We start from the raw sequence: 144,179 nt of genomic DNA, 5'->3' as shown, positions 1-144,179 counted from the left end.
GAACCAAATGAAATTGCTGACCTTTGACTGTAACCAAAAAAATGGCAGTTTCATACAATGCAACCTAATACATGAGAGCCAGAATTTTCTTCCAAGCTGCTGACACCCATTCTGCAAGTTTTGACACTGGTGCTCTCTTGTTCTCCCCAGAAGAGATCAATGGAAGGGTTGTTTTTTTCCCCAGACAGTAATCAGGGTATTACTTTTTCAGGTGGTTCTCAAATACCTTCTTGACTGGAATCATCAAGAGATTGCAGCTGTCCACTCATTCCACCAAGAATAATATTCAAGGTCATTCATGCACAGGCAAGGAAAACTCTGTCACAACCACCAGCTGGCCAAAAGCAATTGAAAGATGGCCCATAGTTGATGAGTGGGGTTCTAACTTTAGAAGTGTTAGAATGGTGTGTGTGGGGGTGTCTACTTAGAATTGATGAACACAGTAAAATATTAATAATAAAGAAATAATATGATTATATAATAATAACGTAAAAATTTTTTGAAGCTTTCAGTAGAAGCTTTTTTTTTTTTTTTTGGTCACCTCACCATGCAGTGTGCGGACATCTTAGTTCCTCGACCAGGGATCGAACCTACGCCTGCTGCAGTGGAAGTGCAGAGTCTTAACCACTGGACCACCAGAGAAGTCCCATCAGTAGAAGTTTTAAGCGTGGTAGAAGCTGTCAGTGTTGCACCCATTGCTCCCTCCCCTCCGCTTTCCAGAACACGCCTCCTGACGTATTCTGTGTGCAGTCTGTGACTGCTCACATGGCAGGCCAAAAGTGGTGAGGAGCTCACACTCCTGGGAGCAGCTGTCAGCCAAAAACGTTAGAGGACAAGAAGCTCAGCTTCCTCACCCTTCAAGGGAGTAGCTCTGAGGCTCTTTCTTCATCGTCTCCCAGAACTCCCCAGGGGGCTTGAGGTCCAGTTGCCCCAGCAGCAGCCTGCTCATACATCCCTGAGAGTGGCTTCCTTCTCTTCTCTGCATCCCATCTCCACCCTCTGACTGATGCTTCCTGAGATCTCCTGCCAAATAAACTACTTGGATTCAAACCCTCGCTTCAGTGCCTGATGCAACCTAAGATAGTGAACAAATCTTATCCAAAAACCTTGTAGCATGTGGCCATCATGAGGCACAAAAAGTTCATGAGCTTCCCTCCCCAGTCCTCACCAGGAGTAGATCTCTCTTTCCTGGGATTTGAACCCGAAAGTCACCTCCTCCTACTTTGTCCCTGCGTTCCTTGCCCAGTCTTCCCTTTGACCTCTCAACTTCTCCCCTCTCTTTCCCATTACCACCGCCATCTTCTCATCCCTCCTCATCACAAACTCGACTTTGCTTCTTTTCCCTCCAGTGCCTCCAAAAACTGCACTGTGGGATATGATGAGCAGAAAATTCTCTATATAGAGTCTGACCCTCTGTGGTGGAGAAGAGGTATGTCCACAAGTTTTTTTTAAAGTATTAAATTTTATTAATTAATATTAAATGAACAAGTGATTTTATCCCAAAGACACACAGGTTAAATGGTCATTATGCAGCAGAGATGTTCAGACCGTCTCAGAATGTGTGCAGCCTGCTAGCAAACAAATCTCCTTCAGTGGTCAATCAGAGTTATCAAAAGGCATGAAGATATGAAGAATGGGCAACAAGTGTATTAAAAGATGCTCAACATCATTAATCATTAAGGAAATGCAAATCAAAACTACAAGAGGTATTGCCTTAGTCATCTCAGGCTAGCATAACAAAATACCACAGACTGGGTGGCTTATTAACAACAAATATCTATTTCACACCATTCTGGATGCTGGAAGTCCAAGATTAGGGTGCCAGCATGGTCAGGTTATAGTGAGGTTTTCACTTTTCTAGGTTGCAGATGTTTGTCTTCTCATCTGATCCGCACATGGTAGAAAGAGCGTAAGCTAGCTCTCTGGCCTCTTATTATGAATGGCACTAATCCCATTCATGAGGGCTCCATCTTCATGACCTGATTACCTCTTTAAGGCCCCATCCTCAAATAACATCACATTGAGATTAGGTGTTTCAACATACAAATTTGGGGGTGGGGAAGAGGACAAAGACTCAGTCCATAGCAGGTATCACCTCACACCCATTAGGATGGCTACTATCAAAAAAAACCCCAGAAAATAAGTGTTGGCAAGGATGTAGAAAAACTGGAAAACTTGTGCGCCATTAGTCAGAATGTAAAATGGTGCAGTTGCTATGGAAAACAGTATGATGGTTCCTCAACAAAGTAAAAATAGAACTACAATGTGATCCAGCAATCCCACTTCTGGGCTCCCAAAAGAAATGAAAGTGGGAACTAGAACAAATATTTTGTACATCCATGTTCATAGCAGCATTATTCACAATAACCAAAACATGGAAGCAACACAAATGTTCATCAGTGAATGAATGGATAAATGAAATGTGGTATACACATACGGTGGAATATTATTCAGCCTTACAAAGAATGGAAATCCTGTCACATGCTACAATGTGGATGAACCTTGAGGACATTATGCTAAGTGAAATAAGCCAGTCACAGAGGGACAAATACTGCATGATTCCACTTCTATGAGGTGTCTAAAATAGTCAAACTCACAGAAACAGAGAGTAGAATGGTGGTTACCAGGGGCAGGAGGGGAGAGGGAAATAGGGAGTTATTGTTTCATGGAGAAAGAGCTTCAGTTTTGCAAGAGGAGAAGAGTTCTGAAGATTGGCTGCACAATGATATGAATGCACTTAACACTACTGAACAGTGCACTTAAAGATGGTTAAGATGAGGGCTTCCCTGGTGGCGCAGTGGTTGAGAGTCCACCTGCCAATGTAGGGGACACGGGTTCATGCCCCGGTCTGGGAAGATCCCACATGCCGCGGAGCGGCTGGGCCCGTGAGCCATGGCTGCTGAGCCTGCACGTCCGGAGCCTGTGCTCCGCAACGGGAGAGGCCACAACAGTGAGAGGCCCGCGTACCACAAAAAAAAAAAAAAAAAAAAAAAAAAAAAAATGGTTAAGATGGTAAATTTTATGTTGTGTGTATTTCACCACAATTTAAAATAAAAAATCAGTGGCACTTTTTGAACTGGAAGTGGGGGCAGGGGAGACATGAAAAGTTAAAACATTTCTCACCCTCTATTCTGCAATTGTGCTCTAGTATTAATAGACAGAAAATATATTAAATGAGCCATGAGGTATTCTCTGTGCAAGTTCTGGGCCAGTGTTTAGGTCTCAGTAGAAGCAGTAATAAAGCTCACAGAGCACGAAGCTCTTCTGAGCTGGGACTGTTTCTTATGCTTGTTTTATGCTGCTGCAGCTCTGATTACTTATACACAATTAGAGGTGAATAAAGGTAACACAGGCTACTTTGCTTTTTTTTTTTTCTTTCTAACAGAAGTGGAAAAACTCATAGAAAGAGGAATGATGTCAAACGCATTTGGTTAGAAATCTCTTATTAAAATGAAAGACTAAAGCAAACATCTTTTTTCTTATAATGATCCAGTAACATAAAAGGACACAAAATTAAAAGCACACAATGGCTTATTGGTACTCCTAAGCCAGGGGTAGTGATGTTTACTGAATTATTAAATGAGCAATTATGATAACCTATGATATTAAAGACTGTTGTGTCGGTAAAGCCTGGTGTATTGTTTTCAGGGGGCGCTGCCCGAGAGGGTCACCTTCACCCTTTCTTCGCTGGCACAAATGGATTTGACTACACAGATGAGCCTGTCCACAAGTGCCATATTTAAACAAGAACAACATGTATTTATCCCCAAAATTGTGTTTAAAAAAATAAAATTAAACAAACACCCTTACGTTTCCATCCCACCAGGGAATAGAGTTTTAATGAACCTACGAAGCATCTAGGTGACATCTTTATCAGCCCTCATAAACCTTGATTGAACACATAGCGATAAGGCCTGTTTAAACTGTGCTCCTCCTGATAACCGGCCTGGAGTCTGTGCCGGCCTTAGCAACCAGCCAGGAAAAAGTCCTCCCCAAAACCCAGAGTCAAGCCTGCTAGGCTCAGTGAGCGGCAAAACGCCACAGCTCTGGGCAGCTGGTTTATTTGGGGGTGAGGGTTCGGGGATGGGTAGGTGGGTGCAGGCCCTTCCCCCTGGTTTTCTTGGAAGAAGACTTTCTCCCGAACCAGCTTTGGCACCTGGGGGTGAGGAAGACACTGGAGGGAAAAGGGTGCTTTAAGCCCTCGTGACCTTTAGCATTTACATCTGCGAACACAGAGAACTCCAAAGGGCCGGTTTTAAAGGATTTGGGAATGGTCAGCTCTGGTTTTCTTTCCACCAGCATCATAAATGCAGGCAAGGTACAGACATCTAAAAAGAATCGGGAGCCATGGGGTTTTGCTAATAAGCTTCAAGTCTAATTCCTACGGCCCTTTCCTTTAATGCTCTGACACACCCAATCACTACTGGCTTCTTCAATCCCAACCCCTTGCGCTCCAGCCTCCCCAGTCCAGAGGCCACAGTGATCCCCACAGGCTGTGGCAGCCAGCACCTTGGTGGGAGAGGCTATAATTCTGCAGAACTGTGGAGAGCTGGTCTCAGCAGAGCAGGAGGACATTCACCTGTGAGGCACCTGAAGATGCGCTTCCCGTGCAGTAGAGGAAAACGCCTGAAGCTGGGATCTAGTCCCAGCCTTCTCTAACTAGCTGGCCGTCCCTGAGGACAGCTTATAACTTCTCTGGTCTCTCTTTCTTCAGTTGAAAGCAGAGACCCTTGGACTGAAAGCTCATTCAGATGTCTTTTCAGGTCTAAAATGAAAAGATTCCATTAAAATGCATTTTTCCATATTCCCTCCTAAGCTCTCTCTCGCCCATTTTTTAAAATAACATTTAATTACCACAGTGGGTTATCTTATAGGTCAGGGCAAAGTCTACAGTAGGTTATTTCCTACATCACTAAGATATCAGTTTTCACAATAGCCTCCAACACATGGATGACAATAAAGTTTCCCCTCTTCTCCCTTCGCCCCTCCCTGCACATTGGACAAGCCTCCAATGAGGTTTGACCCCTAAGATGTCTTCCTGCAGGTCAGTAACCTAGAGCTTTGGCAGAACAAGAGTGGAAGGAAGTTTTTTAGCTGGGAAATTCCACTGCTCTGTGGAAAACACCTGGCCTCTGTGATATTCAGGGACTTGTATCTTCAGATGAGTTTGCAAAAGAACTCAAGCGCTTTCGACCCAGGAGGTAAATAGGAAGCAAGGTCATCCCTAGGGAAACTGGGTTTTAGGATAATAACCTGTCTTTGGAGCTATACCCGGTACATGCTCCATGCCAGCAATTTCCCTTGAACATTTATGTGGAATTTTATATTTGTAAAGTGGTTTTCCATCATTTTGCCATAAGTCTACATTTCCCCAACAACACTACGGTTAATACTACTAGTGATTTTTTTGTTTTTTACAAAGAAAGGATTTTACGCCCAGAGAGAGAGAAAAGCAAGTGAAGTGACAAAATTAACAAATACTAAGGCAAGGATTCTGGTCTTATGGGTGATAATCTTATACACATCAGTACACTGTGTATATTTTCCAAACCCAAAACTAGCCATGAGCTGTGATGACCATGGATGTGCTTTTGAGGGCAATGGGACAGAATAGCTAAAACCCCAACTGCGTGGGGCCATCTCATGTAGTCATCAAAACTACAGGAGTTCTTGGAAGCTGGATCCTGGGATCCACAGAGCAGAGACACAGGGGAAGTCAGCATACTCATGTACTGAAGCATCACAATGTTCATACATCAAAAAAGGAAAGAAGTCAGGGCTTCCCTGGTGGTGCAGTGGTTGAGAGTCCACCTGCCAATGCAGGGGACGTGGGTTCGTGCCCCGGTCTGGGAGGATCCCATGTGCTGCGGAGCTGCTGGGCCCGTGGGCCGTGGCCGCTGGGCCTGAGCGTCCAGAGCCTGTGCTCCGCGGTAGGAGAGGCCACAGAGGTGAGAGGCCCGCGTACCGCAAAAAAAAAAAAAAAAAAAAGGAAAGAAGTCAACCTTATGGGAGTACCAGTTAATCAAATACTATTTCATACTATTTCCTTATGCTCCTCCTTGCATCCAGAGGGTTTGCCTCTTTCCACACCATTTCTAGACTTAGGGTGCTGATATAATTTATCATCCAAACAGGGCATTTTGAAACAAGGACCCTATTAGTAATTACAGCAGGCATCAATTAGGACTGGCCCAGGCAAACAGGACATCTGGTCACCCTATCAACACACCTAAAGGACCCTGGGACACTCATTTCTAGCCCTTAGAAGTCATTCCCCACACAACTTAACCTAGACTACTTTTCCAGATTTTCCTCTTCTTTATGAAAATTCAATATGTCCAGGACTGGACAATTATAATTTTTATTCATCCCTTCCTCCAGCAAATATTTATTGATCCCTTGCTATGTGTCAGGCACTGTGGTATCTGCCAGTATCCTCAAGGTGCTTGTAATATAGTGATGCATAGACTGGGATTATAATCCTGCCCTCACCTTGAGTACAGCACCAGCTTCTCTGAGCCTCAAGTTTCCTCATCTATCAAATGGAGATAATAAAGTAACTACCATCTAGGATTCTGTGAGGATTAAATGAGTCAGTATATGTTATGTGCTTGGCACAGAGGAAGTCCTATGTGTTACTGTAATTCACAGAAGCCACGTGCTTCTGACGTAACCATTTCATTTATAGTGATTTTTCTCACTGTAGATGTAGCTCAGTCCACAAAACACTCACCTCATTCATTCAACTCACTAAGTGGCCACCAGATGCAGGACACTGAGAAAGCATGAACCATGTAAAAATTTAGGGAATTTTACAGTAAGTGGAGGATGGAAGACATTCATGGTTGGAAATGAAAGAACCATATGAGTATTAAAAAATCAGTGCTTGGTAACTCTGACTACATATCAGAACCATGTGAAAAACTTTAGAAAAAAATCCGGGACCTACCACTTACCAACTAAATGAGACTTTCTAGGAGTAAGGCAAATAACACAGAACATTAATAAAAGAAGTGTTTCACCTGTCAGTGAATGGTACGTGAATAGGCTGTAAAGCCTTTGCAATACCCAGTAACAGAGTAGCAGTGAAGATTTTTTGAGCGTTTGTTATGTCCTGAGTGTTGTACCAAGAGCTCCATGACTTGGTTTGGTCCAGGATGGCTTCTTTGGGGATGAACTTGAGGTAGAACCATGAAGGATGGTGGGATTCAGAAAGAACAAGAAGCAGGGCTTTCCATGATGCAAAGGAGAGAATTTCAGTGCTGGAGGTAGAGTGTGCACATTTGGATGGGGGACAAAGAGAAGAATGAACAAATTTAAATGTAAAGCAAATTGTTTTTATTCTATGTGTAGTTTACAAGTCTGTCCTCTGTAGCCTGTAGGTATCATTGAAAGGGACATTCACCCAAAAAAGGGAACATTTTTTTTTTTTTTTTTTTTTTTTGCTGTACGTGGGCCTCTCACTGTTGTGGCCTCTCCCATTGCGGAGCACAGGCTCCGGACGCGCAGGCTCAACGGCCATGGCTCACGGGCCCAACCGCTCCGCGGCATGTGGGATCTTCCCAGACCGGGGCACGAACCCGTGTCCCCTGCATCGGCAGGCAGACTCTCAACCACTGCGCCACCAGGGAAGCCCAAAAGGGAACATTTTTATGTGTGGCTTCCTAGGTATAAACAAGCAGGCCGACCTACATTTTCACTTCATGGGGCTTTGTGTAACTGACTATATTCATAAAGCAAGCTGCAGTGAAACTCCATGGAAAATAACACAAGAGTGGATCTGAGTAAATTCCTTCCATTTTGCCTTTCCTATCTCCAGATCTCTGCTGTGTTCCCTACAAAACCAGCAGCAAGTTTTCAGGCATCAATCTGGAAGCAGGACTGCGGAAACTTCACTTTGATTTTGGATAAACAAGAATAAAAGAAAAGCAATCAGAGAGAGAGACGACAGAGACAGAGAGATAATTAGATTTTAAGTTACAAAAATAAAATCAAAACATGGCCCCGTGCAATGCAGACTCTCTCTCTCTCAGAGAGAACCGAATTGGGGTGTTATCTAGAAATGGAACAACTGCGAAAAAGCCAAGATTATACAGGCAGGAAATATAACCATCATGTCACACCAGAGGATTTTTAAGTTAAAAATGCTTCATTGAGCCTTATTCCAGGGAAACCCAAGTGTCTCTCCTCACCCCCCCAACACAAGGCTGGATTAGACAGGTAGGCATTTCCTGTTTGGTTAGACAGTGATTTTCCAGGCTCCTTCAATGTGTAAGACCCTCCACAGGGCAAGGGGTGGAGAGGAGGGAACCAGCATATGTCCGGGTGAGACACTCTTTCCGTTGGTGATCTGCATTCCTTCGACCATCCTCTCCTGCTGTCTGCATTTTTTTTTATCATCGCACTTTGATTAAAGTAACCCACTGGCAGTCCAATCCCTCATTTATTTCCCAAAGTTTGTGCTAATTTGTAGGTCACCCCGAAGCCTCTATTAATAACCAGCACTGGAATTTCACATCATAGGCGACAACGTCTCTACGGGATCCTCTAGTAACCTTATGAATAAAGCATCCTCATCCTCACCATTTTACCTGCAGGAAGACCAAGGGTCAAAGAGGTTACATGGATGGCTGAAGATCACTGGTAAATTTGGCACAAAGTTCCCATTCTAAATCTCCCTTCTCTCCACTAAAGTATTTTTTTTCTGCTTCTTTGGGGAGCATTTAATTCTCTCGTTCACGCTGGGGTGATCGGGGTAGAGAAAGAAGCCGCGTCTCACAAAGCTCGTCTTGTTACCATCTGTTGGCTTCCAAGAACATCTCTAACACCAGGACTAACAACTTAAGGTGTCTGAAAACTTTATCTCTGCTTTCGTGCATCCATTCTCTCCCTTGCTAACGTGGAGGATTGTGTCAGCTCCGCTTGCTAATCTCTAATACTCAAGCTGCCCCGGGGGTGGACCCTGCAGAGGTGATCCCTCGCCTCTCCCTACACAATGATGAATTGTCCCAGAGGTGCGATGGACCAATTTCAGGAACCAAAAGAACAAAAACCCAGGGAACTCAGTAATCCTGCAACAACAACAAAAAAAGCAAACTCCAAGTATTATCAAGGGTCAGGCCCAAGCATGGAGACACTCCAGACTCTTTCTGTGCGTTGGAATTCCCACTGAGACCTTCAGCCGTCCTCGCTGGGTTTTCAGTCTGTAATGTCTTACAGATTTCAGGGCTGGTCTCTGACAGCTCTGACATATCTGAACTAAGGCTAACCTCAGCTAGTTACTTGAAAGCCTGATAAGTTATACTGTACCTGTCAAAGCCTCTCTCCACCGAGATTCTCTCTCCTTCTCCAATGGAGCAACCAAAAAAAAAAAAAAAAAAAGAAGAAGAAGAAAATGTATCCTCTTCATTTGACTGGCATAACCTCCTCTGCATATTACTATTGCTGTTCTATTATTCCAAACCCTAATTCATAAAAGAAAATATAGACCATTTAGTTGAGGGGAAAACATAGCAACTCAATTTCTTTTAACTTTATAAGCATTGTTGGCGGCTCTTGGAACATAAATTCCAGATTTGAGCTGGGTAGGAGAGAGAGGAAGCAAAGTCCACATTGTCAAGAAATGAGACGTATCAATTGGCCCCTCCAAAAATTCAACAGGTTCTCTCTAATATTTCCCACAGTGGAAGTCATTCCTCTGTACCCACGAGAGGTAACTGCAAATGCTTGCCCAAGTCCCTAACACCACAATTTTGGTTGTGACCTTGGGGCCCCTGAGTCAGTCTCCAGTGAGGAACCCAGAGGAAATCACAGGGAATCTTTCTGAGAAGGCCCTGGAAGAAAGGAAGGACCCACTTCTCCATGACTCTGTCCCCAGTCCTGACTAGTGAAGAGGTTTTACTTTAGATTATGGAACATTTAGGAAATTAAAGATTTACCCAGATCCCGTCTGGGTTTATAACAGTAAAGACTGGACTTCCCTGGTGGCACAGTGGTTAAGATTCTGCCTGCCAATGCAGGAGACACAGGTTCGAGCCCTGGTCCAGGAAGATACCACATGCGGCGGAGCAACTAAGCCCACGCGCCACAGCCACTGAGCCTGTGCTCCAGAGCCCGCGAGCCACAACTACTGAAGCCCGGGTGCCTAGAGCCCATGGTCTGCAACAAAGAGTAGCCCCCGTTCGCCACAACCATAGAAAGCCCACGTGCAGCAATGAAGACCCAACATGGCCAAAAAAGCAAACAATAACAAAACAATAAACAACAGTAACGACTTTTGGAAAAGCAATACATTATGAAGAACCTGAAATCGTAAGCAATTTCTATCCTTTGCTAACTCTTTGCTGTTATAAGACCTTGCAAAGATACTTTTCATCTTTCTGTCAGAATACCTATAAAAAAGAGCAAAGGCTGCAGCTTCCACTCAAGAGTACTGAAACAGGAAGTAATTTTAAAGCATAGTCATAGTTTAAGGATTGCATAAATATCAGATCACAAAGGATACTGCAAATGATTTACTTCTCAGCAAATAAAATTACCCCGGTTAGACAAATACAACTTCAAAAGGAAACTTGTAAAGAGGGCTTTCAGGCTAGGTCAGCACAAGTATATTGATGTGTCAGGGACATGGGGCTGCAGGACACATTTCTGCCCTCTAGAAGCTTCAACTCAAGATACCTCACTTTTGGGGAATTCCCTAGCGGTCCAGTGGTTAGGACACCACGCTTCTACTGCAGGGCGAATGGGTTTAATCCCTGGTCAGGGGGCTTCCCTGGTGGTGCAGTGGTTAAGAATCCGCCTGCCAATGCAGGGGACACGGGTTTGAGCCCTGGTCCAGGAAGATCCCACATGCCTCGGATGCGCCACAACTACTGAGCCCACGAGCCACAACTACTGAAGCCCACGCACCTAGAGCCCGTGCTCCACAACAGGAGAAGCCACCGCAATGAGAAGCCCACGCACTGCAACAAATAGTAGCCCCCACTCGCCGCAACTGGGGAGAGCCTGTGTGCAGCAACAAAGACACAACGCAGCCAAAAAGAAAAAAAAAAAAAAAATCCCTGGTCAGGGAGCTAAGTTTCCGCAAGCCATGGGGCCAAAAAAAAAAAATACCTCACTTCCATAATGGTTTTTTTTTTTTTAGCATCTTTATTGGAGGATAATTGCTTTACAATGGTGTGTTAGTTTCTGCTGTATAACAAAGTGAATCAGCCATACATATACATACATCCCCATATCTCCTCTCTCCTGCGTCTCCCTCCTACCCTCCCTATCTTACCCCTCTAGGTGGTCACAAAGCATGATGGTATTTTATGTGTATGAATATATTCTCATTTTAACAATTTAAACAAAGAAGTTTTTTTAAAACACCCCGCTCCCATACCTATTTTTCTACCAGTCTCTCCTGTCTTCCCAAATGTAATTCCTCTTAGCTGTTTGCTGTGTGTCCTGATGGGCCGTGTTCAGGGCATTTGCGTGTATACGTGCATATACTATCAGACTTTTAAATATACAATTTCTTACTCAAGGATTAAGGTGTTTGACCTGAAGCACTTAAAATATTAATGTGAATCTCCAGATTAAAATTTAATCTCTGCAGATAGTTTGTGCCATTTACACAGCAGAAGCTAACTGATTACAAAAGAAATCAGTTCTGTAGTTAACTCTCAATTATCTGGGGACTCGTTTTCCAGTCTAGAACTCCTGAGCCCTCTCTGCTTTTCCAGCTCTACTTGGGTCCCGTGTTTTGGCTATTTTACCTCTCATTTGCACCTCACCCAGAAAGTCAAGTGGTTAGATTGAAAAGACTCCGAGTATAATCGTTGTTACTTGTTACCCTTTCCATCAGTGCATTCAAAAACAGAGAATTTGGAAATTATTTTTTTCTCTGATTGCCTAAAATAAGGTTTGAGTTTATCTGCAAATTCTACCTACTCACACCCCACAGCACCCTTCCTCTGCTGCCTCAACCACAGACAATCAAGGTTTGGCTTTGGTTGAGGTTTATAGGGGAACATAGCTAGATTTCCCTCTCTACACTGGTCTGCTAGTGTCCAGCTGGCTGATGTTCAGGGCAAGGTGCCAGGCCTATATTTTGGGGAAGGATCATCCAGAGAGATAGGGGCGGATGTGATTTGGCGGCTATGTGAGATCTGGCATGTGATTTTACGTGCTGTGGTGTTGTGTTTCTGAAATTCAGTACATGCACTTAGAAGGCTGTTCATCATCATCACAGAATATCCAGGCAGCATCCACTTGGCACCAGAGGCATTCAGAATGTCTTTTTAAAATAACATTTTAGTGAGAGGCCCGGGAAATGCACAATGGCATGGCACTGCATGGTACCAACCCCACTATGCTGAAGTTGGCATTTCATGGGAAATTAGGATATTTTCCTGTTTCTGATGATCAGCAAGAATTCTGGAAAGACACAGGCTACATTTTATCATTGTTTTCATTTATTCAACGAAAGCAATGGCGAGCACATATTTTGAAATAAAACAATATTTCTTGAGTTAATAAAAATGAAGAAAACAAGAAAATAATATTAGAACTTTGTCTTCACTCTGCTTTTCTTGCTTTCTTATACAATTCACAAATAAGGAAGAAGAAAGTTTATTAACTGCTCTTCTGAGCAAAGCTGTCTTGCCGTCGCTTACAAGTCTTTCCAGAAATACTTTTCACTCCAGGTTGGGATTTCAGATTTGTGGTGATAGATTCTGGCGGCAGGTTTGGGGAAGACATATCTCTACCATACAGTGAACTCCCAGCACTGCATTTAGGTGAGTATGCTATTATTTTGCTGTCATCAGAACAGATGCCCATGTATCACTCGAGAGAATAATGGGGTCCCAAATATTTTTTAAAGGATCCAACTAAAACACCTGGGGTCAGTTTTGCAGGAAGAAGTCAGCAAACACAGAGCAAGTGTGGTCCCTTCTCCCTTAAAATCATCATGTACCTGGCAAAGTTCAAGATGTAGTGATGAAGTGTACAGTTCACCTTCTGATTTTCCACAAGTTTCGTTAAGAAAAGCAATGCCGTCCCATGGGGAGACTGCTCTCCTGAGGACTGAATGTCCTCCTGTGTCAAAAGAAGGGGGCAGGCCAATGACCTTGAAGGCCCCCTTGGAGCAAGAATTCACAGCCTGCCAGCATGGTTTTCCCTACTTGGCCTTTTTCCCAGCAATAAAGTTATTAGAAAATTAGGAGGGGAGAAGCGCAAGTAAAATGACAGGTCAGCGTATTTTTGAGGGGTTCGTTTACTTTACCCGATGTCTTGCCCTTATGCAGAGCCCAGCTGAGTTCAGAGGAGCTGCCTTGGGGAAACAGACCCAAGTTTGACATCACAATGTCATGTTAGAAAAAAAAAAACGACAAAAGTCACTCCAGGTGTGGGTTTGTAGCATTTTAACCCACTGGGAACTCTATCTTCCTTCTTCCTTATCAATACCTAAGTTACTAAGAAAACAATTTATTAGACTAAAAATCATAAATAATAATAGGTATCTCTCACACTGCTGTGCAGATTAAATGAGATAATAATGAATGGTAAACCCTTAACACAGTGATTGGTAGTAGTAAACAATCCATAATTGTTAGTTAGCTATTGTTGCATTGGTGACAACTCACTTTTGATAATCCCCTTTAATTTATGAAGCAATTTCATATTATTGCACTTAATCCAATCTTTCAGCACATAGTTAATGAGTGCCCACCACAATGTGACAGACTCTGCTCTGAGACTACAATAGTGACCAAGATTGGCAGAGGCCATACACTCCCAGAATGCATGTTCCAATTGGGGGAGGAAAACAGTAAACAAGAGAATATGGTACGGTGAGGGGATCAGGGCAGGTAAGGATGAGGATTTGTTATTATATGTGGGTTCGTCGGGCAAGGCCTCTCTACTAAGGAGACATTTGAGCAGATGCCTGAAGGAAGTGAAGGGTGGGCCCCGTGGACGTACACGGGAAGGGCGTTCCAGGTGGAGGGAACAGCAAATGCAAAGGCCCTGGGGTAGAAAGGTGCTTGGCATGTTCAAGAAAGACAAAGGAGGCCCATGTGCTGCAGCCAGGCGAGGGGGTGGGGGTAGTGAGAGGCTGGGGAGGGAGGATGCTGTGGGGCTGGACCATGGAAGGATTCTGTTTTCTACCGTGAGTGAGATGCAAAGCCTTTGGGGGGTCCTAAGCACAGGAGACACTTGATCTGATTTACACATTAAAGAGGTCACTCTGGCTGTATGAGAGAAATAGACTGAAGTGGGGCAGGAGCAGACCCAGACCATGAAGGACGCCATCCTCAGAATCCGGACAAGAAAGGGTGGCTTGGTCCAGGTTAGCAGTGGAGGCAGAGAGAAGAGGTCAGATTCTAGATCAACCTTCAAGGCAGAGCCGACAGGATTTGCTGATGAGTTGGGGTTAAGGAAAGAGAAAAAGAGAAACCAAGGATGACAGAGGCCGCACTTTAGGGTCTGACAGTGGGAGGGTAGAGTTGCCATTTACCGAGATGGGAAGACATTTACTCAAAACTCCTCTGTCAGGCAGATATCACGAATGTGACCATTTCACAGATGAGGACGCTGAGACACAGAGAGTTTAAACCTGATTAGCTCCAGATAAAGGGATCCTCACCACCTTAAGACATAGATAAGGACTCAACAAATGGCAGGGCCTCAGAAGATCAGACCTTAAATTAAATTAGCAAAGTAAAAGTTTTTAAAATTAAGTTTCTTAAAAAGCAGGCAATGCTATTCAATTTCTGAAGGTTACTCACTGCTCTTAGTTGCCCACCGCCTTCTGGGAGGAAAGGTAACTTCCCGAAAGTTGGCACTTCCTGGTCTCCTGGCAGGGCCACTCTTCCATTGTGGAAAAGGAATCGATGGAGCTTCTTCCTAAAAACACCAGACCCATTCCTGGACTCCTGTACCAGCCAGGCTGCCAAAGCCCTGGCGCTGGGATCAAGGAGAAAGCTCAGCAACTCTGGGGCTCTGGTCGGGTGGATGTGGGGATGCAGGAGTCTGTCTGCAGGAGGAAACCCCCAGGCCCGTGATTTGGGAGACAGAAAAGAGAAGCTGTACAGAGAACAAACTCATCCACTCAGCTCCTACAGTCGTGTGGAATCCTCACAGCCCCCAGTGCCATGAACTATGTTCAAGCTCCCCCCGCCACCCCATCTTCACGGGAGGAAAGCAGGGCCGGAGGCACCTCCACGCAGCCTCCCAGGACAGACCCGGGACGAGGGAGGGTCGGGAGTGCCCAGACTCAGCATGACAGCTGCGTGAGGGGACACTGAATTTGATCCAGCTTCAAGTGCCCCCTGCCCAAACTCCCCACCTCACAAAGAAAGAAATCTGGGGTCAGGGGGCATCAGTAACTAGGTTCGGACTGCCATCTTGCCCCAAATCAAACCTCTAACCAGTTTACTGGAGAACAGTTGCTTCCGATCTGAGCTGCCGAGTATATGAGGGCCCATTAGCAAGGATGGGGGAATCCCGTTAGAATTTCTGCAGGAGATAACTCCACCTTCTCCACCCAGTGAGGGAGTCTCTAGTCTCCTTGGAGGAAGCTGCCAAGAGGTTTGGTCCTCAGAGAGAAGACAGAACTGCATCAATCAAATGGGTATGTATCCAGTGCTGACGTGCCCAGCACTGTGATATGCCAGCGAGAAACCCTGGTTCCTGTCACCAATTTGTTTATAATCTGGCTCAACAGAGATGGACTCACATAAAATGCTTTGTAAGCAATGCACTAAGGTTTACCCGAAGGCTAGTCCAGAATGGGTCCTTAACAAATAGTTGCTGTGGGAATTGCTTATTAAAACTTGTAGGAGTTCAGATAGAGGAGAGATCCGAGGGCCTTGGAGTTCCTGGGAAGCTCTGGAGCTCAGGGTCAGGATGTGGGAGGTGTGCTGGATCGAAGTTTCAGGCCAAGAGAGAAGTGTGAGCAAAGCTTTTACACCATGAGTCCTGGGAAAAGTAGACGATGCAAGATGGCTGTATATCTTGGGTCTCCGTTGCACACTCACTTCTGTCGTGCTGTGGGTGTCTCCTGATCTTTCTTACTGATACAATGACCCACAGTCTCCCCCAAATTATATTTTATTCAAAGCAGAGACTGCAATATTAGGGGGTATTGGAAAATCCTGTGACCTGCCTGCCTACCACTGGAGAGGTCCTGTCACTGATGCAGAAGCTGTCCTTGTCAGCAGCGGGCTGTGGTCACTCTTCACCATCTGCTGGCACACTCTCTTCCAGCTGTGGTAAGGCTGGGCGTGAGTTAGCTCCACAAGGACGTCTACAGGGGCATTTAAATCTCCTAATCCTGAAGAAGCTTGAGCTGCAGGCCCCACCAGACAGGTTCTTCCAAGCCCTGGGAAGGGCCTGGGAGTGTGTTCACACGGTCATGTTGTTTGTAAAATAGGCAAAAGTAATATATTTTAAGTGCAATCAGTTAATACCACTTAGTATTTCCACTCCCACTTTTCTTTCGCTTCTCTGTGTCAGGTAGCGATGGGGTAGCCCCGCATTTTTGAGATGAGGCAGATGTGGATACATTAAGGATGCACTTAGTTTAGTTGGATACATCCTGGTGGCTTGCAGTTACTTCTCTGTATATTTAAGTTATTGCTGAGCCATCCTGGTATGGACAAGGCTTCTAGGACCACTCCCATCACTCTCCCCACTTGGTGGTGATGGGAAAAGACAGGACCAAAAGGAGTATCTCAGTATGCTTGTGTCCTATGGCAGCTGGTACCTGAAATACATGGGTTGTGGAGGAGAAAAGAGGTTTGAAATGAACGCAGCCAGAAGCTAGCCTGTGAAAAATTCTTCCAATCATCAGACATGTAAATGGTAAACCAAAGATTTGGTTCTCATTGACACCTAGTCAATGGTCTGCTCTCCTGTCAAGATACTGAGGGGGTGAAGGTCAGAGGTCCCTTCAATACCAGAACGATCCTCCTGGCCCAGTGCTAAGCCACGGGGTGGTTAATGGCAGTAACGGGTCTTCAATTCACTAAGAGGATTTTACTGACCCCTTGTGGGAGAGAGAAGTTGGTGCACCAACGAAGGGATACTTATTTTTCTACCATCCTTCAGGGAAAAATTCAAGGAGCAGAAAGGTGAGGTATGTTATTAACTGCCGGGGTTCTCCCCATTCAACTTGAAACTCTCATTTACAATTATTTCTCACATCAGCTTTTTTCCTGACACACTTCAGAGCTCTCATCAAAGGCAGGAGGTGTGTGACGTCAGGTTGTGATGCCTTTGGTTGTTTAAAAAAAAAAAAAAGGAAGGAAGGAAGGGAGGCAAGGGAGATAAGAAAAAGAAAACCAATTTTGTATCCTAGCACAGCTACTGACTAAATGAAAGACTGTGAACAATTCATTTAATCTATCTGAGTCTCGCCATCCTCACAGGTAAAATGAAACTCATTGTCAGCGACATGCATGTTAGGGGCTTGGTGTTTATGTTGCTATCATTAAACATAAGGATGTCATTTTACTCATCATCTTGATGCTCATTGGACAGTTACTTCACACTCCTGTATAGAACATCTTTATTTTTAATTAATTAATTTATTTATATATTTATTTTTGGCTGTGTTGGGTCTTTATTGCTGTGTGCTGGTTTTCTCTAGTTGCAGTGAGCAGGGGCTACTCTTCATTGCGGTGCACGGGCTTCTCATTGCGGTGGCTTCTCTTGTTGCGGAGCACAGGCTCTAGGCACACGGGCTTCAGTAGTTGTGGCATGTGGGCTTCAGTAGTTGTGGCACATGGGCTTCAGTAGTTGTGGCACGTGGGCTCAGTAGTTGTGGCTCGTGGGCTCTAGAGCACAGGCTCAGTAGTTGTGGCCCATGGGCTTAGTTGCTCTGCGGCATGTGGGATCTTCTCAGCCCAGAAGCTTGAACCCATGTCCCCTGCACTGGCAGGCAGATTCTTAGCCACCGTGCCACCTGGGAAGTCCCCTAGAACATCTTTTAAAAAGAGAAAAAATCTAGAAGTTTCTCCTCAATGATCAATTTCCTCATTTGGGACCAGGTCTGCCAGAGCCTCTGACAATGCACCCAGAAAACATTTCTTGTCCAGGAAGCTTGGTTTCCCTTGTGTGAGCAGAATTCCAGAGGAGGGGGCACAGTGAAACCACCCCCCATCCCCAGAGGGGCCAGCAGGACCGTCCTGGGCTCTGGTGTGTGTCTTTGTTTATCTTCCCATAGGAAATGCCTAAGGTCCCACTCAGAAGTAAATACTCTTTGCTGAGACCGGAAGGAGACAATTCTTATTTTCCCAACCTGCAGTTTGAGGTTCCTTATGTTTTGGACTAAGAAGCCCTCAGCATTCCCAGGAGGTAATGAGATGGGGAGAAGGGGGTGCAGGACATAAGCGGGTGTGCTCTTCCCCGCAGAAGGTACGAGGGGCTGAACAATGTCTCCTCACTCTTTCCCTTTCTTCCCAGAGCAGGGGAGAGAGGACTGGAGGATAACAGACACTGGATTAAACTGGAGAGACTGGGTTAGAGGAAACCAACCTGCCCGGCTTAGAATAACTTGGCCAGAGCCCTGGAATGACGCCCACAACTTTCCAGGCCACCTGGCCTCCCACTCACCAAGCCAGGTCAGCCCAGAAGATGACTTTCTAGGCCACTCTCCCAAGGTCCCTCAGCTCTGGAATGATAACCTCTCCTGCTTTTCCTTTCTTTGTCTCCCTCTACAGAGCAACTTTTAAAAAAGTTATTCTAGGGACTTCCCTGCTGGCGCAGTGGTTAAGAATCCGCCTCCTGATGCAGGGGACACAGATTCGACCCCTGGTCCAGGAAGATCCCACATGCCGTGGAGCAACTAAGCCCGTGGGCCACAACTGCTGAGCCTGCGCTCTAGAGCCCACGTGCCACAATACTGAGCCCACGTGCCACAACTACTGAAGCCTGTGCACCCTAGAGCCCATGCTCCACAACAAGAGAAGCCACCGCAGTGAGAAGCCCGTGCACCGCAATGAAGAGTAGCCCCCGCTCGCCACAACTAGAGAAAGCCCGTGTGAGCAATGAAGACCCAATGCAGCAAAAATAAACAAATAAATTTATTTTTAAAAATAAAATAAAATAAAATTTAAATTGTTATTTATATAGTAAGGTATTAAAAGTCATAGTTATTAAAATGTGAGAGGTTAGGTGGAGACCACACTCATAGTATGCATATTTGTGTTTTAAAAACGAAGGTGGGGGGCTTCCCTGGTGGCGCAGTGGTTGAGAGTCCGCCCGCCGATGCAGGGGACGTGGATTCGTGCCCCGGGCTGGGAAGATCCCACATGCCACGGAGCGGCTGGGCCCGTGAGCCATGGCCGCTGAGCCTGCGCGTCCGGAGCCCGTGCTCCGCAACGGGAGAGGCCACAATAGTGAGAGGCCCGCGTACCGCAAAAAAAAAAAAAAAAAAAAAAACGAAGGGGGTACCAATATATATGTGTGTGTATTTTCTAGTATTAAAATAAAAACAGTGGAGGATAAATAAACCATAATATTATTTATAGGGGAATGGAGGATGGGACAGGGATGGAAGCTAGATTTCTTTGAATATATCTTGCTTTGTGGAACTGACTTTGGAAAAATGTACATATTTTACATAATTTAAAATGAAATTAAATAAATTAATGAATAAGGCAATTCCTAATACCCAAAAGTGAAAGTAAACTTGTGTACCCAGTTGGTAGCATAACTACACAGAGAAAGCTACTACAAGGTCTTCAACGTTTAAAAACGTTGAAAACGTACTTTAACGTTAAAAAAAAAACTGCAAACATTTTTTTAACTGTTTTCAGAAATCATATTGTTGGTGATAACACTGTGATGGTGCAATAAAGCAAATACACTTATTAAATGGTTGAAGCAAGATGTAGATATAAAATCGATAAGGCTAAATAAACAGCCAGTGGTCCTGAATTTGAAGTAGATGGTTGGTTTTGTTTATTTTGGTCCCGCCGCACAGCTTGTGGGATCTTAGTTCCCTGACCAGGAATCAAACCTGGGCCACAGCTGTTAAAGCATGAAAGCACTGAGTCCTAACCAATGGACTGCCATGGAATTCTCTCATCATGAATGTTTTTTTTAAACATAAATTGGGATTTTGTCAAATGCTTTTTATCAATCTATTGATATGGTCATATAATTTTTTCTTCTTTAGCAATATTGATGTGATGGATTATGTTATTTTTCAAATGTTGTATCAGGCTTGCATAACTGGAATAAATCCTACTTGGTCATGGTGTATAGTTTTTATACATTGTTGGGTCCTACTTGCTAATGTTCTGTTGAAGATGTTCACATCTATGTTCATGAGAGATATTAGCTTATGGTTTTTCTTTCTTGTAATGGCTTTTTCTGGTTTTTGTATTAGGGTAATGTTGGCTGCTTCTATCTTCTGAAACAGACTGTAGAGAATTGGTATAATTTCTCCCCTGAACATTTTAATTCACCAATGAATCCATCTGGGCCTACTACTTTCTGTTTTGAAAGGTTATTAGTTATTGATTTGATTTCTTTAATTTATATGAAACTATTCATACTATCTATTTCTCCTTGTTTTCTAGTTTTGGTAGACTGTGAGTTTTGGTAGACTGCTTTTCAAGGATTCGGTCCATTTTATCTAAGTTATCAAGTTTGTGGGCATAGTGTTGTTAAGTATCCTTTTAATGTCCATGGGATCTGTAATGATGGCAGCTTTTTCATTTGTGATATTAGTCATTTGTGTCTTCTCTTTGTCTTAGATAACCTGGCTAGAATTTTATCAATTTTATTATCTTTTCAAAGAAGCAGCTTTGGTTTCCTTGATTTTCTGTATTGATTTTCTGTTTTCAGTATCACTGATTTCTGCTCTAATTTGTTAATTTTCTCCTGGTTAATTTGGATTTAATTTTTTCTTCTTTTTCTAGTTTCCTAAGATGGAACCTTAATCATTTTAGATCTTCTTTTCTAATGTATACATTCAATGCTATAAAAAATTTCCCTGAGCTGCTTTCACTGCATCCCACAAATTTTGATAAGTTGTGTTTTTGTTTTCATTTAGTTCAAAATATCTTTTAATTTCTTGAGACTTCTTTAAGCCATGTTATTTGGAAGTGTGTTGTTTAGTCTCCAAGAACTGTGGGATTTTCCAGCTATCATTGATTTCTTAATTCTGTGGTGGTCTGTGAGAATACTGTGTATGATTTCTCTTCTTTTGTATTTGTTTCACTTATTCCTTCTCTCTGAAAATCTTCAACACTTCTCACAAGGCCAATCTACTGGCAACAAATTTCCTCCATTTTTATTTCTCTGAAAAAGTCTTTGTTTCTCCTTCACTTTGAAGGATAATTTCACTGGATACAGAATTCTGGGTTGATGGGTTTTTTTCTTTCAACACTTTATTCTGTTCCGCTTGAGTGGTGTCTAAAGAGAAGTCTAATGTAATATATTTGCTCCTTTATAGGTAAGGTTTCCCCTTCCTACTCCAGGCTGCTTTCAAGATTTTCTATCTTTGATTTCCTGCAGTTTGGATATTATATGGCTGTATGTCTATTTTTGGTATTTATCCTGCTTGGTGAGTTTCCTGCATCTGTGGTTTGGTGACCATCATTAATTTGGAGGAATTCTCAGTCATCATTGCTTCAAATATTTCTTCTGTTCCTTTCTCTCTTCTCCTGGAATTCTCATTAAACATGTTACACCTTTTGAAATTTTCCCACAGTTCTTGGATAGTCTGTTCCATTTTTTCATTCTCTTTTGCTTTCTGCATTTCAGTTTTGGAAGTTTCTATTGACCTCTCTTTAAACTCATTATTCTTTCCTCAGCCATGTCCAAGCTACTGATAAGCCCATTAAAGGCATTCATTTGTCACAGTGGTTTGTGTTTTTTTTTTTTTGTCATTGTTGGTGTTTTTGTTTTATCTCTAGCATTTTTATTTTTTTAAGCATTTACTTTTGATCCTTTTTTTAGAGTTTGCATCTCCCTGCTTACATTACTTATCTTTTTGGACGCTATTTACTTTTTCCATTAGAGCCCTTGTCTAGGAGTTAGGCTGTGTTTACTGTTTGCTGTGGCTGTACCAGAGGCTAAAATTTCTGGCATCCTTGCTTTGGTCTCCATTATTGTCTTTGGGTTTCCCTGGAGACTTATTAAATAAGGTCTGAAATGTGCTGCTCTTTCCATTGTAGTCCTGCTATTATACAGGAGCCCTCTTGATGCGTGGGGGGGTGGGTAGAATGCATTTGACAGTCCTATGATTAGGTCTCAATCTTTCAGTGAGCCTCTGCCCCAAGGTGTCATCTCCACAAGAGATTCTCAGCATTTTTTTTCCCCCTTTAGGTGAGCCAGGAAGGTTACAGTGGGCTGGAGTTGGTTATCCGCCTTCCCCCAAGTAGAAGCCCGGAGTGGACTGGAGTTGGGTATTTTGTCAGTTAGGCTTTGGCAAATAGTTTCACTTAAGGGCAGGCCTTTTTAAGGCTAGCAGAATGTTCTGGATGTATGGTTACTTCCTCCCTCCCCCTACCAAAAGCACAAGAGGCTTTTTCTCTGATCCTCATTGGGAAAATCTCATAGGCCTCCTGGCAGTAAAATTCACAAAAGTATGGGGACCATCCTGGAATTTTAATTCTTAAGTTTGTCCACACTGAGCCTCCAGCAATTCAACAATTAGAGTTTAGGGTTTCCTATCCTGACACCGGGTCCAGCAGTGGTTTTAGCACCTGGCTTTCTGCTTCAGGAAGCTGTGATTCTCTGCATCAGCTTGCCTGTCTACCATTTTTGGAGCAGTGGCTTGTCCTGTGACCTCAATTCTCTGGTGGATCAAAGAAGAGCTGTTAATTTGCTGTTCATTCAGTTTTTTTTCTTGTTGTGAAGACAGGGGTGTCAACTTGAGAGCTCCAAACATGCCAGACTGGAAACCGCAAGTCCAAACTTGTTTTTTAAAGGAAAGTAACTATTGAGGTAACACATAGGCAAGATTGAAGTGGGAAGGGGCTGTCATAGTGAGACCAGGTAGAATGCTTCTGAAATTATCCATGAAGAGTTGATGAATCCTTGACAAAAGCAGTGGATTCAACAAATAATTAGATGTGACAAAAGTAGTCAAATATGACTGAAGTTTTTAGTCTAAGAAACTGGATAATAAAGATAATACTATTAATTAACACAAGTGTATTGCACATAGTCAATTTAAGGTTGGGACATGTTAGGTTTGAGGTGCCTGGATATCTATTAAAATAGGCCGAAAGTAAGTTGAAAATAAGAATTCTAGGATATAGAATCAGGAATCTTCCAAACATATAGATAGTAACTGAGCCACAGTAATGATGAGATCATTGATACAGAATATGAAGATGAATAAGGAACAGCATGTAACATAGCATTTTCATAAACTAGGGTTATCATTAACGCTTTCCTCTAGAAAACGTTCAGAATTTTGAGCAAATTATTTCCTTTGAGATTCATCCCATATTCATATGGGAACTGCCTGTATACGAATTCTGTTAATCGTGGCAGATTTAAGTTAACCTTTCAATGAGATCTTATCAGTTCTTTAAATCTACTGTTGAGAACATTTTTCTCAACATGTAGTAAATACAGGCCCAAATTCCCATCTATACCTTGGTGGGCAGAATAATACCCCATCCCCCAAAAGATGACCTTGGAACCTATGAAGATGTTACATGGCAAAATGAAATCAAGGGTGCAGGTGGGTTAAGGTTGCTCATCAACTAACATTAAAGAGATTATACTAGATTATCCAGATGGACCCATCTTGCTGTATAACAAGGATCCTAAAAAGTGGAAAATTTCCAGAGGCAGAAGAGGCATTGTCAGGGTGATGCAATGTGAGACTCAACTGGCCGTTGCTGGCATTGAAGACAAAAGGGGACCAAGGAAAATGGGCCACCTCCAGAAACCAGAAAGAGCAAGGAAATGGATGTTCCCCAAGATCATCCAGAAAGCCCTGACAGCAACTTGATTTTAGCCCAGGGAGACTCACGTCAAACTTCTGACCTCCAAAGTCCTTACTGTGTTAAGCCACCACCTTCACAGTAATTTGACATAGCAGCAATAGGAAACTAACACAATACTCCTGTACTATTGCATACATACTAAGGGCATATAATCTTTGTGAACTGCAGTCTTTCTTCAGTATGGGTTGGCCATGGTCGGAAGCCAAAGGCATTCTGATTAGATTCTCTATTTTTGTATTAAATCGGGGTTAACTTCACCTATAAAAAGCTTTTCCCAAACTGTATGTCAATGTTCCACTCAAGATATAAATTGGTGTTCTGTGGAAGTAAAGAAAAGAGAAAGGAAGTGACATCAATAGTCTTAAATATATGAGAAATATTATTTATATATTGATTGAAAATCTGCCTTTCATAAAGTTGCCATATCTAAGAATGAGAGGACCTGGTATGAAGGGGTATTTTAAGCATGAACGTATGACATCTGATTAGAGCATCAGTGCAAAGGCAGCACTGCCCAGCGGTCGCAGTGATGCGTCATCAACTCAGGGATTGATGGTCACTGTTCCAGGCCTTGTCTTTTCGTATCATGTTTATCATCTTTTTGTCCTTAAAATAAAAATAAATTTATCAATTAGTTTTGTTATAAAGAGAAAAACTATTAGCCAAATGATCATTCTTTAGCAATTAATTTATCTGAGATCATTTTTGGTGTTCTACTTTAATCCGTGCACTCATTTGGTCTTATAAACCCCTATCACTGCTCTGCAATGCACCATTTAAAAGTTTTCATTATTAGTTAAGTCTGGGAAATGTTACACTATAAGACTAACAGTTTTAACTTCTGTGAAGGATGAATAACTATCAATGATAAAAAAATAGAAAGCAGATTTTCTAAAATGGCTTTATTTTAAAAACCTATACAGCTTTGATTTAATAAAAAATATTGCCATGAAATATCTAATTATACAGCAACAGAAATAAACCCCCAAATACAGTTAATTAGAGGTTATCCAAAAATAAATTCACGATTTTAAAGTTGGAATACACATGCTTTTTTTCAAATAAACAATTTTAAAACTGTTTCAGATGGTTTTCATCTTAAAACATCCAGGCTACACATACTTAATCTTTTGATCTAAAACCAGAAAACCTCTCAGTAACTTCACAAATAAGTGTTTCCATTAACCTGAAAAAGAAAATAACCCCCAAACCCTTCAATTACTGATTTAGTCACAAAATGCTAACAAAGCCAAGTAAATCATTGTTTTAAAATGTGTACCTCTTGAAAATGAAATCTACATCTGAGTTGTGAAGCATAATAAACTTTTTATAGAAGTTGAACCTTCATGACTAGTCAATTTATTTTCTATCAAGTGTACCCTATTCAGACTACTTTCACAATATCTCTTAATCCTGAAAGAATGTGAGGTGGTAAAATAGGAAAACCTTCTTTGGCCCTATAGATAGAGAGGTACCTTAAATGTAAACAACTGCAATGAGAGCCTTCTAGATGTGGGCACCTATGTCTTGTACAGAGTTGGAGATGTATTTCCTTGTTTCTCAAAGACATGATAATCTCCTTCCCAATAATAAAAGATTTGATGTACTGAGATTTGTTTTCAAATGCCATAACAATCAAAATTCATGTATACATCTATAAAGAACAGTTTCAAAAGATCAGAGGAAAGCATTATATAATGGTATTATATCATAGGCTTTATTTATGGTAAATGTTTGCATTCATTTTTAAAAGATTAGCTCTTGCCAAGCATTTTTAAGCAAAAGCTAATAAACGAGAATCATTTGCCATAAAAAAACTATATTCACAAACAAGACTTTAATCAAGTGAAAGCTAAAAAACACTGGAAAAAATACAAAACACTGCTGAGTCGATTAAACTGCCTTCTATCGCTAAATATATTTAGAATGACACAAGCATATTGAACAGAAAATCAATTCTGTGGACTCAGTCTAAGTAAGACCAGCATTAAGAGTGTCATGCAATTCACGATTTTCTTTAAAAAAATTTTTTTTCAAACCACATCTCTTGAACAAAAGGTCTTCTTTTCATTTGAGGGGAAGACAATCTGTTTTCCAAACAGATTCTCCTTTTATACTAAAATAGCAAACTGTATGAACTCTAGCTCCTCTTCCCAGGTGCTACTTATACATGACTTTGCATAATGACTTAACATAGAAGCACTTTCCTGTTAACAGTGTCATGGCCATAAATAATCCATTTTAAAAAAAACAAATGATCAAGTGCAAATCTAAGAAAACTTCCTTTAAAGAATTACCCAAACCCAGCACACAAGCAGGATCGCTATTACACGAGCTAAGAAGTACAACTTATGAACGTGTGTATGATGATAAACACACACTAAAGACCACCTTCTATAAACTTTTAGTAGTGTTGCCAAGTTAATAATTCTTTCAAGGCACTGAAGAATTATGTAGATGGATTTTCCAAAATATAACTAACAATTGCTTAAATTGTTAAAAAGCCCTGAGTCAGAACTTTCAATAGCTTCCTGAAATTACAGATTTCAGACACAATGGCACATTTGTTTATTGTATAGAAAATTACAAGAACATTTTGCTTTTTGGAGGAAAGAAGTAATGTTTATGAAACAAAATCAGACAGACTGCACAAGAAAAGTAAAATATTCAGCAATATTATCTTTCTTACACGTTTTGTGTCAATTGTAACTTGTAGTTACGGATTTAGGCACCAAACTGATGTGGCAAGTCACCTTTCTTGTACCTACTGCTTCCTCAACAAAATAAAAATCTCAATTTTTAACCTCAGGCTTCCATCTCCTCCTTAGTCACAAATATGAATAAATGCTGGAAAACTAATACTCTGACAGAAAAAGAGGTAGAAAATGCCAAGGTAGCAACTTACAATTTTAATTCACCAGTTCTACTAACTAGTTCATATTTTTATACTCTAGTTTCACCCACTACAAACCATTTATCAGCAAATTGAGGCTAAATCTAAAAAATTTTCCCCCTCACTGCAGCAAAGCAATGTATACATGAGACAGCATTAAATAGTTTTTTTCTTCAAATTTAATGTTTTGAAGAAGTACAACTGTAATTAATACTGTTATAGTTTTATATATATGTTAAAGTTCCAAGGCTATACATGATTATCAAGTAATATCAGTAAGCATTCCTATCATAATATTCAAGCAAATAAAATTAGGTTGCCTTTTTGAGAGAAAAATACATTTTGAAACAGTTACAAGTAGACTTAAAGAAAACTGACATTTTCAACAAAGAGGCACAAAAAATTTGCAAAAATCTATTACCTTCCCAATTTAGTACAAATTCAAAGCTAAACTAATTCTAATGTTTAAAATGTGTTTCTCTCCTCTGGCTCAAAATGAAGTAACAAACCCTTCTAATTAAAAGATATTTAAAACCTACTCAATTACAACTGATGATAATTGGGAGGCAGGGGAGAAATTCTGTCTCCCTCAGATTTGATATTTAGCATCACTTTAGATCTTGCAAACACAAACAAACTCTTAATAATTCAGGTGTTTCTTGATTTATACTTAATCAAAATTCTATTCCACTGGAGGAGGGAGGCGGGGTTGTTGCTTAATGGGTACAGAGTTTCAATTCTGCAAAATGAGAAAGTTCTGGAGATCTGTTTCATAGCAACGTGAATATACTTAACACTACTCAACTGTATGCTTAAAACTTGTTAGTATAGTAAATTTTATGGTTTGTGTTTTTAACCACAATTTTAAAAATGCAAAAAATTCTATGCCGAAATTCAATTTTTACACAAATTTTTCCTATAAATATTTTAGATACTCTGAGAGGGTAAGTGGATAAATGCTTTTCCTTTCGGATTTTTTTTTTTTTTAAGCAAGCTGTTCTAAAGTCTACAATTCCCAAAGCAATTATCAATTAAACTACACTAAAAACTGCCTGAAAGACCCTTCATTCAATTGAATATACTCTCTACAACTTACTGCTTTGATAAAATCTACATGATCCCCATTTTTCTCTAAACTCAGAAACTGACTTTTCTTTCTTACTTACTGCAACCCCTGCCATCCTCCCTATCCAACTCCATCACCAATTGTCCTAGTTAGTAAGGTTAAATATTTCTTAGTCCAAAAGGGTCCAAAATTCATAATAAACAAAGAACAGCAACTGTGCAACACATAACCAGACAGTCTATTTCTACCATGTAAAAATGACCTAGCAAGCTCGGAAATTTGAATTGGATAAATCTTAAGCAGCATGCATTGCAATATGCTAAAATGCTCTTACAGGCTAAAGCCATCAAATATATAAATTTAAGAAAGTTATTTTCAACATTATCAATTAATTTTATGCCTCAGTAGCTAGGTGGTCAATCTGCAATGTTTAAAATTACAAATAACAAAGCATAATTTGGCCAGCTAAACTAAAACACTTGTGTAATATAATATTCCTATACTAATACAAAATGATCTTCTCTTGAAAAACTTTCTTGCTCCCAATAAAATTAAATATGTATATAGTATAAACAGTAAGAATGTTAAATTATGTGAAGAAAAGCTATTAGAATAGCACCATTTGGTAAGTTGTATCTATGTTTTGGGTAACAGAGCTGACAACGTTAGAAGAAGAAGAGAAAAAAAAATGTGGTAGGAGTGAGGGGGTACAGAGAGGGAATCCAAATACTACTTAATGACAAGTCTTCCAAAACATTAGGAAGAAATGTTATCAGTGTCTTTAGATCCCTTCTTTTTGAAGGGAATACTTCAAATATACAATGGCTGCATGATAAATTCTGTATGTGCTTAGAAGCTGACAATTTTTTCACTGTTGTGTACCTTGCCCCTGAAGCCCAATAAATATGGTTTTGAATGAAAGCATGTCAGTTTTTTTTTTAAACGAATCTAGGAAAAGAAAAAGCTCTTTTGAGGCACAAGGTAAAGAGATGATAATGACAAGGAAACATCCTAATTGGGAAAGTACTGCTGAGACATGTAATAAGAGGTAGCAGTTTCACAGAGTTAGAGCAAAGTCATTAAACAATTAAGTTCTTAATCTTATTCTCACTCACAAACTGAAAATAAGTTTAAAATAATTTTTAGGTGCTTAAAAACATGAATAGAGAAACATTTTCTTTTCACTAGACAAATTTCAATGTGGTACAAAGAAGCACTATAATTATAGTGACTATGACTTTTGTAATAGTTTATAAGTTATTATATTTTTAGTATGGAGGAAATAAACTAGTCTGGAAGATGAAACTGCCTTTTAGGGATATAAGTTTAAGCACTGCAGCTCAGAAGACAAACAACAAGAATTTAAGTGAAGTAAAGCTCCTGACCATACAATTCTCTGGTTGGCCAAGCTATGCATGAGTCAGCTAGATGTTCCCTCCTTACAAGTTGATCTACTGGAAAAGAGATGGGCAGCCTCTGGCATGGAAGAGAAGGAAAACCCTGACTTACATTGTTTTCAGATCTGAAAGAAAACAGTCTGTTTGTCTCTTTATGTGAACATCATCAGACAGATATTCTATCTTTTTATAACTTCAAAATATGGCTTAATCAACAGCCTCAGTGGCTCATTATTAGATAACTAAGTAGAGTCAATATAAATTTTCAAATTTAAAATTTATAAAAATTTTCCTGTTCTAAATAAGCCACTCAGCTTAAACACAGATACGGAATTACCGAGACTATAAAGCCAGGCAGCAAAGCGCACTATTGTTCTCACCAGGACTTGCAGAGGCGGCAGCCATAAATTAGCCAGAAATACAATGCTGTGAGGGCTAGAGACTTTGTACTTTCAAATTTAGCTGTTGCAGCAGAAAAACTGAAATAAGAACCAGATTCAAAGGGGAAAAAACTTACAAAAAAGATAACTATCCTTAGGAGTTAACTTATACACAGTACATAGTAGATACTATTGTAAACAGCTGATTATTTATATAATTATAAATATATATTTATTTATAATCTAGCAGTAATGATCCCCAAAACACTTATTTATGTGTATATTCATTTTAGACGCTGAAAGATTACTCATTCCAAGGAGAAAAAATAATTAGATGTTCTAGAGTAAACAAAACCAAACCACAGGTAATCAGACATATTTCTGTAAATGTCCTAGTCATTCTTTCTAAAGTAAGTATCTATCAACTGGTTATTTACTAGGTCTTGGATATTGCTGGCAGTTGAAATAACATCCCCATCGTTAGGTATGAAGAGAGACCCTGTTCTTTATAGTAAGCTTTACTGTCTGATAGAGAGTGGAAGCGAGGCCTATGATGAAGGTAGAATCAGTAACACTGGCAGAATTAACAGACACAGAGGAGAAAGGACTGCTGCCTTTGGACAGTGCATTACCCTTCTCGGATCACTGCTACTCAGCACATTAGAGAAGCTAAACTGAACCTCAGAGACCCAAACAGGGCAATATCATTTCACTGGTCAGATCAAACCTGGATAAGTAACCACTGGGGAAACTGAGGCACACTTTCCACAGACAGTTTTTTAAAAGCTGGCTGAACAAAACAGTGTACAAATTAATATAAGAAAGGCAACCGTTAACAGTCAGTTAATAGGTGCTCTTTTATTGGATGACTCCCCCCACCCCCTTCAGTTCCCCACTATGATTGCTTGTTTTTCCTTTTCATGTCTATCAGTCATTTTGAAACTGGCAATTTGATTCAAGTTAAACAATTTTCCTTTGAATCCAGAAAATAAGTTAAATGCAAACTTAATATTCTCTCATTCTATATTTCCATTTATTCTAAGAATTTAGAAACAATCACTTGATAACTTTATCTTAAAAAGAGAATCCTCTCTTCAGTATTCCCTTAACCATGCAGAACTTGTACTATAATTTTATCGTTTAACATACGTGACATAATGGTTTGACTTCCCCCTTTCATTTGATGCATGACTTTTCTGAGTACCTGTATCAGCTCACTGTGTAAAATCATGATAAATTGAAAGATAGCTGATCATAAGGAAGTATATCTTTTGAGGTCTAACAAATTTATAAACTATAAGAGAAAATGCAATAAAAACAAAAATAACAGGAGATCCTTAAAGGATTTTCCCCCTTAGAAGTCAAAGGTAAATCACCTATGAATTACATGGATTCGATGTTTCAGATTGAAAGGAAAAAACCAAAAAAACAAAAAACACAGCTTCAAACACTGTTTTGTAGAGTTTTTGTTGTTGTTGTTCTGGTACATTTACAGTCTAATTACACTCTAGTAAATAAACTATGATATTAAAAATTAATTCATTAGAACCTCCAACTAGCTCACTAAGATCTCATGACCAAATACTTTAGCTAACGAAACACACTGAGTTTTTAAGTTAATACAAAAGAATCCTTCGTTCAATAGCCTTTCGACAAATAGGACATTCACTCATTCGGTCTCCACAGAGCTGGCACGTTCCATGGCCACAAAGGAAAATCATATTCTTCAGACGATCCAAACACACAGGGCACATTGTCTGGAATGTGAGATAACAAATAAAGTAATAAGTGCTGAGACATTTTCTATTTTAAAAGTGTAATGTAACAACTCTGTAACATCATTAATTTTCTTTTATTGTTGTAGTCAAATAATCTTTTGTTGCTTTAAAATTTTTAAACAGTTAAAATATCATCCTTATAAAACAGAAATATTGGTTGTACTGTCAGGTCAGTATAAAAGGTACTATCTAAAATAAATATTACATAAAACAAATAGTATATAAAATTAAAAATTCAAATGCCAAAATCTAACAGGAAAAGGATGAAAATAGCCCCATTCAGTCTGACTCAGATTCTCCAACTCTAGGTACTATGCTGTTCTTGCATGAAAATAACACAATGTATTGTGGGGGGCGGGGAGCAGTGAAGGGATGTTGCTGAGAACACACACATACCAAGCACCATGCTGGATATGATACAGTCTCAAGGCCTACATCACTCCCACTTCAAAAAAGAGGAAACTGAGGCTTAGTGGGGTTAAAGACTTCCCAGGGCAAGCTATAATGTGAACTCAGGTCCGCATGGCCCCAGAGCTCTTGCTTTTAAAAATGATGCTGCACTGTAATACTTTCAATGTAGACCCCCTTAGTTAAAAACAATTAACCTTAGTTATATATTGTTAAATGTAACTTAATCAACTTAGAAGAATTAAGGAGGATACTTCTGTGAAGTTTTCTAGAAAATCACATATTTACTTACAAAGCACATTTTACATTTTATATTTATAAAAACATATTTTACCTTAATATATCATAATACTTCATTCTGAATTAGACCTTTCCCAAATAACATAGAAATGAAATAATTAAATTAAAATGTCTAGATTAATAAACCAGGCCTAAAGCCTATATGAAAATGTGGCAACCAACTCTGACAATACCAGAAATCATTGTGAAGAAAACAACAGAAAAAAAGAACCATAGTCTAACTTGCTAGCTCCATTCTTCCAAAGTAAATATTCACATTTATCCTTGAAGTTTTGAGAAGCAAAGCTGTAGAAAAATCATAACTTTTTATTTTAAAAAGCCAAAGCAGCTTTTTAAAATTAAATTAGTTTCTCTTTCATTAAACTTTCTAGAGGTCTAAGTAGTTAATTAATAACTCCCAAAAGTAAACACATCTGTGCAGTTTGGGTTAAGTTACTTTGGATTAATATATGCTTAATAGCACATAAAATTAATCTTTGTCTTTTAAAGAGACATTGGGGTAACAGAAAGATTGGAGATTTAAAATTTAAAAAGAGACTTATTCAGATGCCTTCTCTTGGTAACCTTGAAGGGGTCCCTGAAAGAAATTCCAACATTCCACAGAAAATAAGTTTTAACTGTTTAAATACTTTAGTGATGAAATATGGCCATGAAGATTATTTAAGAAAGAAAAAACTTCAGATAGAAAAGACAAGAGTGAGACTCTTAACAAGTGCATGGCAACACTGATGTGACTGCCAAACTAGAGAAAGAACACCCTTTGCTACTCAATCCTTTCATTTGATTCAATCCTTTGAATCAAATCAGATTTAACTGGTGGGTCAAATGGTAAGCTAAGGGGGAAAAAAGACTTTTTTTACCAGATAACTAAAAATTTTAGGTAACTTTATTTTACTGTTGCTTTTATTAAATATTAAGCAGATACGAAAGAGTACTTCTGTTGGTATGTATAAGATACAAAGAACAATATAACCACCACCCAGCTTAACACAGGAATATATATCCTCCTCCACCCCTCACTGATAACCACTATTCTGAATTTTGCATTTATTTACCTTTCCCTTGCTTTTCTTTATAGGGTGTGTGTGTGTGTGTGTGTGTGTGTGTGTGTGTGTGTGTGTGTGTGTGTGTCCTTTTCTCCTTTTTACTGAAGTATCACATCTATACAGAAATGTGCACAAATCATAAATGTATAGTTTAATAAACATTCACAAACCGATCAAATGCAAGTAATCAACTTAGATCATGAAATGGAACTATCAATACTCTAGAAATTTCCCTCGTGCCCCCTCCCAGCCATCTCAGCCAAAAAAACCCCACTACTCTTGATTTTAATCACCATCTGTGTGATTTTTTTCTTCCAAGTTTGGATCCCCAAACAATATCCTATTTAGTTTTACGAGAGAGTGACAAACTTTCCCAAGGTATTTTTACTAATTTATATTCCCACCAGCACTGTATGAGTTACAGCTGCTAAGTATTTTGCCTAAACACTTGATATTGACAGTGTCTAACATTTTTTCCCCTCAATCTGATAGGTAGGAAAAGATACCTCAGTGTGGTGTAGCATTTTTTCATGTTGGTCACTGGTGCATTTCCTATTTTGTAAAGTACTTGATGAAATCTTCTCATCAGACTTTGCTGATTGCAAATATTCAAACACTACAAGTTGATACACTAATATGAACTACGCTTACTACAGAAAACACTAGTAATTTTATAGAAAAAGATGAAATGCCGTTCTTCGAGTCACTGTTCACCATGAAGAAATCACTGTTACCTGCTCTTTAATGTCCTGTAACTGCTGCTGCAGCTTCTGCACGTCTGCATTGACGTTGGTGTTATCCTTATCCTTTTGTAACACCGGAATATTCCCACTTGCTATATAGTACAGATAAAGAATCTTAATGTTACTGACTGTTTTGAAGCAAGAATGATTCTTTATTTCTAAAATCATTAGTTTTATTTATTAAAAACACAAGACTATTATTAGAATCCTCTTAAAAAATTTATTTTCCCAAGTGGACAACAGAAACAGCAGTGACATTCATGTTATACTCCTTCATTTATAATCTTTGGAAAACAAATAGGTTTACACATTAATTTCTAATTATATTTAACTCAGCTAGACAATAGTCCACACACAGACTTCTGGGTTTTCCAAGGCTCTCCTTGTTTTGTTATTGATCTGAGATGAGGAACTCCATGAAAGAAAGGTCATGCTCTACTAAATGGAAGGAAATTTTTTATTTCCCTTTTCCTACTCTCTAGATTCTTGGTCTTTTACTCTAGTTAATCTGTCCCCAGGATTTTTATCCTGCCCTATCGGTGATGAAGAAAAAGAGCTCTGGGCATAAGTAGCTACGCTAATGTTCTTCCTCATCTGTACACAGAACAAAGAAATCAAAGAGACCATCCAGCTTATGTCTAGTGCAGAGATGAAAAATATTTTTATACAGCTGTACTACAGGTGACCCTTAAACAATGCAGGGGTTAATCAACAAATAACATAGTCTGCCCTCCACATCCATCGTTTCTCTACATTCCCAGATTCAACCAACCACACACGGATCGTGTAGTCCTGTAGTATTTACTACTAAAAAATATCCAAGTTTTGGGAGTTCCCTGGTGGCCCAGTGTTAGGATTCCAGGCTTTCACTGACATGGCCCAGGTTCAATCCCTGGTTGGGGAACTGAGATCCCGCAAGCTGTGCAGCATGGCCAAAAAAAAAAAAAAATCCAAGTTTAAATGGACCCTGGCAGTTCAAACCTGTGATGTTCGAGGGTCAACTGTACTGAAAAGGTTGAAGGTAAATAATTTACTTTTCATCTTTCCACTTGTTCACTGGGTTACACTTCAGTTTATCTACAGTTACTCCGTCACAAAGAATTACTGTTCTATAAAATACTTAAACACACGAGGTAAACCTATTTCATAAAATAATGAGGTTAATACTTGTGTAAATTGAGAAAATAATTTATAATATGATGTCCTCCCACCCTAAGACACAATAAATTTCATCTTAAAAATAGCCAGCAAATTTTCTTTAAGCAAGAATACTCTTTATAACGCACATGGAGGTTTCTTAAAAGACTAATGTTAAAAGGTCCATAATCATATTACAAGTTAGAAAAATACAATTTCAGGTTTCTAATAATGTAACAAGAGCAAAACCCTACCTGTTCCTTGTAGATTCAAGTCACATACCTTCTGTTTTACAAGGACAGTGTACTATGAGAAGACATGTCTATGAAAGTCCCAATAAGAAAGCGAAGTAAGAAAATCCACTTACAGATATCATCAGTGGCATCCTCTGAACTTTTCCCTCCACAACACATGATGAAGGGCACTCTTCGTTCAACTACTGCCCGACACTGCACACACTTTTTCATCAGATTAGCACAGTCTGGAAACAGCAATAGGACACTTCTCACAAAAGAGAACATGAACAGGGTTGCCTTCCTCTGCTCATTTTTCATAACTTAAATTTAACACTGAGATAGACACTGTCATATCAATACATAATTCTACCTTCTTAAAATGTTATCAACCTAAGAATGTATATTTTTCATTGGTAGCCTCTAGAATACAGAGCCCATCATCATGAAACTAATGACATTTTCTAATACATTGGAATAAATTGTGAAGAGGAGGAGGTTTTAAGTTTTTTTAAAATACGTAACGTAAATATTTCAAGATCTTAAGGCTTGAGAATAAAGGAGGGAGATACCCTTCATAAATTTAACTACTACAACAAGAATTATAAGGCTGCTCACATGACACTTTTTAAAAAAATACTTCCTTTTGTAAATCGCTTATCTCTTAAATTCCTAAAGTATGTTGAACAATTCTCTCCCTTCTATCAGACTGATGTAATCTAACAAGGAAATTGCTTAGTGACTATTTTTTTAATGTAGCAGTCAGGAAGATATCAAAAATTTATCATAATGGACTATCTTTCTAATACCTATATATCGGTAGAATGCTTCCCCATTCCAAGAAGAAATACCCAGGCACAATTCTATGTTATGGATTATTAATACTACACCTAAAGTTATTAATTAATTATAAAATAACACAGTGTTTCAACACATTCTTTCCCATTAGCATTTATTATGGAAAGTATACTCCATATCTTAGCTTATATACCAAGTGTCTTTGTCATTTCAAAAACAGGAAAAATAGCAAAAACTGTGGCAGGATGTCTTATGACAAGACAGTAAACCTTAACAAAGCACAAAACCACCAACGTGGACAAGGGGGTCACACACTCCCAACAGTGCTTATGCTGGTGGACAGAGAATAACAATTCTCTGTCAAGGCCGATCCTGTGCCGAGGCCTAAATAGAGATGGGTCTGATGCTGGCCTAGGCAAGATGCACTAGGTAGGAACTAATGTTAGTAGATATCTGGTTTGGGGTTTGTCTTCAATCTGAGAGCAGGTTTTTTTTCTTGAATTTAAAGAATTAATTTAATTGCCTAAGTATATAATATGTAACCACAATTATTTTAAATTCTTGTAGCTATTAAGTTAGGTTGTTATATTGTTTATATAAAATCTTTCTTCCATCCCTCCAAAAGGGATGTAATTTCTCCTTCCTTTGATTACTGTGATGTGGGGACTGGACCACCTGCTGTACTGTATACTCCTTGAGAAACGGACATTTTCCACCTCGATTTCATCTTCCCTAGCAAATAAGTGTTTACCAATGGTCTGTAAAATGGAGAAAACTCTACTTCTTAGGTTTCTTGTAAAGATAAAAGAGGAAACACTCAAAAAGAGATTAAAATGCCTGGTACAAATTAAGAGCTCAATAAAAGTTAGCCGTTGCTTGGGCTTCCCTGGTGGCGCAGTGGTTGGGAGTTCGCCTGCCGGTGCAGGGGACACGGGTTCGTGCCCCGGTCTGGGAGGATCCCGCGTGCCGCGGAGCGGCTTGGCCCGTGAGCCATGGCCATTGAGCCTGCGTGTCCGGAGCCTGTGCTCCGCGACGGGAGAGGCCACAACAGTGAGGGGCCCACATACCGCAAAAAAAAAAAAAAAAAAAGTTAGCCGTTGCTTTTGTTACATTCTAAAGCAAAAATAATGTAAAAACGTTGGGAAACTCCTGCGGGAAAATATTACTTTAAGGCTCTAGAATCTGTATTACCAACTACTAACTATAACCAGCTTTCAAGTCACTTTGGTCCCTGACAGGGTCAGCAAACCCAACCAGTCACTTGTTTTTATAAATAAAGTTCTAATAGAAAACAGTCCCACCCATTTGTTTACATATTGTCTGTGGTTGTTTTTGCACTACAATGGCAGAAGTAAGCAATTGGAAAGAGTTGAGGTGTTACTACAGAAATCATGTGGCCCACAAAGCCAAAAATATGTTTTATTTGACCCTTTACAGAAAATGTTTGCTAACTCCTGGGCTATGAAAATTTACATAACCTGAGCTCTTTATTACTTAAGACAGAATTCTCTTTCTTCACGCCCTCTGACAGCTGATAATAGCCATTATACCAGTCTTTGGTAAACAGAAACAATTACGTGGAGCAGAATGTTACAGTAGAAAACCTTGATCCTTTCTTAGTTGACGAGCTGCCTATCAAAATGAAAAAAACAAATAAACAAACAAAACACCAATGCTTAAAGCAAATCTGTGCCAATGAGATTAATCTATTACACAGTTTGTTACTTTAGTCAAATGTTATATGAAAAACCAACACCTAACTCACTGAAACACCATGCTTTACTTTGGGTCCATTTAAGTGAAGTATAAATTGTTAAACTTACTTAAAATTCTTCACTGACAAAAGGCAAAAAGAAGAGGAGGATATTAATACTAAGTATATTAACTTGAAAAGAACAAGGGAGATATATAAAAGCAAAGTTTAAAACTCCTCTTAAACTTTAATATCATCCTCACAAAGAAGATTTCTATAAGCTCTCTTGACATAAAGGTTAAGGAAGGTTAAGAAGGCCAGAAATTATTGCCCCAAATGGTTGCTGTGGGTGGTTCAGCAGGGGGGAAAGTATACAGGAGAGGCAACATAAAGGTGAAGATGAAGATGTGTTCATTTCATATGTGAAAAAAGGCTAGACTAAATGTATCAACACTCATTTTTAGAAATAAATTTCTCCTGTGTGTGAGAAGTGGTCACTTTGTGCTCATACAACAAATGAAATAAAAAGCTAAGCTGGACCCTCTTATACTGTTGGTGGGAATATAAATTGGTACAGCTCCTATGGAAGACAGTATGGAGGTTCCTTAAAAAACTAAAACTAGGGCTTCCCTGGTGGCGCAGTGGTTGAGAGTCCGCCTGCCGATGCAGGGGACACGGGTTCGTGTCCCAGTCCAGGAAGATCCCATATGCCACGGAGTGGCTGGGCCTGTGAGCCATGGCCGCTGAGCCTGCACGTCTGGAGCCTGTGCTCCGCAACGGGAGAGGCCACAACAGTGAGAGGCCCGCGTACCGCAAAAAAAAAAAAAAAAAAAAAAAACCTAAAACTAGAGCTACCATATGATCCAACAATCCCATGCTGGGCATATACCTGGAGAAAACCATAATTTGAAAAGATACATGCACCCCAATGTTCACTGCAGCACTATTTACAATAGCCAGGACACAGAAGCAACCTAAATATCCACTGACAGAGGAATGGATAAAGAAGATGTGGTACATATATACCATGGAATATTACTCAGCCATAAAAAAGAAGGAAAGAATGCCATTTGCAGCAACATGGATGGACCTAGAGATCGTCATACTAAGTGAAGTAAGTCAGACAGAGAAGGACAAGTGTTGTCTGATACTGCTGAACTTAATTTACAAAACAGAAATAGAGTTACAAATGTAGAAAACAATCTTATGTTTACCAGGAAGGAAGGAAGGGGGTGAGGGATAAATGGGAGACTGGGATTGACATCTACACGCTATTATATATAAAACAGGTAACTAATAAGGACCTACTGTATAGCACAGGGAACTCTACTCAATACTCTGTAATAACCTATATGGGAAAATAATCTAAAAAAGAGTGGATATGTGCGTAACTGACCCACTTTGCTGTACAGCAGAAAGTAATACAACACTGTAAATCAACTATACTCCAAAAAAAAAAAAAAAGAAAAAGCTAAGCTGGGAGAATGCAGCACATCGAGTCTTCCCTAACACTTAGGACTAAGGAGGGAAAGAGGTGACACTCTTGTACAGAGAACAGATAGAGGGTTCTAGAGGCCCACCAACTCCTCTGTTCATGAGTTATTAAAAAAGTAATTCAAAGACATAATTTGTTTCACTTTCTACTTTTATAATAATTCTGAGGAAGTTTTGTATGGGCTACTTACTCTCACAAGCACACATGTGTCCGCAAGGCTGAAAAAGAACAGCTGCTTTCTTGTCAGAGCATACCACACATTCTTCAATCTGCAAAAAAGAGGTTACAGCAAAAGCGTAAACATCTACAAATACATCTAATGACTCTAACAGTTCCTTCTGTATCCAAATGTATTTCTCCTCTATTCCTCTATAAGGAAACACTCCTGCACAGAAGAATTTAACACACACTTCTCCTCTGTCCTCTACTTTCTTGGTTACTCATTTTCACATCTTTGAAGACCCCAGCTAAACTGGTCTAGCTCCACTTTAGCCTCCCTACCTGTCCTAAAGAATGATACAGAAAAACTCCATTTCCTCTGAGGTCAGGGAGAACAGACTATACTTCAATTTTCTTTCTTTCTTTTTTTTTTTTAAATTACTTTGAGGACTTCCCTAGCAGTCCAGTGGTTAAGACTCTGCCTTCCAATGCAGGGGGTGTGGGTTTGATCCCTGGTCAGGGAGCTAAGATCCCACATGCCTTGGGGGCCAAAAAAAACACACAAAAAAACCCGAAACGAAAAATAGAAGCAATATTGTAACAAATTCAACAAAGACTTTAAACATGGTCCACATCAAAACAAAACAAAACAAAACAAAATACCTTAAAACTATTTTGGAGAGAAAAATCAAAAGAACAAATGACTGAGATAAGATAGATTTTTAATATTCATAAAATTCTAGCCACATTAGCCAGACTGCTAAAGCTTAAGGGGGATTTTTCTGTTTACCCACATCCAAGGAATTCCACCTAACCCATCCTTTCCCAGGACGTGGAATTCCCCCACACTGGCTGAAGCCCAGAGCTCTGGACTACTCTTTTCGCCTGATCTCCACAAGTCCTCCACACCTATTCATAAGTTCCCTCAATTTTTCCTCCTCTTCTCCACTTAATCTGAGTTCTGCGTGTGTAACTATTTCTTAACTTTGCTCTGGTTCTCTGACTCCCATCTGCCTACTGCCCTTGGCTCCACATCCATCTTTCACTGATTCTCCTCCCTTCTGACACACATTCACCCCTATCTGTGTCATTTAACATTACTGTCCAAAAATGATGACCACCACTTCACCTAAACAACCAAAATATTGGACCTTCCCCACTTAGACCTTGCTATGTACATAGAATTTACATAGTCGTAGTAATCTAGTGGGAAGCAGTGAGACATGGTTGGTCAGGATCTTTATGTTCCTGCATTCCAATTCCAGCTCCAATACTAACAAATTACCTAACACTGTAGAGCTGCAGCTTTTTAAAAATCTGAACAATAAAGAACAATCCTTCTTCACAGGTGGTAAACTGTCAATTAGAAGACAAGGAGAGGACTCAGGTGGCCCTTATTCAAGTATATCCTAGAACAATGCTAACTATGAGATAGGAGGGCATATTTTAAGACATAGCAATATAGAGTACAAGAAAGAGTTCTGAGAAATATTTAAGAAGACTTGGTAACTAATAAAATGTATAGAATGGTGAAGAAGAGATCTAAGATATCTGCTAAGTTTCTGACTTGATTTAAAACAGTTGAAAGAAACAAATTTCAGTCGCCTACAGCTTATGGGATGCAAGACCAGGGTGTTCTTTCCAACTCTAGGATTATACATACAGGCTTTAAGACCTACTCAAGGTTAGACTATAACGAAGGGAATGTTCACCTTCAGCACACAAATCCAGCCCACAAACTGCAAACACTAAGCAGTACACTACCAGAACCACAGTGGGGAGCAGAGACAGGAAGACCCTGGAAATGGGCGACTAAGGAACCCATAGCCTGGAGGTAGGTACACTAACTTTTCATAGCTCCCAACAAAGTTTTTCCTCTCTCTAAAAGAACGGCTGAAATAAACAAATGGGACCTAATGAAACTTAAAACCTTTGCACAGCAAAGGAAACCATAAACAAGATGAAAAGACAACCCTCAGAATGGGAGAAAATATTTGCAAATGAAGCAACTGACAAAGGATTGATCTCCAAAATATACAAGCAGCACATATGGCTCAATAACAAAAAAACAAACAACCCAATCAAAAAATGGGTGGAAGACCTAAATAGACATCTCTCCAAAGAAGACATACAGATGGCCAACAAACACATGAAAAGATGCTCAACATCACTAATTATTAAGACAAATGCAAATCAAAACTATGATGAGGTATCACCTCACACCTGTCAGAATGGCCATCATCAAAAAATCTACAAACAATAAATGCTGGAGAGGGTGTGGAGAAAAGGGAACCGTCATACACTGCTGGTGGGAATGTAAATTGATACAGCCACTATGGAAAACAGTATGGAGGTTCCTTAAAAAACTAAAAATAGAACTACCATATGACCCAACAATCCCACTACTGGGCACATACCCAGAGAAAACCATAATTCAAAAAAACACATGCACCCCAATGTTCATAGCAGCCCTGTTTACAACAGCCAGGACCTGGAAGCAACCTAAATGTCCATCAACAGAGGAATGGATAAAGAAGATGTGGTACATATACCATGTAATATTACTCAGCCATAAAATGGAATGAAATTGGGTCATTTGTAGAGACGTGGATGGACCTAGAGAGTGTCATACAGAGTGAAGTCAGTCAGAAAGAGAAAAGCAAATATCATATAATAATGCATATATGTGGAATCTAGAAAAATGGTATAGATGATCTTATTTGCAAAGCAGAAATAGAGACACAGACGCAGAGAACAAATGCACGGATACCAAGGGGGAAAGGGGTGGGGTGGGAGGAACTGGGAGACTGGGATTGACACATATACATTATTGATACTATGTATAAAATAGACAACTGATGGGAACATACTGTATAGCACATGGAACTCTACCTAATGCACTGTGGTAACCTAAAAGGGAAGGAAGTCCAAAAGGGAGGGGTTATCTCTATGTGTATGGCTGATTCATTCTGTTGTGCAGTGGAGGCTAACACAACATTGTAAAGCAATGTAAAGCATTGTAAAGCAACCAACGAAAATTAATTAAAAACAAAATAAAATAAAGGAAGGGCTGAGGACCATGGCTAAATTTCAAAGGTGTGTGAGTCAGCTATCTGGCTGGCTAATAAGCTGAAAAGAAAAGTAGGCACGGTATGGGCGAAAGAAGCGAAAATCTCAAACTTTAGCAACTAGACAGACAGACAAAAGTCTCAAGAGCAATGACAACACGGAGGTGAAACTCTGACTGATCTAGCCATTTATTTGTACGTAAGGAGCATCTTCATATTAATATTTTAAGAACTGTATGTGCTAAATACTGGTCAAACATTAAAATGTGACAATTAAAAAAAGTAAATTAGATATTATGTGTACAGTGTCTAGTTCAATGCCTAATATAAAATCAGCACTTAATACATGATGATTCTCTTCTCCTCTCTATATAAAAGATGTGTTGGTTTTTAAAATGATTCCCGATGCAACTGTCTACATATCTGAATTGCTGATAAAGAGTTTAAAATCATCTAACAAACCAATCTAATAATCATTTACTTACCCATTCAGCTATTATTAAAAAAAATTTTTCTAAGCATAACTTTTTCCCCTTCTGGACTTTTTTCCTCAGATTACATTCCCAGGAGTGGAATTACTATATCAAAGCATATTTATTGTAACTGTTTGTATATATATTGTCAGGATGGTCTCTCAAAAAAATGTAAACCCATTTATTCAGCCAACTGCAGTATTAAGAGAGTACTCATTTCTCTTTCCTAGCTAGCATTATTTAAAGTTTATTTTTGCTAATTTGACAAGAATGGCTAATAATAGTTCATAATTTTTAATTTGTATTTCTTTAATTGCTAAAGAGACCAAGCTTGTTTATTCTCCCTCCCTCCAAATACTAGTTTTACAATTTGTTTTATCTTCAGTGAAGTTGTTCACGATACTTTAACCACTTGGGGTCGCTATTTCTTTACATTCGAAGGCTCTGCAACGAACCTGGCAAATCTCTTTGGTGGGTATGTAAGTTTTTCTACTTTTGTACAGGTTTGAAAATTCCATAACTTAAAATACAAACAGACACCTTACTAATTCTTGGAATTCCGAAATGGTCTAAAAAGGAGTGACAACATAATCCTTCCTCTCTACCTTCCTGTTCTGTCAACCCTCCCTTGCAGACATTGGTTTTAATTCTGTCTGTGTATCATAACACAGAGGAAAGAATAGTGACTTAAGAATCAAGAAAACTGCGTTGAAGACCCAACTGTCAGTGTACTTCTCTGAGCTTTGCTTTTTTCAATTATTTCAGTAAACCAAAATGAGTAAGATGGAAAAGCACTAAGTTACATGGAAAAAAAAATGAAACCAGAAACCCACAAAAGAATACTGCTTCTCAAAAAGCAAAAGGAGTCAGATGAGATAAAAAGTGCAGAGGAGATACAGAATTTGACCACCAAAAACTGCAGGATGATCAGACTTTATTTGCCTAATGGTGGGATACAGTACGAAATGAATAGCATCGTCTATGAAGTTTTCTTGCCCAGTATGTCTAAGCTGACCCTAATCAAGCAGTTAGATCTAACTTCCAGTTTACAAAAACACAAAGGATATAGAAACAAATTAAAGAATACCATGATAAAAATCAAATAAATCCAGAATGTGTGATATTCTACCAAAAAAATCAACTAGTCTTTTACAAAACAATCCATGTACTCAAAAAAGGTGCAATATACAAGTAACTACAACACAAAGTGGAATTAAATACATCTTTAGGTTATAAGGCGCTTTGAAAGTAAAACAGTAGATTACTTTTATTTTTAACTAGTACTGTAGTTTACGTATTTCAATTGGTGTCTTGATAAATGTATAAATTATACATTCCCATATTTAGATCAGTCTTAGGAAGAACAAAATTAAAAGACACGTGGCATCATATAATCTTATTTATCATTAACTGTAGTCTTGAAGAACTTCAAAAAATAATAAAATGCTATATTTAAAACATATTACCTTTGTCCTGGATTGAACTTGTTCTTTACAGATGAGGCATTTCTTGACTCGTGGAGAACACAAAGAACAGGTAGCAATATGTCCACATGGGCCAAAAAGAGTATCTCTCTTCATATCTGAGCACACCATACACTCTTCTAAGGTTTCAGAATCATTACTAATCATAGAAGGACTTCGAGAACCCACCTGACCACTAATAAAAGAAAATATTTCTAATTAAGCCTATGAGAATATTCATATTACAAATTCATTAATTTAAATGTTTTTTAAAACATCTAGAGCATCATTAGTATGGGTAAAAAACAACTTTAGTTATGTTAAAAATTAAGCTTTAACATCTATATATGAAACATTGTATACTATATTTTTCTACTTCTCTGCATTTTTACATACTTCTAGTACAATTCAAATTTCAATTCAACAAATCCTCACCCAATGGAAAAGAGTGAATCTTCTTCTAACAAAGAAATCAAAAACACTAGTTTAAAAAAATTAACATAAACAGTTTCCCTCAGAAACTGTTTTATCTATATAGGACCATTTGAGGAAGACACAGAATATAGGAATAAAACAAAAATCCTAACTAGAGCCCATGTTAGTTATGCTAACTACAGACAGAATGAAGCATTATCAGAGTCCACAACTGACAGGGCACTTTGGAAAATATGTCACTGCAGCTGCTGTTTTGACATTTCTTTTAAGTGTATCCTTAAGGAGCATAAAATTCTATTACAGAAAGACAGAACACGTCTATAAATATATATATACAAGATATAAAAATACATATGCACAACCAACTACAGGTACAGACAGAAAAGGGACACTCTGTTTCCACTACGATCTTCAGAAACTCATGAACACGTGGGCTCATGTGTACATATTCAAAGTGGTTTCCCCTTATATCCCAGTGTTTAAGTTATTGCTGCAGTAATTACAGTGCCTCTATCTATATATTTTAGATGCATTCTGCCTTGCTCTAATAAAATGCCCCTTAAGAATATATTTAAAGAAATGTATATACCTCTATATAAAATGGAATACTACTCAGCCATAAAGAAGAGTGAAACAATGCCATTTGCAGCAATATGGATGGACCTAGTGATTATCATACTAAGTGAAGAGAGTCAGACAAAGACAAATATCATACGATATCACTTATATGTGGAATCTAAACTATGATACAAATGAACTTATTTACAAAACAGACTCAGACATAGAAAACAAACTTATGGTTACCAAAGGGGAAAGAGGTTGGGGGGGGGATAAATTAGGAGTTTGGGATTAACAGATACAAACTACTATATATAAAATAAACAACAAGGTTCTACTGTATAGCACAGGGAACTATATTCAATATCCTGTAATAAACCATAATGGAAAAGAATATGAAAAAGGATATGTATATATATGTATAACTGAATCCCTTTGCTGTACACCAGAAATTAACACATTGTAAATCAACTATACTTCAATAAAAAATAAAACAGAATAGAATAAAAAAGAAATGTATATACCTCATTATATTAATTTCCCTATAACTGTGGAACCACATGATACTTTATGTACAGAATATTAGGTTTTATGATAATAATACAAACCTGACTTTTTCTTTATGACACTTTGCCAGTGCCTTGCAGAGACTTGGATCAGGACAGAGATCAAGTGGCGACTGACCCTTCTTATTTCGAATGCTAAGGTCAGCACCATTAGCAGCCAAGAAACAGGCAATAGATGCTGCACTCTTCTTCTCAGCTCCCTGGGTACCAAGTCCCATTATTAACTGAAATCAAATGAAAAAAGTCATTATTTTCTCTTTAGGAATCTGTTATCAATTCTTATCACCAAATATATATATATATGCAAGAATGTGTGTGTATGTGTATGTGGTGTGCACATGCTTGCGTATATATGTATGTATATATGAATATGTATGTGTGGTAAAAAACTTGTCTGGCAAGACTATATAGATGTGGTGGACACTTATGAGTTGCAGTCCTAGTATCCTTCCTCCACGACATCTATCCCCAATTTCCTCAGGTGTATAGTATGAGGACTGACCCATCTCCAGTTTTAGAGGTGAACCAAAGATGGCTCAAACCACTCAGAGACCCACCTCATCTATGTGATTAGTTCAGGGGTGACACATAACCTAAATCAGGTCAATTAAGGCCAATAAAACTCAAGAACAAGACTTCTGATTGAGATATTGAGGAGACAGTCTCCCTTTTCTACTCAATTTGTCTCTGGAACTGCTAGCAACCAACGTGAAACAAAAAGGGGAGAGACAACTGAGAAATGAACCAAGAACCAGGAATTAAGCCACAAAGTAGAGAATGAGACAGATCAGGTTCTACTGTCATCTGAGCTTCTGACTCACATATCTTGTCTGATAATAGTCATAATAATTATTAATATTTATGGAGCATCTACAATGGACTAAGAACTATTTTAAGCAGTTTCCATGAATTAACTCATTTAATCTTTACAACCTTATGGAGGTAGTTACTCACTTCCCCTCGTTTCAAAATGAGAAAACGAGGCACATAGGAGTTAGAGTATTTACCGATGGTCATACAGAAAGGCAGCAATTCTCAAACACTTTGGTCTCAGAACACTTTACATTCTTAAAAATGATTCTAAAATTCATATGGAAACGTGAAGGACTCAGAATAGTCAAACAACCTTGAAAAAGAAGAAGAGACTTATACCACTGACTTCAACATTTATTACAAAGCTACTGTAATCAAGCCAGTGGGTTGACATCACATAGATAAAGACACAGATCAATAGAAGAGAACTGATTTTAGATAAAGGCACAACAGGCAATTCAGTAGAAAAAAACAGTCTTTTCAAACAAATGGGGCTGGAATGACTGTATATCCACAAACAAACAAAAAACAAAAAAGAACTTTGACCCATACCTCATATTATGCATATAAAAATTAACTGAAAATGAATCACAGACCTAAATGTAACAGCTAAAACTTTATAAACTTTTAGTACAAAATAGAAGAAAACCTTAGTGACCTTGGATTTAGCTAAGATTTCTCAGGACACAAACAATAAAAGAAAAATTGGTCAATCAGACTTCATTAAAATTAAGAACCTCTGCTCTTCGAAAAATACTGTTAAAAGAATGAAAAGAGGGCTTCCCTGGTAGCGCACTGGTTGAGAGTCCACCTGCCAATGCAGGGGACACGGGTTCGTGCCCCAGTCCGGGAAGATCCCACATGCCGCAGAGCAGCTGGGCCCATGAGCCATGGCCGCTGAGCCTGCGCGTCTGGAGCCTGTGCTCCGCAACGGGAGAGGCCACAATGCAAAGTGAGAGGCCTGCGTACCGCAAAAAAAAGAATCCATGGAGCAACTAAGCCCGTGTGCCACAACTACTGAAGCCCACGCACCTAGAGCCCATGCTCTGCAACAAGAGAAGCCACCACAACAAGAAGCTCACACACCGCAATGAAGAGCAGCACCCGCTCGCTGCAACTAGAGAAAGCCCGTGTGCAGCAATGAAGACCCAACGCAGCCAAAAATAAATAAATAAAATTTTAAAAAAGAATGAAAACACAAGTTACAGACTGGGAGAAAGTATGTGCATGCCACGTATCTGATAAAGAACTTGTATTCAGTTTATAAAAAGAACCCTCAAAACTTAGTAGTAAGAAAACAGCTCAACAAAATAATGAAGAAGGTCTGAAGAGACACTTCATCAAATATACATGAGTGGTGAACAAGCAAATGAAAAGAGGTTCAATACCAGCAGTCATAAGGAAGTGTAAATTCAAACCACAAAAAGACACCACGATACTCCTGTTTGAATGGCTAAAGTTATAAAAGGAGAACCAAACAACTTTTAGTAAGAATGCAAAACAATACAGTTAGCATTGACTAGTATTTAGCTCATAAACTAAATTTGTACATTTGTAGCTCTGATGAAATATCTTATCAGGTGCAAGTTAAATCAGCCATAAATATAAGCCTCTGCATTAAAAGATGCTTCCACTGGCACTGAATTAAAGATTATCTTTACTCACGGTGTTTTTGGATGGCTCCCAGGCAGCATCGACCTTCCCCACATCTTGCATATCTTGAAGCTGACGTAGCTGAGACAAAGTGTGATGCCTCAGAGCTTCATGCAAAGGAGTATCCCCATCCTTATCCTGAATATCTAATTTGGCACCTGCACGGACCAAAAGCTAGAAGAGAAAAACATCTCATTTTGCTAAAGTATTCCACCCACAAGAAGTTACAACATCTCTAAAGTAACAGTGTGAGAGCCCTGGACCTATCTGACGGGGCTGCCACGAAAGTTAATTATTCTTATGTATCTGCTTGCTAAACTACTCTATACCCACCCCTGTGACTCCTTACAAATAATGATGAACCTGGTTATTCAAATATACTGAATTAGAGAAAGCAGAAAGAAATAAGAACCAAAATGTTGCTCAATTAATCTACTCTAAGATCAAGATAACTGGGGGAAATTTAGGACATTTTTTTTCTCATTTTAATTTCAGATATGTGAGTTGGGATATTTTAAGTATTTCCAATAGGACCAAATCATAACGTTCAAAATTCTTCTATTATTTAAATAAGCAAGTTATTTATTTCCATTCTCTTTGGTTAATATTCTCCAAATGTATGGTTATAAGGGTTCTAAGTCCAAATATCAGAGAAATGAAGAATTTTTGACAAGAGGAATTTTAAATAATAATAAACGTGAAGTGTTTGCTAAACTGCAATCTCTTACATATAACGCATAATTAATATATCTCAATTAAATATATATATATATTTAGTTAGTTATTTTTGGCTGCGTTGGATCTTCGTTGCTGCATGCGGGCTTTCTCTAGTTTCAGTGAGTGGGGGTTACTCTTGGTTTCGGTGCACTGGCTTCTCATTGCAGTGGCTTCTCTTGTTGCGGAGCACAGGCTCTAGGCACACGGGCTTCAGTAGTTGTGGCTCGCGGGCTCTAGAGCGCAGGCTCAGTAGTTGTGGCGCACAGGCTTAGTTGCTCCGCGGCATGTGGGATCTTCCCGGACCAGGGCTCAAACCCGTGTCCCCTGCATTGGCAGGCGGATTCTTAACCACTGAGCCACCAGGGAAGCCCTCAATCGATATTTTAAGTGGTAAACATAAAACTCTGCTTACAGTGCTTTAACAAGTTCCCTAATCATTTCTGTAAATGCTATCAGAGTTTTAGAAAAATACCATACAAAGAAACCAATCTCAAGCACATGGTCCTACCTGTTTTGGCTAGTTACTGTTTTCTTTTGTTTTGCTTGCTTTGTTTCAAAAAGATTATATAATGTCTCTGCAGGACAGTTTCTCAAATTTGAACATGCATCACAATTACCTGGGGGCCTGTTAAACCACAGATTGCTAGTTCCCACCCTTGGAGGTTGATTTGGTTGGTCTGAGGTGGGGCCCAGGAATTTACTTTTCTACCAAAGTCTCAGGTGATGCTGATGCTGCTGCTTCAGCCTCCAAACTTTAAGAATCACTGCTCTACAAAAAAGTTGTAAACAGATAATCTTTCAAGTATTTTGACTGGAATCACCAGATTAGTAAAATAAAAATATACATGTCAGCTTTTTTGGAATCTGTTCTGCAAATGTGTAGCCGAAGCCTTTAATTACAGTTCACTCTCAATTATAAAAATTAAAAGGGAGTATACTTTTTAAAAAAACAAATTTGTAAGTTACTCTGAAATCCTCTGGTTTAATATTCTGGGAATTTACAAATCTGGCAACAAAATTATAAAGACTTTGAATATCAGAATCTTAAGATTTTCCTTATTACAAATTAAAACTCTTTACCCAACTGATGTAAAATAATAGCCTAAAATCATAATTTTTACCTCTAGCTATGCCTTTTGAGAAATCGAACAAAGTATGATTTAATAAGCAAAGATTCACTTTAGTAGACACGTTACCCTCACAATCTGGGTGTGCTGCCGCTCAACAGCAAGGTGTAGGGCAGTCTGCTGGTTCACATTCTGGATATCCAGGTTTGCGTTACCCTGAAGAACAAGGCATACACAGTTAAATGTGACAAGAGGGAAGCATACTAAACTAACTCTTTGCGAAGAATCAGTACACTGGACACTACTGACCACACCCCCTTCTCATACGGTAACATAGGAAGAAGTGGACAGGGCAGCAAACTTACTGAAGTATAACAGCAAGTTTAAAATAATAATTATTATTATGGTGATTCCATCTAAGAACAGTTAAAGGACAAAGTACAGTACAAACACAGCTCCTTTTTAATCTCCATTATAGAGCAATGGACATAATCAGCTCGTTTTAACTGTAATATTTCCTGAAAGTATATTAATGAGTCTTCACATTGGATCTAGATTTCTTTTAATGACCTAATAAGGTCAGTTCCTCTTGCTGCAAAATTGAGCTCTTCCTCATTCAGTGAAAAGGAACTCTGCTGGAGGGTGAGAAGAAGATAACGCTTAATTAGTACATACAAACACTTATTGAAGGAAGAGCAGAAAGTCCCACCAGGGCCCTGAGATAGACAAAGGACCATGAGAACAGCTGATGCCAAGCACAGAGGAAAGGGACGGAGAAGCAAAAGCAATGAACATAGTGTCAGTGGACCTAGGTTCAAGTGTTGTCAGCTATGAGCTTTGTGAGTTTAAGCACTGTATCATTTCATGCCTATTTCCCTCAGCTCCAAAATGGTAAGGGCACAACCTATTCCAGGGGTCAACGTGAGGATTAAGAAAAATAACATGTCAAAATGCCTAGCACCATGTCTGGCATGATAAAGAATAATGATAAATTTTTAAAAAAATACTAAAATTAAGTAGAGGGCTACAGAGTCAAAAAACAAAACAAAACAAAACAAAAACGTATCATTCCATTTGTGTCTTAGAACCATTCATGCCCTATGATCACAACTCTGACACCCCTACCTGTGCACCTGCTTGGTGCATCAGGTAGAGCTGAAACTCCCTTATGGGAGTTTGGTTGGTCTGAACATGCTATGACATGTTCGGGAAGGTGGGAGTTTCTGGATTGTTTTTACTATTTATGTTTCTTTGAGTGCAATCATTAGGCTCCTGATCTCAGCGTGCTTTCCTTTTTTTTTTTTTTTGGCCATGCCGCGTGGCTTATGGGATCTTACTTCCCCAACCAGCAACCGACCAGCAATGGCCCATGGCAGTGAAAGCACTGAGTCCTAACCAATGGACCACCAGTGAATTCCCTCAGCTTGTTTTCTTATCATGTCTGATCTCATATAAATGCAGAAAGTGAGGGATCTCCTTTTTAAGTTTCCTGAACTTTTTTCCATCATTTAGATTTTCCAAAGTAGTATTCATTGTATGGATATACCATAATTTGTTTATTCAGACACTAGGTGATGAACATTTGGTTTGCTTTCAGTTTAGGGCTATCACAAATAATGCTGCTACAAGTAGTTAGTAGGAGTATTTCGTGGAAATGTGCCCTCAGTTCTCTTGGATACATATCTAGACGTGAGACTGCTGGGATGAATATATGTTTAACTTTATAAGAAACTGCTAAACTGTTTTTCAACATGGCTACCCTGAAAAACACCAGCAACATTTGTGAATTCTAACTGCTCCACATTCTAATCAACACTTGGTATTGTTGGCATTTTTAATTTTAGTCATTGTAGTTGGTGATTAGTAGTGCTGGTGTAATTTCTGTTTTACTAATGACCAATGGTAATTAAAGCAAGGTCACAAGATACATGGTAAATATATTTCAAAAATTGCAACTCTATATATTAGCAATACATAAGTTGAAATTGAAATTTTAAAATACAATTTACCAATAGGATCAAAAAATTACTTAATGATAAATCTAATATGCAAGAGCAATCAAACTCCCCCAAAGACTTTTAATAGAAACTAATAACCTGATTCTAAAATGTACTGGGAAATTCCAAAGATCTAGAACATTAAAGTAGTTCTGAGAAAGAAAAACAAAGTTAGAGGACTTACTCTAACTGATTTCAAGACTTACTATAAAGCAACAATAATCAAGACAGTGTGGTACTGGCTTAAGGTCAGTTGTTTGGATTTTGGATAAAAAGGAATTTATCATAATTAACAACATTTCTAAGAAAATTAATTTTAATAATAAAGGCTTACAATGGCAGGGGAAAGGTTTGTTTAACTTTTGAACTATTTTTTTTACCTAAACTTCTGTAGTTTATGGAATGTCTATCTTATGATCTATGACCTAATTACACATAATGTACTATCTACTAAATTTTTCTGTTTCATCTTCTTAACTAGACTGTAAGTTCCTTGAAGTCAGGGATCACAGATAATTCTTTGGTAACTTTAGTGCTTAGCTATGGCATATGCTTGACTGAAGCATTTAAAAATTTTGCTGAATATACCAAAATATCATAAAATTGCAATAAACAGGTTTCCCCCAAAATCCAATCTCATAAAAATGTAGAGCATCTTATTCCTGAGATGAATGAAATGACCAAGGTGAGCCTATGCTGCTATCCAAGGGGTCCAGCAGTAGTCATGAACTGCATCCCTAGATCCTAGCTGCAGCCTGGTGTTACCTGGTGGCAACTGCCCACACCAGCTTAGATATCAACATGATGGTTCTTGGTGCTAGAGCAGAGTGATACTTCCACAATAGTAGCAGTGATTCTGGAAAATCCCTTTTCATTGATGCCTATTTCGTTGGACCAATCCAGGAAGACTGTGCAGAGAGAATACTGGAGACTGAAGGATTCCCCACCACCACCACCCCCTTCTCCCCACACACACCACTAACTCCCTCCATTTAAGAACCAATGTTAGGGGAATTCCCTGGTGGTCCAGTGTTTAGGGGTCCATGCGAGTTCAATCCCTGCTTGGGGAACTAAGATTTTATATGCTGCGTGGCACAGCCAGGGAAAAAAAAACAAAAACAAAAACCAGTGTTAGGCGGAAGACTAAATTCATATTATATCTGAATTTGCATCATCATGGGATTTTGCTGTAAGATCCCATCATCATGGTATTTTACTTATTATCAATAAATAAGTAGTTGATGAAGTAAAAAATAAATAAATAGCAATGATCCAAAATTGTTAAAAATTACTGAACTGCTTTCCCTACCTGATGTACCAACAGTTCAGCCACTTCTACATGATTATTAAGGGCAGCCAGATGCAAGGCAGTATAACCATCATCTTTCTTCTCATCCACAATCCACGGTCTTGGTAATTTCGACAGTAAAACACGCATTGCACTGAAAGTCAAATATTTAATTAAATATTTTATTATTTTCTTTAGAAAAAATATTCAAAAGAAACTTTTAAAATAAAATGAATATACTCCTCTTTAAAGAAAATTATGCTCTTAGAGACAAATAGAAATTCAAAATTTCTAAATCGGGCTTCCCTGGTGGCGCAGTGGTTGAGAGTCTGCCTGCCGATGCAGGGGACACAGGTTCATGCCCTGGTCCGGGAAGATCCCGCATGCCGTGGAGCAGCTGGGCCCGTGAGCCATGGCCGCTGAGCCTGCACATCCGGAACCTGTGCTCCACAATGGGAGAGGCCAAAACAGTGAGAGGCCCGCGTACCGCAAAAAAAAAAAAAAAAAAAAAATTTCTAAATCTTAAATACACAGCCTTTTGATATTGTAAGAGGTAAACAAATTATTGCTGTTTGGAGAACAGAATCAAAACAGAATGGGAGTGTTACAAAAGGGAAACATTATGAGAGGAAAAAAACCAAAGGTAAAAGAAATATACCCTAATAAGGATACATGTTGGCTCTGTGGAATCTCTTAGGTTCAATTGGAATAGTATGTATTAACGAAGAGTTAATAAAGAACAACCAGATAACAACAGCTAAGAAGGAAAAATAGTGATAAGACAAATTTTACGTAGCTGGCAGATTATCATGAACTCTGCAGAATTAAAAATGTGATATATGTCATTTAGCAGTGCTAAATCCAATTGATATCAAAACACACAAAATGGTCACTATAATCTAATATTTAAAATTTAAGATATGGTAACAAAGTATCTCCAAAGCAAAAAAGACAAAGTTATGCTAAAGAGCACCAAAGATTAAACCATAAAAAATCAGGGGAACTAATTATCAAGAAATCATGCTTTGTAGAGAAAAAGCTAGCCTACCACTCAAAAATGAAAATAAAATCAGAAGCAACTTTCCTAAGCCTAACCAGTCTAACTTTTCTTAACATAGAGGTTCTGTGTGGAAAACTCATAACGTAATTTGGAAAAAATCTCCCTTAATACATCTTTTTTTTTTTAAGGAGTGAGACCTAAGATAACTGCTCCTGCAAAGAGTATTGGACTTGGCTCAGACAACACTGATATACGTATTAGATATTGAATCTTCCCTCACACCTAAAAAAGGCAGTAAACACAGAAAAGAAAAGCTTTTAAAATTGTGCCAATAGAGTATAAAAGGGCAAGAAATAACAGTTAAGATACATATCAGGATAGTTTTTTGTAAGGTGATACATATGGGAGAAAAATTTTTAATAGAGAAATGTTATAAACGTATGGAGAAACAGTCTGAAGATGCAGAATAAGAATGTGTGTAAATAAAACTGTAAGTCTCTAAAATAATGAGACTAAGGCCTAACATGAACCAGAACATGTTTCCTTAACAGCAGTGGTCTACGAATCCCCAACAGGAAATCCAAGACATCTGAGAACAAGCTTTGGAGGATCCAAGAATCTCCAAAACTGTACTCAAATCTGGAAGTTTATAGCTTTTATCATATTTTTAAACAGGTTTATGACCCAAGGTGTACTGAGAATCAAAACTTTAAGACAGCCTTTGATGTTGTTACTGAAGTTACAATCACTGTTTACAGGTAACAAGACTTCTTTAGAAATCTATGAAACATTTTCTCCCGGAAAATACACATAAAAATCTTTACATACAATCTTGAGGGAGTCCAAAACCCCTAAGGTTCCATCCATGGACCTCATACAAAGCTAAAGATTCCTGCTTTAGCTCATTTTCAGTAATTATAAGGATTCTATACCTCCTCATTCAGTGGATTAAAATAGAATACTAGAAATTATGTAGATTTTGACTCAAATTCTTAATGGGGAAAAGTACTGGTACAACAATATACTACTGAGTGTTTGGATTTAGCATAATCATGATGCTAATGCCATACATTATCTGTTACCTTACACACTTGACCATGTGAGAAATAGAATTTAGCTTTATAATTCTTTTGGAGAGTTTTGAATATTCAAGTATTAAATCATGTGAAAAAAGTTTTAATAAAGACAAAATATAATCATTAAAAATAATAAGATAGGGGGCTTCCCTGGTGGCGCAGTGGTTGCGAGTCCACCTGCCGATGCAGGGGTCACGGGTTTGTGCCCCGGTCTGGGAAGATCCCACATGCCGCGGAGTGGCTGGGCCCATGAGCCATGGCCGCTGAGCCTGCGCGTCCGGAGCCTGTGCTCCGCAACGAGAGAGGCCACAACAGTGAGAGGCCCGCATACCGCAAAAAAGTAATAATAATAATAATAATAAGATAGGACCCAGATTTGAAATTTGTTCTCCTGTCTTCTCCTTGGATGCCATGTGAATAAGGCCTGTCTTCACTGCAAACCTCAGATATCTTAGCATTTTGGCTTGCTATGTTTCTGACAAAGGGAACCCGGCTCGGATAAATTGCCCAGCAAAGAAAAATCCAAAACGCCAGTAAGATTTTCACCACAGTTGTCTATGCCATGTGGCTGAGAGGGTCTTGGTGCTCCGACCGGGTGTCAGGACTGAGCCTCTGAGGTGGAAGAGCTGAGTTCGGAACACTGGACCAACAGAGACCTCCTGGCCCCACGTAATATCAACCAGCGAGAGTTCTCCCAGAGATCTCTGTCTCAACACTAAGACCCAGATCCACTTGACAACCAGCCAGCTCCAGTGCTGGACACCCCATGCCAAACTGGCAAGATAGGAACACAGCTCCACCCAATAGCAGAGAGGCTGCCTAAAATCATACTAAGTTCACAGACACCGCAAAACATACCACTGTATGCAGTCCTGCCCATCAGAAAGACAAGATCCAGCCTCATCCACCAGAACACAGGCACCAGTCCTCTCCACCAGGAAGCCTACACAAGCCACTGAATCAACCTTACCCACTGGGGGCAGACACCAAAAAACAAAGGGAACTCCAAACCTGCAGCTAGCGAAAGGAGACCCCAAACACAGTAAGTTAAGCACAATGGGAAGACAGAGAAACACACAGCAGATGAAGGAGCAAGGTAAAAACCCACCAGACCAAACAAATGAAGAGGAAACAGGCAGTCAACCTGAAAAAGAATTCAGAGTAATGATAATAAATGATCCAAAATCTTGGAAATAGAATGGAGAAAATACAAGAAACATGTAACAAGGACCTAGAAGAACTAAAGAGCAAACAAACAATGATGACCAACACAATAAATGAAATTTAAAATTCTCTAGAAGGAATCAATAGCAGAATAACTGAGGCAGAAGAACGGATAAGTGACCTGGAAGGTAAAACAGTGGAAATAACTACCACAGAGCAGAATAAAGAAAAAAGAATGAAAAGAATTGAGGACAGTTTCAGAGAACTCTGGGATAACAATAAATGGACCAACATTCAAATTATATGGATCACAGAAGAAGAAGAGAAAAAGGGACTGAGAAAATATTTGATGAGATTATAGTTGAAAACTTCCCTAATATGGGAAAGGAAATAGTCAATCAAGTCCAGGAAGCACAGAGAGTCCCATACAGGATAAATCCAAGGAGAAACACGCCAAGACACATATTAATCAAACTATCAAAAATTAAATACAAAGAAAAAATATTAAAAGCAGCAAGGGAAAAGCAACAAATAACATACAAGGGAATCCCCATAAGGTTAACAGCTGATCTTTCAGCAGAAACTCTGCAAGCCAGAAGGAAGTGGCAGGACATATTTAAAGTGATGAAAGGGAAAAACCTATAACCAAGATTACTCTACCTAGCAAGGATCTCATTCAGATTTGATGGAGAAATTAAAACCTTTACAGACAAGCAAAGCTAAGAGAATTCAGCACCACCAGACCAACTTTACAACAAATGCTGAAGGAACTGCTCTTGGCAAGAAACACAAGAGAAGGAAAAGACCTACAATAACAAACCCAAAACAACTACAAAAATGGTAATAGGAACATACATATCGATAACTACCTTAAATGTAAATGGATTAAATGCTCTAACTATAAAAGACACAGACAGGCTGAATGGATACAAAAACAAGACCCGTATATATGCTGTTTACAAGAGACTCACTTCAGACCTAGAGACACATACAGACTGAAAGTGAGGGGATGGAAAAAGATATTCCATACAAATGAAAATCAAAAGAAAGCTGGAGTAGCAATTCTCATATCAGGCAAAACAGACTTTAAAATAAAGACTATTACAAGAGACAAAGAAGGACATGGCATAATGATCAGGGGATCAATCCAAGAAGAAGATATAACAATTGTAAATATTTATCCACAAAACACAGGAGCACCTCAATACATAAGGCAAATGCTAACAGCCATAAAAGGGGAAATCGACAGTAACACAATCATAGTAGGGGACTTTAACAACCCACTTTCATCAATGGACAGATCAACCAAAAGGAAAATAAATAAAGAAACACAAGCTTTAAATGATACATTAAACAAGATGGACTTAACTGATATTTATAGGACACTCCATCCAAAAACAACAGAATACAGTTTCTTCTCAAGTGCTCATGGAACATTCTCCAGGATAGATCATATCTTGGGTCACAAATCAAGCCTTGATAAATTTAAGAAAACTGAAATTGTATCAAGTATCTTTTCCTACCACAGTGCTATGAGACTAGGTATCAATTACAGGGGGAAAAAAACCATAAAAAATACAAACACATGGAAGCTAAACAATACCGTACTAAATAACCAAGAGATCACGGAAGAAATCAAACGGGAAATCAAAAAATACCTAGAAACAGATGACAATGAGAACACAATGGCCCAAAACCTATGGGATGCAGCAAAACCAGTTCTAAAAGGGAAGTTTATAGCAATACAATACTACCTCAAGAAACAAGAAACATCTCAAATAAATAACCTAACCTTACACCTAAAGCAATTAGACAAAGAAGAACAACAAAACCCCAAAGTTAGCAGAAGGAAAGAAATCATAAAGATCAGATCAGAAATAAATGAAAAAGAAATGAAGGAAACGATAGCAAAGATCAATAGAACTAAAACCTGGTTCTCTGAGAAGATAAACAAAATTGATGAACCATTAGCCAGACTCATCAAGAAAACAAGGGAGAAGACTCAAATTAATAGAATTAGAAATGAAAAAGGAGAAGTAACAACTGACAATGCAGAAATACAAAGGATCATGAGACATTACTACAAGCAACTATATGCCAATAAATTGGACAACCTGGAAGAAATGGACAAACTCTTAGAAAAGCACAACCTTCCGAGACTGAACCAGGAAGAAACAGAAAATATAAACAGACCAATCACAAGCACTGAAATTGAGACTGTGATTAAAATCTTCCAACAAACAAAAGCCCAGGACCAGATGGCTTCACAGGCGAATTCTATCAAACATTTAGAGAAGAGCTAACACTTATCCTTCTCAAACTCTTCCAAAATATAGCAGAGGGAGGAATGCTCCCAAACTCATTCTACGAGGCCACCATCACCCTGATACCAAAACCAGACAAAGATGCCACAAAAAAAGAAAACTACAGGCCAATATCACTGATGAACATAGATGCAAAAATCCTCAACAAACTACTAGCAAACAGAATCCAACAGCACATTAAAAGGATCATACACCATGATCAAGTGAGGTTTATCCCAGGAATGCAAAGATTCTTCAATACATGCAAATTAATCAATGTGATACACCATATTAACAAACTGAAGGATAAAAACCATGTGATCATCTCAACAGATGCAGAAAAAGCTTTCAACAAAATTCAAAACTCATTTATTATAAAAACTCTCCAGAAAGCAGGCATAGAGGGAACTTACCTCAACATAATAAAGGCCATATATGTCAAACACACAGCCAACATTGTTCTCAATGGTGAAAAACTGAAACCATTTCCACCAAGATCAGGAACAAGACAAGGTTGCCCACTCTCACCATTATTATTCAACACAGTTTTGGAAGTTTTAGCCACAGCAATCAGAGACAAAAAAGAAATAAAAGGAATCCAAATTGAAAAAGAAGTAAAACTGTCACTGTTTGCAGATGACATGATACTATACACACAGAATCCTAAAGATGCTACCAGAAAACTACTAGAGCTAATCAATGAATTTGGTGAAGTAGCAGGATACAAAATTAATGCACAGAAATCTATTGCATTCCTGTACACTAATGACAAAAAATCTGAAAGAGCAATTAAGGAAACACTCCCATTTACCACTGCAACAAAAAGAATAAAATACCTAGGAATAAACTTACCTAAGGAGGTAAAAGACCTGTATTCAGAAAACTATAAGACACTGATGAAACAAATTAAAGATGATACCAACAGATGGAGAGATATACCATGTTCCTGACTGGAAGAATCAACATTGTGAAAATGACTATACTACCCAAAGCAATCTACAGATTCAATGCAATCCCTATCAAACTACCAATGGCATTTTTCACAGAACTAGAACAAAAAATTTCACAATCTGTATGAAAACACAGAAGACCCCGAATAGCCAAAGCAATCTTGAGAAAGAAAAACGGAGCTGGAGAAATCAGGCTCCCTTGACTTCAGACTATACTACAAAGCACAGTAATCAAGACAGTGTGGTACTGGCACAAAAACAGAAATATAGATCAATGGAACAGGATAGAAAGCCCAGAGATAAACCCCCACACATATGGTCATCTTATCTTTGATAAAGGAGGCAAGAATATACAGTGGAGAAAAGACAGCCTCTTCAATAAGTGGTGCTGGGAAAACTGGACAGCTACATGTAAAAGAATGAAATTAGAACATTCCCTAACACCATACACAAAAATAAACTCAAAATGGATTAAAGATCTAAATGTAAGGCCAGACACTGTAAAACTCTTAGAGGATAATATAGGCAGAACACTATGACATAAGTCACAGCAAGATCCTTTTTGACCCTCCCCTAGAGAAATGGAAATAAAAACAAAAGTAAACATATGGGACCTAATGAAACTTCAAAGCTTTTGCACAGCAAAGGAAACCATAAACAGAATGAAAAGACAATCCTCAGAATGGGAGAAAATATTTGCAAATGAAGCAACTGACAAAGGATTAATCTCCAAAACATACAAGCAGCTCATGCAGCTCAGTATCAAAAAACCAAACAGGGCTTCCCTGGTGGCGCAGTGGTTGAGAGTCCGCCTGCCGATGCAGGGGACACTGGTTCGTGCCCCAGTCCGGGAAGATCCCACATGCCGTGGAGCAGCTAGGCCCGTGAGCCATGGCCACTGGGCCTGCGTGTCCGGAGCCTGTGCTCCGCAACGGGGGAGGCCACAACAGTGAGAGGCCCGTGTACCGCAAAACAAACAAACAAAAAAAAAAAAACCAAACAACCGAATCCAAAAATGGGCAGAAGACCTAAATAGACATTTCTCCAAAGAAGATATACAGATGGCCAACAAACACATGAAAAGATGCTCAACATCACTAATCATTAGATAAATGCAAATCAAAACTACAATGAAGTATCACCTCACACAAGTCAGAATGGCCATCATCAAAAAATCTACAAATAATAAATGCTGGAGAGGGTGTGGAGAAAAGGGAACCCTCTTGCACTGTTGGTGGCAATGTAAACTGACACAGCCACTATGGAGAACAGTATGGAGGTTCCTGAAAAACTAAAAATAGAATTACCATACGACCCAGCAATCCCACTACTGGGCATATACCCTGAGAAAACCATAATTCAGAAAGTGTCATGTAGCACAATGTTCACTGCAGCTCTATTTACAATAGCCAGGATATGGAATTAACCTAAGTGTCCATCGAAAGATGAATGGATAAAGAAGATGTGGCACATATATACAATGGAATATTACTCTGCCATAAAAAGAAACGAAATTGAGTTATCTGTAGTGAGGTGGATTGACCTACAGTCTGTCATACAGAGTGAAGTTAAGTCAGAAAGAGAAAAACAAATACCGTATGCTAACAGATATATATGGAATCTAAAATTTAAAAAAAAATGGTTCTGAGGAACCTAGGGGCAGGACAGGAATAAAGACGCAGACATAGAGAATGGACTTGAGGACACAGGAAGGCGGAAGGGTAAGCTGAGATGAAATGAGAGAGTGGCACTGACATATATACACTACCAAATGTAAAACAGATAGCTAGTGAGAAGTAGCCGCATAGCACAGGGAGATCAGCTCGGTGCTTTGTGACTACCTAGAGGGATAGGATAGGGAGGGTAGGAGGGAGATGCAAGAGGGAGGGGATATGGGGATATATGCATACGTATAGCTGATTCACTTTGTTATACAGCAGTAACTAACAGAACAATGTAAAGCAATTATACTCCAATAAAGATGTTAAAAAAAATAAGATAAACACATTTTAAAAATTATTTTATTTATTTTTGGCTCTGTCAGTTCTTAGTTGTGGCACGCTGGCTCTTCGTCGAGGCATGTGGGATCTTCCATTGTGATGCGTGGGCGTCCCTCTAGTTGTGGCGTGTGGGTTTTCTCTTCTCTAGTTGTGGCGCGTGGGTTTTTCTCTCTCTAGTTGTGGCCCATGGGTTTTTCTCTCTCTAGTTGTGGCAGGCAGGCTCTGTAGTTGTGGCACGTGGGCTCCAGAGCATGTGGGCTCTGTAGTTTGCGGCACGCGGGCTCTCTCACTGAGGCGCGTGAGCTCAGTAGTTGTGGCATGCGGGCTTAGTTGCCCTGTGGCATGTGGGATCTTAGTTCCCCGACCGGGGATCAAACCCATGTCCCCTGCATTGTAAAGTGGATTCTTTACCATTGGATCACCAGGGAAGTCCCAAACACATGTTATTGATACAAAGAAAAATGGTACTATAACTGTGTTGAGAGAAATGGTGGTAATAGAGGATATTAATAGCTTTCACTTACTCGTTCTTCCTTCTTGCATTCATTAAGTCAAGGTAGAAAACCTGTGGTCCCTCAGAAAAAAAGAGCCAATGGTTCAGAAAGTTACTAAGGCATTTAAAAAGAAATAGAGGGAATTCCCTGGCAGTCCAGTAGTTAGGACTTGGCACTTTCACTGCCGGGGCCCAGGTTCGATACCTGGTCAGGGAACTAAGATCCCACAAGCTGCACAGCACAGCCAAAAAAAATTAAATAAAAATAAACAAAAATAAAAATAAATAGGTATGTATGTATTCTTGAAAGCCCATTGCCTCCCTGCACTCTTATTACTTTGTGTCTTTTTGCTTTTTCCTCTCTTAGTACAGTATATATAACTGAACTGTCAGAACAAGGGAAAGGCAGTACTAGGCTACTGTTGGCAGTGACAAAAACAACCCTAGTCCCTTCTAGATCACATTCTACAAAGTATATCAAATCCTAATATTAAAATGCAAAATTCAACATTTTCAAGGAGCAACTTTTTATTTCAGAATAAATCTATTCTGTTAATTAGTCTCACTGACATAAATGTTGTATATTACACTATAGAATAACCATATTAAAATATTTTTTCCTCACAATCCTGAAACATTAAGAAATATATCATTAAAAATAAAAATTGAAAGAAATTTGAATTAATCCAAATGCTTTATTTTAAACTGATTAAATTATTATAATATTAGCAATATATTTTAAAGAGAAATGGTAATTTTTGATTTCCCATAGCAACAGTGTTATATTGGCAAATGAGGTGAATACACCAGACAATAGTTAATAAAGTAAATAAAACAAATGGATAACTAGAGAAAAAGAGATTTTTATAAGAGGAGATCCAGAAGTCGAATTAGGACGATAGATAGATAGATAGATAGATAGATAAATCACCAGGATGGAATTATTATTAAAAAGATGAAAATTATGTCTTTTTCTGGAAAATAATGATTGGTTAAAAAGAGAGTGAAGAAATGGTTTGTACAAAGCCTGGAGAAAGAATGAGAAAAATAATTTGTCAGTGTATCACCAGCGTTATCTATAGAAAAAGCTCCCTGATGAGCAACCCCGGTATTCTAATTTACCCTCCAGTAGAATCAGGAGAATGCTATCAGTTTTCAGTACATCGTCATATGCAAAGTCATCACAGATTGATGGTACTGTCAATTAAGATCATCTAACCAGTTGTCTTGCTCACCAATCAATTTCCAATTTTAACTTAGCTTTTCATAGTAAATTTCTTTCTCCCCACTGCAGGGGAAAAAAATCTACTGATCAGCTGGTGTAAGTACTACAATCCACTTAGCAGTATTTCTTTCTGTAAATAGTAATTTGGCATTCTTTATTAATGTTAATTAGTGTTAGTCATCTTTATGGACCTATAAAGCCAAGGTCCATACTCAGGCCCTGTGAAGCCTCAACTAAACACTCTCACCCACAACAGCTCTATCTCATATCTCTAACTGAACAAATACCAACACTTCCATGGAAATCTCTGTAAAATATCGTAAGATTGCTGTAAGAATTAAATGATATAATGTAGGTAAATGTTTTAGTAGAGTCTAAAACTCTTCAATATAATAGTGTTATTTTATTACAGTTCTAAGATTATAGACCTATAAAGTACACTGTACAAATTTCCCTTTTCTCCTTCCCAAGGATTCCTCCTGTATTCTTGATTTTGGTTATTCTTACCACCATTTAACCAGCCACCCAAGTCAGAAACCTGGGAATCATTCTAGACCCTTTCGTCCCTTCTTACTCCTGCGTTCAATTTGTTCTCTTGGTTTTCCCTTTTAAAACTGAACTATTCTTTCCCAGGGGCCCCAATATTCTTTATATAGGCTTTCATTACCTTTCCTCTGAACATCTGTAACAGCCCCCCCTTCCAAATCTATCCTCTATACCCCTTCCACACAAATCTAATCATTTCACAATTTTCACAAATTTAAAATTATCAGCACTCAAATTAAAAGGCTTCCTTTAAAATAACTAAATCTTTTAAAGATATGATTGGTCTCGATAAAATTTATTCTGAAATATACTGTTTGTTCTAGTATACTTTTTTTTTAAATTTTAATGATGTATTTTATGTAACCCAAGAGACCCCAGACATTATCATTTCAACAAGTAATCAATATTTTTAAAAATATTAGTGAGCTACTTTACATTCTTTTTTTTTCAAACTACATCCTCAAATGCCCAGTATGTGTTTTATGCTTCCAGCCCTGACCAGATTGGACCAGCCACAGTTCAAGTGCTCAAAAGCCCTGGACCAGCCGTTTCTAAGGGCTCTTCGGGCACTGGCATTTTAGGGGTCTGGATCACCAAGGCTAGGGTGAGGTTCTAGTATACTTTTAAAAGAATATGAGACTAAACTTATTATTTTGTTGATAACTGAATTATAACAAAATCAACTCCTGATTAAATGGTTTAAGTTGTGGAAAAATATTGCAGATAGCCCCAAATCAAAATTAATGCAAAAGTCAATGGTCAACTAGCCAGGAGTGGGTAAATTTTTGTTTTTGTTGTTTTTAAATAAACTTTTTACTTCAGAACCATTGTAGAGTTACAGAGAATTGTGAAGATACTGCAGAGAGTTCCTCACCTCTTCTGTTAATATTGTACATTAGTATGGTACATTTGTTAATTAATGAACCAGCACTGACTGCTATTAACTACTTCATTCCAACTTCCTTAGTTTTATTTTACGTTCTTTTTCTGCCCCAGAATACCACATTACATTTAGTTGTCAAGGCTCCTTAGGCTCCCCTTGGCTGTGACAGTTTCTTAGACTTTCCTTGTTTTTGATGATGCTGACAATGCTGAGGAGTACTAATCAGTTATTTTGTAGACTGTCCCTCAGGTGGAATTTGTCTGGTGTTTTCCCATGATTACACTGGGGTTATGAGTTTTGAAGAAGAAGGTCTCAAAGGTAGTGCCTCTTCATCATGTCACATCAAGGGTACACACTATAAACATGACTTATCACTGTTGATGTTAACCTTGATCATCTGGCTGAGGTAGTGTTTGTGAGGTTTCTCCACCAGAGAGCTACTCTTTTTCCCCTTTTCTATACTATAGAACACTAAAATATACCACATACTCTTTGGAAAGAAGTCACTATGCCCAGCCTAAACTTAACGAGTGGAAAGTTATGCTCCACTTCCTTGAAGGTGGAATATCCACATAAATTATTTATAATTCTTCTACACTGGAGATTTGGGGTAGGTTAATTTTAAGAGACCTATAACCCTCTCATCTTAATTAGAAAGCTGCTAATTAATGTTCATTCCTGATCTTCCCCCCACAAAAAGCAAACAAACACAAACAAATAATATACGATGCCTCAAGAAAAGAGCCAATCTTTGGGCCTAGCCTGCAAGATGAGCTAAGAAAAAAACAGAATAGCCCCTGGTCCCCTCACCCTCATGTCCAGAGCAGCTCTGAGTGGTCTGTCTCCTTTCTTCTCATGGGGTAGACAATCTGAGGAACCCACAATATAACCACAAAGGTCAGCTGTTCCCCACAGCACCTTAGTTAATTAAGAGGATTCTGTTGTTAGGTTGCAAGAACTGAGGCCCATAGAGTTGCCGGGATAAGGGTGTTACAGCTCAATAAATCAATAATTATACTAATCCAATAGACTCTCACTTGTGGAGCACAATGTGAGATTTGAAGATATTTTCCCTAATGTTCAAACACTCTTCTTTATTTCTGAGTCTGGTTGTTTTCCAAAGGTTAAGGACATGGATGATTTAAGGATAAGATCTTACTACCAGTTAAGCAGGCATTTGTGAATACTGCCAAAGAAGCATTAAGTTCCGGAACAACTAATAGTGGTGCCTAGCATAATCCCTGGCACATGGTAATACTCAAACGTTTGCTGAATGATGAACAAATGAGTTCTAAGAAGCAGAGGGGACAAGCAGCTGTCTGCATGGTATGTAACAGTCAAATGGCGCTGGGTCCATTTTTAGGACCTGCCATGCTTTGCAATCTTTCTTCAGAGATGGGCAACATTTTCCCAAATAAACCATAGTAGCTGAACTGAGGAGGCCTTACATATTAGTATTACTTAATGTAAAAAAGACATTAGAACAGCACAACAGCACATATTAGGTGTTCAATAAATGCTTGCTGAGTTCATGAACAATCTCTCAAATATAGTTTAAGCATGTTAGTCCAGAATCCATAAAGAAACTTAATAAAAAAGTTGATGAATCCCAAGTAGAAGTTCTGTAGGGCATGCTAAAACCATGTTAGTATGTAATGGTCTGAATACATTTTTATTCAATACACGCCCCTATCTAAATGGATGGAGACAAGAAGTCTAGGAGGGTATATACCAAAATGCTACCTGTGATAATCACTTTAGTAAATGAGTATGGATAGTTTTTATTTTCTTTCATCTATTTATAGTGATAGACATGACTCAAATGTTTTTTAATTCTTTTCTTTGGTGTGCTTTAATTTTCTTCCCACAAACTCTTTTTTGACAGACAGTAATTAAAAGATTCATTAATTTAGCTTAAATTCATTAACTAGGAATTTGGTAATGTAGTAGAATTTAGCTCAAAATGAGAGAGATACGCAATGACAATGCAGGCAGGCTACAAGAGAGCTGTACAGGTGAGTACTCGATCATTCTTAAAATAAGACAACCAAAATGATCTCTTCTATGATGTAAGGCAGGGAAGCCTAGTTTACTTATCTTTATACCCGCTTTGTGCACCCAGTATTAGGTGCTCAACGTTTAGCTGAATGGAACAAAAGAAGAAACAATCAAATGAACAACCATCTTTCTGAGCAAGAATGCTCACCATGCTACATTTTTGGTTTATGTTCCAGTCCCCAAGAGTCCATTCCCTAACTACTTGCATTTTCATAAACCAGCGCAACAGCAGGCACAGTGGTGAAGATCTCAGTCTGAAGCCAAACTACCTGGGCTCACATTCTGGCACCAGCAAACTGAAGAGCTAATGACTTGAGCAGGTTACTTACCTTCTATGCCTCAGTTTCCTCATCTATAAAATGTGAGAAGAATCACAAATCCTATTTCATAGGATCGTTATGAAAATTTTAAAGGGCTTAGAAGAGTACCTGGACCTTCATACACTGTATGAGTGTTTGCTTGGAGGGGGGGTACTTTTACTGCTACAAAATGGTCAGCAAATATGGGGATATTTAGAATTAAGAACAAGGTATAGCTGGTTTCTCTTGGGCATTCTTAGGTTTGTAAGATCTTAAATTGTATCTCCATAGGTTTGTGGAATCTGATGTTATATTTTTTTCTCCTTGGCTAAAAAATAAACTTCAATATTAAAATTTATGGTAAATATGCTATTAAATTTATAGCACAAGTATTTTTCCTCTGCAACATACACTACATGGCAAAGTTACATACAAGTTAATGACTATTTAAGTCTGCAGTAAAGTGTGACATGATCATGCCTACATGCTATTTCAGAAAATAAAAGTGGAATGGCAATGTAGAAGGGAGGAAAAAAACACTTCACATTTGAGCATAAAATTTAATTAATGCATTTTAATAGTTATATTATAGTTTCAATATAAAAGTACACAATTACTCAAAAGCATTCCAGACACTGTTTCTCACCTAAGTACTACAAAAAAATCTACTCAAATTGACAATTAATTAAAAGTTTTAAGTAGCATTTCCAAGATTTCATTTACACATTACTCCTTTCTTCCTTAGTGATCTCTCTCCACCCTCAATATATAGGTTCTACTTACCATTTTTACAAATTTGCCATTCAAATATTATTTATTAAATTTAAAAAGAGTGTATAGCAACAATTAGCTCTAAAAGGTAACACTACAAAATCCCTTCAGGCCTTTAGCTGTATAAAATATCATTATCCTGATTTTTTACCAATAAAAAAATCAGGTCATGAAACGTATTTTGGCAGCAGAGGGATTTTACTTGTTCCATATCTGTCTAAAGACTGTCTTGCTACTAGCCAGGGTAATATTTTTCCTCTTTCTTTTTTTCTCTGCAGTGCATCTAAGTTTAGTGACAGCCGCATCAGGCTTTCCTAGTCTCAGCGCAAGCTCAGTGAAAATCTGGGATGTGTAAGTGGAAACATGAGAGACCGCTTTATTTGGCAGTGCTTTGGAAAAAAAAAAGGCAGGACAAATGGCAAGGCAGTGTTTGGACCGCAGGATGAACAATCAATAGGCAGAAAGCAAGATAGAGGCTTCCTCAGCTTCTGGATCGACAATCGACAGCTGAGAGACTATTTTTTGCTATGGTTGACTAAATATGGTCAGGGAAGAGAGAGGCACAAGAGAGCCTGTTTGCCTGGGAGTGCATGTTTCAAATGCTTAGCTGCCTATAAAGCTGTAAGAGTTCAGCCTGTGGCCACTGAGGGAAGAATATAAGTTAACCTTTGTAGTGACCATGTGGAAGTCCTGACCTTGCTTGCAGACTTGACCTCTGGATATGACAAGGTAGCTTCAATACAGATCTACCATTTAATCCTGGAAACTAAAACAAACAAACAAAAATCTCACAGCAAGAAAGATGCAGAATATTTCCTGAGAAGTCAGAAGACCCCAATGTATTCTGGTGCGCAAAGAAAACAGGGTGAATGTCTACAGTTACTTGGGGGGAGCAAGGTGTGTTTTGGTTTTTGTTGGGTTTTTATGTCTTTTTTTAATTATAAAATTAACCTCCTCTGCAACTTTTTCCCCAATTCTGAAGCATTCCATCTGAGAAATAAGTGAGGTTCATTTTCTTGGCTGTGGTAGCAACCTTCCTCCATTGCTTAACTTTCTGTCCAGCAGATACAAGGTGCTTATAACTGTGCAATACTAGTAATACGACATTCCAAATCAAATGGCCAACGCTGATTCAATTTTACTGTAGTTTTTTTTCTTTTCCCTTAAGCATAAGGGAAGGGAGAGGGAAAAGATGGCTGACTTATTTTTGTTTGTTCATTTGTTTTTCAAATTTATCTTAAAAGGTGAGGTTCTGTGTTCACTGTTTCTTCCCCCTTACTTCACCCGGCTCATGAAAAGAAGTGCTAATTCAGCAAATAGAGTGAAGAAACAATCAAGATGAGATGGCTGCTGCTGATGTGACTCTCTAGGTCTTTATCTCTCTTCCTGCTGCTAACGCTGCATGACACTAAGCTTACAGGTAACACAGCACCACAGGCCTGTACTTTTAAGGGTGCTTATGACTTTCTGCATGCTTCTATTACTGCCTCGATACATGTTTTTATTGTTAGATTAAATTCTATCTGGGCACAGCCTAGTTTCACAGTTCAAGTAGAGAGCTTATGTAGTATAAAAAGGAACGCTGTTAAATATCATGACAGGTAACTCTTGATCTCAAACTTGTACAAATCCATTCCTGTCATTTACATTATTAAAGAGTTCGTTTCTATTGTTTCAGATTAAATGGTGGTTTTGCATCCCTAGTAAATCACATCCTGCTTCCAAAGTATACTATCGTTTAAAAACTATTAACTATTTCAAGGTTTAGTCAACCAAGATACTTGGTAGATCACAAAATACTTTTTAATGCCAACTCTAATAGTTGGGCACAAAAATAAATCAGAATGTGCATGGTGAAATTCTAACTCTGCATTGCTGAAACTGCTGTAGTACTGGGCTATCTGCTGCTACATTCTGATTTGCTCTCTATAAGCTGCACTAGCTTTTTATCACAGGCTGCAGAAATTCTACTTTCTGTGTCTTTTCTTCCCCTCCTTTCTCAAATAGGAAAATTTCTCATGGTTTTCTTTTAAATTAACTTTTTAATACCACAATAATAAAAGGCAACTCACCAATTACAATTTCTTTTCATGCTAAATAATCAAGCTAAAACTCAATTGCTCATAGGCTAATACCTTTCAGCTGTTTTTAAGTGAGACTTTGGACAGTGCTGTTCTGGTACTTATCCTTTACATTAAAAAAATCAAAGAATTAAAACAACTCAGCTCACCAAAATTAGATATTAATTCATCTATCTAAATTTATATTTAACCCAAAAGGAGCACCAAAGTGCAAAATTCAGGTAAGTAACTAATAAAAAGAAAGGAACAACAAAGAAGTTTTCAAATGATCATGAGTTCTTACCTATGGCCTTAAAAAAACTAACAAATAAATCATCACCTTTAAAAATTCAGTTCATTCACACCCTAAAAAGATCTGGTTTTTCTCCTTGTCTTTTCAACTTTAGAGTTAATATCAGAAGAAGTACTAATTGGCTGTTAAGTTTTTAATAAGATATTTAGTTTGTAAAAAGAATTTGCACCAAATTAATTATTGTCTACTTGTAGGATCTAGAAGCTAACTACAAAATAAGAAGAAATTTCCTCTGAAGACTATGAAGAAACACTAGGCTGATCTTACCAATATCTGAAATACACTCTGTAAATCCCCACTGATACTATGGATCTCTTGCAGAACCAAACCAGGACAAAGTTCAACAGATAACTGGTCAAAGTTTAAAAGTGTATGTCCACCAAGAACAAGGAAGCATGAATGGCACTAATACCATGCCTCAGGTAAATTTGTTATAAAGTTTAGTCTTTGATAGTCTCTGCAAATGATCTACCATTTCTCTCCATCAGTAAGCTGAATGTTTTACTAACAAATGGGAAAATAAAACATTTCATGTTTTTACAGCTAACAACTTAGTAATACCTACTCAGAGTACATACTTCTTTATGTACCCATATGAACATACAATGCTATGGAATGTAAAGAAGTATGTATTTTTGGTAGGCAATAAACCGCCAAGAGGGAACTAGAATGCAGCTATGTGAATGACCTTCATATGGTAAATTAACCTAATATCAAAGAGATGACCTTTGGTAATACTAATACCAGAAATGTACCTACTACTTACAGATGGAAACTAAATGTTGCTAAGATTTATATTTTGTGAAGAAAAAAAGTTTTACTGAAGTAGATTTAAAATTATCATGAAATTCCTTTTAAATCTTTTAAGTTAAGCATACTACATTTTACATTTTTTAAATTAAGTATTCACATGATTAAAATTTGAATACAAAAGAGAAAAGAGTATTACTAGTACAAAACAATGAGGGATACACATGACCTATTTTCTGTCTCCACAATTTGACATTAATTTAAATGTATCATATCAGTAGTGTTGACTGATTTAACAAAAGCCAACTTCATTTGCATTTCAACAGCTCTTCTTCATATTTTGATAAATTTATAATTTAATAATATTAGAGGAATTTCTGAAGCAAGTTTTGCTGTTTTAGGTTTTCTTTTTGAAAGCTACAGACATAGTTATGATTTTAAAAGGCTATCTTTCAAGTAAAATTCTGCTCTCAAAGGAAAAAAAACTGGTCCTTGTCCTTCTCCCTAATCCAGTCTCCACTTTCAATGCTGTGTAAGTACTTAGAATGAATCAAGACATAAGATTTATTCATGAAAAATGACAAAATTCTGGGAAGTAGCTGTAAGTCAACAGGGCACATTGGTCACAGACTGCCAAATATTTAAAATAAATTAATTTATTATCTATATTATCCTTGAATTTGCTTTCTCCAAAGAGGGCACCTAAAATGAAAACACTATAGTCAAGAAACCAATTTATACAGAAAGAATAACCATCTTTTATTAGTATTATGCAATTATAATTCAATTTTTTATAAATATGAAAGACCTACTATATATAGTATGTTACATAATTAAAATACTTTTTTGTATTTTATATAAAATTTATTTTGTACAATATATATTTATATACTAATAAATTATAAATGATATAGCTCTTAGCAACAATTTATAAGTAGTACCTACTTTAAGCTACTGTAATAGAATTTGAAAAAAGAAATACTAATATTAATATTCATATATTCTAATCATTTCTTACTAAAAGTTTTATTTTGACTGGAGTATTCAGACATGTATTACATGTATAAATTTTTTGTGTCACAGTTGAATAGAAATGGCTATAAGGTTATCCAATTTTCTGTTTAATAAAACAACTAGATAATTGTCAAAAGATGATTTTCATTTTATCGGCAGATTATAAAGAATGAGAGAATGACTATTAGATATGGTAGCATATAAATTATTGAATATTTATTGGAAGTTACAAAAAGTTCATAATTTTAAAATTCCACATTTTCAAAGAAAAAATCAGTTCAAAGCTTAACTCACTCAAGAATAGCCCTTCTTTCTGATCATCTACAAAGAGAATGGCAAAGCTGCATATTCCATTTGTTAAGTTTAACTGTACATGCCCTAAATACCAAAAACTGACAATATATACCTCAAAAATAGAGGTTCCTCTATAAAACTACTCAAAGGGTATTATTACACCCATGTTTTATAATAAACAATTATATTCCTCATTCTTTAGCTATGTTTTTAATAATTATTTTAAAACATCCCAGCAACTAAGAATCTCGTTGCTACAATATTAAGAGTATATAATCCCTAGAAAATAAAATGACAGCATCTGTTATTCATTTGAAAAGATAAAATTATACACTGATTCTAGTGCTTACAAGTTTAACTTAACATACCTAAGAGTATTTTCAATCACTCTAAAATGTCACATCTATCACTTAGATCAGCTGTTCATTTTTAACTGAGTACATATTAAACTCTGGGCATCTGCTGACACTGGTGTAACTCAAACATTTCAACTGTCTCACTGACAGGGATAACAGATGCTGACATTATCAAATGCTGTACTATTTTTTTTCCACGGCCTCTCCTTGCCCCGATATGGCCAGTATATGAAACTGAACTGCCATCCAAAAGCACACTTGAGCAACTGGATCTGCTAAACGGCTCCCATATAACTAGTAAAAATAGAAGCCAGTTTTATTGCTATCATCAGCACTGAAGTCCACGCAATTTAACACCTGTTTCATTTCTATTAGAATAAATGATGGAAATAATTGTAGTCACATTAATTTCACCAGCAGCATGATACTCATCAACCAACAGATGGAGAATATACTTAATATGAGAATTGTTTGAATATTGCCTGAATTAGTGTTGACCTTCTCCCAGTTTGGTTCAAAACAGATAACTATTTCTTTACATTTCACTGAGAGCACTTATAGGCAAACTATAACTGCTCAAACTTTTATTTCAAGCAAGTATTTTCAGAAGACATCCCTTCCCAATACTGAAATCCCCTTATAACAAAAATTTGTTCTACTGAGTTTTTAGTTTTAATACTCAAATTCATGATTATTACTAACCACAAGTCAATGTATTATTAAGCTGATAATGAGAAGTAACTAGGCAAGCTGTACCCAAAATGACAGAGAATTCAGTCAAGGAACTAGACCTTTAAAAGGGTTAAATTATTAACCTATGATTAGTAACACTACATAAGCAAAAAGAAAGAAAAATAAGCTATCATGCATGGCAGTTCCTTCCAACACAAGTCTAAGCAACACACCGAATATACGTGTCATCTATTTATAAACCAAAGCGCAGAGGTACTTTCTTAAGGCTACTCATTCCTCCACCCCGTCAGCAACTTGCTGTTAGTCCTTAAGTATAATACTAAAAAAAGCAGCGGCAGTAGAAAAGTATGACTAGCAGTCTCTTCCCTAACCTATTTCGCTTACTTATTTGGTTTACTGCCCAAGGATAAATAGATAACATTACTCTGATACACAACAAGATCTATTTGCTCTTTTAAATGGTGTGAGTTTTGAAACAGGTCACTGTCTGTATTTAAGAATTAAGCAAAAGTGTTAAAAATAAAGACGTACGTTGATAACTCCTTAATGCACTAACGACGTGTTAAAGGGTAAAGATTTCTGCACGACTAGAGTAGGGAATAATAGGAAAAGTGCCTTCAAAACATAAAGTTTTACATTCAATGGCTGAAATACTGATATGAGAAATTCTTAACATTTGTGGAAGGACCATAACCATAATTTTTCAAATAAAAAACATTTTAACTGTTCTGGGACCCAAACTAGCAGCACTGCAATGCTTTGCTAGAGCTGGTAAAATGGAACCAAATCGCCTCTTCAATGGATTTGGTCCCCTTCAACCAGCTGTAGCTATGCATTGATTACTACAGGACAGCCAGCGTTTTCATTTATCATCAACCACATCAACTAATTTCAACTTATTTAAATTACTCAGATTGTGGTTTAAATCAAATAATTTGTTACTGTTAATTCTACTTGGAAGAGCCATAATGGTAAATAATGTTTATAAACAGCTTTATGAAAAATGTGTGCATGACATAAGGCTTTCAAATAAAATTATTTTATTCATTTATGGTCTCTTGGTATTAAATTTCTTATCCTTCAGAAAAGAAATGGTATTGAAATGTAGACTATGCCACACAATTAAAAAAAAAAAAACTTCCTTCAAAGGAAGAAAATATCTGGGAAGGTTACCTGAAACCATAACAGGAATGTCACTGTGGGGGCACGTACATTTTTAAATTAAAGAAAAATGTAACATTATATAAAATAAAACTCCAGAAATGTTGAGTCACTACCTTCCATATGATTAGCATTTAATTTTACTGCTATTTAATAGAACATTGATAGGTAAGGTGGAAAAGGAGATGATGACACCACAGAGCATCTTATAGACAGACTTAAACAGAAAGTATCTAATTCTTCTGACCCTGAAGCAAAAGACTTTAATCCTCAAAAAAGAAACAAAATACTAATAAGCATTGCTACCTTTTTACTTATGTAGATATTTCACCTCTCCAAACATGTTTCCTCAGTTGTAAAATGAGAAGACTTTTTTTTTTTTTTCTAATTCTGAGTTAAAATGGTTTCTTCTGTCTTACAACATCACTGGTCAGTACCAGGAAAGAAAAGCCAATTTTAAGAATATGAAACTTGATATAGAAAAAAAAGAACTCAAAACAACCCAAGTTACAATTACAACCAATATATAACTTGTGTTATCTTCTGATATTCTTTCGTGTCCAATTAAAATCACACTTTATTGGGCAATGTACAGTCAAAACTGCATAAAATGTCTTAAGGAAATAGGAATAAAGAAGTTGTGTACCTTTAACTAAAGCACCACTTTGTTGTAGAATGGAAGTTTTTTTCTTTCTTTTTTGTGTCACCTGACACCAATTATCTAGTTGGAGGAGTCACTGTTATAAATTTCCAGAGGAATTCTCAAGAATTAAAGAAACAGAAGTAGAATTTTTTTCCTCCTTGTATAGGCTTAACATTATTAAATATACTATGCCTATTCTCAATAAAGTTAAACAATTCAAAATATTTAAAAGTTACTTCCTAACACTTTAATTTTCAGTCTATCAAACTTTATAACTTAAAAATATTATAACCTAAATTAAATTCCCTCAAGAAAATCTCTTTTTGACCATCCTAATTTGAAATAATTGCTCTGTTTCAACTCTTGACCGTTTCTCTACAGAATTTATATTTTAATTGATCATATACTCCTGTGATATCTAACACTGTTCTGACTGTCAAATTAAGACTAACATGTATTGAGTCCCCAGTATAGTCAAGGCATCACAGGAGATACACAGATAAATATTTGTGCCCACAATTTTAACAGAAAGAAACATAAAAATGCACATACTAAGGGACAGCACAAAGCAGATTATAAGTGCAACAAAACAAAAACACAGAACAAGGAAGTATAGAGCAAACAGAAAATAACTTCAGTGATGATATATATAGGAGCTCTGGAAGAAAGTTGGTTAAGAAAAAGAAGGAAAGAAATCATAAAAGAAAAAGAAGGGAAAGGGCATCTTAATGAAAGAAAATGCTTAATAAATGAAGGAAGAGAGCAGACAATTTTAGGGAGAGAGAGTAGTATAGTGTAGCTGAAGGGCAAGTTGGGCAGAGGGATTTTAATTAGCAGGAGATAAAGTTAGAAAGACAGGCTCATGAAGCACAAGAAGTGAGCTTGATATATTAATACATTCTTAGATAAATCATTCACTGTCCACGTGTTCCAGTCTTGCCTCACATACAGACCGTAATACACAAAAAATAATATAAAGTGGCTAAGATCAGTGATTCTGAAGTCAGATAGGCCTTGCTCAAGTTCCAACTGTTCCTCTAGTCAGCTGCATGATCTTGAATAAGTAAATTCATCGCTTTATAAGCCTCATATGCTTCATCTATAAAATGAGGATGTTAACACCTGCTTCAAAAAGCTGTTCAAAGGATTGAAATGAGATAATGCATGTACACTACTAGCGGCCAGGCATGTGGTAAATGCTATCATTATCTTTTATTTGAAAGGCAGGGAACATATAATACTACTGTGTCTCCTTTACAGTGCCAACGTATGAAGTGTTCAAATATTTGTAATTTGAAAAAACAAATCAAGATATAACCTAAAACACTGTCATTTATTTCATCCTAGATTATACACCGATTGTTACAGCTACCAACAACCAATCACAATAAAATCCTTTTGTTCTCTGTGCTCACCCTCTAGTGGTGATCTTAAGAAGCTAAAAAAGAGCAAAAAAAAGTAAAAGGAAACATGATGTAAAAATGCAATATGGAACCAAAGAATAAGAATTCATGGTGTTTATAGTTAATAATACCGCATTGTACATTTGAAAACTGCTAAGAGAACAGGTCTTAAAAGTTGTCACCACAAGAAAAAAAAAATTTGGAACTATGCGTGGTGATGGATATTAACTAGGCTTACTGTGGCGATCACGTCACAATATATACAAATATCAAATCATTATTTTGTAACACCTGATACTAATATAATGTTATATGTCAATTATATCTCAATTTTTTAAATTTAGGGTAGATTAAATTATGAAAATAAACTTCTAAGTAAACATCTCCCTCAGTCAATATATATGGGCTTGATTCAACTATAAACAGAAGACATCTAATGTAGAATTTTCTAAAATGCTTCTCAAGGTAAAGTTGTTCCAAAAAATTCATTCATAGAAAGTTCTAGGTTAAGCAAAGCTAATAACCATTTTCCTTTTCTGTGAGACTTCGCAGATCCTTTATGAATTCTATGACTTCCCAAAAGTCTTTCTTGAACTTTAACCAGCAAGCACTTTTTTCAGTAGACCACCTATTACTATAACAATGATTGGAGGACCTCTATACTAGAAGTTTATAGGTAATTATATTATTAATAAGAAATTAGGTAACTTAATAGTTATTTAGCCACAAGTTTAAAAATAAAATTACCATGCAAATAAATAACATGGGGCTAGAGGACACCTGAGAATGATCTTGAAGAAACATACATCTCCAAATGGAATGCATTTTAAATTAAATCTTTAGAATATAAACAAGTATTCCTGATACTTTATATCCATGTTTAATATATATTTAAATAGTCATTTCATAATACTTGTATTAGTTTAACCAAAAAAAAACCATATAAAACTGATCTATTTAATGAAGTTCATAACTTCCACAGACCTTAAAACAATTTAAAACATTAAAGTAAACCAAAATTATTTCCTCATAAGTATCAGAAAAACAGAACCAGCAACAGGAAAATATTTTTAAATTGCATATAAAATAGTAAAACGTGACATCTTTACCTGGGATTTCCTCTTAGTGCAGCATGGTGTAGAGCATTAAATCCATTATTATTTGTAATGGTAACATCTGCTCCAGCTTCCAGAAGAACTGCCAGGATATCATCACGTTTCTTACTTATTGCATCGTGAAGAGGGGTATCACCTTCAGAATCCTTTTTTTTTTTTTAAAGTTTAAAGAGACTTTCATTAGTTCTTTTTCAATTAATCATTATATGTAATGTTAATACTTATAATGAACTACTGAACAAAGAAACAAAAGCAGAAGCCATATCCAACAACCCGTTAATAAAACATGCTGTGTGTTAAATTTTAAAATGCAGGCAAGAAATATTAGCCTCATTATAGTAAAGAAATTCCTACTCAGTCTAGATGGAAAAGACAATAAACATGCTGTAGCTTTCCAAAGAAAATGAAAAATAAAATCAAAGAAGTACCCTCAACTATAATTTAGCAAATAACAAAATTTAATGAGGTGGAAAAGCTGCCCCCCATCATTAGCTTACAATGGCCTGCTATACCACATTCCTACCATTAATTGTTATACTCTACAATTCCACACCAAACCTACACCAGTCTTGGGAGTCCCATAGTAACACATTTAAAGTCAGTGGTTATCAACCTTGGCTGCACTTTAGAATCTGTGGGGAGTTCTTAAAAAATCCGAATACCCAGGCTGTTCTTCAGACCAACTAAGCCAGAATCTCTGGGGGTGAAAGCCAGGCATCAATCGTTTTTCAGAGCTCCCCAGATGATTATGTTGTGCAGTCACAGTTGAGAATCATTAATCCAAATGTTTTCAAAGGGCAGGAAAGTGGCTAGTTAACTCAAAGTGAAGACAAATGAAAAACTGACAGTCTCAGTCTCCATTTTTCTCAAGGTACTTTTTTCATTAATCAATGATTTAGCAATAAGTTGTTATTCACTATCAGTCATCTGGATAAATGGGTAATTTAGACCTTTTTCATATCACAGTCATAAATACTATTCTCAGTAAAGCCATATATAGCCTATCCTACGGCATATACCACGGATGCCAAATCCAGTCTTCCACCTATTTTTGTAAATAGTGTTACTGGAACATAGCCACACACATCCATTTATGTATTATCTACAGCAGCTTTCAGGCTACAATGGCAGTGTTGGATAGTTGTGATAGATATCATATGCAAGCCTAAAATATCATCCAGCCCATTACATAAAAAGTTTGCCAATCTCAGGTATTTATTCATCCACACACATAAAAAATTCCCAATACAAGTTCAATCCAACAATCCAACTTCTATCCGCCTATCTGGTGGCAATAAAAATTCACAGTCTCCAACTTGAGATGGGCTCTTAACATGGCTGGCATAAGCTTCTACAGGTCCTCATCTATCCTGCCTTCTGTTCCCCACAGTAGCTATTCCAAACCTTCATCATTCTTCTCAGTCACCCTTTCTACACCTATCACTCCCCACTCACTCTCAACAGATGACTTTGCCTCCCATCCAAGACAAAAAAAGTTAGCAGGTATAAATTCCCACTCCTTCAACAGATTAACTCCCCTCAATTCCTCCCCCTATCCTCCAATCCAGCCATCCACTCAGAAGCTGTCGGTTCCCTACTCCATCAGTTCCAAAATGGATATACCTCAGAAATATCAGTCCGTAGTAACCATCTAGCTAAACAAAATCTCTGATTCTTTCAGTTCTTCTCAAACCCTCAGTCCCATTACTCTGGTTCTTCTTCATTACTTCTCTGAGATCTATCCAATTTAATTCACCTGGTTGCCAAAACTTCAGATGGGAAGAATCATTTCTTAGGTGACTCTTCCTTCAAAAATTAGGTCCTACTACAAATCAATCCTAAAACCCTATATATATTTTCCAAATCAGAAAATCTTCCAAGACTGGATTAATGACTAGACCCAGACTCTAAGATAAATTAAGCTACAATTAAAATACTTTTGATACCTCTGAAGTAACTATAATGAAATGGTGAAGCTCACTGTCATGATCAATAAAGTTAAATCAAATCAACTCAGAGCTGATATTTTCACAAGTCCCCATCCCCAATTCCCCCAAACAAAATCGATTTACTGACACTTTCTTAAAAAAGTCTTTTCTAAGAAGGAATAACTGCCAATTTTATGACATTCTATACCTTCAGTATCATTTACTATGATTGATCATACAAAAAAGAACTGAAAACAAAAGAATGCTTACCACAAAACCTAGTACTTCCATTTAATAGAATCCTAGCAGTACCTGAAGAATATATTCCTTTAAAGGTTTTACCTGAAGACTGGGATGACAGCCAAAGTCCAATAAAGTCTTCACCACCTGAAGGTGACCTTTATTGACAGCAATATGAAGTGGTGTCTGCCGGCGCTTGTTTCGTGCATTCAGATCAGCGCTGCCTCGGTGCAGCACTTCTATAACAGCACCTTCATCTCCAAAAGCTGCATGGTGAACGGCTCTATCTCCATCTTTATCCTAAACAGCAGCATTTAAATCTGAGTCAGTGAGTGAATATTTTAGAAAGAAAAATAAAACTCAAAGCTATAATAATTCATCAAGAACCATATTAATGTGAGAAAAGAAAACAGAAAACAGAATGGAGCCAACAAAATAACTAGAAATTCGCTTGAATCGTGATTAACTCCAAAGATAAATGATGATCTGGATCATTATATCATGCACACATATACCAGACCAATAGTTATATCAGAAGTAGCTTGATTCTTCAGTACTCCTAATTTATCAGCCATGATGGTAAACCAACATTAGAAAATGTTAAATCACGACACAACTATATGAAGTTTTTTTCATTTTAAAAAATGTTACACAGATTTTTTAATAACATAAAAATTACGCTAGTGATTGAGTAATTAAAAAAAAAAAAAGAATGAATGCCAAACAGTATGATCTCAACTAGCTTTAAGGGGGAGAAGTATATCAACATGTTAACATTGGTTATCTCTGGCTGGTGAGCATACACTTTTCTGTATATTTAAGAACAGAAAAAAATTAAGTATTTCACTTAAAGATAAAAATGAAACATAAACAAGTACAATTCTATACATCCAAAATTCCAAAACTATTTCAGAGGAATCCAGTAGCAATGCCTCACCTTCTGCTGGCATATTTCTGAGGAGATGAGAGGTAGAAAAAGACCCAACTGCTTTAATTTTTTTCAAATGCAAGAAACTGCTTTAAAAAAAAATGCTTGGGGGCTTCCCTGGTGGCGCAGTGGTTGGGAGTCCGTCTGCCAATGCGGGGGACGCGGGTTCGTGCCCCGGTCCGGGAGGATCCCACATGCCTCGGAGCGGCTGGGCCCGTGAGCCATGGCCGCTGGGCCTGCGTGTCCGGAGCCTGTGCTCCGCAACGGGAGAGGCCGCGGCAGTGAGAGGCCCACATACAGCCAAAAAAAAAAAAAAAAAAAAAAAATGCTTGTACTGCACCATAAAGATAATATGCACAGTCCATACCAAAAAGAGCCTCATTACCTTGCTAGATGCAGATGGAGAAGGATATTATAAGGGTATTGTCTTTATTCCATACACATCTCAAATTTTAACACCCAGATGTAAGCATATCTCAGACTTTCTCCAACCCATGGTAGCCCCTGGTGGACTCTAGTTTTTGCAAGTGATCTGAAACTCCACATGGCACTCAAGCTTATCTGAACTACTTTTCAAAGATAACACAGATAAATACCGCTGTGGTTAAATATATTTAAAACAAATGAACAGTTGCTGAATTCAAAACAGATTTTGGTCTTTGCATATTTTCTCAAACAGATACTAAAAGTAAAACCGCTCAAGTAGAAGTCCATGACGACTTGACAACCATTCTTGAAAAGGTAGGAAACCAAGACTCAGGAGTACTTCTACCTTACTAACATTCCAGCTAAACAAGGTTAGGAGTTTTTGTTACCTCTTAACATTAAGCGTAAAGGAACCGGCAAAGTACCACAGGAAAGATTTAAGATTCAACTCTTGTGCCTCTGAGTAGCATTATATTTAAACATTCCAGAAAAACAAGCTTCTTACAAAAAAAAATATGTTTGTGTGTATGTATTGTTAACCTCTCTAGTAACACATTTCAGTATTTCAGAATCTTAGATGTAAGATCTTCCTAACCTCCAATCTGGATTTATTTTCTGTTATAATTTTTAAGCCTATCTAGTGGTACTCCTAGCATTAAAAATGGGAATCCACTAACACTCACTGAATAAAAACAGGAACTATTTATTAAGTGTACCATATATTTATGATTGTTAGAAAACTGCTACCGAAACACTTTTATGCAGGTTCCGTCAATAATTTGTTTACATTAAAAAAAAAACTTAAAATCCAAATATATGTCAAAGGGAAATACATAAGGAAAGTTTAAAGATTTTGTAAAATACATATACAGACTAGAAAACAATTAATTTCCAGATTTTTTGTTTGTTTGTGGGTTTTTGGTTTTTTTTCTTTTTTCTTTTTTTCTTGCCGTAGGCGGGCCTCTCACTGTTGCGGCCTCTCCCATTGCGGAGCACAGGCTCCGGACGCGCAGGCTCAGCGGCCATGGTTCACGAGCCCAGCCGCCCCGCGGCATGTGGGATCTTTCCGGACCGGGGCACGAACCCGTATCCCCTGCATCGGCAGGCGGACTCTCAACCAGTGCGCCACCAGGGAAGCCCTAATTTCCAGATTTTTATTCTAAATCAGAAAAATCTCGGTTGAACAAAGACCTTAATTTACAGGTTTTGTTGCTTTCTTCCGAATTTATCTTAAATATTCCAAAAAACCTCAAACATTGAGGTCATTATTCTGTCTTTGATACTGCCAACAAACGAGATGTTGAGGGACAACACAATAGCTCACTCCCAAAAGGTTACCTAAAAAGATCTGCAAAGGGGCCTCAAATTAAATCTTAAACTGATCTTGTTTCTTTCTATCCCCTTGCTCCTCTGTTTCCTCTCAACCTCCAAAACCTGCTCTTGCTCCACTCTTCCCTATCTTAGCTCATAAAACCACAGACTGTACAGTCAACAAAATCAGGATCTGTAGGTCATGCTCACCTACTTCCTCTCCCTGAACCCCTAGGTCAAACACCAAATTCTGTGGCTATCTATTCTCTCTTGTCCAATTCTACAGCTAATTAATTCAGACCTTCCTTCATTTTCATTCACTTGACCTAGTGTCATATCTCACCCAGCATTCTTACCCCAATCTATTCTTCACACAAAAAACAGAATTCTCTTTGTAAAACACAGAATTTATGTTTAAAACTCTTTAATGTAACTCCACTATATAAAGAACAAACCTCTTTTTTTTTTTTTTTTTTTTTTTTTTTTTTGCAGTATGCGGGCCTCTCACTGTTGTGGCCTCTCCCGTTGCAGAGCACAGGCTCCGGACACGCAGGCTCAGCGGCCATGGCTCATGGGCCCATCCGCTCCGCGGCATGTGGGATCCTCCCGGACCAGGGCACGAACCCGTGTCCCCTGCATCAGCAGGCAGACTCTCAACCACTGCGCCACCAGGGAAGCCCAAGAACAAACCTCTTTTAAAGCCTACTTCTGTGGACCATTCCAGACTCATCTGCTGCCATGTTCCCTCATATATAAAACTAACTTACCAACTTACTTCACCCCATATGTTCATGTGCTGCTCTCAGACTTCAATGCTCTTATTCATTACCTTTTTGGTTTGAAAATACACATTCTTTAAAACTCAGCTCAGGTAACTCCTCTCCTATGAAACTTGCCCTGACTCTCACAAAATTATTTTAACTCTTCTTCTGTCATATCACTAATCACACTACAGAATAATAATTTGTTTGCAAGTCTGTCAGTTTTATTTGACTGTGAGCTTCGTGCAGGCTACGACTGCGTCTTAATCATCTTTATTCCCAAGACGTATCATAGTACCTACTACTAGTAAGAACCAAAATGGGTGTTGAATTGAATCCTTAATATGCCTTAATAACAATCATGCATTTTTTTCCTCAATCATTTTTTAATGATTTTTTATTGTGGTAAAATACAAATAACATACTTGTGTCTCTGCATCTAAAATAAGTCTCCTATAAACTGCGCACAGTTAGAATATTTTTTTAATCCATTCTCTGTCTTTTGGAGTTTAATCCATTTAAAGTAATTACTGAGAAGGAAAAACTTCCATAATTTTGCTATTTGCTTTCCATATGCCATACAGCCATTTTCCCCCCTCATTTCCTACATTACTGTCTCTTTTGTATTTAGTTGATCTTTTGTAGTGAAATATTTTAATTTCCTTCTCATTTCCTTTATGCTATAACTGTTTTCTTTGTGGTCACCACAGGGATTACATTTAACTTCCTAAAGTTATAACAATCTAATTTGAATTTATACCAGCTTAACTTCAACAACGTACAAAAACTCTACTTGTTTACAGCTCCATCCCCACCCCTTTCAAGTTACTGATGTCACAAAATTACATCTTTGTACACTGTATGCCCCAAAACACAAGCTAATAACTGTTTTTTTAAAAATCCATCAGTCTCTTAAATTATGTAGAAAATAAGATGTGGAGTTACAAACTGTTGTTAAATAATGCTTTCTTTTATAATTGCCCTTGTATTTGCCTTTACTGAGATTTTATTTCTTCACATGGCTTCGGGTTACTGTCCAATAATCCTTTCATTTCAACCTGCAGGACTCCCTTTTGGGATTCTTACAAGGCAGGTCCAGTGGCAACAAACTCCCTCAGCTTTTGTCTGGGAATGTCTTAATTTCTCCCTCATTTTTGAAGTACAGTTTTGCTAGATATATGATTCTTGGTTGACAGGGGTTTTTTGGTTTTTTGTTTCTTCCTTTTTAGCACTTTGAAGATATTAGCCCACTATCTTCTGGCCTCCAAAGTTTTTGGTGAGAAATCTGTTGAAAATCTTAAAAGGATCTCTTATAAGTGACAAGTCGCTTCTCTCTTGCTGCTTTCAAGATTCTCTCTTTGTCTTTTGAAAGTTTGATTATAATGTATCTCAATGTGGGGCTGAGTTCATCCTATTTGGAATTCATTCTGCTTTTTGGATGTTTATATCTTTCATCAAATCTGGGGAGTTTCTAGCCATTGTTTCTTCAAATAACCTCTCTGCCCCTTTCTCTCTTTCTGCCTTCTCTTTCTAGGATTCTCACAATGTGTATGGTGGTCCGCTTGATGATGCCCCACAGGTCCCTTAGGCTCTCTTCATTTTTCTTCAGTCTTTTTTCTTTCTATTTCTCAGACTTGATAATTCCCATTGTCCTATCTTCCAGTTCACTGGTTCTTCCTTCTGCCTGGTTAAATCTCTCTTTGAATTCCCCTATGAATTTTTCATTTAAGTTCTTGTACTTTTCAGCTTTGGAATTTGTTTTTAGTTTCTTTTTAGGTGATCTATGTCTTCACTGATATTTCCATTTTGTTCACACATCATTTTCTTGACTTTCTACACATCTTCATTTAGTTCTTTGAGAATCTTTACGACAACTGTTTTAGAGTCATTGTCTAGTAGATTGCCATCTGGTTTTTCTCAGGTATATTTACTTGTTGGTTTATTTTTTTTTCCTTTGAATGGGCCATACTTTCCTATTTCGCTGTTTATCTTGTGATTTTTCTGTTGAAAACTGGACATTTGAATCTAATAATGCCATAAGTCTGGAAATCAGAGTCTTCTCCTTCTGCAGGGTTTGTTTTTGGTTTTGGTTTTGGTTTGGTTTTGACTGTTTTAGTCTGTCTTCATGCTTACAGCCTGAGGTGTAAACTTAAGGTCTCCTTGGGTCTCTTCTGAGCCTGCACCTTTCCTCAGGTATGTGCAATGCCTTTCTAATTTCCCTCATATATGCAGTTGCTTTTGAATGTCACAGTCTTTAATGCCAGGCTCCCAAAAGGAGAAAAAGAGAAAAATGGGAGGGGAAGCAGAAAAAAGCAGGGTCTGCTTAAATCCTTTGGAAGTAACTTCAGCCAATGAGGAAGGGCTTGCAACAATGGGAGGGTGCAACAATGGCTACCCACCTCTGTGCCTGCACCTCCATAATCAGAAGCAGCAATCAAGGATTAGAACACCTTGCAAGCTGATCTAAGAACACATACCTGGCTGCCTGTCACTGGGCTGAAGGGTGGGGTATGTGTAGCTCCTGCTGAGCTAAGAGCTGAAATTGACAAAATTAACCACAATTAACCCCCAAGCCTTCCCTTGGAAGTAGCAAGCCTTCAACAGAAGCCGGAGTTCTAAAATAGTTACATCAGAAAGATTCTGCCAGTGCAGTTGTTGTCTAGATGGGGAGATGGATTCCTAGTACTTCCTACTCCACCACCGTCCCAGAATCCTCTTGGTAACCATCATGATTTTTCCTTTTTTTTGGCTGCATTGCGTCTTTGTTGCTGCACGCGGGCTTTCTCTAGTTGCAGTGAGCAGGGGTTACTCTTCATTGCAGTGTGTGGGCTTCTCATTGCTGTGGCTTCTCTTGTTGTGGAGCACAGGCTGTAGGCACACAGGCTTCAGTAGTTGTGGCTCACAGGCTCAGGAGTTGTGGCTCGCAGGCTCAGGAGTTGTGGCACACGAGCTTAGTTGCTCCGCGGCATGTAGGATCTTCCCGGACAAGGGCTTGAACCCATGTCCCCTGCATTGGCAGGCAGATTCTTAACCATTGCACCACCAGGGAAGTCCCCATGATTTTTGCCACCAATGAAATTAAATATTTCCTGAACTCACTGATACTTTCAGTAAATTAGGTCAACTATTATATTATTAGGTCAATATTTTATTATTCTCAAATATAGTATTGTACTTCATCTTATTTTCCTTAAAACTTGTTCAGTTAATCAAGATGCTGGTATTGTGATCATATTAAAACCTTTAGATTGTCTGGAAATGGTGTATTCTGGTTTGTTCGTTCATTCATTTATTCATTCCTTCAATGAGTATTTACTAGGTGCCTACTATGAGCTCAGTACTGTTCTGGACACTGGAGAACAACAATGGGCAAGATAAAGTTCACCCTCATGGAGTTTACATTGTAGTGGGGGAGACAGAATATTATAAATGAAATAAGTAAATAAAATGTAAATGTTAGGTAGTAAAACGTGCCAAGGAGAAAAAACAGCGGGGGGGGGGGGAAGATTAGATAAGACAGCCAAGGGATGGCCCCTCCCAAGGAAGGTTTGAATAAATACCTGAAAGAAGTGAAAGAAGGCCATGAAGATATCTGGGAGAAGAGAAGTGTGAGGAGACCAGCACAGTGGCAGCAGGAAAGATGAAAACTGTTTAAATTCTGGATATATTTTAAAGAGGCAACAGAATTTAGTGATAGACCAAATGAGGAATATGGGGAAAATAAAGAGGAATCAATGAATGACGATTCTTAAGACCCAACCTGCACAACTAAATTTACTGATAAGGGAGAACTATAAAACTATGCTATGTCCCCTTTTAAAACCTGACCTTTTTTATTTGGGCAATCTTAGATTGCAGTCTGCCTTCCTATAAAAGGCACCTTAACGACTGTTTTCTGGGTCTTATAAATCAAATCTTTCTCTTGACATCCCATGTTTTTAATAGTGCCAGTATTTCAGGGGGGGCATGTAGGGAGGTGGGAAAGCCTCTAGTCACAACCTGAATTAACATGGATCCCCAGGAACCACGTATACCAACTCCTAGAGCCATCCTGGATGTTCTTATTCTGAGTTCTGACTTGTTTTTAAGAAAAGAATTTCCTTAAACTGACCAGTCTTAAAGTCCACTTGCCTGTTCCTTTTCAGATTACAGTTAAATAAAATGTTTACACAGTTTTGTTTTCATTAACTAGACAAGCAGAATCAGACAGAATTAGCATCTGGGGTTTTTTTGAGAAACTGTGCTAACTCCCACTAGTTGGAAAGAAATCTTTAATAAGAACAGTCAGGGACTTCCCTGGTGGGGCAGTGGTTAAGAATCCACGTGCCAATGCAGGGGACATGGGTTCAAGCCCTGGTCCGGGAAGATCCCACATGCTGCAGAGCAACTAAGCCCATGCGCCACAAATACTGAGCCTGTGCTCTAGAGCCCGCGAGCCACAACTACTGAAGCCCGTGTGCCTAGAGCCTGTGCTCTGCAACAAGAGAAGCCATCGCAATGAGAAGCCCGCGCACTGCAACGAAGAGTAGCTCCCGCTCACTGCAACTAGAGAAAGCCCGTGTGCAGCAATGAAGACCCAACGCAGCCAAAAATAAAACAAATAAATTGATTAATTAAAAAAAAAAGAACGCAGGTAATAATGACACTTTAAATTCCCATTGTGTTCTACATTATAAATGGTATCTTAATTATTTCCCTTACTCTATTCCCCAACCCTTTCAGTTATTTTCATAGATGAGGAAACTGAAGCTTATACCAATTAAACTTTTTGCCCAATATCATTTTAGACAGCAACAATACCATTAAAACTTGGGTTTTCTGACAATGTCGAGTACTGTTCCCTACTATTAATATTCTCCATTAAAAGAGTTTTCATTAACTTTAAATAATGAAACCACCTAAAGTTTACTGATATCTTCAGCATATATTTGTACTATATTTGAAAAACTTACTGTAAAGAACACACTTTTTAAAACTGGGCTTCCTTTCCATTAAAATAAATCCTCCACACCTTTACCTATTATATTCATCAGTAGGGGAAAAAACAAAACAAAACACCTGAATCCCTGGAGAAGCAAACATTAGCTCACTCATATCAACATACCTAAGATCTCACAGCCCTTGGTGCCTTTAACTACACATTAAGAAGGAAACAGAATGTAATCCCACTGTACTCAGTAGGTCATACATGGAGACAACCAACTTTCCAAAATAGCTCTGAGTTTTCCCTAAGAAAAAGAAATAGGGAAAAAAATGTAACCTTATCACGTATATGAAAGGTATAATATATAGCAAATAATTTAGTTTAATAACAGCTTAAATCTGTAATAGTTATCTATATTAGGGGCCAACAAACTTTTCTGTGAAGGGCCAGAAAGTAAATATTTTAGGTTTTACAGGTTATATGATCTCTTATCACAACTATACAACTACTCAATTCTGCAGTTGTAGCACAAAAGCAGCCATACACAATAAAATTAATTAATGGGTGTGTTGTGTTCCAATAATACTTTAAAATACAAATGAAGGGCTGGACTTGGCCTGCGGGCTATAGTTTGCAACCTGTAGTCTATACTATCTTGAGCTCACTTCCTGATGGAGATGAAAAAAATTAATACAGATACAGAATGAGATAGCTAGACAACAAAATATATTATTCTCTTTATTCTTCAGCTAACCTCAAAACTTTTAATAAAATTAGATTTTTAAAAAATCATTGTTGGGCTTCCCTGGTGGCGCAGTGGTTGAGAGTCCGCCTGCCGATGCAGGGGACACAGGTTCGTGCCCCGGTCCGGGAAGATGCCACATGCCGCGGAGCGGCTGGGCTCATGAGCCATGGCCGCTGAGCCTGCGCGTCCAGAGCCTGTGCTCCGCAACGGGAGAGGCCACAACAGTGAGAGGCCCGCATACCGCAAAAAAAATAATAATAATAATCATTGTTAAATTATCGTGTCTACATGTGTTAAAGGTACAACAAAGTTTTTAGAAAAGAGTACTTATCTTCTAGGATACATACTAAAATATTTACAGATTAAATATGATATCTGGATCTGCTTCAAAATAAGTCAGTGGAGGAAATGGGAGGCAAGAGGGTACAGATAAGACAAAATTGACCAGGAAAAATAACTGAAGTAGAGTAATGGGTACACAGGATTCATTATACTATTCTATTTCTATACATGTTTAAAATTTCCAATAATAAAAAAATTAATAGCAACCAATCAACTTACAAACAAGCTAGTGCATGATGAATCACAATTTCAAGTGCATTCGTAAAATTAACTATTTTCTCCAACTTTTAAACCAGGATTTCCCAACCTCAGCACTACTGACATTTTGGACCAGGGAACTCTTTGTTGTGAGAGCTATCCTGTACACTGCAGGATATTTAGTAGCATCCTTAAGTTTCTACCCATTAGATGCCAGTAATACTCCCCTGCTCCCCAGCAACCAGTTGTGACAATCAAAAATGTCTCCACAAAATGCCCCCGTGGGACAAAAATGTGCCCCAATTAAGAATCACTGTTTTTTTTTGTTTTTTTTTTTTTGTGTGTGGTACGCAGGCCTCTCACTGTTGCAGCCTCTCCCGTTGCGGAGCACAGGCTCCGGATGCGCAGGCTCAGCGGCCATGGCTCACGAGCCCAGCCGCTCCGCGGCATGTGGGATCTTCCCGGACCGGGCACAAACCCGTGTCCCCTGCATCGGCAGGCAGACTCTCAACCACTGCGCCACCAGGGAAGCCCAGAATCACTGTTTTAAACAAACTATATTGCTGTTTATGACAGACAATGTTAATTCTTACATTCTAGAAAAATGAAACTTTGATAAATTTTTGTTTTACTTTTAGTCAATGAATTATATTTATATTTCAATCCAATTTTTAAATGTAGTTTTCCCTCTACCAGTTGGGACACTATGTTATTGATTTAACCTGATGTGTAAATATTCCTTTTTCACACTATTTCTACAAATTACATCTGCCTACAATGGTTTTTAAAACAGAAAATGCACAGAATGGAAATCCAAAGGAGGAGGTATGGTAGAAGTCCACCTGTACCTTACTGCTTTAGTAAGAGATGTGGTTTCCAAAGTGAAAGATAAATTATTTACAAACACCTAGCCTACTGAGCTTCACTCCAACTCCAAGCTTATGTGTACAGTAATAACTAACCATTTGCTTTGTATTTGAGTTCAATTAAGGAAAAAAAAAACCTACTCTTGAGAAATAGTGCTAACTTCGTTCCCCACCCCACAGCTGCATCCCTATTCTACACAACGTCTCATATAGTTTACAAACGTATAATATACTAATTTAAAATTCAAGCTCTAGGCAAAAGAAAAATTCCAACATCAAAGATGACTTATTTACACCTGCAAAACCAATGGCTCTTTAGTAGCTGTCCAACAACTCAAGATACATACAACTGGGGAAAAAAAGCAAAAATAATGTAAGACTTCTCTTTTCAAATATGTCATTAAAATTTTATAATTAGTAAAAACAGGCTGGTCAACAAATTTAGCCCTCAGAAATTCAAATCCATATTAAGTAGCTTCCTCAGATGAGAGTGTCATTGGACAAAATTGCAACCTTTTACCTAGTTAAACTTTGATAGAATTTGGCTTATTCCTAAATAATCTTATATTAGACTAAAACAAATGTAATTCTAATATATATTCTTTAAGTGATGAGGTTATAGTTAACTACAACAAAGGGAGCCATCCCTCATACCAGCCATACAATGAAATTCCAATGATAATAAAAATCATTTATTTCTCCTTTAGTAAGAATATACTCTAAATTAAGCACATATATACACACATAGAGCGATAAACATGCATTATAAAAATCTTCAAAAACCCATAAAAGATCAGGAAACAAAAAGACTGAACAAATTCTAGTTTTCCTTTTTCCCTCAGGAGATCAACAACAACAACAACAACAAAAGGCCTCTGAGTGTCACATATCAGGAAAAATCTTGCCGCACATGATTCATATTCCTATTCCCTCAATTTCCCCAGCATGACTCATGGGTAAATCCAGCTGGGCTCCCAAGAACATGGTGGTTCTACCATAGCAAAGGGAAACTCAACTATCTTCACTTAGGGTTATGCCTAGAATACTGAGCGATCACAGAAAAACACGAAATGCTTCAAGTTGTCTTTTGTCAAATTTTTCTTTTCAATCAGAAGAGCCTTAGGTTAATATGAAATTTCAAAATGAAAAAAATCCATCTCATGATAAGAAGTACCATTTCTAGGACATTAATTTTTACTTAAAATATTCTTTAAGCTTAGTTTTAATTACCTCTGCTTCTACATCCACATTTTGCTTCAAAAGTAACTTCAAAATGTCAACATGTCCATTCTGACTAGCAGCTTGCATGGCTGTGTGACCAGCACACTGTCCATTCACCTAAATAAAAAAAGAAAGGATGAAGGAATGTCACAAATCAGAAAGAGCCAATATATACATACAGTGTAGGTTTAAAGCCAGCAAATTACATGATTCTATGAAAACGATTTAGGTTGGTGTTCTATATATCCTAGCATAGATCACCAGAAACTGGTTTCTCTAATTTAGGGAGGGATACAGGCACTTTGAAATTTCCATTGTTCAAAGAGTTATGAAAACTTTTAGGCAGTCTGCAAAGGTGAAAATAGAAAAGAAGGAGGAGAAGAAGGGACAAAGGGAAGTAAGTTACATTCGTTTTGTATGTATATGTCTACTTGAATTATTAAATCTCAGAGTCTGTTTCAATGAAGAAAAAGCAATGAGGTGAATGGAAAAACCTTTAGAAAAGATACTGTCTGCTACAGTATAAAGAAATTCAATTCAGCCAATATAGCCAAATGCTAATGGTAGTTTGACAAATGCAAACTACCATGAAGCATACATAAATGAGTTACCAGGGTAGCTATACACAACTGTTCTAATATAAAGCAGTAATTTTCAACCAACCTTTTCTTCACTTCAGATGTTGTGTAAATGCATTACTTATTCATGGATACATCCAAGTCTAAGTGTAATTCCTTAATCCCACTACATTCACTCCCATCCATAAAACCTTTTATAAAAAATGGCTAAGGACACCAATTACTAATATAAGAAAAGGGGGATATCATTAAAGATCCCATGGACATTAAAAGGATAATATGGAATATTCTGGAAACTCTATGCCCACAAATTTGATAGGCTAGACGAAATGGACCAATTTCTTGAAAGACACAATCTGACAAAACTCACACAAGAAGAAACAGACCATGTGAAATGCTTGTGTCCAATAAAGAAACTGAATCAATAATTAATTAACTTCGAAAACCAAAAACACCAGGCCCATATGGGTTTACCAGTGAATTCTCCCAAACATTTAAGGAAGAATTATACCAATTCTCTACAATCTCTTTCAGAGGCTAGAAGCTGAAGGAAAACTTCCTAAGTCATTCTATGAGGGCAGATTTCCCTAATACCAAAACCGGACAAAGACACTACAAGAAAGGAAAACTACAGACCAATATCTCTCATGAACACAGATACAAAAATCCTCAACAAAATGTTAGCAAATCAAATCCCGAAAAGTACATAAAGAATTATACACCACAACCAAGTAGAATTTATCCCAGGTATGGAAGGCTGGTTCAACATTCAAAACTCAATTAACGTAATCCATCACACGAACAGAGTTAAAAAGAAAAATCACATGATCGTATCAATAGATGCAGAAAAAGCATGTGACAAAATCCAACACCCATCATAAAAACTCTCAGTAAACAAGGAATAAAGGGGAACTTTCTCAATTTGAAAAAGACTAGGTACAAAAAAATTACAGCTAGCATCATATTTAATGGTGAGAAACTCCAAACTTTCCTATTAAAATTGGGTACAAGGCAAGCAGGTCCACTCCCACCACTCCTTTTCAACATCATACTAGAAATCCTTGCTAATACAGCAAGGCAAGAAAAGAAAAGGTATACAGATTGAGAAGGAAGACAGGAAACTGTCCTTGTTCACAGATGACATGATCATCTATGTAGAAAATCTTAAAGAGACCAAAAAACTCCTGGAACTAATAAGCAATTACAGCTAGGCTGCAGGATACAAGGTTAATACACAAGTGTCAATTGCATTCCTATATGCTAACAAACAAGTAGAATATGAAACTGAGAACATAATATCAAGGCACAGCAAAGGAAATCATCAACAAAATGAAAAGGCAACCTACTGAATAGGCGAAAATCTGTGCAAATCATATATCTGATAAAGAGTTAATATCCAAAATACATAAAGAACCCATACAACTCAAAAGCAAGAAAAACAATTTGATTAAAGAATGAGCAGAGGATCTGAATGGACGTTTTTCCAACGAAAACATACAGATGGCCAACAGGTACATAGAAAGATGCTCAACATTACTAATAATCAAGGAAATGTATAGAAAAAAACACAATACCATCACATTACCATTATACCCCCCAAAATCAAACACTAAAGTATAAATCTAACAAAATATGTATAAGATCTACATGAGGAGAACTACAAAACTCTGATGAATGAAATCAAGGAACTAAATAAATGGAGTATACTCCATGTTCATGGACAGAAAGACTAACAGTTCTTCCCAACTTGATCCATAAATTCAATGCAATCCCTATCAAAATCCCAGCAAGTTATTTTACGGATAATGACAAACTGATTCTAAAGTTTATATTGAAAGGTAAAAGACCCAGAATAGCCAACTTAATACTGAAGAAGAACAAATCTGGAGGACCGACACTACCTGACTCCAAGACTTACTACAAAGCTACAGTAATCAAGACAGTGTGGTACTGGCCAAAGAACAGACAAACGGAACAAAGGAAGAGAACAGAAAGCCCAGAAATAGCCTCTCATAAATATAGTCAAGTGATTTTTAACAAAGAAGCAAAGCCAATACAACGGAGCAAAGATAATCTTTTTAACAAATGGTGCTGGATCCACATGCAAAAAATGAATCTAGACACAGACCTTACACCTTTCACAAAAATTAACTTAAAATGGATCACAGACCTAAATGTAAAACACAAAACTATAAAACTTCTAAAAGATAACATAGGAGAAACCCTAGATGACCTTGGGTATGGTGATGACTTTTTTTTAAGATACAACACCAAAGACATGATCTATGAAAGAAATAGTTGATAAGCTGAACTTCACTAAAATTAAGATTTTCTGCTCTGCAAAACAAAATATCAAGGTAATGAGAAGACAAGCCACGGACTGGGAAAAAATATTTGCAAAAGACATATCTAATAAAGTACTGTTATCCAAAATATACAAAGAACTCTTAAAACTCAACATTAAGGAAACAGCCCAATTAAAACATGGGCCAAAGACCTGAACACCTCACCAAAGAAGACATACAAATGGCAAATAAGCATATGAAAAGATGCTCCACAATTTATACCATCAGGGAAACACATTCTTACTATATGATCCAGCAATCACATTCCTTAGTACTAATCTAAAGAAAGCTGAAAACTTACATCCACACAAAAACCTGCATACAGACATTTATAGCAGCTTTATTCATAACTGACAAAACTTGGAAGCAACCAATATGTCCTACAGTAGGTGAATGGATAAACCCTGATGCAACCAGACAATGGAATATTAATCAGCATCAAAAAGAAACAAGCTATCAAGACACGGAAAGACATAGAAGAAACTTGAATGCCTATTACTAAGTGAAAGAAGCCAAACTGAAAAGGTTACATACTGTATGATTCCAACTATATGACATTCTGGAAAAGGCAAAACTATGAATACAATAAAAAGATCAGTGGTTGCCAGAGGTGGGGTGGGGAAAAGAGGTGAATAGGCAGACCACAGAAGAGTTTTAGGGCAGTAAAAATACTCTGTATGATATTGTAATGATGGATACATATCATTATACCTTAGTACAAACCCATAGAAGGTACAACACCAAGAGTGAACTCTAAGGTAAACCATGGACTTTGGGTGATTATGATGTGTCAATATAGGCCATCCTTAGTAAAATAATGTACCATTCTAGCAAGTGATGTTGATAATGGGGGAGGCTATGCATTTGGATAGACTGGGAATACATGGGAAATCTCTGTACCTCTCTCAATTTTAGTTTGTAAAACTGCTCTAACAATAAAATCTAAAACAAAAAATGATCAAAAATTCCCAAATATGAAAGACATGATTTCCAGAATAAAAAGGTCAAGCATTAAAAGTAATGGATGGGGCTTCCCTGGTGGCGCAGTGGTTGAGAGTCCGCCTGCCGATGCAGGGGACACGGGTTCATGCCCCGGTCCGGGGGGATCCCACATGCCGCGGAGCGGCTGGGCGTGTGAGCCATGGCCGCTGAGCCTGCGCGTCCGGAGCCTGTGCTCCGCAACGGGAGAGGCCACAACAGTGAGAAGCCCGCGTACCGCAAAAAAAAAAAAAATAAATAAATAAATAAAAGTAATGGATGAAAACAGATCCACATCAAGGCACAACACTGTGCAAGTTCAGACTGTGGTGACAAAAAGAGATGTTCATGCTTGAAAGAAAAAAAGAAAAAACAGCTCACATGCAGTATCGATCAGGAATCAGAATGGCTTAATAAGTCTTCTCAACAGCAATTCTGAATGCTGGAAGAAAATGGGATTATTCTGAAGGAAAATAATATCTAACCTTGAATTCTATTCCCATCTAAAACCTATAGTAAGGTTAAAAAATATATATATTGAAGGTCTATTTCCCATGCACTCTTTTTCTGAAGAAGCTACTAAAAGCCATACTTCACAAAAGAGGGAATAAACTTTGAAACAGAAGGACAGAGGATACAGAAAACAAAAAATCCAACACAGGAGAGAGGGGAAGGGCACCTCCAGGATGATGGGTGAGAGACATTCCAAAGGGGCATCAGGCACAGAGAGCAACCTGGCCAAATGGAACAGGTCAGAAGGCACTGAGAGAAATCTCTCTCAGAAGATGAAATGAATACCTGATGTGCCTGAATTTCTTGACAGATTACACAATTAGAGAGAATTTTGGAGAAGAATTAATTATAACAATATAGATTGCTAATAAGTGAAAACAATTTTATATTATCTCTTGGGATTAAGAGAGACTGGGAAAAACTACAAGTGAACTCTTTGGAACGAAGGAAATGTTCTACATCTTAATAAGGCTGTGGATTATGCGGGTATATGCACTTGTCAAAACTGATCCATGTATTTCACTGTATGTAAATTACACCTCAGTTTTTTTTTTTTTAAAGAACAATTATGAACACCAAGGAAAACAGAAAGTTGTGTAAGAAAACACAATCTAGTATCCTCCATAGCTTAGATATGAATGTCATTTGAACAATAACATGCACAATTAATTTTAATCTTAACAAAATTACAATACAATATAGTACCACATTAAGAACCTGGAAGAGGTGTGTATGTGTGTAGTGGGGATGGGCTGGAGGTGGCAAAAGAAAGCTGAATCCTCACCTTCACAGACAGGTATCAAAAGATAACTCCTAAAACATAAAAATCAAGAAATAACAATAGAAATACGTTACTGAAAGATGTGGAGGTAAGTATATGAAGAAAATCAGCTGAAAGAGGTGAAAATAGCTGCTTCTGAAGAAAAGTAAAATAAGATTGAGAAAGAGATGCTGTTTTTCATAACAAACCTTGTAGAACTGTTTTTCCCTTGAAATTTTTAGAATGTATGACATACTAAAAAACAACTAAAATAAATTAGTAATTAAATAAAGGAAAAAATTAAGTACAATAACATGTAAATCTGCTTGACTGAATATAAAAGAAGTCTGACTCTACTTTCCAAACACAAAAAACTTTAATATCTGAAACAAGTTATTTGTGACATAGCTCATAACCAATTAAGAAACCACTGTGTCATGCTGCTGCAACTGATCTCTAATAAACCTAAAATGCCACATGAGATCATAGAAATAAGATGCTTACACCTTATAATTACAGATCTGATCTTTGTCAAACTATCTAGCATACTTGCACACAAAAATGTGGCAACAAAAGCCCTCACTACACAGTGACAATGATCCAAATTGACACTCAACCTACAGCCTCTTGGCTGGTACTGACATCATACTGGTGCCACAATAGTGGCAATGACAAAGCCAATGGATGACTAAGCGAGAACCAAAATTTAAATTTTGAACCCGTTTAAAATATGGCTTTTGTAAATGGTAAAATTACAACATAAACTATTAAGATTCACAAAATGCATGACCCCTAATTCACCTGCATTATAAACTATGAAACAGTCAATTTTCATAAGGAGGGGAGGGAAAAAGTTTAAATTAAATGTTTTGAAAAGAGAGATGGAAAATTGCTTATAAAATTTACTAAAATATATTTTTTAAACATAATAAGGTAACATTTACATGAGAAAATTTCACTGAATTTCCCAAAAGGACACTTACTACTTAAAAACCTAAAAGTAAATTTTGTCAATCATAAAATTGAAAAAGTCAGTATTAAGAAAATGTCAATATCTTTTAGAAATGTACAATGAAGAAGTGATGCCCAGTGTCTTCTTTAAAATACCTTAGAAAAACAAGCAAGAAGGAATAGATGAAGCACATGTGGCAAAATATAATAACTGTTGAAGTGTAAGGTTCATTATAACTATTCCATTCTTGTGTATGCTTCAGAATAATTTTTAAAATGCTCACATCCACATCTGGTCTTTTTAGCAAATCTTCCACTTTAGCAACATCTCCATTGGCAGCAGCCTTAACTAATTCTTCATTGAGGTCACCAGATTCTTGGGTTTCAAATAACTTCTTCAAGAGTTGGGAGAGTCTTTCTGTAAAGCATCAAATAAAACTGCTAATATAGGAGGATCTCAAACCTTAACTACTAACAGACAAGCATTACCCACATGCCTATAATATATACTTTTCCTTTTTTATTACTTCTATCATTAATTATTTTTGTACTATGCTACAGATATTACCCATGCACGTTATAATTACTACCATATAAAGTTGCATTAAATTCGAGCCCACAGTTATTCCCAGTTTACTCCAATTCATGTATTTCAAGTTAACATTTCAGAAAAACAAGAGTTACATACAAACTATAATTCAAGACTTAGGAGTCATACCAAAGATATTATAAATGAACACACTACAATGGGAGTATCATAATGATACAAATTGTCTTTCAGCTCTTAAGTATATCATATGAACACTCAGAGCTCAATGTTACAGATCTTAGACTAGATCAACAGATCAATGGTTATGATTCAAAAGCAATATAATCTCTATAATGTCTGGGGAAATATTTTAGGAACAAACCAATTTTCAGTTAAAAATGGATCTCTAAGGGTTAATAACATACTTCAAAGGTGCCAATGGATTGGTTTTGACTAAAACAAGAAAGAACCAGAGATGTGTTTACATAAACCCTTTCAATATGATTTTTTTTCTAAATAGCATTTATCAGTAGCAAATCTACCCAGTTCTACTCCTTAACTCTTGGATCTATTTACTGGAAAGGAAAGAAGTCACAAAGTGGGGCAGAGGTCCAACATCTAGTCCACATTACTTGAGAGAAGGATATTAACCATCCTTCACTCTTTCAATTTGTTAAAAGTCAGCCTACTGTGATGCCATCTAACCTCAAGGTAAAAATAACACCACATGATTTAAACTTCAAATACATTAGCAAATTACAGCAGGAAAGACAAGACAGAAGCAAAGAAGTAGAAAGCAGTACAAAATAAAACTGAAGGTCACCCAATGTTTTCCTTTACTTTCTTACTGTTCACAGTTACGGTTCTATCTTCTTTTCTGGATGACAGCAATACACATACAGTAAGTTGTAATTTGCTGTTGAGTGAACTGAGTGTGTATATAAAGCTGGAGCATAAGAAGGAAAGATTTTGGGCATGAGTCTACCCAAGCATCCAGCATACTCACATCTCAACACAGCTTTCTACTCATTGTGGCATGTATATAACTCCTATTAAATGACAAGAGAAAAAGTATAGCTGATATGTAAAAATATCCAGAAAGAAAGCCATCGGCTAGCAATAATATTGGAAATAAAAAGAAAATAAAGTAGTCTAAGAAAGTGATGGTTCTTTAGCAGAAAACAAAACTTCCGACTAGGAGTAAGAATGTTGAATTTCAGGTATCTCAGATTTGATGTGGAGAAGCCCTTGATATATCCAAGAAAAAGCACATATTTATGGAACTTTTCCAGGGCATACCTCAGCCAGAACAAAGATTGTTCATCATATGAAAAAAGCAAAAAAAACCCAAAAAACCTTTAGCGAAAGTTTAAAAGGTAGTTAATATTCAAGTGAGGTTATGTGATCTAGGAGAAAATCAAGAACACATACGACATTATCTGTATACAAGAATTGGGGAATTGGGAAAGGTTCTAATGTAAACCATATTACTTTTAGAGAAACATGAAACAAAACATACCACCAGATGCATTGCTAATGGCTGATCCTGCAGATGCCACCTTGGAAACTGCTGCTGGATTATACGTCCAAGATGTTCCACAGACTTCCACCTTTAAATCACTGTCTGAATAAATTTGTTGTACTCGGCCAACTTTACCTAAAGTCTTAAAAAAAAATTAGATTCATGTTTCAAGTCTGAAGTATATACCGTAAAAATCAATCACCAGTTTTTACATATCTAAGTACTAATTTTACTTCACTCCTAATAAAAAAACTTTTAAAGGATAATCATATTCAAATGGGTTGTTTATTAGTTACAAACTTCAAAGAGTATCTTTAAAAAATATTTTAGGGCTTCCCTGGTGGCGCAGTGGTTGGGAGTCCGCCTGCCGAGGCAGGGGACACGGGTTTGTGCCCAGGTCCGGGAAGATCCCACATGACGCGGAGCGGCTAGGCCCATGAGCCATGGCCGCTGAGCCTGTGCTTCCGGAGCCTGTGCTCCGCAACGGGAGAGGCCACAACAGTAAGAGGCCCACGTACCGCAAAAAATATATATATTTATATATATTTTTTAATAAAACTACATTTCCACAATAATATAAAACAATCATGACAATCTATTTTATTCATAAAAGTTCACAAAATCTTGGTTTCTGATATTCAATCCTTTTTTTTTGTAAATTTATTTTTTAAATTTATTGATTGATTGATTGTTGGCTCCGTTGGGTCTTCATTGCTGCGCACGGGCTTTCTCTAGTTGCAGCAAGCAGGGGCTACTCTTCGTTGCGGTGCGTGGGCTTCTCATTGCGGTGGCTTCTCTTGTTGCAGAGCACAGGCTCTAGGTGCACAGGCTTACCTGCTCCACGGCATGTGGGATCTTGTGTCCCCTGCATTGGCAGGCAGATTCTTAACCACTGCACCACCAGGGAAGTCCCCAATCCTTTTTTAACCTCATAAGATACTTCTTGAGAACTTGTAATGCAAGTGGTCCAAAACCATCATCAATCTAGCCTAAGAAAAGAAAATTTGATTTCTAAAAAAAGCAATTTAAACCAAAAAGGGCTCAAAACTTACATCTATGTTTAAATCCTTTTTGGAATCAAGCCTGATTTCAAAACAGAAGTATGTAGAAGTAACATGCTTATTAAATATACGGAGTAAGAAGAGGTACAGAACACAACCAGAAGCAGCAGCCCTCACGTGGTGGGTACTGTTCTAAGAGCTTTATACGTATTAACTCACCTAATACATAAAATCCTGAAAGCTACGTAACCTTATTAGCCCCATTTCAAACTCAGGTCCAAAACCCATTCTCTTATGCACAACAGAATAGCCAATAACAACACTAGAAAACTGGTGAAGAGTAGTGATAATATCTGACTATTTCCTAACCCGGAGGAGACTGCCCTTAAACTTGTTTTCTCTTTTGACCTCTCCACAGCATCTGACTCCAACTTCTTGAAAATATTCCCTTGATTTCTGGATGACAGCCTAATCTTTCTGCCTGTTCCTTCCCTTTTTCCACTCACTGGCTCCTTTTCCTTCTTCAGATTCCTAAGTGTGTTCATTCTCCCAAACTTTATTCCTTGCTTTTTACTCTATTTTCTTGGAAATTTAATCCACTTGACAACTGTCGTCTTACTTCCAAAGACTTCAAAATGTACTACTCCAGCAGTGTTTACCCATCTCCTCGCCCCAAAACACACACCAATTTTAACTTCTCATTAGACATTTTCACCTGGAATTTTCCACCGTCATCTCAAACTCTTTGACGCTGCATTCTTTTTTTTTTTTCCTCCTTAACTGTTCTTTACGGAAAATCTCAAACACAAAAAATAGACAATTGTATATTGAATCCTCATGTACCCATCAACCAGTTTTAACAATTGTCAGCTCATGGCCAATCTTGTTTTCCCTATCCATTCTCCCCTCCTGTATTATTTTGTCATGTAAACTCTTTTTTTTAATATAACTTCAATACTATTATCAACCTATCCCAAATTATCAATAACTATAATAAAATAAACTACTAGTCAGTGTTCAAATTTCTGATTGCCTCACAAATGACAATTTTTTTTAGTTTGTTTAAATCAAGTTCCTAACGAAACCTACATATTTTTTTTCTTTGCAAATTACTTGTTGAAGAAACAGGGTTATTCGTCTTATAAAGATTCCTCCAATCTTAATTTTACTAATTGGTGCAGTTTAATAGATTCATCTGTCTTTGCATTTGGTGAGAAACCCTTCGAATTGGCTGCTAGATCTTTCTAACATCACCTAGAAATCTTCGATAGCTTCCTTGCTATCTGGTATGAGGCTCATCTTGGTCACTTCCTGCCAAAGAACTAGAATTAGCCATTTCTCCAAAGAGCCCTGATTCTTCACAGAGGGAAAGGCTATTTCGAGACCATAATCTAGGCACTAAGGTTGGTTACTGTTACTGGAATGGTCACTGTTTCCACACCTTTTCATGGACAGCTAGGAAATGGAGGGGGGGCGCAGTGTGTTTTAAAACAAAGATAAAATAAATCGTGAGTTTAAACACTCTCCCAATTCAAATTCCAGACTACAGGGTATTTACTTAACCTCTTCTATACTACATCAGCATCTCCTTTTTTCCTCTCTGATAATTCTGGTCCTCAGGGTCACTGGGAATAACAGAACTAGAATTATCATATAACTGCTCATTTGATTTTTTGTCATATTACACACACAACAGTCTCAGAGTAACAATATCAACACTATCACAAACAATAAATTTATGAAAATTGTTAAATTTTTTTTCATGCAGTTCTGAAGGGCATAGACCTCCTATAAGGATATAAGGACAAATTACTGTGTTTGGAAATCACTTGGAATTTCCTCTCTGTATGATTATGCCAACAGGAAACACACTTAGGTTCAGTTGTTTCATTTTATTCTCCACTTTTGGGAGTTTCCTTTTTGAACTTAATTTTGTTTTCTAATTGTATAAAATACATGTGATTTCAAATCAAATCTATAAAATAAGACATACTCAAAGATGTTTCCCTTCTACCTTTGTCCCCCATATCGTATTACCTTTCTATACACGAAAACTTTTCTTTAACTTTATGGTTAATCCTTCCATTGTTTGCTTTTTTAAATATAAAGTTTATATTAAACTTTATATAGTCCCAATTAATAACTAAAATGCAATCAAACAGCTCATTAAGCTTACCATATCCCCTCTGCATTCCCAGCCCATTTTCTGACAGTCATACTTTATGTTGTTAGAGCATATAACCATTATAAACTCTACCGTTTCCTTTATAACTATCATTTAATCTTAGTTCAATAAATAAATATTTATTTAATGATCACTACCAGTCCTTCAGTTGACATTTCTTCTGTCATTTTGGTTGTCTAAAACTAATTCTCTAATAGATTACTCAGAAAAGGCTCATGGGGACTCGATTCTCTGGATTCTTACATTTCACAGCAGTCTACAGCCTTTAAGTACTTGAAAGTCGGTTTGGTTGTATATAAAATCCTTAGCTTACGTTTTCTTTCCTTGAGCACCTTAAATAAATGTTACTTCATTGTTTTCTGGCATAAAACATTGAGATCACATTTTTTTTCTTAACAACAATCTGATTTTCTTTCCTTTACAAGTAACTTGGTCTTTTTTCCTAGATACCCAAAGAATTTTTTCTTTTTTTGAAGATTCTATTCTTTTACCAGAATATGGCTCTGTGTTTGGTGTTCTGGGTTAGTTTTCCCAGGTATGCAATGCGCCCTTTTAATATTTAATTTCAAATCTTTCAATTTCAGGTAAACTTTCCTGGAATTACAAATTTTAGCATTTGTTATATTACATTACTTTGGTTTCTGTTTTTTCCTTTTTGCAAGGATTCCCTAATACACATATATTAGATATTCTGTATTTGTCACTTTCTCTCAAATACATTTTATCTTTTTGATTTTAAAATTTTTCCTCCTTTTTACCTTCTGTTTCTCTTAAGGCATTATTGGTTGTATTTATTTGCTCTATGTTGCTTCTAGCTTATTTCATTTCTGAAATGAATTTTTTAAAATTCTTTCCTAAGTTCTACCTCATTTCTAATTATGACTTACTTCATCCTTTCATGTCTTTTATCATTTTCCTAATTTTTTAGCTCATTTTGAATTATTAGATTTTAGTTTTCTGTGCATATCTTTCTGATGTACTTTCATCTGTCTGTGGAGAAGTTATTCTATTGCTTATTCTCCTTTTTCAATAATAACAGTGCATAGGGATTCGACCATGATCCCTTCCAACTTTTGCCTGGATTTACTCTTTCCTTTGTGCCTACTGTCTCTACCCTACTCAATCTGGCTTCTATTCCCAGCATTTTCTCCTCAGTGGAGGGCTCTGCCCTGGAAGGGAGATTTGGCTGGTTGGTTTGGAGAGTTTATAGCCCCAGGCTACTCCAGTCCCTTCAGACTTTAGCATGGACCAATTGCTCTCATCCCAAACTGGAGTCTACAAGAGCCCTTCCAGGTTCGGCTGTTGTTATCACATTAATCTACCACACTAACCAATGAATACTCATTAGCTATTCTGGAGTTTCCCCCTTTTCAGGTCCACCTGATGCTCCATTAATTCTCTCTGCTGCCACACAGATGCAGACCCTGTAGCTGTCAATGGTTTATCTTTACTCGTTCACATTTTAAGATTCAAAAGACTATTCTATCACCTGGCTTTGTTACGGATGTTTGTAGCTTTTTCGGTTATGCTAACTAATCTAGTTGTTGACTGTTTTTATCATGAGGATTTGAGAAGATTCAAATCTACATCGTCACTACTGGAATCCCAGTACTGCCCTCTAGAAATTACCTAGAGGTTTTGCTTATACAGCAGCTTAATATGGGAGACAGGCTTTGAAGTAATATAGATTTGGGTTCATATTCCAGTTCATTATCTTAGTTCTGATTTCCTCATATTTAAAATAAGGATGTCATACTACCACCTACTTATAATATTCCTAAGACAAATAAAGTCTGTATGTTTATGTATATATGTGTAAACATATATATAGCATGTGCTGCATATGTACGTATACATCATTCAGCACAGTGCTCAGTATAACTGGGCACTCAACAGATGGAAGATGCTATAAGGTGTCACTGATAAGGGGAAAAAACAAAAACATCTTGACTATAAAATAATTTTAAATAGTATATATAGCTCCTATAAAACACGTCAAAAAATGACATTTTAAGTAACACCACACTATAGTGAGGCCTGAAGTATATTAATACATTTTTTTAACCAACTTTAATACCAAAAGCAAATAAAACAAAGAGGGATTATACAGAACTCAACTTTGTGGAGAAAAATGATTCTAAAATATAGTCCTGAAATACAACTATCACTTATTCAATATCTAACTAAAGCAATAAAAAATGTCAGCATCATGTGCAAACTATGAAATGTCTTTGAATGAAAGCACCACAACAACAGAGATTATTTTTTTCTGTTGTGTTCACTATTACATCCCTGAAGGCTAACAGGCACACTGCTTCTGCTAAAACATCTGCCGAAGGACTAAGGCAGGAAGGAGGAATGGACTGATGGAGGGACAGGACATCATGAAGGATAGGAAAGGGGGACTGGACAGGATAGGAGAGGGCAGAGGGCAAATGGGGCACAAGTTGGGGCTGGACAGGAAGAGAAAAAGGTGTTGACCAGGACAGGGGACTGGACAACACACCAGGGTGGGTTGGATGTCATATGAAGGGGGTGGGAGGGGAGGTATACATGGGACAGGAAGGAGGTGCTTAAATGGGATGGGACTTGGGAAGACAGGATTTGGAACAGGATGAGACAGGAGTAGGGAGTGGGCAAAATGGAGGGCTGAAGAGGAAGATATAGCAAGGTGGAAAGGAATGGGATACAGGGCAAGGCAGTAAGGGCAGTTGGCAGGATGGAACAGGTAGTACAGAAGGAAAGAGACAGGAGGACAGAAGCAAGGAAAAGATGGAGAAAGAGAAAGATGAATGAAAAGAGGGCAGAACAAACAAATTATTTTGTTACTGTTGAACATTTGATGAAAAATGTATTGAATGACTAAATAAAAAATTAAACTGTAGCTCTTTGGGAGCAAAGCTATCTCAGAAGGCACACGTTCTGAGCTGCTCTTGCAGTCTTAAGTTTTAGAGAGGCATGCCCCCAGGTGAGGAGAGCAGCGGTGCTCCAGCACTGCTGGTGACTGGATGAGCACGTCGCTCTCGTTCTGGGGTGAAGTATCAGGAAGCTTCTTTGCCTCACCCCAACATTACATTCTCCACTAAAAGCTCTATCAAAAAATATTAACTATAGCTCTTCTTTGGACCTTCCCAGGCTAATCTAACTGAAATAAGTTAGAAAATAAAAGGCATACGTATGTTAAGCTGCCAATGAAGATTACAATTCTCAAAGGATTATGCTAATTTAGTTTCTAAAATCAAAGTTTTAAAAACTTTTAAAAACTACATAAACATGGTATATTTCCTAGTCCCAAATTATTTCATATGTACTTACTGGGAGCATAGCTTCAGCCCATTCTCCATGTCCTCTCTGTAGGAGTTTAATTCTTTCCAGGTCATAACAAACTTGTACAAGATCACCCACTTGGAACTGTGAGGGGCCTCCTTCTGCGCCCTGAGCGGCATCCCCACTTCGGACAATGTTCGCTTTAGTGAGAACAGCAGGATTGAAGGTCCACCTAAAAATCAAAGCCAAAATTCAACATGGGTAAGTTTACTTAATTTTAGCACAAATTCTTAGTTAACCATTACAGGGAAAAAAGCTTTATAACACATCAACAGTGTAAAGCAATCCTTTACAATTACATCCTGAATGATTTGTATTTCTTTTTATGATTTTATTATACAGATTTGGGAAAAGAGTTATCCATAATCTCACCACCCTAATATGATACACTTCTGTCTAGCACTTCTGTCTAGATTTTTTCACACTTGTATGTCTTATAAAATTGTTATTAAAAAAAGTAACACATACTCAAAAAAACAAGTAGTACACACTCGTTAAAAATTAAAACATTTCATAAACATGTAAAGTAGAAGTGAAAGTTCCATTTCACACAAACACACCTGGATCACCACTCCCCACCCCACTAGACACCACAGCTAATATTCCACTGCGTAGTCCTGCAAATATTCTATTAATATGCAGAGTGATGGTTATAAGAGAGTTGTTTTGTTTTCCATAAATGGGATCATAATATTCATATATATATTATTCTGTGACTTCTTCTTTCTCAGAGAATGCATCTTGGAACATTTATTTTTCAATGTGACAGATATAGATCTATTTATTTTGATTTAATGGCTACAGAGTATTCCAAAGCACCAATATACACAAATGTACTTAGCGATTCTCCTATTGACTATCATTTAAAGTAATTCCACATTTTCACTATTATTACAAACAATCCTATAAAGAACATCACTGTATGTACAACTTTGTGCACATGGGGGTCAGTATTTCATTAGAGATTCTTAAAGGAACCACCTAATCAAAGTATATATTTGTCTACAATTCTGATAGAGCCAAACTGCTCTACAAAGACTACACTATTTCCCCATACCATTGCAATCTCATGGATAAAAATATTATCTAGTTTTAAATTGCCATGTATAGGTATCTTACATCCTTGTAATCACAGTATCAAAACAAATTCGGACTCGGATTTCTTCTTTCCTATACATAAGCATTTTTCTATGCTGCTACCATCTGCACAACCACCATTTTATTGACTACTTAATATCCCATCGAAAAGTTGTACCACAGTGTATAACACATTTCTCCTAGTCCCATATGGTACTCCAAGGGAAAAAAGGTTCCCTAGTCAAATAAACTTTTACAATATGGCATATTATACCCTCCTTTCCTTATTCTAATGGTCCTTAGCATATAAAAGGCTCTGAGAGGTCACAACACACAAAACCCTGCTTACTAAATTCCTATAACCATGTAAACTTTCTTTCTAAAACAACCACAAAGAGAAAGAAGTGCCTCGGATCAGTTAAGAATAAAACTCAAGGGCTTCCCTGGTGGCACAGTGGTTGAGAGTCCACCTGCCAATGCAGGGGACACGGGTTCATGCCCCAGTCTGGGAAGATCCCACGTGCCGCGGAGCGGCTGGGCCCGTGAGCCATGGCCGCTGAGCCTGCGCATCTGGAGCCTGTGCCCCGCAATGGGAGAGACCACAACAGTGAGAGGCCCGTGTACCACAAAAAAAAAAAAAAAAAAGAATAAAACTCAAATACAAAAAGTTTTCTTTTCAGTCTTATCCATCATGGTGACCTTTATTTACCTCACTCCCAAAGTTCCAAAATCTACCAAACCTGTGTAGTGCCCGAACAGTAGTATCTACTCAAGTTGTTCCTTCTGCTTACAGCGCTTCCTTGCCCAGGTGAAAACCAAATCTTTCAACCTTACTTAATGTAACATGCTCGCTTAAGTTTTCTCGGATTTGCCCAGCTGAAATGACCACTCTTCTTCTGTACCTTCAGAAGAGCCTGAATACTCACCTATCATAACTACTTAAAACATTTTAATACAGCTATTTCTGACTTTGTCTATCCACATTAATAGAGAAACTCCTTCAAAGCAGAGGACCATGTCTTGTTTGTAATTCTAACACTAATCACAGGGCCTAATACAGGATAAGTATTTAATAAATTGGTGTTGAATAAAGAATAAAAAAAGATTATTTTCTAGAAGTCAAATGTCATGCTACTAATAACACTACTGCCCAAGAAAGAATTTTGACCGAGGAAGAATTCTGCAAGTAATAATCCTAATCTGTGTTAACTTAACATTTCCAAATAACAAACAAGATACTATTTAAGACAAAATATGCTAGTACATGCTACTGTGAACTTAAATTGTAAGATTTTTTCCTTCTTTTTTATTAAGAGCTTTATTGAGATGTAGCTCACATATCATACAATTCTCTCATTTAAAGCATGTAATTCGGTGGTTTTAGTATATTCAGTTGTATAAACCAACCACCACTACCTGATTTCATTTTCATTACCACAAAAAGATACCCCCATAACGATTAGCAGTCACTCTGAATTCACCCCTCTCTCCCCCGCCCCTAACAACCAGTAATATACTTTCTGTTTCTATGGATTTTCTTATTATGGACATTCTGTATAAATAAAATTAGATAATATGTGACCTTTTGTGACTGGCTTCTTTCACTCAACATAATGTTTTCAAGATTTATCTATGTTGCAGCATATGTCAGTACTCCATCCCTTTTTATGGCCAAATATAATATTCCATTGGATGGATATATCACATTTTATCCATTTATCAGTTAATAGACATTTGGGTTATTTCCACATTTTGGCAGTTATGAATAATACTTCTACAAACATACATGTACAGATTTTTGTATGGGCACATGGTTTAATTCTCTTGGGTATGAACCTGGAAGTAGATATGCTGGGTCATACGGTAACTCTATACATAGCATTTTGAGGAACTACTGAACTGTTTTCCAAAGCATCTAGACCACTTTCCGTACTTACCATCAATGTATGAAGGTTTGGTTCTAATTTCTCTATACCCTCAGCAACACTTGTAATTATCCTTTTTATTCTAGCCATTCTAGCATGTGAAGTGGTATCTCATAATGGTTTTGAATTGCATTTCCCTAATAACTAATAATGTCCTGCATCTCTTCAAGGGTGATATAAAATGAATTGTGCCCCTCCAAATTTCATATGTTAAAGCTCTCTAGCTCTTAATGTAACTGTATTTGGAGACTGGGCCTTTAGGGACATAAGTAAGGTTAAATGATGTCATAAAGGTAGGGTGCCATGTGAGAAGGCAATCCTCTACAAGCCAGGAAGAGGTCTCACCAGAAACCAACCCTGATGGCACCTTGTTCTTGGACTTCCAGCCTCCAGAACTGTAAAAAAAAAATAAACTTCTGTTGTTTAAGCCACCCAGTCTGTGGTATTTTGTTAAGGCAGCCCTAGCAGACTAATGCAATGAGTTTACTGGCCATCTCTATATCTTCTGTGGAAAAATGTCTGTTCAAATCCTTTGCCCATTTTTCAATTAGATTATTTATCTTTTATTGTTGAATTTTAAGAGTTCTTTATACTATATTCTAGATATAAGTCCCTAATCAGACATATGATTTGCAAATATCTTCTCCCATTCCATGGGTTGTCTCTTCACTTTCTTGATAGTTTCCTTTGAAACACAAAAGTTTTAATTTTGATGAAGTCTATTCACTCTTTCTTTGGTTGCTTCTACTTTGGAGGTCATATCTAAGAAACCACTGTCTAATTCAAGGTCACGAAGATTTATGCCTATGTTTTAAGACTTCTATCGTTTTAGCTCTTGCATTTAGATCTGTGATCCATTTTGACTTAATATTTGTACATGGTGTGTAGCAGGGGTCCAACTTCATTCTTTTGCATGTCAATATCCAATTGACTCAGCATCACTTGTTTTGTTTTTTAATTGTAGCTTTATATTTTAGATTGTTGTATACTTGACATATAACATGAAATTAGTTAACATTAAATTAGATGTACACCACAATGACTGAATGTCTGTAAATACTGTCGGCACCGTTTGTTGAAAAGACTGTTCCTTCCCCATTGAACTGTGCTGAACCCCTGTCAAATATCAACTGACTTTAAATGCAAGGGCTTATTTCTGGACTCAATTCTACTCCATCAATCTACATGTTTATTTTTAAGTCAGTAATAGACTGTCTTGATTACTGTAGCTTTGTGGTAAATTTTCAAATTGGGAAGTGTGAGTCCTCCAACTTTGTTCTTCATTTTTAAACTGTTTTGGCTATTCTGGGTCCCTTGAGTTTCCATATGAATTTAAGGTTCAGTTTGCCAATTTCTGTATAAAAAAAAAAAAAAGGCAAGGATTTTGATAGGGATTGCACTGAATCTGTTGATTAGTTTCAAGAATACTGTCATATGTTAAATGTTGAATTATTTCCCCCAAAAGATATGCTGAAATGCTAATCCCCAACACCTCGGAATGTGAGCATATTTAGAAACAGAGTGTTTGCAGATGTAATCAAGTTAAAATGAGGTCATATCGGATTAGGATGGGCCCTAAATCCAGTGACTGGTGTCTTTATAAGGTCAGGTAAAATCATCTTTTGATCATTTTCTATGTAAAAGACTCCAGAATTTCCATGAGCTCAATTAACTTTCTTCTATGACTCCTTAGGGTTCTTTCCTTATGGATGGCTAAGGTACAAATGTTGGCTTGACGAAAATAAAATAGCAGGCTGGAGGACTGCTGATGTGGCTCTCGGTATCAAATAATCTCCTTACAACTGTCTGAACTTGACTAATCAGAGACTGACTTGAATGAATTTGAAAATAAACTATGTACCCAGAAGAAAAAAAGGTCATGTGACAACAGAGGGGCACAGAGACTCACAGGGGACAAGACCATGTGAAGACAGAGGCAGAGAAATGAGTGATGCATCGACAAGCCAAGGAAAGCCAAGGGTTGCCAACAACCGCCAGAAGCCAGGAGAGAGGCATAGAAGAGATTCTCCCTCAGATCTCCAGAAGAAAACAGTCTTGCCAACATCTTCATTTTGGACTTCTAGCCTCCAGAATTTGGAAGAATAAATTTCTGTTGTAAAGCTGCTGTTTGTGGTAATTTGTTATGGCAACCCTAGGAAACTAATATACCATCTAAACAACATTAAATCTTCTGATCCATAAACAGGAAACGTCTTTCCATTTAGGTCATCTTTAATTTCTTTCAACAATGTTATACAGTTTTTGGTATACAAATCTTGTACTTATTGGGCTAAATTTATTCTTAAGTATTTTATTCTTTGTGATGATATTGAAAATGGAATTGTTTTTTTAATTTCATTTTCAGATTGTTCATTGCTAGTATACAGAAATACAACTGATTTTTCTATACTGATCTTGTATCCTGTGACTATGCTGAATTTATTTATTAGTTCTAATAGTTTTTTTTGTGGATTCTTTAGATTTTTCTATACACAAGCTCATGTCACCTGTGAACAGAGAGGGTTTAACTTCTTCCTTTCTCTTATTTCTTTTTCTTGCCTAATTGCCCCAGCTAGACAGACCCTCTAGGACAATATGGAATAAAAGTGAGGAGAGCAGACATTCTTGTTTTGTTCCTGATCTTAAAAGAGAAAGCATTGTCTTTCCCACTGAGTACACTGTTAGCTGTGGGTTTTTCATCAATGTCCTTTATCAAGCTGAAGAAGTTCCCTTCGGTTCCTAGTTTATTTAGTATTTTTATCATGAAGGATGTTAGATTTTGGCAAATGCTTTTTGTGTATCTCTTGATATTATCATGTGTATCCTTAAGATTTAAACACAATTAGAGCTAATTCTATAATGTGGTTAGCAACTTAATGTTAATTTTTCTTATTTCATATATAATCCTTCCCCTAAAGAATCTCAGAGAGTTCGTTTCTTTATGTACATGTCAGTAATAAAGCTTTGACAATTATTCAATTTAACTACCGAATTTTTTCTTTAGAAAACTGTAAACATACTAGTAAACTGGAAATATTTTGGCCCCTAGGGACAAATAAATAAAAGACACAGGCCCAGTCTCCAAGAAACACGAAACCCAGAGACCAAATAAATAACCATTTTAGTAGATAACAGGAGACCTAAACAGATAAATGGCGTATGCATGTACCAGGGAGGGGGGAAGGTGAGAGGAAGTAAGCATAAAAGTTCAATATTTATAGGAGGCAAAGGAGTTAATTCAGAGAAGGAGGGAGACAAGGAGGAAAGGGTATTCTGCATGGAAGGAGTGGTGTGTGCAAAGGTTACAGAAGTGAGGAAACACACGCAGTGCTGTGTGGCTGATAAGCATTAGTGTGTGCACAGGTGTCTGTGGCAAGGGAGAGCTGTGTTACCATGAGATGACGCTGGAGATATGGGCCAGAGGAGTTTTACTGTTATCCCGTTCATTCAGGGTAGACTGATGCAGTCCAACAGAACACAGAACTTTTTAGCTATACTTGGACCTAATACTGATACAATGTATTCTGCCCCCTAAAGGAAAAAAAAAGTGCACAGAACATTGAATCATAAATATATTCATATAAATATATACACATACACACACACACACACACACATACACACTGTTCTTACTTGTTTCCCTCCACTTTACCAACATATTCTGGATTTTAATCTATTCTTGAAGAGTTAGCTGTAAGAAGTCTTTATTATATCACATTAGTTGCTTTCTTTAAGGCTCTTTCCTCTATATACTAACTTTATTTGCCATTACTGAAAATTAAAAAATATAACCAACCTATTGCCACTTGGATACTGTACTACAATGTCATGATCTTCATCAATGCCACAAACAGTTCCAGTTGTAGTTAAAGTCTCAAACATGCCATCAGTCCATCCTCCATGACCGTGCTGCAAAGACTGTACAATTTCTAGGTCAAGATCTATATTGACCAGGTCACCAATCTGCAATCCACCAGGATTCCTGTTGCCATTCTGCTCACCTATAATTGCAGAGGGAGTTGACAAAGGAAAAGGAAAATCACAGCAACAATAGGCAACTGCACTGTTTTAAATAAGAAAAAGCCCAAGATATTTGAGTTTTAGTTACTATCTAATCTTAAAATGTTTTGAGAATATGTATCAAATTCTAGAATTAGAGAGCTTTAAAAAAAGAAAGAAAAGAAAACAGACTCAAAACCAGAAATAATGTAATGATTTACAACAATGACTGAACAAGGGCAGAATCTACAGAAGACTAGGCAACCATCTATCAGAACACAAAGTTCTGGGCATTGACAATATTCACCTTTCTGCCTGGATGACTTGCTGAAGAGCCAACATAACTAACTAAAGTATATGAAAAAGAACCCTGGAATTTTTTTTCCTCTGAAGTGCTTACTGTTATTAGTTACCAAATAGTTCTTGTGATTTTTGCCTAAAGAGCATTTTTAAATATTTCAAAGCCCATTTCTGAGATTATTTTGAAAACTACTTATGGGGTAAAGGATTCATGATCATAAAACACTATGCTGAGGGATCTGAAATGGGTATGCTGATTCTACACTTTCCTTGTAAAGCCCAGATACAAAACAAAGTTTCTGAAAGCAGGAGAAAGAGACCATCTCCTCAAAACCGTAAGATTTTCTTCTACATTCTCCTTTTTAAAAAAATTAAGTATGCTGGAAGAGAACAGCGCTTTTGGGCAATAAGGCAAATCAAATGATTTGGAAAGAGGAATAGAGCGTTCACATGAGAAAGGAAAGCATTCAGAGACTAAAGGTTTAATCAAAAGAATGTGGTAAATGTTCATCTTGCCAACAATGAACAATCTATAAAATGAAACTAGTTTTGGTTTTCTTGTTCTTTTTTTATTTTAATGATACATGAAATTATATTTATCATATTGTCTTAATCTTAGAGCTGTTCTTATATTTTCAAAGAAATTTTACAGAAATTCTAAGGAATTTATAAGCATTAAATTGTTAGGTCCTATTCTCAGTAGTATAAGAGATATAACATTGATCATATAACACAAAATTTTTCAACAATATAAGTTTATGGTTAAAAGACAAAAGTTTCAAATATAGTATGCCATATAAATGGTATATCAATTATCAAGTCATGACAATTCTTTCAGAGTTTAAATAAATTAAAAAGAACAAATGCTTTAAAACAAAATAAAACCAAAAGAGTATGTCTTTAAAAAAGCTTTAATGGTAACTAATTTTTTTAAAGCCCAATTTAAACACTTTTCTGATTCCATGAACTCTGACCCATTACTTAGAAATTTTCTCTAGCCTGCTAACTCACCTAGCACAGGACAATGATCTCTGTAGAAAGAACCTCCTTTGGCATCCTGGACACACTTCAGGTCAGACTAAGAAAAACAAAAGAAAGCAGAAAAATCACCCTTGAAAACTTCAACTAGAGCTTAAAACCTAAAATACGCAAAAATGTTCATTCAGAACATATCCTCAGCAGAAGTGAAGAGTAACTCTCGGGTAATAGTCACACTGAACACTGCTTTCAAAAACACCCATCAAAAACTATAAACTTGACCTTCAGATAGGTCACGCTTTAAGATTTCTTTTAAACTTCAACATTAAAATGCCTGGATCTTTACCATTATCATACTTTCAAAAACACATGCTGGAAAAAAAGAACTAAAACAAAAATCTCGTATTTCAAAAGTACATAACATATTCCATTTTAAAGATATTTTTACCAAAAAAGAGCTCAACTCATTTGATCTTTCTAATCAATTTTATGATATATACAAGGCAGGTATTGTATAAAGGAAATCAGCCAAAACTAAATAGTCAGAAAGTAGAAAAGGAAAGAACCAAATCCAGTCTTTTGATTCCTTGTCCAGTTAATTTCCTATTTATATCACTTTTAGTCCTTACTTTACCATAACTTCGTTAACTCAAGTTCCTTCCCACTTAGCTTTTATAAGAAAGTATTTAAGTATTTGAATGGGGAGGCAGTTGTGGTATAATGAAAAGTACAGAAAATGTGAACTTAGAAGAGCAACCTTGAGGGTGACTGAAAATTCAGAAATAGATTACCTAAAAGTGCCTAACAGTACAATATACATGTATAAAGTGATCAGTATATACATACTATATTAAGGAAAGGAGCTCCTTTATACAGACACATACACACACAAACACACCCCAATCCAACTCTCTTTTACAGCCTCCTTTGCCACTATAGCTCACATTTAGTTCAATCCTAGCCAAAGAGACATGGGTCAAGCAGTTTTAATGTGATACTTTAACCCAGTGGTTCCACTTCTAGGAATCTATCTTAAGGAAATATACCCATAAGCGTACAAAGACATATGCACAAGGATGCTTACTGAAACACCGCTTGCAACAATGAAAAAAACAAAAAAAAACCCAGATACCCATCAACAGAAATCTCATTATATAAACAATGGCATAACCATATAATGGAATACTACTCAGCCATCAAAAAAGAATGGGATCAATCTATATGTATACTACTCAATAAGTACCTGAGCACACACAGCATGTAAAGCTTCATTTAAAGCAAGTTAATAATCAGTTGGAATTCTACAAAAATTCCCAATTTAAAAACAGGGAAAGGCATGAAGATAATAATGAAAAACTAATGACCAATGCTATATACAACTGTAAAAATTGGCGAGTAAACTACCTGTCTAGATTCACAAGGCTCACTTTTATGTATAAAAGGAAGAGATTAAAGCAAAGGGAGAGTGGGATATTTTTCCCCTCCTAATGAGCATAAAAGAGTTGGGAAAAAAATGAAATTTAAGAATTCTTTGAATGAAAAATGTATTCAAGGTGGAAAGGATATAAAAGGCATTAATATTTTAGCATTAATATAATATTTAATTACACTCTATAAATTAAATAGCTGTGGTCAACATTTGAACAATGATCCATGACATGCAGAGATATAGGACAATCCATTGAATAAACTACCATTATGCTCCTTAAGCACTTAAGTAATTCAAAGTGCTTCTAGGAGGGCTTCCCTGGTGGCACAGTGGTTGAGAGTCCGCCTGCCGAGGCAGGGGACACGGGTTCGTGCCCCGGTCCGGGAAGATCCCACATGCCGCGGAGCGGCTAGGCCTGTGAGCCATGGCCGCTGAGCCTGTGCGTCTGGAGCCTGTGCTCCGCAACGGGAGAGGCCACAACCGTGAGAGGCCCGTGTATCGCAAAAAAAAAAAAAAAAGTGCTTCTAGTTCAGTCATTTTCAATCATCAACACTACACTTTAAAAATACAGAGGAAAAAACTCCTTAAAAAATAATTTTAACACCTACTGTATTAAATTCTCACTTTACACATGTTCCCTCCAATTGCATACTCATGATTCAGATGGCTGTATTCTGACAAAAGGAGATGACAAAAGAAAAAATGGAAGAATACAATAAGGGCTATTCTTACTTCCCTTCTTTCACCCGTCCAATATTTTCATCTTTTGTGGTTCTTACACTTACCATGCCCTCAAAGCCAACTCTGTAAAGGTTCTTAGCACCATTGTCCCAGAGAACGTAGGCCGCGCTATGTGGGCTTGATGCACTCCAGTCTTGGATTTCTGTTACCTAAGGGAAATTTTTGAGGAAAAAAAAAATTTTGAAGAGGAGAGGAGAAGTTGGTTCTTTTAATTATATTTAAATCTTTAAAAATATTTCAGCTACAATCCTGTGTAACAGGATCATGAAAAATACTTATTTACCAAATATATGTCACTTCTAACATATAACTGAATTATACAGACAATTTTCCAGAATATTATAAGGTAATTTCTAAAACCACTGTAGAAATTTAAAATAGAGAAGCTCAGTGATTATTACAGTGATGGATTATCAGAAAATACATAATTCAATACAAAATTTAAAATCTTCACTCTTAAAGGGTTCCCTCTAACAACAGTGTATTCTTTTAAACCTATTCTTTGATACAAAATTTAAAATCTTTGACCGAATACCCTGAAAAATTCAAGGTAAACCCGCTCTCTGGTCAGCTAAACGCTGATAAGCATGAGGCTCAAAGGCCAAGTTTAAAGAAGACTTGAGTGACTTGGCTCCTCCAGCAGCACCCCTCAGTTGCCCCAAAAAGCAGGCCATCTAAGCTGAAACACCGTGACTGCAGTGGAGACTCAGACACAATCTCTAGGCCCCACATGCCAGCAGGCTGATTAGTAAGAGCGTTTAATACTTAAAAAAAAAAAAATACTGGAGTTGCTATTGCTTAAGGGCCAAGAATCAACTACACAAAACTGATGCACAACGAGCACTAAACTTGGGTATTCTCAAGTGAACCAGTCTACAGCTCAGAATGGGAAGTCGCACATGCGCAACTCATTACTCTTCTCCACCCTGACACTTATAATCAACCACGTTACATAGTTACTTAGAATGCCAGGCTGATGTTAAATGTAATTTTTAAGGCATGCCCTTAAAAACAGACTATTTCAAATAAGATACATAATGACCATTTAATTTTCACCCTGTACTAAAGAAATAGTTTTGCAAACTACGTATTTTAAGGTGCTTCTGTAGAGATAAAAAGTTCTTATGCTTAAAATTTAATCAAATATTTGAGCAATATTTCAAATTGTTAGTAAATGAGTCTATCTATTCCTTTTAATTTTTCTTTTTTTTTTAAAGGCCAAACGGTGCAGCATGCAGGATCTCAGTTCCCCAACCAGGGATCAAACCCATACCCCCTGCACTGGGAGCGTAGAGTCTTAACCACTGGGCTGCCAGAGAGTACCTATTCTTTTTAATTTTAAAATAAATTATACATTATAAAAATATATCATATGTAAATTTTAAAGAATAATAAAAAACAAAATGAACATCAGACTAAGAAAAAGAATATTACCAGCACTTTTCAATTCCCCTGCATGCCTCTCATCAATCCCACCCTCCTGCCTTCCAACAGAGGTAACTACCACACAGAATGCAGAGTCCATCACTGCCACGCTTTGCTTTCTGATTTTCACAACGAACCACTGTATAACCTTCCAAAGCAAGAGTTTCTAACACTCTAAAGTGAAACATGCAATTTTTAGCAAAAAAAGATCCCTTCTGATTCTAATATAGTCAGATTCTATTTCATTCATTTTTAAAAATACAATGCTAGATTAAATAACTCTGTGTTTTTATGAGAGGGACAAAAAAGCATGTGACCAACTAAAAAACAAAGACTACAAACTTTAAATCAAATTCATCCTAAATTTCAAATTACTTGGGATATAAGCAAATTCATTACTCAAGCTTTGAATCACTAAATGAAATTCCTTCATTTGTTAATATGATTTGGTTAATCAAGGAAGAAAGTGGAAGGCATAAGAAAATAACTACATTAATTTCATACTTTCAATTCTGATTAAGAAATATGTGCGGAATGGCTGCTAAAACCAGTAGGTAAAAGGTTGCTGAGAAACTCTGTAAAGGATCAAACTGACAAAACCTGCACTGATCAATCTTAACGTCACCAATAGGAGGATAATCAAACTTTATGTGCCTCCTGATGTGATGCAATGCAAGTACACACACAACTGATGAGGAACTCTTGACAAAAAAACCTGAACCTGAATCTAATCATGTCTCTACACCTAACACCTAGTTTATAAGAATACAAGGGTCAGAGAAAGAAGTTAAAGAATATCATAATCAATCAGCCAAATCCAAAGAACCTTGATTTCTTCAACAAATAAATGGCATTTTTTAAAATGTTGATAATTTTTGAAGTTGGATGTTGGGTGCATGGGAATTTGTTATACTACTCTTTCTATGCTGGTGTATGTTTGAAATTCTCCATAATAAAGTTTTTTAAAAAGAAGAAAATATATCTAGCGTACCTGTATGAAACAATCAACATATATTCGAAAGCATTTGCAAAATGAAAAGTCTTGAAATACTAATGTAGGTAGTTAAGAATACACTACACACTTCCATGATGACTTTGTATCATGCTTGCCAAAGCCATGGTGCGAAGCAAAAATCCATGGTACATGTTGGCACATGGTAGGCCATAGGTTGTATCAGTATTACAACATCAGCCTAGGTTGGTTTATAACCCTTAATATGGCTCATACTAGCCATATTGTTTAGAACATGTAGTTATGAGAATGGGGTGGGAATCTTGAACCTCACGGGAAAAAAAAGATAAGAAAAGAGGATTGGGACAGAGCAGCCAGCACTGAAGACTGGCCAGCATAGGAAGGCTTAAAAACTTTCTTCATTCACACACATGGTCAAAAAGAGTCAGACAAAAATTACATTTCAGGGGCTTCCCTGGTGGCGCAGTGGTTGAGAGTACACCTGCTGATGCAGGGGACGCGGGTTCGTGCCCCGGTCTGGGAGGATCCCACATGCCGCGGAGCGGCTGGGCCCGTGAGCCATGGCCGCTGAGCCTGCGCGTCCGGAGCCTGTGCTCCGCAACGGGAGTGGCCACAACAGTGAGAGGCCCGCATACCGCAAAAAAAAAAAAAAAAAAAAAAAAAAAAATTACATTTCATCTCAAACATGTGCTTAAATAATGTTACCCTGGAGACTTCCTATTATATTAAGTTCCCTCACTTAGAGTCACATGTATAAGATGGTTTCATTTTCTTTTCATTTTGTTCTTAAAATGTAACAAGGATTAAATCATAACAAAGCAAAAATGTAATGCTGATGACTCAAAGCTTCAAGAATGCCTACTTTTCATCCCCCTAAGAAGTGCCAATATAACAAAAATCCAGAAAGTTCCATTTATGTGGCTTCAGACTTTAGCTGCAACTGCTTTTGAAAAGCCGATGAAAAAAATTTTTTCCAACCCTCTGACCAAAAAATTAAGCGTGAGGAAGAATATAAAGTTAAAAACAATTTTAGAATGAAAGTATTAAAATATTTACTTCTTGTGCACTCTTGCAAAAGACATTACCAGAACGTGTACACCACCAAAGGAAAGAGTAAGCTAAGTAAGATGATGTAATGGGATACAGAAAACATGGGATCCGGGTTTCCCTGGTGGCGCAGTGGTTAAGAATCTGCCTGCCAATGCAGGGGACACAGGTTTGAGCCCTGTTCCAGGAAGATCCCACATGCTGTGGAGCAACTAAACCCGTGCACCACAACTACTGAGCCTGTGCTCTAGAGCCCACGAGCCACAACTACTGAGCCCGCGTGCCACAACTACTTTGCCCGCGTGCCACAACTACTTAAGCCCATGTGCCTAGAGCCCGAGCTCCACAAGAGAAGCCACCACAATGAGAAGGCTGTGCACCACAATGAAGAGTAGCCCCCACTTGCCACAACTAGAGAAAGCACACATGCAGCAACAAAGACCCAATGTAGCCAAAAATAAATAAATAAAATAAATAAATAAATTTTTTAATGCTTAGAAAAGAAAACATGGGATCCAGCCAGGAAAGAGGCAACGGGATCCATCAAAGGGAGCTGCCAGGATGACTGCTGGGTACCAGGCATCAAGGGCAATCTGTCTGAACTGTAGCCATGTGATTCACAGGCCAGACATGCTGAAGGCTGTTATCACCCAGATGCCCACTGCCACTGCACCATTTTATCAACCTAAGGTCACACTGCCTGAGTGAGTCTGACCCAAATTCTCCACTGTACTTGGCTTGTTGGACTATGTAATGATGAGGTTCCCACTCTCCCCTCCACCTCCCATTCTCTGCCACCTAAATCAACTGAGGTCTCTCATCTTACCCCACAGAATATTCTACTTTGACCCACTCCTAAAACTTTGAGGTGGACCATGGTAAGCTTAGAAGCAAAAAATGCATAGTAACTCATGTCCTCTGACCATATTCCTGTCCAGTGTCCTGCACTTGGCCCATACTTCTGCCTTGCCTGATGTCCTGACCGTGCTGAGCCCTGTGTTTCCCAGGACTCATTAATGAGTTCTTGCAGGGCTTGCAATTGGGAAAGGGTAAACAGAAGGCTTTTAAAGGTATTCATAACATTCTATTTTTTAATCTGTATAGTAGGAAAAAAAGTTTGCTTTTTCAGGTTTTATTACTATTCTTTAAGCTTTAACATACGTTTTATACATCCTATGTGACATAGGATTGCTATAAATGATTACAGTAGTTGTTAACTGCACAAAGGGCCTTGCCAAGGAGGAGAATAGAGGCTGACCTCCAGCCTGAGCTCCACTTACCAAGACCTTATGCACAGGGACAAGGCTGTTCCTGTGTCCATGCTCAAAGGGGTACCTTTTCTCTACCACTGGCTTGCCAAGCATGTCCCCACATCACTCCATCCATCCAGAAGTGGTGCCTTTCCCAAATTCACACGGGTCTATTTTTCTTTTTAGAAATGTGCTTCTCAAACTTTAATGTACACCTGAATGACTTAGGACTCTTGTTAAAATGAAGATCCTAATTTAGAAAGTCTAGGAGGAAGGGTAACTATTACCTGTTATACTTCTAACAAGCTTTCAGGTGACACCAAGGCTGCTGGTCAACAGGCCACACTATAGTCACAGAATTTAGATTTATATTTCTGGTTGTCCATCTCCCCTAATTAGAATATAGGTTTCAGAAGAGTAGGAACTTTGCCTCTTTTGTTTATTCCCATAACCCTCATGCTTGGAACAGAATCCTTCACCTAAGTGTTCAATAAATATTTACTAAATTAAAAAAAAAACATTGCTTCCTTAATAAAAATCAAAGTACTTAAAACATATAGGCCAATATATTTCTGTCCGACTTCCAAACATTAAAATTAGACCTTATTACTTGAAATTAAATCAATATAACAATACTCTGAATTTAGAAAACATCTATTTGACAAAATGTTTAAAAATCTCAAATTCAAAAGAATCTATAGGGCTTCCCTGGTGGCGCAGTGGTTGAGAGTCCGCCTGCCGATGCAGGGGACACGGGTTCGTGCCCCGGTCTGGGAAGATCCCACATGCCACAGAGCGGCTGGGCCCGTGAGCCATGGCCGCTGAGCCTGTGCTCCGGAGCCTGTGCTCCGCAAGGGGAGAGGCCACAACAGTGAGAGGCCCGCCTACCGCAAAAAAAAAAAAAAAAAAAGAATCTATATAGGGCTTCCCTGGTGGCGCAGTGGTTGAGAGTCCGCCTGCCGACGCAGGGGACACGGGTTTGTGCCCCGGTCCAGGAAGATCCCACGTGCTGTGGAGCGGCTGGGCCCGTGAACCATGGCCGCTGAGCCTGCGCATCCGGAGCCTGTGCTCCGCAACGGGAGAGACCACAACAGTAAGAGGCCCGTGTACCGCAAAAAAAAAAAAAAAAATCTATATAGCACCAAGTTGTACAAAAGAGGCTTTCTAGTTCCTAGGAAGAGTTCCTCAGATGACAGAGACTTTAAAATCATCATTCCTTAATGCTAAAAACAATATTTTAAAGAAGATAACAGAACTGATATTAATTGACTTCAAAATCTCAAATGTGAAATGCTGTTCATTTCAGTACATTAGCAAAACACAGAGAATACACTTTTAACACGTGACTGACTGAATCAACGAATGCATCATCAGCAAAAGCAACATGAAATCCAAATAAGTAAAACCAACAACCCATTCACCCTAATATCTCTGGCTATCCCAGCCCGTTAAAGAAGCTGTACAAAATTCCCTTCAGAATAACTGCTATAACTGACCCCTAGACAGCTCTACACGCCTCCTGAGAAGGGTAAGGAGTTAAGTGGACTGAATAACAAAGTAGCTGTCTATTACCCCTCAGAAACAGACCTTTGGGGGAATGGAATATAAAACAAGTACATTCAAATGAAGTTTTAATAACAAGAAAATCAAGAGCATGAGATACTGCTTAGGGACGACTAGTCCAAACAGGATGTTCAGAAAGGCATTCTGGGCAACAAAACGGCCACATGAAGCCTAAAAGTGGAGGTAAAATCTACCCTACAACCTTCTCATGGAACGCCAATATGTATAACAGAGCAGGAACAATCTTTTTTCTTCCAGGGGAAAAAAAATGAAAACTTAAGAAATTGTTATTGGTATTAAAAAAATGGGCCAAGAAATTCAACTACAGTAGTTATAAAATCTACTGAATATACAATATTCCAGAATAACATGATGAATCAAAAACAATTTTTACCTTTCCCCTACGTCCATTTCCTCCATCCTGATCTTCCCACTGCCAGTCCACTCCTCGTACCACTCTGGCACCTGCAAAGATCCCTCTGGCTGTAATCTTCTTAGATTTTCTACGAGACTCTAACAGAACCCTAAAAAAATTATTTATTTTCAAATTTATATAAAAATAGGTAACAGCAGTTTATTTTTTAAAATAAGATTATAAAAAAGGTTATTCTGAAAATATAAAAGATTTTTCTTTGTTCTGATTAATACCATAACAGCACGGTACAGGAACACTTTCCACATTACATAGGTTATGATGATGAAGACATTAGTAGGTGGAATAATAATAATAACGGCTAATATTTACTTAGCTTTTCCTATACATAAAAGCACCTACAGAGGTATAAAGTCTGTTACAGTCCCTAAGGTGAACGTATTATTATTCATTTTACAAATAAGGAAACTAAGTCCCAAAGAGGTAAGTAATTTGCCCAAGGTCACAAAAGTTAAATTGGAATGGAATCAACACATGAATCCAGTCGAACCACTTCAGGGTATCACCACACTCTTCACTACTTTAGAGATGGCAAATTCAAAGCCCTACAACTGTCAGGCAAGTACTACAAATGAGGGCCTAAGAAAGACAGCACCACAGCAATGACAAATGGCAAATGGCACTTGACCTTAGGCTGGGGAAAACAATAGGGAGTGGTAGGGACTTTGGTGAACTCCAGAGTATGATTTGTCTAAAGGGTACAGGTGTTCCTGTGCTTCAGCCAGCTGCTGCCAGGAAAAAATGCAGGACCTGTGTTGACAGTCTTTGGAGCGTGGGGGAACAGAATAGGGTTAGAATTCATAAACCTGATTTTTCTGTGAAATCACCCGGTTTTAAAAGGTTAGCAATTGTTCAAAAATTTAGATCACTGTGTAAGTCAAGTAAAACACATCTGTGGCCTGGATTTGACCTACACTAAACTGTCTCTAAAGTAGTGTATACCTACAAGAGACTACAGACCTTGAAAAAGATTCTATACTCAACTATCTAGACAAGCATGGTTTTCCAAGGCCTTCTATCCCTTATTCTTCTACATCCTTCTCATTCCTAAAAATCAAAAAGATTCGGGGTTTTTTCTTCTGCTCTGCTTTTATCTCATTATTCTATTCATTTTCAGAATATCTTTATTACACCCTAACTTTAAAAATTGTAAGCAAAAGACAAAAATAAATAATCTGTTGAAAGTTACTCACTTAATAAATGGCAGGACTAGGATCTGAACCAGGACAGTCTGACACAAAAATCCATTTTCCTATTACTCCTGCTGCCTCCTTGTCACTGACTTGGTTCTTGCTCCTATGCATTAGTCATAGCTACATGAGAATACTCAATCACCTGAAACTCTGCACCCATTCACAATTAACATCCTTCTCTCTTTGCTCCTAAGACACTTAATACGCATCTCTATATACAGACTGAAACATCACATGATAATCACTGTTGATCAAATAATACCTTAATTCGTAAACTCCTTAAGAATAACATGTCTTATTAATCTTCAAATTTACACAAGTATAGTCTTAATGCTCTTTAGTCTTAATAAATGTCTCTTGATTCAATAACTGGGCTCTAGTGTTCACAAGATAGAATGCATACAGAGAAAACAATCAGCCTCCCTTGGGCCACCCTTTCATTTCCAAACACTGAGCAGTGCCAAGTCTCTACACCAGAGAAAGAACAGCTCAGATTATCCTGGAAAAATACATGTATCTCTATCTTCACAGAGCTCTTTTCTCGCTATGTGGTAGGCCTAGTCCACATCTAGCCTGGTAATTACTACTTCTTGACTAAACCAGCTGTCAGAAGCTATTTCCTGATCCTATTTTTAACGCTGAATGGTATAAAAAATTCAATAGAAACAAGGAATAGAAATTGGAAAAAAAAATGGATTTCCATACCGCTCACTTCCTGGTGTAGTAATTCTATAAAAGCGATGCCTTAAATGATGTTTATCTCCATGATAACAAACTGTGCACAAATCATAATTTGTACACTCCGCACATTTCCATCGAATGCCAATGATTGGTTGCTGGCGACAGGTATCACACATGGTTCCATCATGCTTGATGCCTATTAAAACAAGGATACACGCTTACATTAATTACCAGTATTATTTATTTGAATATTATTCCCTAAGGGAAAAAATAAGAACACAGCATTTTATAAAATAGTTCAATAAAGCAAGAAATAATATTTCAAATGTACCATATATAGTTTCAAGATAACAGATTGCAAATATTTTAACCAGTACAAATTATAGACTAAATATTTTCTATCCCTTCTTTTTTCATTAGTAAGAACACTTCTCAGTAGCACTTTCCTTGCTCTCGTCCACAAACTGAAATTTAGGTTCAATCCAGAGAAAGAAAGAAGAATCCTTTATCACCAAGTAGATGTTTCAGACTTCAAACACACAAAAATCTTTTGAGGAATGTGAACCTATTCTCCAGGTAAAAATTCCAAAAGAAAAGACAGTTTTATCCTCATGATATCAGAAACAAACTATCAATTAACTTTAGCATTTATCCCTATGTATTGACAACCTTTTCCCCATCAACAATAAACTTTAGACAATGATTAGCAAGCAAGTTTCCCAGTTTGGGAAACAAACTTGAGTTTGTCGTGGGTTTTCTTTTTTCCTTAAAGAACAAGAAGAAATTAACACTAGAAAAAGAAAACAAGCACTTGGTAATATAACCTATACTAAAAATGTTCACATGGATAGATGAGATACATGTTAGAACTATAAAAGTACCACTATAAATTAATGAAAATAACTGACATTGTAGGCTAATAAGACTGGGGAATAATGTACCTTTACTATTCTACTAAGATCACTTATTCAATAAATTAAAACTAGGAGTTTTTTTAAAACAATGTGTGGCCTGTGAACATCAGTGTCACTATTTCATGACACATGCTGTATGGTCATATGTTGAACTACAAACAAGGGCTAAGTTGTCTGTACAATACTGACACTCTCCTAGATCAAGTTCTGGCTCTGTCAACAGCTATCTCTGTGTCCATGAAAAAGTCATTTTAACTGAAGTACTTACATATAAAACAACAGTATTTATTTCAAAATAATTGGTGGAGAGGGAGGGGAAGTAAGGTGCGTTTAGATGAAACAAGATTGCTCGTGTTGAAGTTGGGTAACAGGTAACATGGGGGTTCATTATACTATTCTCTATTTTGTATACGTTTAGAGATGCTCAATAATTAAATAAAAGAAATGAGTCATTTTAGTTCTCAGAACCTCAACTTCCTTTGGAGGAGGTAATATGTTCTTTAAATGAAAGGTATGTTCTAAGAATAAAATGAGAATGTGAAGTACACGCAAGAACTAGAATACAACAGTAGTAATACTGTAGCTAAACTCTGCAAGAACTAATACACTATTGCTACTTCCTGGTAAGGGGAAAAATCCTACATAATTCATTTTCTATATCCTGGTTTAAAATCCCTATGAGTAAGGAAACCAGATTCTAAATAAATTACCCTAGCTGAGATGGTTAAGAAGAAAAAAGGGAGGGAGGGAAGGAGGAAGAATGAACACTGAAAGGAAGCTGGGATGTCTAGTAAACTACAAAAGAGCATGACACCAACACCAAGTATGTTTTGCATGCAATCATTCTGCAGTCTCCTACCACACAAATGCTTGGCTGTAGAGACAGAGAAGACAGCAGACATCAGTACCTACTGATTCATTCAGTAACTATTTCTTTACTGCTACTGTGGGCAGGCCCTCTGCTGCTTTCAAATATCACTCTTGCTATGGTAGGAAGAACAGAAAGGAAGAAAGTAAAAGGGGCTAGAAAAACAAAGTCAAGTACTAAGAAGCTTACACAGTAGTCCAGGTGAGATAACGGTAGTTTAAGCCAGGGTGATGATAGTGGAAGTGGAGAGAAAAAGAGTCAAGAGAGATTTAGGTCTTGGTGGCTATGGGTTAGAAAATAAAAGATGTAGAAGGTAACAGAAAAACAAAAAAAAAGTATAAATAAGATCATTAAAGAGAATACAAATAGGTAAGTATTAGAGATATTTAGGAACAGCACAATAAATTGAAACCTAGAACTGCTCCCTTAAAAAACAGAAAGGGAGACACCAACAAAAACATAAATAAGCACATGCTTATCAAATAATGCAAGCTCAGGGCTCCACTGAGAAACTCATTCAAGAAACTAAATCAAAAAAAAAAAAAAATCAGGAAACGTTTTTTAGAAATGGTGCATGAGTAAACCTTTCAAAGGAAGAAAGAAACCTCAGAAGAGCACAGAGTATGTTCAATGAACCAGGAGCAGCTTTATTTGTTTGGCAGGATTATGAAATATAGTCAGAGACTTAGAGATAAATTTTAGAGTCATGCTGGGAGATAATAAGATAAAACATAATCTCTGATCTGTATATTTAAATTGTTGCATTAAATGGGGAAAACAAAGGTATGCGATTTCAGAAACTACTTACATAACTTACTGGCTAGGTAATGTTCAGAATCAAGCTTTTTAAACTACTCTGGGACCAATATTCTCATCTATAAATTGAGAAAATACTTCCTTTCATAGGTGTTATGGACTGGGAGGTTCCCCCCACAATCCCTGACCTCCAATGTGATGATATTTGGAGGTAAGGCCTTTGGGAGGTAATTAGGTTTAGATGAGGCAATGAGGGTGGGACTCCCATGATGGGATTAGTGTCTATCTAAGGAGAGGAAGAGAGACCAAAGTGTCTCTCTCTCTCTCTCTTTTTCTGTCATGTGAAAACAAAGCAAGAAGGCAGCTATCTGCAAGCCAAGGAGAGAGCCCTCAGTAGGGAACCGAAGTGGCCACCCCCCTGAACTTGGACTATCCAGCCTCTAGAACTGTGAGAAATAAATTCCTATTGTTTAAATCACCCAGTCTGTGGTAGATTGTTATGGCATCCCAAGCAGACTAAGACAATATGGAAAGGGACACTGTGAAGCTAAAGTGATATAATAGAGGTAAACATACTCTGAAAGGCATTAGGATAAAAGGTAAGTATAAAGAATTATACTGCAATTAATTTAATCTTAATATAGATATATTAAATGTACTAGTCATCTATTTAAATAATTTAATGATCAAAGTCATCACATACCCCAGGCAAATTCAGCAATACTTATAGAAAAATTAAAGAACTCAATAAATTTCTCAATTTCCCAGAGACTGCATACAGAAAATATTAAATTATTCATGTGTGGATTACCCCCATTTTATTAGCAAATTACTCGCCCTCTCCATTTGCTAATTACTCTTTTATCTCAGGTTTTCCCCCAAAGTTTGTGGCTTCCCTGCAGCTGTACCCGTCCTCTTTGTTCCTTTAATTGTTTTCACTCCAGAACAGCAACAGAGGACACAACTGCCATGTGAGACAGTCCTACACAAGAGTAGTTCATCCACCACTTCTCATTCTAGCGTATGGCTAATTCTGACTGCATCAATCATGAAAATTATCATCAGCCATAGGCCCAAAAGAAATTATACTCTAGTCTAACAGACTGTAAACTAAAATTAAAAACCAAATTAAAAACAAACAAACAAACAAATTTATAGCTGCACAACTCAGAGCTACCAGCGTTCACTAGTATTGCATGCTTCAGTCTTTTACAATATAAATCAAAAGGCCAAATCTATTCTTCCTTTTGGGGTGTATAAATGAATACACAGAAAAGGATTTGTTTGGTGTTTTTCAATCACAGAAGGATTTTTTTTTAAGTACCAAATAATCCATAACCTGGCTAATCATCCCATGGGTTACTAAGAATTTGCTATATTTTGCTTTAAATCAATATATAACCATTCCTTATAATGTTCACTTTGAAAACATAATTTTGTAATTATTCCTGATGTTATCTCCCAACACAAACAGCAAAAGTCTACAAAGTTAAGAAAGAAATTATCCTAGCTCACATAAAGATATTTTTTAAGGTAAATTCTAAAACCTATCAACAGACAAAGATTTTTGAAGAACTGTCATAATTGTCTGATGCAAGCCTACTAAAATGAACTTTAAATTTTCATAAAATTGCACTTTTTAATAAGAAATTGCAAGAATCACAATATGAGGTTTTTTTTAATTCATCAATTTAAATACTGAAATACAGGTACACCCCTGCTTTATTTATGCATTTTATATCAGGCACATTCCTGAAAAACTGAGTGTATACTTAAAATGGAGGAAAGGCGTGGCAGATTGCATTTTCCAAAGAAAGCCTCACCGATCTATATCCACCCCAAGTGCTCCTCTGACAAGAGGACAATGAATGACAAGTGGCCATCAAGAGGCGGGTCTGTTTTCCTCCCCACTGATCCTAGGGGGACATCTGCGACTGCCTTGGTTAATAGAAGGTGGCAGAAGTGACACCATATGACTTCTGTGCCACCTGTCTGTCCATGTCTCTCTCTCCCCCTGAGGATTCATGCCCCGACACGCCTTGGCAGTTCTTTCATACTAGGTCTGGCTACCCTGAAGCTGCCACAGAGAGGAGACCACTTGGTGAGGCCATGAAGAGGTACAGTATAAGGAGATGCCCGAGGAAGCCTGGCTGTGCAGCCCCTCCACTGTTTGACTCTCCTAGCTGGGGGCCTAGATACTGTGGAGCAGAGGTAAGCCATTCCCCACTGAGCCTCTCCAAATCCCTGAGGGGTAGAAGCCCTGAGCATATAAACTGTTTCACACCACTAAGTTTGGGGGTATTTGTTGTGTAACCATTGCAACTTGAACAAAGCAAGTTAAAAATAAGTTACAATCTTTATTAAATTACAGTTCCCTGCAGTACAGCATAGCAAAAATGTGGATAAATCAAAGAGCTAAATATGAAAAAAAGAAAACCATAAAAGTGCTAGAAAAAATAGTTGAACAGCATCTTTTACAATTCTGAGTAAAGTCTCTCTAAGCATGACACAAAACCTAGAAGTCACACACACATATAGGAAGTGTATAAATAGAGAAAACCTGGAAACTCCTCCAAACTGCTGACAGTGGTTGAGGATACACAGATGAGGAAGGAGAGGGCACCTTCACATTTTTTCTGTATACACTTTTCAGTTGTTTAGCTTTATTACATACACTTTTCAATTGTTTAGTTTTATTATAAGTATATTAATTTCATAATTTTAAAAAGAAAATACAAAACAAGAGATACCAACTTTATCCTCTTAAATTGGAACAGATTAAAAATAATATGTCAGTGTACATGAAGATGGTGTCAAGGGAGCCAGTCATACTGCTGAGGAGGAAACAGAAATTGATACAATCTCTATGGAAGGTACTTGCAAAATGTTTCAAATGCTTTAAAAGATTTTGACCCTGTCTTCAAATTTTTTTAAAGGTACATCTCGTGACACTAAATTGTTTGCAGTAAATAAAAATTTAACATAACATGTTGAAAAGATGGGGATGCGGCTATTTATGTGTAAACTAAGGTAATACATAGAAATTCTATGCAGTTATTAAACCATGTTGTAGAAGAAATGCTACTGAGATGGTAAACTATATTATTATTTTATAAAGCAGTATGCAAAGAATTACAATAGAGCACTTTGGTACATAAATTACATTATACATATAATACATGTGCCCAGAAAAACCAGAAAGATAACCCCCAAAATGTGCTTGACGGGATCGCCCTTTGGGGTTTTCCAAGTTTTCTACACTGGGTATGTATTAATTCTAGGAAGCAGCTGGGCGAGAAGGGGCATTTAATATGCACTATAAGCATCAGAAATGCTGGTATATGTCACTTATAAATAAAAGCTAAAAATAAACAAAAACATGAGGAACTCCAAGTATTTACAGAAACCAACTTTCAAACAGTTACTTTAGCAATGTGGTACACTGCTACTCAGACGTTTTTACATCTTTTAACCCTTACCCTAACTGAGCTATTCTGTGCTTATGAAAAGAAAATATATAGCTAATAAGTACACTCCTTATTGCCACGTGCCTTAAGAGTCTAATTTGTCTTACCACAGGAAAGCATCATGACCAAAAACATCCTAATTAACATCAAATAGCAGTAACAGTAAATGTCCACACAGTAGTTAAGTTTCTGAACAGGTCTAAAATAGGTCTCCTATGCCATCACAAAAAGTCAAATACACTAAACAAATGGGTATGCAATACACACTAAGAGGTATATCCTAATTTATCTGCACAGCTCTTCAAATGAGTGCTGACTGATGAAAGGCATAGGGAAAATGTATCCCAACCTCCTCACTTGACAAGAAAAGTAAAAGCCCAGTTTTCAGCTGTTCCCCTATTTACATATTTTTCATCTCTAAGTTCATTTTCTCCAAAATACAATAACATTCATGAGCTCATAATCTGAGTACAGGCTTTCTTTAAAAGCAACCATTTAAACATACAATGATAACTGGTTTAAAAAAAATTAAAAACTTCTACAATTCACGGTTTTAAAGAATACTTCAGGAAAACCACTAATGCACACAAAAGCACATCCAAATCCTTTCTTGGTTCCCACAGTTCAAATGCCAACAAAGCTACTGAACAGCTGTGAAACAGACTAAGGCTGAGAATTGGAAAAAGTAAACAAAGCAACCCACTCCACTACCAAAATGAGCAGTACAGAATTTTTAATGAGAATGCAATTAATTGACTTTAAAACAAAAGATGACATTAAAGAAAACATAAAAAAGGAAAAAGGATTAAATGAACAAGGCCAACATTTTACTGGTCTCTTACTCTGGCAGCTTTTTTGTTTCCCCTTACTTCATCCACCCAATTCATTCTCAACTAAAAGCATTCCCTTCCACTCTAAACCTCCTTAGCCCTGGCAAGAGTTATTCCTTAAAAATTCAATAAAATTTAATTCCCTAACTAAACCCATGAATGCTTTTTCTCCTTCCTAAAGAATACCATACCACCCTAGAGAGTTAACACTCTTTCCCTTTGCTAAGCTTTATAAAGACATCTGCCACCGTTAAATGAACCACCTGATGATAGCTTTTGACTCATTCTAATACTCAAATGACCATCTGCTCTACATTTTAATGACATCTCGCCTAAATTCAATAACTTAGAGAATTTACATAGCTTAAGTCTTTTTGCTGGCAAATTTTATGAGACCAGTAAAACACTATGGTCGAGATCAATAACTACAAGTTCTTAAAAGAGCCAAGAAAAACAGCTCAAATTCATAAGGCACTGATTTATTTAAGTAAAATGTTAAATTTCTAGAGAGAAAAAATGATTGAGAGAGAAGGTTCTCCCTACAAGCAGTTCATTATGTGAAGCACTTAAACATGGAACAAGAATATGTGAATTATCTCTTTGTATAAGAGCAAAAGAAAAAGTAAACAATGTAAATGTTCATTAACAAGAGAGTGAAGATATGTATTAGGTAATACAATGGAATACCTAAAATGAACGCTCAAGAGCCACACAATTCAACATGGATGAATCCTTCAACCATAATGCTGAATTTTAAAATTATTCAAGAATACAGAATGTTGCAAATAAAGTACTATGCACTGTTTACAGATATATACAACACAGCGTAAATGTAAAGAAACCCATGGGAATTACTAATTTCTACACAGTGGTTACTTTAGGAGAGGAAGGGAATGAAATTGGGAAGAAGTACAGAGAGTGTTTTAAACATTAGAAATGCTTTATTTCTAGATAGGTTCACAGTTATTTATTAATCACTTATCCACTTGGATATCTTAAATACTATGTAATAAATTTTAAAACATTTTTAGGGCCTCCCTGGTGGCGCAGTGCTTGGGAGTCCGCCTGCCGATGCAGGGGACGCGGGTTCGAGCCCCGGTCCGGGAGGATCCCACGTGCCGCGGAGAGGCTGGGCCCGTGGGCCGTGGCCGCTGGGCCTGCGCATCCAGAGCCTGTGCTCCGCAACAGGAGGGGCCGCAGCGGTGAAAGGCCCGCGTACCGCAAAAAAACTTTTTTAAAATAAAAAATAAGCATTCCTAGTAGACTAGTATAGTGCCTAGTTAATCCTCTAAACTTTTGCCCTAATTAAAAGATTTCACCTAACCTCAAAAAATAATTTACAAGTCATTAACCAGTGTTTAAAAGCAATTACTTGTTGTGGCATAACCGTTTGCTGATGTCACTCAACCAACCAAGAATTCCTATTTCTGATTTATGGATTCATTCAATTTTAACCCCAAATCAATGTGACAAAAAGTTTACAGAGATTAAAGAGGGTTAACCAACTTGAGTATGCATCTTATTCTCCCTGAACCGTCAAAGTACTTATGGTTTAGAAACTGGCTGAAATGTAATTAAAATTCCTACTGAGGGTGAGGCCTTTGTGACCTGCCAGCTGGTTGGTGGCAGGTCACTCCACATTCCTTACTCTTGAGAAACAGTAAATTAGTGAAAATAGTATTGTTATTATTAATAATACTAACCGCTACGTAAATCGGTACCAAGCCAGGTGCTTCACATATATTTTATTAACTTTCCCAGCAATACGAAAAGGTAGGCATTATCATCCTCATTTATAGATGAAGAAATTGAGGATATGAAGGCACATGTTAGTAAGTGGCGGGCTCAAATTCAAACCCATGTGAGGAGTCTGATTACAAAGCTTGGCCTCTTATGCCCTTACCCTACCAGGGTTTTCCCCTCTACTTAGCTCTGATTTTATCTGAAGAATAATTACATATCTAGGGCATCATGTTCCCCATTCAACCTCTGCGCTCAAAATATGTTATTAAATCCTATTCTAATATTCAAATAAATTTCAAAGAGATACATTTTTAAAATTAAAAAGACTATCTACTTCTTAGTTAATTTCAAAAGTGTTGTAGAGTGAAACACCATCTACTTCCAACCAACTCCTGTTATGAGTTAAGGAGACGTCTTTGAAAGTGCCTCACCCAAAATCTACAACTCTTTCATATCTTTTCTGTTGGACAAGTTTTTCTCTCATCTATTTTTGCAGCCTCTGCTACTCTACTTTATTATAAGCTTGCATAATAAAATTACAATCATGCCTTACACGGTCCAAACAAAAGAAACAAGGCGTCAAATTAGGCATACAACTGGCAATTTTAGTGATATATTTGTTATTTTTAGCACTTGTTACACAAGAGTAGAAAATTAATGAGGTCAAACAAAAATAAGAATTTTACCCACTTTATTTTTTTCCTGCTAACAGATAAAAATTCATTTTTTCATTTTACAAGCAAAACACCTGTGTACCTTGACCTCCTCCAACTTCATTTTACAGGTGAAGAATTAAAGTTTTAAAGAGACTAATGTTATAAGGCAGGGGGAAAAAAAGACTGACAAACCTAGATTTGAATCTCAACCATCAACCAATTACTTATGAAATCTTGGGCAAATCAGTTCATTTCTCATAGCCTGTTTTCTCATAAGTAAAATGAAGGCTATCAAACAACACTTTTATGAGGATTAAATGAGATAAAGTATATAAAAAGCTTAGCATAGTTCCTGACACATGATGGGAGCTCAGTAAATGTTTGTCCATTCCCCTAGTTAACGAGGCCACATCAGAAAATCTAGAATGAACAAATACCTTGACTTCCCTACTAAGCTCGTGCATTTTCCACTACTCCATGATAAGAGACTGGGAAAGAGAGGTGAGCAAGGCACCACAATGTAAAATATTACAATCTCAAGCTTTTATGATTTATTATCACTAGCCCTGCAAAACTCCCAAAATTCAAATAGTGATTTTTTTAATATCAAAACGTTTCTACCCCATTTCTTGATTTTTTCGGAACAAAATTATCATCAAGAAGATAAATCCATCCCAGGAGAAAGCTATATACTCTTATCATGAGTGTGCTTAGAGAATATAAACTAACCCTAACCACAGCAAGCATCTACAAAAGTAAATATGCTCCCAAAGGCACTCCAAAGCCAGAAATGAATGTCTGGACTATTTGCTGCATTCCATTATCTCCTCCATTAATTTAAACCCCACCTTATCTTAGTTGTGTCCTACAAGTTCATTTAAAAGCTGGCTGTTTAGACTTCAGAACCATTTTCCCTCAGAAACAAAGTTTTAAAGATAACTTAGGTACTAGACTATTTCACAAGAACTTATTTACATAGAGCTAATCTATGGGCAAAGATCAAAATTGTTCCTGTGTTCCTAATTCCATCTGAGGAGGTGGTTTAATCGCTGTAATGCAAACATGGTGATAAAAAAAGGCAAGCTAAATTGGTACGGGGACATATGAAAGTATATGAGTAAAGAAACGGGCTTAGGAGAATGAGAAGTGCTCTAAAAAAGCCATTTCCCTACAGATAGTTAAAATGCATAAGCTCCTGCCTGGTGACAGTGCAATGGTTTTCAAAGTGAAGTATATGACCCAGGAAATACAAAAGATCATCCTCTGAAATTAAAGAGATAAGCCCACAATCTCTTATCTGTTCCAAAATCCCAAAACTCTTAAGTTTTTTGTAAATGAGCAGGAAACTCACTCAGTGGTAAATCCTGATCTGAACAAACAAGAGGCTGTGTAGTCTTTATTTACCCCCTTAGTATAACCATTCATATGCTTCCTGCAGAAATATTGGTGTATCTGATGACAGGGTGCTGCTGTGGACCTGGAAGTGGGCATTAACAAAAGTTTATAAATTCAGGCCCAAGCATTCTGAATAAAGGGTTGTGGACCTCCATTAATACTTCGATATTTACTATTTTCCTTTTTTCCTTTTTTTTTTTTTTTTTTTTGGGCCACACCACACAGCTTGTGGGATCTTAGGTCCTGACCAGGCCCTCAGCAGTGAAAGCTCGGAGTCTCAACCACTGGACTGCCAGGGAATTCCCTATATTTACTATTTTGCTAAAAATCTATGAATGAAATTAGGTTATTAATTGTACATTATTCAGCTGATACTAGCACCCTCAGTGAGTCTCCACAAAAAAAAAGAAAAAAATCACACACGGAATACAAGGTGTACTACTAATGAGTGGGAATTTGACAGCCTGGGGGGTCTAACACTGTTGCTCACTTCTTGCACATTAAGATGGGCTGCACCTATTTTGTGCCTAGTTAAGCAGTCTTGTGGAGCACCTCCTAATGATACAAAACAACATGTTGATTATCTTGCAACAAAGTGCTTGAGGGTTAAAATTAAGAATAGTTCCTTTTTTTTTTAATAAAATAAGTATTCCCAAATTGCACATCTTTTCTGGAATGAAAAGTGGTTGTTAACGGTGTGCTCCCTAGAAGATACATATATTTTTAAATTATACCATTTAATCTATCCCTTCCAGGTAAAGGTGATGTCTGACAATAAATAAGAAAATAAACGCAGTCCAAAAGAAACTAGAGTAAGCACGGTGAAAACTGACATTTGGAGATACTTCCATCATTATATGGTCTTTAATGCTGAAACAATGTGTATCACCAATAAACTCTAATATCTGCATCCATAAAGGAAAATCACTTTTATTTCATTTTAAATTCAGTGGATTTTGAATTTATTTATTCACAATGTAAAAGTGAAACACTGTCCAATTCGTTTGTTAGAAATGATCAGCATCAGAAAAGATGGAAAATTACTAGCTAAATTTCAATAAAAATGTTTAATTAACTGGTAAATGGGATAGAAAAATAAGATTGAGATTTGGTAAACACATTGTATTAATCGGGTCCAGTCAGAAGACAGGAAACCACACCACTTCTAAAAATGGGGAAACAATGAAAAATAGTATTATTAAAATGTAAGAGGCGGGGACTTACATGGCACAGTGGTTAAGAATCTGCCTGCCTTGGGCTTCCCTGGTGGCGCAGTGGTTGAGAGTCCACCTGCTGATGCAGGGGACACGGGTTCGTGCCCCGGTCCGGGAAGATCCCACATGCCGCGGAGCAACTAAGCCTGTGCATCCCAACGACTGAGCCTGCGCTCTAGAGCCCGCAAGCCACAACTACGGAACCCGGGTGCCACAACTACGGAAGCCCACGCACCTAGAGCCCATCCTCCTCAACAAGAGAAGCCACCGCAATAAGCCCGTGCACCGCAACAAGCCCGTGCACCGCAACGAAGAGTAGCCCCCTCTCACGGAAACTAGAGAAAACCTGCACACAGCAACTAGGACCCAACACAGCCAAAAATAAATAAAATAAAATAAATAAATTTTTAAAAAAAGAGTAGTTAAAAAAAGAAAAGGAGTAGTGTTTTTTGGTTTTTTTTTTAAAAAAGAAAGCTGTTTCATGTTCCTTTATTTCCTCCCCTTCTTCCTGCCCAATAATGTCAGTCTCCAAAACTGAAGACATATATTACTGACAAACAATGAAGGCTTGGAATCAGCTGAGGGGAAAAGGAAACAACAAAGAGCCTGGACATCTCAAAAGACAAGCAGTCCCTTAGCATCCTGCTATTCAAAGTGTGTCCATGAGCCAGCATCATTTGCATCACCTGGGTGCTTTTAAACTACTCTTGCTGAATCCCATACCTACTGAATGAGAATGTCTATTTTTAAAGGTTCCCAGTTAATCTGCATGCTTACTGTCTGTTTGAGAAGTACTGACAGAGGGATAACTATTTCTTGAGATCTTGAAGTTGATGTCTTGAGGTCCTCAGTTCAACCAAGCTGCAATTTACAAGGAGTATTAAAACTAGATGGACTTTCATCACTTAAAACATTGTTTTAGCAGATAAAGATAAAAAAGAAGACATTTTACATAAGTATTTAAAATAGATAGGATCTATAGGAAAATCAAGTTTTCCTTACAGATGCCATTACTAAAAAACCTCTCACAAAATCTCGTCCTTTCCAGGTCTGGCATCCTATTCCCCAAACATTGTTCACACAAGTCCTGTTTTTTCCTAAGACTCTGTCCCCTGATAACACTCTTTTCTCCTGTAGTTCTAGAAACAGATCAGAAGAGAAACAGGAGGCCTCAGAAAGGCAACGCTGAGGGTTATTAATCCGTTTCACTTTTTATCCAGGGTCAGCACTTCTAGACCTTCAATTGAATAATGACATCTAAGGAACTGGTCCACAAATGACCTAAGAAGCACTCTTTGCTAGGAGTGGAAGAAAAGTACACAGAACTGCCCCCCAAACAGCCTGGACCAAAAATACCAGAAACTAGTTTTAAATAAACCTAATCATCTATACTCCTAACTTTCTTTATCCATACCCAGGAGGGTAGAAAGAATTTTAATAGGAAACCCACATTTATTTTCTCCACTCTTTCTCTGGTAACAATACAACACTGTAGTCAAGTGACCAAAAAACAAGCATTAAGTAAAAACGCATTTCTCCCCACATCCTATAAAATCAGTACCTAACTGATAAAAGGTCAACTATACCTACTTGATTACAGACTTCACAAAATTAACTCCAAACTAATTCGCCAATAACATATATATTTTCACGATCTTCTTGCTCACGACAAATTAACCAAATATATCTGGATACAAAATAGAAGTTATATCATTCAAATATATACTAAATGCTCCTCTTCTCAAGGTTTTACTATCCTAGACCATAAATTCAAACTTATCATGTGTCACCTGAAAGAAAAAAAAAAAACAAAGCTTCTGTGCCAAAATGTTACAGACCACACATACAACCCTCAGACCAAATCTCCAACACACAGTAAAGAAATATCAGAAAGATTCAAAATGACTCAACCATTCCAGAATCCTTAATTCCCAGGAAAGTTTCATTTTATTTTAAAAGCTACCCATTTCTTAATTCCCAAACAGACTGCAATAAATTTTCTGTTCATATAATGTGGGTAACAAGTAAGGAACAAAGAATGAATAACCAAAGACAATCTCAGTTGTCCTGGTAAATATTGCAAGACTTTTTAAAGCTAACTATGAAATTTAAGAACACAAAAGGCATAAAAATGTAACACACACCTATGTACCACCACCCAGTTTAAGACATAAAACTTACCCAAAAAATTACTACACTCCACTTCCTTCAGTGTAAAGATAGCCACTCCCTTGAACTTGGCATTTATTATTATTTTTTGGTATACTTTTACCACATATGTACATATCCCCAAACCAGTGAGTACCAACCCGCAGCAATCATACCTGGCAATGTCTGAAAAATGTTGGGTTATCATAACTGCAACCAGTGGGCAGAGGCCAGGGATGCTGGCCACAGTGCACAGGACAGCCCCCTCCAGCAAAGAATTATCTAATCAGTCCAAAACAGCAATAGTGCCAAAACTGAGAAACCCTGTCCTAAACAACAAACAGTACTGTTCTACATTTTAACATACCATACGTTTTCTTTTTAAAGAAACTTTACTTTCTTGCTTTATTTGCTTAACATTAATCTTCTCCAGAAGTGTTTTTAAAACGTTTGCTAACGGAATCAGATGAACGAGATGAATTGATACATACCAACAAATTAAATAATGTGTAAAATTATCCTGTAAACTAAGATTTTTAAACCTCTGAAAAATACCTGTTTTTACATAAGATAACGAAACTATTTACACGACAGATATACTCCATACTAGAAAACATAGAGACAACATGAATATCCCTTCAAAAATTGCTGTAGTACAGGATTTGTTACACTTTACCTTTACCCTGGAAAGATATTTAAAATTCCCCATAAACCTACAATTACTGATCCCAAGATGCCTCCAAATTATTGAGCTCAAACTTTAGCTTGAGCTAGCAGGATAAAATTTTAAGAGTGTGCAGAAACAGGAATATGCCCCATACAGTGTTGTAGGAGGGTAAATTGGTAAAATGTCTTCCCAAGGCATTTAGTCAACATCTCTCAAAATATTAAATATGTGCACTCTTTGATGCAGCAATTCCACTTCCAAAGTACTCAGTACACATGCACAGGATATACGTACAAGGAGTCATTCAATGCATCACTGTAAATAAGAAAACCTGAAAGAATACAAATGCCCATCAACAAAGCACTGGTTAAATAAATTACTGCATTCAATCACTGTAATATTATGCAGCTATGAAAGAATAAGGCAGACATCTATGTGCTAACATGGAACAATCATTAATAGGTACTATTAAGTTAAGAAGCAAAAGTACATAAAAGAATATAGTAGTTTATTACCACTGGGCCTTAAAAGGGTTGCAGATTTACAATACGTTAATACATATGCTTGCAATGAGTATTCTGTAAGAACACACAAGAAACTGGTAACAATGGTGGCCCCTTTTTGTACTGTGTTGGTCCTGCACATAAATCCTCTGCAATGTTTAAAAAGCCAGCAAAGAAACACAATTTTATGAATTATCTATTCAAAAACTGAACTGCCTTGTGTTAATTTCCTTTTTATTGGTGCTAACAATAACTATGTACCCATTTCAGGATTTGTTAGGTTTTGCCAAACTCAGTCATAAAGCTTTAAAAATAGCTTATTTAAGCATTCTGAAAATTATCAAATTTTAAATTTGAAACTAGTTTCTACTGAACAGAGTACCAAGGATAAATCTATGTGAAAATGAATTCGATTAAATTATTCTGAGAGCAAGCTTTCAGTTTATCATATTATATAAAAATTCTAGTCAATAAAAAAGTTCCCTGAAATTTGGTGAATCAGGAAGGACACTGACTCATTGCTGTGTTAATGGATAAGTCTCTGACATAACCTTACAAATGAACTGATATGTTAAAAGATATCAGGTGTCCCCTATACCTATCTTCCACTTGAAAAGAGTATTTAACACAAAGAAAGGGTTCAACAGCTTAGGCTGTTTTTCCCTCTATTGGTATAAAGATATACAACGAAACAATTAAAATGAAAAATCATTCCACAGGGTACTAAGTAGCAGCATTCAGCTACTGAACTCCAAGTCTTTCTATGTGTTAGATGAGGAGGAAAAAAGGGTATCGCAACAAATCCGAGGTACCAACGACCGGTCGGCAATTGTAACCGGTCAACTAAACACCATATGGCAAGGCAAGCCTCCCTTCAGACACTCATCACTCCGTGGCTGATTAATTTCAATGGCTTATTAGACAGGCCTCTCCAGACTCCTTCCCTAGAGGAGGAGGAGGGGAAGTGTCTGCGGTCTTCCCGGTGCTTTGTGCCTTCCAGGCTTGAAAGCATCCCCGTGATGGTGCAGCCATCATTTCCCTTGGGGATGGGACGGAGGAAAGAGAAGAGGGGTCTTTTTTGTAAGTTTTTGTTTACCAGGTATTGAACCTAAAATTCCTTTTGGCTCCTTCCCCGCTGCCTCCAGCCAGGCGCTGCACGGTAGGCGTTCCACCACGGGCTTCTCCCAGGCCTCCCGACGCCCCAGCACCCCGCCTCGCCCCTGCCCCCACGCGCGCAGGCCCCGGGCCAGGTGGCCGCCGCTTACCCGTGGGCGCGCTGTCCAGGATACGCAGGTCGTAGGCCCCGGAGCAGCGGTAGTTGGCGGCGGTGCCGTTGTCCCACACCACCACCACCTCCTCAGGGCTCTCGAAGCTCCGGACCGTGCCCACATGGCCCTCGCCGCCGTCCTGCTTCCCCCACTTCCAGTCCGGGCCGCGCACCACTCGGGCCCCGACCCCTTCCACCATCACCCGGTTATTCCTGGAGTTACTCATCGGGGCCCGAGCGGTGGGCTCCGCCGCCGCCGCCGCCGCCGCCGCCGCCGCCGCCGCCGGGGGACCCGTGAGGGAGTTGGGCCCGGGCCGGACTCTCGGCGCCGGCGGGGGCGGCAGCGAGCCCCGGGGGACGTGAGAATAACTCACGGGGGCGGCGGCGCGGTCCCCGCCGAGCCCACAGCCGCTCCCCAGCCGTCGCCGCCGCCGCCGCGCCCCCCGCTCGGTCTGGAGGCCGGACTGCAGCAGCTCCGAGGCGGCGGCGGCGGGCGGGCAGAGAGGAGGGGGCCGTGGGCGGGGACTCCCCCGCTTCCTCCGGGCTCCCCGGCCGGGCTACAGCGACGGCCGCCAGGAGACCACGCTCTCCCCCGACCGGGAGCGCGGGGAGCACAGGGGGCCGGGGGAGGTTATCCCCGGGGAGACGGCGCGGGCGGCCGAGAGCAAGCTTAACTGCCGGCCTATTTTCTCGCCCGGGCCCTCGCGCCGGGGTGGACGCGCGAGCGCCGGCGCCGCCTCCTCCCCCGTGGGCAGTGATGGTACCTGCCGGCGTCCGGCGAGCACCCGGGCCCAGGGGCCCCCTTCTCTCTGCCCCCGCGCACGCCGCCGCGCTCCGCCCAGCAACAGAGTCTCCGCCGGGCGAGAGCGGCGCCACATCCGGGTACTGGCGCACCGAAGGCCGCAGCAGCACGTTCTCTGAGGGACTACGACAGGGCTCCTCAGTAACAGTACGGTGGAAGCATTTTGGAGAGTCGCGCGACTGGAGAAAGAAGGCAGAGGAAAATCGTTCCCTAAGCGCCTTGCCAAGGCCCTGTGAGGGTACGCATGCGCACGTCCTGGAAAAGCTAAGGGGCAGACGCCCAGCCCCAGTCTGAGGCGATGGAGGGGCGGTTCCCTGGAGTTGTTGCGGACCAGTTGTGCCGCGCGTCCCATTGGCTGTGAGGGAAGAGGCGGGGCAAGGAAGTGCGTCTGGCCGATTTTTAGGTGGGACTGGAGACAGTGAGGATCCGGATGTGGTCTGGGCTGCTGAAAGCGGGTACCTCTGGTGAGGTCAGTCTTTAAACAAGTTCTAGAGTACCTGGATGTACTAAGTGTAAATTTGGGATTACATAACGTTTTAGTCTTTTTGTTTTTAATTTTTATTGGAGTATAGTTGATTTACAATGTGTTAATTTCAGGTGTACAGCAAAGTGAATCTATTATACATATACATATATCTACTCTTTTTTAGATTCTTTTACCATATAGGCCATTACAGAGTATTGAGTAGAGCTTCCTGTACTATAACAGTAGGTCCTTATTAGTTACCTATTATATATATAGTAGTGTGTTTATGTAGTTTTCTTTTTTAACGGGGTGGGGAATAGGACAGATTATGACACAGATTAAGGGCAACCTGTATTTCTGTATATGTAAATTGAAAGTATTTCAGACCACAGTGGGTAATTAGTGATGTGTTTTTAAACTGAGCAGAATGTTACTGAATGATGTGTGTCCTGCCTTTATGTGGAGTCAAGGTGGTAAGTAGACTCCAAACAGCACAAGCTCATGAGCGAGACTTTACAAGCATATTGCCCATTTAACAACATCTTGCCCATCCATTACATAATTCGGCCCCCAATCACAGAGTGGTTTCTGGCTGCTATTACTTAAATGACATCATGGTGTGTAGGATTTAAAATCATTGGTTCACAGCCCACACGGATGCATTGTTAGCATACTGTTGCTTTTCCTGAGAGTCAAGGGAGCAAGGAATACTCCAGCAGGATCGAATAAT

The 144,179-nt window shown here is 37.8% G+C and overlaps 1 protein-coding gene across 1 annotated transcript; it reads right to left on the bottom strand.

Moving 5' to 3' along the window:
- Positions 1-31,318: 31,318 nt before the first annotated feature.
- Positions 31,319-142,408, bottom strand: MIB1 (MIB E3 ubiquitin protein ligase 1; the record flags this gene model as incomplete). Its single annotated transcript, XM_079717014.1, has 21 exons — positions 31,319-31,459; positions 33,969-34,069; positions 35,482-35,595; positions 39,524-39,602; positions 44,500-44,692; positions 46,098-46,279; positions 48,534-48,695; positions 50,435-50,521; positions 53,612-53,744; positions 78,155-78,306; positions 80,431-80,628; positions 92,060-92,167; positions 98,460-98,593; positions 100,224-100,368; positions 106,728-106,911; positions 113,538-113,742; positions 115,052-115,118; positions 117,233-117,337; positions 123,841-123,970; positions 125,778-125,949; positions 142,180-142,408. The coding sequence occupies 21 exons, from the start codon at positions 142,406-142,408 to the stop codon at positions 31,319-31,321; spliced, it is 3,021 nt and encodes a 1,006-aa protein (XP_079573140.1).
- Positions 142,409-144,179: the final 1,771 nt, after the last annotated feature.

Source organism: Hyperoodon ampullatus (assembly GCF_949752795.1).
Source record: "Hyperoodon ampullatus genome assembly, chromosome: 13".
NCBI classification, from domain to species: Eukaryota; Metazoa; Chordata; class Mammalia; order Artiodactyla; family Ziphiidae; genus Hyperoodon; species Hyperoodon ampullatus.
The sequence above is the reverse complement of the archived record's forward strand: the minus strand, read 5'-3'. Positions and strand labels throughout refer to the sequence as shown.